Below are 144,179 nucleotides of genomic sequence, written 5' to 3' on the forward strand. Positions count from 1 at the left end.
ATTCAACAGAGGAGTTCATTTGGTTTTGTTTCTAGGTAAGAAGACATATGAATCCCTGTCAGCAGCAATGATGAGCCCAGTTGCTTGGCAGTTGAGCAGATAGAATATTTTGTGGCCTCTACCCTGCCCTCTTGTCACCTTCCAGCCCTTCCACCACCCTCTTGCAGAGAGGAGGGTGTTTGCTTGGAGAGGCTGAGAACCTGAGACACCCAAATTCACTGCACCTTCTCTTTGACTAGGCTTTCTTCCCTCTGTTTTTTTTTTTTTTTTTTTCCCCATACAGCTAGAACAGACAGGAGCTCATGTGTTTCTGTAGCCTGTTGTCTGTTTTCTGTGATTTTCAGCTTGAAAAGCACTGTCTCAATCGCAGGTAATAAGCAGGAGTTGCCTATCTTTTGGGGAAGAATTTTACCACACATTTTATTTTAAAATAGCATGTTGCTCTGGTGCTACTGTGTGATGTAGAGCCTCAGAGCCAAAAGTGCACATAAACAAATGTATGTAAGGAGTGGCTGCGGGTGACACGGCAGGAATGGGCAATTTTTCATAGGCAAAAGACAGGCATTCCCTCCTCAACATGCAATTTGCTGCAGCGCAGAGGGCCAGCACAAAACTTACATATCATGTCAGCCCCACTTTAAAGGTCATTTATAGTAGAAAATGTCCTTGTGCTGGTTCTCTGAACAGGGATGAATATTAGTCTCTGTGCAGAGCATTGCTAGCTCTAGGAGGCCCAGCTTAGACAAATTAAACATTGGGATTTTTATGAGCCACCTCAGTGCAAATCTTTTCACTCCCTTCATAAAAATTATTTGTATAGTTTTATTTTAAGTAAGAGAAATTTCATTCTGTTGTCCTCCTCCCTTCTACCCCAGCACTTTTTCCTCAGAGTTTGCCAACATTAAAAAAAAGTATAAAGCCTTTGAAAGCATCACCAGGACTTTCTCCTCAGACAGGCATCTTCTCTTTACTGGCTGAAGAGCACAGGACATAGAAGATTTTGCTCCAATATAATCTGGTTTCTGATTGCAGCCTTAAGAAAATTGTTCTACTTCTGAAATATGGCAAAAACTCCTGCATCTTGTTTTTGTGGACACTTTATCCATCCATCGATCCATCCATGCATGCATCCATGCATCCATCCCTCCCTCCATCTCCCTCCCACCATTAGCAAATTTGCAGATGATACCAAGTTGAGGGGGAGTGTTGATCTGCTGGAAGGCAGGAGGGCTCTGCAGAGGGACCTGGACAGGCTGGAGAGTTGGGCTGATTCCAACGGGATGAGGTTCAACAAGGCCAAGTGCCGGGTCCTGCACTTGGGCCACAACAACCCCCTGCAGCGCTACAGGCTGGGCACAGAGTGGCTGGAGAGCAGCCAGGCAGAAAGGGACCTGGGAGTTTGGATTGACAGGAAGCTGAACATGAGCCAGCAGTGTGCCCAGGTGGCCAAGAAGGCCAATGGCATCCTGGCCTGGATCAGGAACAGTGTGGCCAGCAGGTCCAGGGAAGTGATTCTTCCCCTGTACTCAGTACTGGTGAGGCCACACCTTGAGTGCTGTGTCCAGTTCTGGGCCCCTCAGTTCAGGAAGGACATTGAGGTGCTGGAGCAGATCCAGAGAAGAACAACAAGGCTGGTGAAGGGACTTGAACACAAGTCCTATGAGGAGAGGCTGAGGAAGCTGGGGTTGTTTAGCCTGGAGAAGAGGAGGCTCAGGGGAGACCTCATCACTCCCTACAACTTCCTGAAAGGAGGTTGTAGCCAGGTGGGGGTTGGTCTCTTCTCCCAGACAACCAGCAGTAGGACAAGAGGGCATAGTTTTAAGCTGTACCAGGGGAGGTTTAGGTTGAATATTAGGAAAACATTTTTTACAAAGAGAGTAATCAGACATTGGAATGGGCTGCCCAGGGAGGTGGTGGATTCACCGTCCCTGGAGGTTTTTAAGATGAGACTGGATGTGGCACTTAATGCCATGGTCTAGTAACCACGGCAGTGTTGGATCAAGGGTTGGATTGATGATCTCGGAGGTTTTTTCCGACCTGGTTGATTCTGTGATTCTGTGATCTCACTCCCTCCCTCCCTCCCTCCTTCCCTCAACTGTAATTCTCCTCACTCTGCTAGCAGTGAGTGCTTCTTCAGGCTTACCCTTCAGAAGCCTTTTTAGTTTTTTGGGAGGGGGAGAAAACCATGAGGGTAAGAAGAGCACTGCTGGGGACCAGCCTTTGTGTCAGCAAGTATTAATTAAAATAGGGTAGATGATCATCTTGTCTCATGCAAAACCAAAACCTCTTCCCTCAGTTCCCTTTAGTTTTCCAAGACTAAAGGGATGCTAAAACATCAAGCCTTCAAAGGAGTTCTCCCCGTGAATGTCCATGAATCCTGGACACCTAATTCCTAACACCTATAGTTCTCTGCTTGCATTGTTCACTCTTGTCTACGTGCAGCTGTTAACCTGAGCTTTGCAGGAGTGGGGAAAGCATGGAGATTGCATTAAGCAAACAGCCTCAGCTCACTCGCAGCCTCAGGCATCACCATCTGTGTCTGATAGGCAAGAGGACACCAGACACCACTGGAGCTGTTTCTCACCTTTTGAAAAAAGGGACACAGGGTCTTTAATTAGGAAAAAAAGTAACCAGAAGCCACTTGGGCTACAACTCACATGGGACCTTTGCAGAAAGAAAACAAATGTATTTGCTGATGAATTATTCTGAGAGAGGAAACAAACAAAAGGGTTCCTGGATAGTTATTTTCCAGAAATTAGGTCAGACCTAATTAGTTGCATAATTAATCGCCTGATTACCCAGCTAGTTAACTCTTAGTGATCTTTTTTGGCTCATGAATCAAATGCATGCATGCATTTTTTACAGGAGAGGTGCCACGGTACTTTACAAACTGCAAATCGAACGTCCTGAGTTCTGGGGCAGCTTAGCCCTGATGGTGCTGCCCCCTAATGCCGTGTGATACATGCAGGTTTACCTACAGCAACAAGGAGAGATGACAAATTGCAATTACATATGTTGTGATTTGGCTGCCCTTCAACTGCTCTTTGAGGTCTTTAGGTGATGACAAGGCTGTTGTGAATGCAGGTCACCTGTTTCCTCCCTGATTTCTTATGACTTCACACGTGGCCCTCCTCACGGAGGAAAGCAGATCTCTTAAAACAGGACTAGCAACTATAGTCAGGGCAGTCAAACTGGGAGGTCTCTTTTGAGGGTCTGAGAATGATGGCACTTGTCTACACAGGTGCACAAGGGACATTGGAACCGAGACCAAAGGTACCATCAAGCCTGTGCCTCCGTTAATGGTGTATTGTAGGACAGACGCTGAAGCTGAGAAATAGTAAGGATGGTGTTAAATGTGTGGAAAAATATTCTGAGTGTTACCATGAGGTAAACAACACCTCCAAGTGAAAAAATAGAATACTGATGCCTTGAAAGCTTTTTCAGTGACTAATGAGTGCTTCAGTTGTGACTTCGGTCCAAAAAGATGCCACTATCCATGAAAGGAAGGGAAACTGATACTAAAAGTGGTGACTGTGGACAGCAATGGCTGTTGAAGGAAGGAAGAACAAATAGTCTAGAAGAAAGGTAATGATGGGTAGCAGGAGAAACTGAAGTTGCTGGAAAAAACCCCAAATCTTAGTTAATTTAACATGGTTGAAAACACTCTGCCGTGCCTATGCCTCTCCTAGAAAAAAAGGTTAATTCAACTCAATTTTTCGCCTAGTCCAGGTAACTTGGCTCTGCTGAGAAACAGAGTATTTCAGCACAGGTACAGCATTGAGGAAAACCTCTTTTTCTGGTGCCCTTGTTAAACTTGGTATTTGCGCAGCCTACTGCCATATAGACCTGTGCAGAGACCCCAAGGCAGAGTGAATCCTGTATTAGTGCAGACTGTAGTGCAGAAATGAAAAAAAGAGAATGGCTTTGGGCTTTTCCTCGACATGGGTTCTGACAGTCCTTGGAGCATGTTGGGATCCTTTAAAAACTGCTCTAATCTGGCTGTGCTTTTCTAGCTTTTGATGGGCCCACTTTATTTGGACTGATTCCTCCCTCCTCCTTCCCCAGTTTCTCCTGCTATACTTTGGGATGCCTTATGCCACCATGACAAGGCTAAAATGCAGATGACAATGTGGGAAAGGAAAAGGGTATATATGCTATGTAAAAATAAGATTTTCCCCCCCCCCAACAAAATCCAGGGAATGTGTAGAGTCAGGGAGAAGGATCTATTTTCATCATCCTGATTTATGGAAGTCAGCTGGCTCAAACAGTGACTATTTCAAAGCAGAATGTCTTAAGCTTGGGAAAGGGCCAGTTATCCTTGCCACAGTCACTCAAACAAATAACCAAAAATGGGAGAGGGAAACTGGAAGGCAGCATAAGAATACATGTGCACGCTTGTACAGAGAGCTATGAGCAGGCTTCTGATCTTCCAATTGCTGATTTCTGAAGAAATATTTCTAAGGGGTGTGGATTCTGTTCCTACATGATTGCAGGTAAAACAGAACACACTTCTAAGCACAGACAGCATAAACCATCATTTTGAAAAGGACTAAGATGGGGTGAAGTTGAGGCAACGGAGAGTGAAGAGTACAGATGTTCAAGAGATACATGCCTATCTTTTCTATCAAGAAAAGAAGAAACTGGGATTATCTAAAGCTAATCAGGCATTTGTAGCTCACAAGCAATACAAATAATTGCAATGCAAAGGTGACTGGTGATGGTCCAGTGTGGTGCCTGGATGGTCCCTAAAGGAGCTGTTATCCTTTTTTTCAGAGACAGTGTATACATGCTGTTTTTTATCAATCTTTTGCTTTTTTCCTAGCACAATTCTTCAACAATGAAATAAAATATCCTGACTTGAACTTCCTTTAAAGTTTCTCTCTCCATTGGATCTTCCCATGCAAATTTCTATTAGTTCCCGGGAACAATACTGCAGCCAAAATATCCCCTTTAATGCAAAATTTTAGCACTGGATATTCAGATAACTCAACAGAAATGTCCATATTACTCAATCTTGCCCTGCAATCTTCAACCTACTCATAAATACAGTGTGTCCCCATCTGTGCTCTGGTCTCATTGTGAATTTGCTAATTTTCCCTGTTCTTTTATTGATGGAGGTACAACTTGATACAAATGTCCAGATTGGGATAACAAAGACCCAGGTAAACATGGCAAAGTCTGTATAAGACAGAAAAAAGAAAATACAATATTTTAGTTACAACAAGGTTAAGTGAAGCATACATCTGATGAGTTGGGCCTGGAAATATATTTTTGTCTCACACAGCATCATTTCTCTTGGAAAACCAGTGCTTTATGAAAGATTTTCAATGGACTTGGGAAAGTGGGGGGCAAAGGGCTCCTCTGCAGTTTCTTAATGCTTGAAATCCATTCCTGAGTACTTTCATCCCTAATTAAAGGTCACCCACTGGTTCGAGAACAACTGTTAATGAAGAGTTTAATTATCCAGATGACAGCTATAAAATCCTACTCCTGTGCTTGAATATTTTAAAGCAACAAGGCCCACATTTTCAAATATGTGCTTGTAACCAAGTACTTAGACAAAAACTCTCACTGAAGAAGAGTGTGTATGAGCCATTCACATTTGCATACACAATGGGAGATTGCATATGCCCACATTAAAGATGCAAATCTGTGAGGAGGTTTGTATGTGCTTACTTGACCGTTTGAACCAGACCCACCTTTCTTTTCTATTCTTTCATTCAGGGAGGGGGAGGGATGTTTAAATTATTCCTTGAGGATAAATCATTTCACATTATTAACTCTTCTTAACAACAAAGCTGCATAAATTAAATGTAAGATTATCTGCTGTGTTCTCGGTGGAATGATTAGGAGGGAATCTACAGGAAAGAAATGTGGTCAAATGATTTGAAAACTTGCTAAATGGGATGCAAATCTCATCTTGCATTCTTAACAAGCTCAAATGTAGACCTGCCTTCTAATGAGCAAACTGCTTGGCATATCTGTGCAACCCCCAGAGCAAAGTTATAAAGAAAATGGATCATGGTTCATTTTCTCTACTGAGTCAGGTTTTTGCTTTTATTGACGCCTTTGACCAGCTGCTTCTATTACCTTTACCCATGGTGACAATTTCTGTGATGCTGCCCTTAGTCTGCCAAGCTGAAATGGTCCCATTTCTCATTTCCCATCACAAGATGAGTGTTTCTCAGGGAGGTCAGGTTTGGGTTCCCCACAAGGTACATGCCTGAAAAAATGATGCTTCTATCAAACAGATGAAGAAGTTGCTTATCATGTTCTCACTGCCAACACAGTCTCTTTGTATCACTGGTGGTGGCACCATAAGGGCAAAGAGAGTCATAATTCTTTAACTGGGCATTTTTGGGGTCTTGGTGAAGTCTAAAATGCAATGGATGGCCACATAAGGGCAGTGAAGAAAACCAGAAGGTATTACAATATTGTCTACTGTCAAGTGGTCTTTGGAGCAAGCTAGCAATGGGCTCCAAAACAAAACAATTCCAAGGTTTTTTCTGTGAGTTGGAGTTAGGCTTTGACTCAGTTTTCTTGTTACCTGTGGCCTCTCTCTCCTACATGTGTGCACACACAGACACATGCTTATTTGTTGGAGCAGAATACTCCACAAAATAGAATTTCAAGCCCCGGGTGTAAAAAGGAGGGGAAAAAAATTAGAATGTATCACATAACAAGAACCATCTATATATATTGAAAAGGAGGAAAATACCTTTCTGAGCTCTATCAATGGATAATATCTTATTTCATAAGAAATATGAATTAATAGAAGAGATTTGTAAAAAAAAAACCCAAAACAGGACAGTCTTAGTATGTTATTTGTTGAAGAGGTTTCAAACATACCTTTCTGTGCTTTGTTAACTCTCCAGGACTCTACAGGAGGGTTTTCTGTGCAGTCTCTCACCAGCTGAGCTTCATCTGTAGGTCACAGTGACCTGATTGTGGAGGCTGTGCCGCAAAAATGGAGCTCTCCAGATAAGCAGTAACATTTATTGCATACTTTGTCAGCATATCTCTGGCCATACACTTGTTCTCAAGGCACTTTGTTGTGATATCGGTTTTATTAAAATGGATTTCAAAAAGGGAAATGTAAAACAGTTTAGAGTTTACAACATAAACATGTTGTTCAGTGCTGAGAAAATCCACACCAGACACCAGCAGGTTTTTTTGTACATTACAAATGTATCTTGCATTTTTTTCTTATACTGCTTTCTTCAAACAAAAAACACTGTTTAAAAAATTGCTACAAGCAGACCAATGTCCCATACAGGGACATTGACACAGGTCACACAATGTGTCTCAAAATCTGGAAAATTAAGAATATTAAAATCCAAAGAAAAGTTAAAGCCAAGGGGTTCTAAGGACTAGAAGAAGGAGGTTTTTGTCTTGGCAACTGCACGGTTAATCTCCCAGCTTTGGAGGTGCTGCCACAGCCTGAGTTGCCACCAGAGTTCCTGAGCAGTGTGGGCAGGATGACATGTCCTCTTGCCTGGGACAAGGCAAGGTGTTCAATTATGCAGGTTCTACTTGCTCTTCAAGTATCAAATCTAGCATCCTCTGGAGGAAGAGCTGTGGGCTAAGGTGGCTTCATCACTTTGGTGCTGATCTGACTCTGTACACAAGATACAATCCTGCAAGGTCTCTTTTTAGGGATGCTAATTTGTAAAGCATATTTAACTGCGTCCTAATTCTGCAAATGTCTGGGCAATGGGTTTGCATGAAGTAGATCAGATGTATCAAGCCCATGTGCCTGACAAGACTGCTTACAAAACTGGCTTCTAGACTATGATGCCTGTGCTTTCCTGAACTGCCAGGTCTCATCCTTGGCAAATGGACAGCACCCAGGCAAAAAAGCATGACGTGATGCACTGCAAGAATTTTCCCTATTTATCAACAAAAATGGGGTAGTATTTGTCAAATAACACCCCTCATTTTTGGCCCAAGAATAGAATCAGGAGCCTTTTTTAAATGTAACTAGGGTATCTGTCATTTTGGAACATCATCATTCAGTCATTTCCATCAGGATGGGTTTTAATGGCTGCACACCATTACACTATATATGATATAAAGTATTTGTGAAAAAAATCATTCCTTTGAATAATCAGAAGATCTTCCCAGAGATGAACTGTCTTTCCTGCTCTTCTCTTTTGTTCTTCCTTCCCCTGGATCTTGGGTCGAGTGTTACTTGTGTAATCCCAAAACAACTCCCAAAACACACTCTTTTTGGTCTCCCCTGTTTTATGCACTAGGGAGCTGATAGTTCCTTCCCCGGCTAGGACTGAATGAATAATCGCCTCCTGTAGTTATTCACATCAGGTTCAGATGCTGAAATGTGAAGCTGATGATGGGAGATTATGGATAGAAGCATCGAGATTTGCTACTGAAATTTTATGAGTTGTAGGTAGGAAATATTTAAAGCACATCACATTTAACCATGAAGACTCCAAAGATTTATAACCTCATGGGGCAGAACTGTGAACTGTTTTCGAGGGGGAAATGAAGCCCAGAATCCTCTCTTGGTGTTTTCTTTATGCCCACATATCCACACATATCCACACAATCAGCATGAGAAAATCCTACCCATCCCTAAAACTTTGATGCAATTTGGAATGATTAACCCTCAAAAAGTTTGATATGCAAATCATGTGAAAAGTCTGTACATTCATTGAGATCTCAGTAAAAAATCCTCTAAAATCAGGAAATCTGGATGAAAAGTTTTGGTTTTTTTTTTTTTGTTAATTCAACATACACATCTTATGGTTTATTTCAGATCTTCCAATCTGGACCATCATCTGATAATGTGCACACAAAGGTGTTTTTTTTTTTTCTGAAGGGAAGGGGAAATCCTACAAATATTTTACAAAAAATTAGGATTTCCCATAAACTTTTATACTTTTATTCAGGGTTTCAAAAGCCATACCTAGGTCCATTGTCCTTTACACAGGCCAGGCAGGTTAATGCACTAATATCATTGTATTGTAAACCTGCCTCTTGTATCATCTTACGGCAGCCTGTTGGCCCATCTTGCCATATCCAAGGGGCCCAGACACACAAAAGTGAATTCAACCCAACTCTGTGAGAACAACTTGAGAGAACATCCTCCTTATTATAAGGGGTTTCTCCTGCCTTTGTTCTTGTGCTTTCTTACCTTGAAAACAAACTCCAAACCAAACCAACTTCTAGAGACAAACTTAGATGGAATTTGTTTCTCTGAGCCTGCTGATCTACATCAACACAAAACCCACCCAAAGTGACACTTCTGTGCAGAGTAAGGCAGGTCCATGCAGTGTGGAACAGAAAACATCAGCATAGCTGGAGATGTCTTCCGCCCTTCTGCAGTGGTCAACAGAAATGGAAACACAGGATATTCTCATTCCTAGTAAGTCTGTGCTCAAGGAGGGCTTAAGTAGGCCTTCTGTCTCCTGCAAGCCCAGGAATTACAATTAATGAAAAAAACCTAATTATTTGTCATTGTTATAACACACTTCACATGAAAAGAAATAATTTCTACATATTTTTTTCTTTCAATTGTATATAAACACTACTTAATTCTCAATAAGCAGCTAACATCTTCCTAGAATGAAGGGAATCTCTGTCTGCATGGTGGGAGATACTGGTTTATGATCTAATTTCTTTCTTAAGGTAATTCTATGAGAAGACTTTGGCATTTTGGTCTTCAAGAGCTGATGAAGATGATGTGCCATCTCTGATGGTTGTTCACTGAACAAAAATAGCAACGTGGAATTAATTTTTTCTTTCCTCATAAAACATAAATTTACATGCTATGCTGAAGTCATTATTCAAATGCACTGTTGGAAGTGATTATCACACTGCCTCAGACACAAATCCATGCAAGTGTTTCAGTTCAAGTGATTCAGAGGAACCAATGAATAAATAGGGCCATCACTGTTTTTTGATGCAGGAGGGCAATGACCATTTCTTGTGTGGAAATTAGGAGCAGATGAGGAGGTCTCTGTTCTGTAAATCTGGGCTTGCATTTCACAGCAACCAAACTTGCTCAACAGAATGAAGAAATCCCTGCGGAAAGTCTTGGTGAAAATGGCGTAGAGGAAAGGGTTAGCACAGGAGTTGATGGGGTAAAACAAAACCAGAAGGATCTTGGATTTGGACACTGTGATGAGAGGAACCTTGAGTGAGGCTGATATTGCAAAAAAGGATATGGGTGCCATGCAGAGGAAGTCTGTGAAGATGAGTATGGCCATGCGCTTGGCAATCTTGGTGTCACTGTTGGAAGAGATCACATTGGGGTTCCTCACAGTGGAGTAGATGCAGATGTAGCACACGCATATAATCACAAATGCGAGCACATTCAACACTAAAAGACATACAACATAAGCCTGAGAAAATGGTGTTTCTATATCCATGGGCAAACAGATACTGACCTTCATGTAGCTGCTGACTCCAAATATGGGCAGAAGTGCTACTGTGAAAGCAAACAGCCAGCCAAAAACCATTATAATCACAGCGTGACGCAATCGAACCTTGCGGTGCAGCTGCATGGCATAGGTGATGGTGTGCCACCTCTCCAGGGTGATCACAGTCAGTGTGTAGACTGAGAGTTCACTCGCAAACACAGTGAAAAATCCTGCAGTATTGCATCCGGCCCCAGTTTGCCAGTCTATGGCGTAGTTGTAATACTGGCTTTTGGTCTGGATATCCACAGATGCAATAAACAACAGATAGATACCTATGCACAGGTCTGCAAATGCAAGATTGCACATCAGGAAGCGAGGTACAGTGAGCTTGTATTGGCTGCTTATTAAAATAATGAGAACAACAGTGTTCCCAGTGACAGCTAAAATGCTGATAAACCATATCAGGACTCTTAGAATGTTGTATCCCATGATATCTTCACATGGATTGAAAGCATCAGGTTTTGGTGAGCAAGCTACGTTAACTACTTCGTTGCATAAACCGTAGTCAAAGTCATGCTCTGCTGGATCAAATCCTATGCCATAGCTTGAAACATAATCTTCAGCTGTGGATTGTATCTGTAGCTTTTCGCCAGGCTGCTCCTTAAGGTCTTTCTTGGCCTGAGACATGATACATATCGGATGTAATTCGGTGCTGAAATTGTAAAAAGAGTGGAGTTGGAAGCTAAGAGACACAGTGTGAGGCATACAACACAAAATCATCCAGTTTCCATTAACAGCTCAGTTTTTCTGTTTAGCTAATTATATAGATTACCTGGAGCTTGAAATTAATAGTCTGGCTGGTCCTTATTTATAAAATATTACAAGAACAGGTAAGTGATTTGGAAACATCATAAAATGTAAGGGAAACAAAAGCCTAATGTTTGCCTAACACCCATGATAGAGTTATCCACCTGGATAACAGCCTCTCTAAGAAGCCTCCCTTATTTGAACTGAGTTTCTCACATAGCCTGTCACTGATAAGCTGATTTGTGCGTGGGGAAAATACATGATGATGAATAGCAATGTAAGACTGAGCTTTGAAGAATTAGTCAATTCATCTGTGTTCATAAGGACTCTGTTGAACCACAATAATGCTATGATCCCTTAATATTATTCTCAAATTCCCTTTTTCCTAGAGGTTTTGACCATCACTGTGGCATAGTTCTATAACTCCATCAGGGCATAGAACACCTCCAGTTTGTGTTGTTTATTTCTAAGTATCTCATAACATTACTGGCCAGTAACATAAATAAACAACACAAATAAGCTCATGCAGGTTTCCAGATAATACCTAGAAGCCAGATGCCAACATGAACACAAGACATGGTAGACCATTTTGTTGAAAACTGTTCTTCAAAGAAAATGGATTAGAAAGCAAGCGAAGCAAACCCAAGCCAAGCCACGCCAAACCAAACCAAATCAAACCAACATTTTAATGGAAGAAGTAGTTGCTTTTGTTTCTGCCAGAAAGTATTTTTTAAACACACCAAGAATTTTTAGCAGCACAAGTAAATAAAGGAAAAGAGTTTCAAGGAAAAAAAAAGCCTTTGAAGGTTAAACTAGTATTTTTGATAGTTTTGTGTTTGGTTTTATTTCATAGAGTATTAGCTCTATGCCCTTCTCCATCCCTAGACAAACAAAAGAAAAAATATTTTGGCTGAGATGATAGAAAGATGACTAGGTCCATCAAGTTAAGAAATATCAAGATATATTCCTGTATAGACATGAAATGAAGGGTCAGACTTTACAACAACTTCTCCTAGGCTTTGAAGTTTGCTGTCCCATAAACTTGCGTTTTATAACTATGGATTTTATAATCCATAGTTTTGGATGCAGACCTAATCCGAGTTAGGAAATAAAGCAGGGGAAAATGTGTTGCAAAACCAACACAGTTCAGCTCTGCCTACATTCAGCTACAACCCAGACTGCAATTTAGGTGTAAAATTTCTAGGACAGGACCCCAGCTTATCTTCCACCCTGACTTTCAGTACAGTCAAGACAAGAACTTTCTAGACAAGTTAGGTTGAAAATTTTGAACAACTGGTAGTGGCTTAAAAGGGAGAATTCTTCTTTGTAACCTAATTTTACCCTTTGACTTTGTGCACTCACTATATCTTCCAAAAATTGAGTTTAAAAGGTCTGCAAGAAAGGAAAACTAATGAAGGCCCAGCACCAGAAGGTGAGAGACATTTCCTATGAGGTTCTGTACATCCTCTACCATTATCAATATTTTTTATCTTGCCTGTCAACTGAGGCAGAAAACTGATTTTCCGTGAGGTCAAATATGCACTATGAAGGTCACAACAGCAATAACAAGGCATTACATTTTGCTCCCCTGTGTTCTACTCGCATAAGGATGAGTGAGGGGTCCACTGTATTGATCAATATATCAACAGTTCTCTAGCTGAAAGGGAATATAGGCTTCTAAGGAGCAATAACGGGACAGAAAGTCACTCATTTTTAGTGCAACAGTCAGCCGGGGTACTGCAATTGGTGGTTCTTCGTAAATGAACTGAATGAAATGTTTGTATCCAATCATTTCTCAGCATTAGTTAAAAGTAAACCTTTTCCCAAATTATGGAGGCACTGCCTGGAGCTGTCTATTCCCTGGCAAGACTGCTATGTGAGGCCAATTAAATATTTCTGATTATTACGATTTATTAATTCTTGAATTATTTTACAGCCAGTGGTCCCACGTAGAACCAGGGTCCCGTGGAATTAGCTGCTGTGTTTGCTCCGAGGAGGGTGACGAGGCTGGTTACCTGAACTGTGAGCAGGTAAGAGGGGCAGCTGTGAAATCCCATGGGAAGGAAGAGGCATCCTCCAATACTGACTCCTTACCATATCTTTGCCCTGTGATGTTTACTCCTTGGGCTGTGCAGTGCATTCAGAGCAACAAGTTAAAACCTTGTTTGCCAAGGGATGGGTGGGTCCCTGCCTCCTTTTGAGGCTGTGGGTATTGTAATACACTCCACTTATTCACTTTGTAAAACTCTGTTACTGTTCAGCATTATTTTGCTCAAGTAAACTAGAAAAATAAACTAGAGACAGGACAACTTAGAGAATAAAATTGAAATTGACAGAGTGCTCTGACAAAAATAAACAAAAATTACTACCTTTGTACAAGTTGTTATTTTATGTGCTTTGTCTGGAACTGGTGACAGCAGGATTTTGTGTGCTGAGAAACATGCTCAGCAGAACAAATAGTCTTAACCTAGGTTCTGTATTAAGCCCTATCTCAAACCAATCATTCTCACCAAAAGGTGACATCAGGTGAGTTGTGAGCAACTGATAGTATGTTCTCATGAGACAAGGCCCAAACATGACTCCTGATTCTGCCACATTTTTTGAAAAAGTAGGATTTCAAGTGACAGGTCCTCTGAAGAATAACGATCAAGTGTAAGGACAGAGTCATATCAATGTCATTCTTTTTGGTAGAAGGCGATCTTTATGTCAAAGAAAGCCAAAAGCTTACTGAAGTTCATAATGGTATATGTCAAGTTGAGAGTTTTAACATCCAACCTCTGCCCTATCCACACTTCAAGGATATTATTTTCCAGTCACAGAAAAATGTGAGGGAGTTCAACACACTGTACCAGACTTAAGAATGCAGCTTACCTTCTGTTAGGCCAGCATCACAATATTCAAGCGTGATCAATTCACAGATCAATATTTAGCATATAGTCCTTACGAGAATGGGAAAAACATAAAAATTATCTTAAAATTTGTGTCTCAGACTGGCAGAGCTTGATTCGACGTTCTCCAAAATTTGGAAAGCACTGTCGCTGTAACAGGTTTAAGCTTCCCATTATCACGACAGCACCTGTTCTCTGGTGCAGACAGATTTGGGAGAGGTGACCAACCAGGATTTGCTATGGCAATTTATTTTTTTCTAAGAGTTTGAGTGCTGCAAAAGTGTCAAAGAGGGAAAATCTCACATAAACTGGCAGCCAGAAAGGGGCCACACATCCCTGTTTTAATTCCTTCCCAGAGTTCCCATGTGAACAGCAGCTGCTGCTGTGATCCTTAGAAATGCACTTCTGGGGGTGATAAGGCATCCTTTTTATACTCCCTGGACTACCTGGAAGTATTCTGAGAGCCAGATAGTCACAGAATAATGATTGTCTCCCGTGAAGGTGCATGACAAGTCAGGACACATCATGGTTCCCACCACCACAAGTGATGCTGCAGCACTGAACCAAGTACAGCTCTTGCCAAAAAAATATTACATGTTGTGTGATCAAGTACTATACAAACTATTAATAACTTTTAAACAGCCTGAGAAGCCTTCAATGCACTCACAATTTGTGCCAGCTGTCATGAAAATTGCTTTGAAATGAAAGCTGGTGTAGCTACTCTATGTGTGACTCATCTCTTTTGAAGTGTATTGTAATATCTTCAGTATTCAAACTGAACACATGTATCCATTTTCTCTCTTTAAGGTGGAGAAAGGACGTTAGTTTCCCACCAATTTCAGTACAAGACACATGACTGTATGAAAGAAATTACCATTTTTAATTATGTTAAAAAGCAGCTAACAGAAAAATTCTAGTAAATTTCTATTTATACTTAATATTTAGTAAAAAATACATCTGGTAGCTATTAAAGACATATATAAATACATTCAATTTTGTTCTGTTGACCAGGGTTGTACAGTTCATGGCCACATTCATTCAAGTAGTCCTATATCATGTGTCATAAACAAGAGCATCTCCAACTTACATGTTATTTCTCCCCATTGCATCACACCTGATATTATAGGAGACTGAAGTTGTGACCAAACTTCTCCAGAAGCAGCCCCACCACTGCGTGGTACTCCAGCCCAGCTTGTTGGCCATCCTTACCTAGATTGTGTGAGCTCTGCACAGGTTTGTTGGCATTTCTTTGCAAAATTACGCTTACCCGAGCTGTGGAAAGCGCGATGTTTCATGTTCTCCTTGGCTTCTTGCCTGCCAGGGCAAAGGCCTCCAAAAGAGTGGCTACACAGGGGGAAAACTGAGTGTTGTGGTCTTCAACTCCCTGGGATGAGTGTGTGACAAGGAAGTTATTTTAAAGCACAAGTGAGGGGACTAGATACTGGCAGCTTACCACACGATCAGGACTGTTTCCTCCTGTAGCCTTCCTTCAATAGCAACTCTTACTCTGTTTTTGAAAAGTCCGGTTGCCTAATTTAAGGAGTGGATTCTGTGATTTGGGTCCTGTTTAGGCCCAAGCAGCCCAGAAGCCAAGTACCTTCAAAAATATGAATCGTAGTGACATCACCGCTCCTTTGCAGATTCAGGATTAAACATGCTTTCACTGGACTCATTGGAATACACCACTTTGTCATCAGGGCTGGAAGGACTGGACCCATTCCTACATATAAGTTACCGAGCACTGTGTCTGCATAAGACTGCACAAGTATGTGAAAACATCTCCCGCTGATAAATTGTTCTAGTGAACAGTTTAGCATTTTGGAACAAAAATGGACAATGGGAGATGGGTTCTGTCAGACACTTCCCTTATCCCTGCAGTCTCAGGCATCGCACTTGCATTCTTTATGCAGACAGTTTTGCAAACACATGTAGGTGATATTTATTAGCTATCAGCACAAGCAAACTCAGTTATCTTCCATTGTTTGGTGACAATACAATGCTAAAAGTACAATAAATGGCTATTTTAAGTGTTAAAATAGAAGCTACTAACAGTTTATGCTTTTTCTGCATGGTTTTACTGTTCTTTGAAGTTTTATGCAACTTCTGAAGATGATGTCTTGATTTATGACAATGGTTCATGACTTTTTTTTTTTTCTGCCATGGCAAAGTTCAAGTCTTTCAGGACATCCAGTAAAGGAAGAACTTCAAACAATAACAGGGGTTTCCAGAGGTATCAGCTCCTCATGTTTTCCAGTGGCACAAATTCAGGAGGCTCATTAACTACTTGAAGTGTACGTTTCAAGACTGCCTGAGCAGGTGAAAATACTCAAAAAGAGTCATTGATACCTGAAGTCTCACTGCAACTCACTAATGGAAAATTAAGATAAGCATGGAGAATTACAACTGGAGTCTAAAAAGACACCATACCGTCCCACAGTCCCTCTGTTGATTTGGGTAAAATGGACCTGCTCTGGGTTAACCATTTCAGAAGTCACGTCCAAAAACATTGTCGATGTCAACTCAAGAGATAAGGTATCTCTGATGCTTGGCTTGACAGTGTTCCAATATCAGTGAGGCTTTCTGAGAGAACAGTATTTTGCATCACTCAGTGGTCCTGTTACCCTCCTGAATCGATGGACGAGTATTGACCAGCTTCTCTGCAAACACGGCTTTCTCTCCAGCTACCTCCTGAAAAGTTATCAAACTTTTTCTGTTTAATGTTTTCAGCATGGCTCCAGGCTGATCCAGGACAGCAGATCCAGTGAAACATGGACCTACAATAGGTGGGGACAGAGCTGCAGCTGGGGAAAATCCTGATGGTAAGCTAACACAGCTATTAGAATTTAACAATTCCCTGTAATGTGGAGGCAGTACACTGTGTAGCATGCAAAAACCTGTATGTATTGTGTATTTATTTATTTCTATCCATTTGCTTACCTGCTCTAAAGAGACCTTTTCTATCCAGACTTTGAAGAATTTTCTTTAATTTACTATCAAATGCTGAAAAGCGCCAAGAAGAAAAACAAATTAAATCACTTACTTTTGTCTTTTCCAGTTTGTAAATGCACAGCAATGGCTAGGATACGTGAAGTTTGCTTCAATCAAAGATCTAAATTTGCTTAGATCAGGAAGCTTTTTTAAATTGTGTGTAGATCTTGCTCTTAGCTTCTTAATGAGTTCTAATCCATGACTTGGCAGGAAACTGATTTTCGTGCTTGAAATATCCCTTTAAGAAAACAGATGAAAATCTTAGTAAAAAGCAAATTTACTTCTGCTCAACAAGAGATATGTGTTTTAGACTGTCCTACTCATTCTCAGAGTAGTGGTTGGAAACAGATCACCTGGAAATCTACACTAAAAAGAGGATCCGGTGAAAAATTAGGTGCTCCTCCAGCAAACTGAACTAATATGCATTGCAAACAACAATCAAACAATGTTAGTCTGTGAGAAATAAAGAAAAAGGTCCCATAATGATCTGGGTAAGAATTAACAGGGGCATAAACCATTAGCACCATATGATACTGGGTTTAGAAATACCCAGTAAATGCAACAATCATCCCAAAATACTCTTACAGGATAAAAAAGGCTGATGAAATCGCAGTAGAAGTTTGCTGTATGATCATCACATCATGGGAAGGCTGTTGTGGAAAAAGCAATAAACACAAAGAAAGAAGCTCACATGGGGGTACAAATGTGAGGACAGGTTGAGTATATCAGGTTTTGTGCTCATTAGAAAGAAAAGAAGATTAAAGACAGACAGGGGTGACATTGTTCAGACTGTTAGCAACAAAAAAACCAAACCAACAAAACATTCCCAGAGGTTTAAAAAACAAATACAGCACAGACTGAAGCAAAGAATGGGACAAGATTACAGGAGGTTAGGAGAGGTGTATTTATGTGGAAGGCAATTACTGTGTTGGACAGGCTATCAGAGGCAGCGATGAAACCAGCACCCATGAATGTATTAAAGAGACCATTAGAGGGGCTTTTAAAAGGAAACACATTCTGCAAACACTAAATCTTGACTTGTGCCATGCAGGGAAGAAGGACCAAGTGTACTCCATCTCCAGGCTGAGATATTTGGGAATCCTTCCCCATAACTTCAGGGTATAACAGCTGGGGCAAAACGTCTCCAGCTTTCCCTCACTGGGGCACAAACTGTCCCTTGGATCATGACAGCATGAGAACACCCTTCTTTCTCTTAAAAGGTAAAAATGAACTGCACAAAATCACCCTGTCCTCCTCCCTTAGTCCTTTGTGCTCTTATGGGCTGAGACTGATCCAGGCTACAGTGTTTGCTGAGGCTGCTCTGCTCTTAATTCTCCAAGAAAAGACAGAATTTTTCCTTAATCGGGGAATTAAACTGACAATATTTGTAGTTTTCTCCATGCCCCCTTGAAGATACAGTTTTCAATTCATCTGTAACAATATGATGTCAGGACAATATGTTATTTGATCTCTATTACCCAACTGCACAAATTGTTTTTATTGTCATTTTAATACAGTAGAGTGGTGTCTTGTGAGGGGGAGACCAGGTTTTAGCAGCATGTAATGAAGTTTAGACAGTTGCTATGTACCATACACACATTTGCATCTCTGTTCTCTGGTTTAAGAAACAAAATTAATGCCAGGGAAGGGCTCTGTTTGAACTCCAGCCAAACCTAACAAATTCGTAGGCAGCTGATAAAGTGGTTTGTAAAATTGGTGTTGGGTAAAGATGATGTGTTCATGCTGTGCCTACATCCAGGCTCTGAAGGAATGTACCACCTTCAACAACTGGACCATGAACTGTGATAGCAGAGGAGCAAACACAGACTCCCCTTCACTGCCTTGACCTAGGGCCATAATTTCTACTGGAAGGGAAAATAGACCAGTGTATTCAAAAATACTATGAACTTCTGCAGGGCAGAATGAGAGAAGCCACACTTCTCACAGAGAGGGTTCTGAGGTCCTGGGTCTGTTTCTTACAGGAGCTGAAAACAGCAACCAATGAGAAATTTTAGGCTATCCATTTCTGACTTGGACACTTGAAGAGGTAATTAGGTTGCAATGAGCAGTCTCGATTTTCACATGGGCTGACTATTGCCCTTAATGCACTGCCTAATGAAAACTGTCACCCAGAGTATATGCTCACGAGCCAACAACTAAACAGCAGTTTTCTGCCTAAATCCACAGACAGCATCACTCATGGCATCATTAAGAGCATGTGAAACTTCATAATTCTGAAAAAGAACATGGAAAATGTTTTCTTTGTCTTGTTAGCTAAAAATCATTACCAAATCCAAACTGTTATTACAATGAGTGGAAATAATGAGCAAATATGAATAGGAATACCACTTGGACTTAAAAATAGCAAAAAGGTTACTGTGACTCTCATAATCTTTAAATAATTTCATAAATATTAAATTTTTTTCCCACAAAAATATTTTATTCTTATTTTAACAATTTTTCTTTTTATGTTAATTATTGCACATAAATAGAATTGAGTTAGGGAATTTGATTTGCAAACTCCTGCAGGGGTTTTTTGGTATGTCTGTGAGGGACAGTTATCAATAGATCACTGGCATGCCCCCAAACAGCAAACATAGACATTGTGAGGGTGGTTTAGTAACTTACTCCACTGAGTTACCACACACAGATCTCAGTGAAGAAGTTCTTTGGGATGTTGCTCTTTAGTTAGAGGCTTGATAAGTTAAATAATCATGATGAACAAGATCATAAAGTGGCAATAAGAAATCAAACCACAAGGCATCACCAATTGGAATATGTGTTCCTGTATTATTTCTGCTTGGCTGTTAGTCATCAGCCTTGACAGCAGCTGGTGCAGGAACAGGAAAATGAATCTGACTTCTCTTCCAATCACTTCCCTTTCCCACTGGGAGTCTCTGTTGGATTAGCAAAAATACTGACCAGCTGATGAGGTTTGAAAGGCACATACAGAAATGGTGGGAAATAGCTGCTGGAGCAGAAAGCAGAGGGCGGTAAAGCGGTTGGTGAGAATTTTCTCCGTGTATCTAAACTGATCTCTGGCTGCGCTTCAGGGACTCAGCTGTTGAGCTGGGGATCTACTGGAACTCTCCTGTAGCCCCCATAGGTGGGTTTCCCATAGGACATAGTCAGAGAACTAAGGACACCAGCAAAAGCTGGTGTAAGCCACTACAGCTCTGAGAGCAGCAGAAAACAATTAAATGAAACAATATGGCTGAAAACTGAAGCTATGAAACTCCAAGCTGGAAATACAGTGTATTTCTGCATAGAAGCAATATGTATAGGTGTGGGATTTATTAGCTGCTGGATTTACTTGCCTACTGTCAGCACTGAAATCTTTTAATTCAAAACTTGATGTCTATCCAAAAGAGATATTCTAATTCAGCTAAGAGCAGTAAGTCTGAGAGAGGAATTGATTTGTGAAACTCTGTAGTCTGTACAAGGGCTAAGATTGGTGCTTTCTGATTATTTGTGTTCCTTTCACATTATTTTAATACGCTGAATTATAAAATAGAAGTTGAAACTAATTGACTGTGGAACACCGGTTTAAGAAGGTCAAGAGTTAAATCTCCCGATGTTCATTCTAATAAAACATTGTGGTCTGCAACATGGATTTGATTGCAGCAAAACTATTTCTCCCAGCAAAGATATGATTATGGGTCAATCATTCCACAAGTGAAAGTGCATCCCTGGTGTACACTACGCTGATGGATGAGCAAGAAGGCTCTTCTTTCATGATCTCATCCAGGATAAAAAGGTAATTTCCCATCCATGGAATAGTGGATGTATTGGTAATGGAACAGAAAACTTTTTACGCAAATAACTCAGTGTTAGAAATTGAACTATCAAATGAATCTCAACCACAGGCAAATCAATTTGATAAACATCCAGAATATGACTGTATCAGTTATAGCTTGCAAAGAAAATGCAGTTACTTTTTGCTACAGGAAACAATGATTTTCCTAAGAAACATTTCTGACATTACTGATGAAAAGATGCTCCACTGGCAGTCTTTTCCAAAGAATGAAGATGCTTTTAGGAAGTGAGGGAAGTGAAACAGAATACAGTAACCCATACCATAGCTCTTTATATCATAGGTGCACTGGCCATCACAATGTGGAAACAAAATGCCTTCAGAAGAGCTCTGGACTGAACTCAGGGTTAATCGGACATTTTTCTCCTTCCATTTTAGATTTTTAACCACTCTAACATCTGTGTAAAATCTTGCAAGAGCTCCAATGACCCCTTTCACTCTTTCTGGGTGACTTTTAGTCCTCTCTGGATAAGCGGGATAGATGGGAAGAAAGAAATGTTCTGACGAATGGGTGAGACAAAAAAAGACTCCTACATCTCTGTTGCAGCTCTTACATGTTGTGGCTTGAACTCAGGAAAACAAGCAGTTCTGCACAATCACAGGCATTTTCAGACCCCATGGCAAACCATGGTTTGAAATAATGGTTACTGAGATTCCTGAGCATCCTTCTGCTGAATTCTCTACTACTGAGATCTCAGTTTCCATTTCATCACCCACCAAAGATATCCTGTTGTAACTGTGTGGGATGTGTCTCATACCTATCTCTACAGGAGATGGGACATCCCAGTCCCTAACACCATAGGATAGGAATTTTTCTTTAGAATTAAGCTTCACAGATACAGGGGCAGATCTTCAGTGGCAAGTAATCCAGATTTAAGCGCGGAGAACCACTCACCTATTCTTCATTTTGCTCAAACAAAAAACCAAAAGCATTTTTCTCTGCAAAAAATAACCAAAAGCAAAAGTACTACTCTCTTACACAGTTTAATCAACCATGGAGAGGAATCTTAACCTAAATCTCTCACTCGAAATACTTCAAAAACTTGAGGACAAAGTGAAAACAAGGATCTAGACTGATTTTTTTTTTTTTTAATATATTCAGAACTACATGTCTGGTTTTGAAGTTCAACGTTTGTGAGATGTTGAAATCCATACTGGCACTCGTATGTTCTTCTCTGATCTTTTCTAGGTAGTCAATAATGAGAAAAGTATTGTCCAAATATTACTTACAAAACAACAGGTCCATTGGCTCCCTGGAAGACCTCATTTGGCAATTTTTCCAGGTTGTGATTATCACTTAGATTTCTGAAAAACACAATAGTTGTGCTGAAACAATCTAAGATAAAAAAAAATAAAAAAATCTTGCAGCAGTTACTATCTTCTAATTATCACTTTTCAGAATAGTAAACAACAGAAATAGTTACAGCTCATCCAGATATGTTCCATTAAATGCATGATTCTCAATTTCCCGAATTCCATTTTTATTTAGCCATCTGCAATAGAGAAAAGAAAAAGAGAGCTGTGTTCTTATTCATGCTTCATGACTAAAATGTATGTAATTCAAAGCAGTGAAAGGAATCTCAAGCAAATAAAATTGTTAAATGGATATTAAAATGGTGAAATATCTATGAATACTAGCTGGTAAGATCCCAATATTCGGACAAAGACTTAGGGGAGCACAGACACAAATAGGGCAGATGAGTGCTACCATCAGAGATGACAGCTAGAGTAAGTTTCTGAAGTAAGGACAGAGCTGGTGAAGATGCTGGCACTGCTCATGGCTCCACTGGGAGGGCTGCAGAGGAGCTGGCGTGGCTGTTCCAGGTTAATCCCAAGAGGGGTGAGACCAGGATCTTTCCTGTTGGCGCTGTCAGTGCCTTTTAGTTTTACTGTTTAGCAAGACAATTTTGAAACTCCGAGCCATGGCTTAATCTTTGCCAGCTATTAGAGAAAAAAGACTGCTGTTTGCCATGGTCTCACATGCTCAGCCAGGCAGGTGGAGGAGGGGGACTGACTGTACTGAGCCAGGCAGGAGGGCAGAAGAGGGGTGGCAGTGGTGCCAAACTGCTGTGGAAAGTGGGTGATTCTTGATGCGTCTGCTTCCTTGACAAATTACACTCCCTGCCTGCTCTGTTGCCCCAGTCCCACCTCCCCAGGCTTCTTCCCCCAAAAGGAGACACAGGTAATGAAATTGGGAATTGATGCTCCTGGGGCTTTCTGCCAAGTTTTTACTCCAGTGCATTACCTAATTAACGTTTAATGTCCTTCCCTGTGTCCCTTCACGGTCCTAAAAATTTACATTTGGGTCAGTTATATTTATCATCTTTATGGTGCAATCTTTCATCTCACTTTAAACGTCACTTTGCAGCTCACGCCCTCTCCAACAGGCAATGACAGGTCTGATTGATGGCAGAAATGGCCTGATTTAATTAAACTGTCAGCAAACTTGGACATTTTTTTCCTAACTCACTTTGAAAGCTGAGCATGCAAGTGACCCACTTATCTAAGGTCTGAGGTGGTGAACTAAGGTCAGCATGAAAATCAGTTAAGGGTCTGGCCGAAAGGATTACTCTTTTGACCATGACAGGCAGATGTACACAGCTCTGTGTTTATAATGTCTGTCAGGTCGGATCAGGAGAACTGTCACCGTCCCCTTCGCTTGCAAGCACTATTAGACATGAGTGAGCAGGCACAGAGGAGAGACATGTCCCTGCTTACAGCATTTAAACATTTATTATATTAAATTGATCCTATCCATTTGTAGCTGCCAGGCTGATATATATGTTTTTAATCACAGTATTAGCACTTAGCTGCATTCTCTTGCTGAACATGATGCTAATGCAATGAGATACTAAGGTCGTAAAAAAGAGTCACTGTTGCCATACAGGGTGGACTATGCACTCCTGTCACCTGTCTAATAGCACTGGAATAGTAAAAAGGGCAAAAAAAAATTTACCTAAATCCCAAGACCTCATTATAGTACTTATAGACAAGTTTTTCTTGAGACAAATTCTCTCCTCACTTCAACCAGCATTCTTACTGACTCCACTAAATCTTATATTAGCAACAGGTGACAATGGAGGAGAAGATCCAGAGCTTGGATATAGGGGCCTTTACTTACCATTTCATGGCTATGGTAGGCTTTTAAAACATGCTTTAAAATTCTCCCAGTTCAGGAGGTCACTGCCCCTGAGGTACCATTTACACACTATTTCAGGGCAGGAAAGACCTATCTTAGAGCCTATGCAGACCTGGTAACAAGGTGAATTTCTTCCATAAATTTCTAGCACTTTATTATCATATGTATCCTCAGTTCCCATCTGAGCTGATCCCATGCATAGCATAAGTTCAGATGCAATCCGAATTACTGGCTTAAATAAGTTCAGAGCCCGCCACAGCTAAACCTATTAAAATTGTTTCTCTGTAGAATCTGGGGGTTCAATGGATTCTGGGTAATTTTAATCATCTTGACATGTCAGGTTTCACTAAATGATGTTCAACCAAAAGTTCCTGTTGCGTTGCTGTGATTTCAGTTTTGAATAGAAAATAAGCAAATATGGGTCTAAAATGAGCTAAGTTCACCACAGCACAAGGAAAACCTAATCAGGGACTCTCAAAGGGCACATGCAGGGCCTCTGTCCCAGAGCAGAACCACAGTAAAGTCAGGACATCACCTGACCAGGGTGGTGGTGGCCAGGTCTGCTTGCACAGCTCTTGCTGCTCTTGCACACACTGGTGGGTGCTGGGAGCCCATGGCAATGGGGCTGTTGAGGAGGCAGGGCAAAGCAGCTGGAAGTGGACATGATACATCACCAGGCCAATTTTGCTAACAAACCAGCAGCCTTAAGTCCTCAGAAAGGACTATCTTTCAATACCCAGTCAGTGATTCCAGCATAGTATCACAGAATAGTTTGGATCTGAAGGGACCTTAAAGATCACCTAGTTCCGAACTCCCTACTGTGGACAGGGACACCTTCCACTAGACCAGGTTGCTCAAAGTCCCATCCAACCATACCTTGAACACTTCCAGGGATGGGGCACACACAACTTTTTTGGGCAACCTGTTCCAGTGCCTCACCACCCTCACAGTAAAGAATTTCTTCCTGATATAGGCAATGAGACATTCTGGGGAGAAAAGAGAAGTCAATTCCATCTGCTCAAGTGGCAAAGAGAGGTCAAAGCACAGCAAAAATCTGGGATATGTATCTCATCCCTTAGTGGTATTATGGAAATACACAGTACTTGTTGGGCAGTGCTCTGAAAATACAAAGTCCCACCTGAGCAGCTAATATTATCATTACAGGAGAGAAGATGAACCAGTGTACTTGCAATGTCATTACTTGAATAAATATTTGGGAAACCTTTGTGTATATGTGTCTGTGTGTCTGTATTTAAAACTTCAGAACTTGAAGTAGACAGAGGTTGTGCATAACTGATGGGGGAAAAGGAGAGATAAAGCTAAGTGACCTGCTACTGGCCTGTCTTCAATTATTGATGGTCTGACCTTGCTCCCACCAAAATCAACGTGAGCCCAATCAGTCAATTCAAATCTTGCTTGTCTGCTTCAGTATGTGAGGTAAACCACACACACAGAGGGGGAAATTTTTCCAGTCTGGCCACTGCGTAGGTGAAATGAAGGCAGCTTGTTAGCAAGGAAACAGTATGTTTTGATATACAGACAGAAAGGATCAAAGAAGCCAGCTAGTTCATTAAAATACATGACTGTTCAAGTCAAATGTAGAGTCATCTAACCATGCAGCTTGAAACTGCATTATGAACCAGCCTGTATCAATGCATTAACATTGCATACAAATATACCATATTTTCACAACATCTACATATGTTTTGTCCAAGTAATAAATGTCTTTGAATGGTATGTCTGACTGTAAATATTTATGAGTCATGCCATCCTCTTGAACACAATTTGTATCACATGGACTGTTGCTGTAGGTGTTTAACCTTGGCATCAGTAATTACTAAATTTGCTCACTGCTGTGCTTTTAAAATAAAGAGTAGGACTAGAACACAACAAAAAACCCCCAAAACATTAATTTTTTCATGTCAGGAAAACAGAATACAGAGATCTCAGGGGCAGGGGAGAAATCTAAAACATCAAATTGAATTTGGAAGTGTATGAAATAGTGTTCAACTCCTGGTTTTGTTGACCCTGCTCTGGAAAAGAAATGAGGTAACAAGGAGAATAATGAATTTTCTATGTCTACTCACAGAATCACGCTTTCAGAACTCAGGCCCATGAATGAGTTTCTTTCAATTACTCGTATATTGATATTGTCTTGAATATCTCTGAAAAATAAAATACATTAGAAACTACACCTTTTTGTACTTCTGTGAGCCTTTCAATACAATATGCTGTTTCAAACACAGTATTTTCCCTTATATTCAATCTGAAGAAGTACTATAGGCTGAGGGTAATGATGTAAGTTTTCAAGACTTTTTTTTTTTTGCAGAGCACAAATCTTCCTGATAAAAAAGGATGGAACAAAACCTTTCCAACACCCCCATACTTTCCTCCCAAATAGACTGAAGTCATTAAAATGCATAAAAGTGCAGGTCTATAACCCTGAGGTGGATGAAATAGTTCCTCCAGCAAACATACTACCCAGAAAATGCAATCTGAGGGGCTGTGAGGCCACCCCTTCTCACAGCCTCCCAGCCAGAAGAAGGAAAACCATTAGCCTTTTTGGCCTGATTCAGCAGGGTACCTACCAGCCCATGAATCATTCCCCTGCTGATGTCAACAGGGTTGCTTATAAGCTTTGTATATGCTTAAGAACTTAAGACACAGAGCCCTGCCAATGCAGTTGGTTGAACTGACAAGTAGGAATTTCCGCCTTTCCTCAGTTGTGGCTGATACGAAAAAAGGAACGTTCTGTTGCTGGCTCAAAATAGGCCTCAAAGAAGTTAAATAGTATTACTCATAATTTAGACTGGGGATATGGCTGTTTCCATGCTGTTCCTGTTGGAAAGCACAGAATGAAATTAATTGTCCGCAAAGCTTGAAATTAAGCGTGGTTCCAAAATTATCTCATGCAACCACAACTCTTTATTAAGTGACACTTACAGAGAGGCTTCATTCTGCAAACTGAGGTCAGCAGAGGCAGGAACAGGGAGGGAGCAAGGTACCCATACAAGAAAACTGTATCCCTCTGCTAAGGATCTGCATGAGCCCTTTATAAATATCAATGTCCTATCCAAACCTACTGTTGGGACTTAAATATTGGCACAACTGAAGCCAATGGTAATTTTCCTTATTGACTCCAATGGGACCAGGGTTTGAACCAAGGCCTAGTTTGGGACTCAAATGGTATCAAGGTCTTCTTATTCTTACAGGAAAGTGAGGAGTTTCACCTGAAAAAAACCACCAAATAACTCCTGCTCTGCAGAACACAGTAATTCCACTCTAGTTAAGACTAGGGATACCAAGGGATACAGGTGGAAGGCTCTGATGCATTTGCTTGATGGTTTTGAGGAGTGAAGTTCTCAGAATTACCTATGTCAAGTGTATTGCAGAAATAGATTTCTTGTCTTATATGTATGTATACTATATTCAGACATCTCTCTCTATGTTTTATATGCATTTTTCTTTATATTAATGGCTACAACTAAGACAATTGCAGGATTAATGTTTCTGCAGCTAGAAATCTTCCAATCAAATATCTGAAGATGCAGAACTTTGCATGTGAATTAACAATAAATCTTGTCCAAAAGAATGCTTTGAATTATACTAAGAACTGATTGAAAAATGCATGTCAAAATTTTTTTGGTGAAAAAAAAATCAGTCTTTTTCTGATACACATTTTTTAACAGAATAAAAGGTGCTTTAACAGAAAAATAACTTGTTTTCACACAGAATTTTACACAAATATTTTTGTTCCCTGTTGGCACTTGAATTTTCTACAGAAAAAAATTTTCACTCTCTGGACGGTTTTACTGCAAGGGGAGAAAAAGGCATGGTAAAGATAATTCCCTGAGTTTAGAGTTTTTTTCTTTTTTTTTTTTTTTTCCTTTCTTCTGTGATGTGGCCACCTTTCATGGAACATGGCTCTGAGATCAGTGACTCTTCCCATGCTGGCCAGAAAACTGTCACCAGGTGGCAATAAATTTCCACTACCACCATCCTGATTTGGATTTCAACTTGTGAAAGAGTAGTAAAAGGCTGTTACTGTCCCCTGGGCCATCCAGACACATGCTCACAGTGTAGTTTAAGGAAGAGTGATCTGTAAAGTGCAAGTTACAAGGCTTTGTAGAAGGGAGACCTAGAGAGAACTGAGACCCTTGGAGCCACATTATCATCAATGCCTGCAAAATTACAGCCCAAAATGATACCGTGAAGCCAATAAATGAACGCAAGGGGAATCACGTCTTGAAAGGCTTTGTTGGAGCAGAAGAACTTTCAAAGGGAGCTTTTGAAAACTAAAAAGCAAACGTTCAAACTTACAGCAAAACTTTCTGGAAAGACTGAACCTTATGGACAGCAGGTAAAAACCGAAGGCCAGTATTTGATATTAACCTAAGGGGGGGAGAACAGACGAAGATTATTTGCTCTGCCACAGGAAAAAACTGATAACTTAAAAAGAACACTCGACTTTTAAAATGGCAGCCACAAAAGACAGAGGTTAGCCAAAAAGTTGGGTTTGCCAATAGGAAACTTCACACTGTAATTTAAAAAGGTTTTTCTCCAAACTGCAAGCTGAATTCTGCCCCACTGAATTAAAAGGAGAAACCCTACCTTGGATAATTACACAGTCCCTCCTGATGATCTCAGGAAACTTTCCATATCAATTTCCCAACTGTATTCTAAGAAATCAACTGCACTGACACAGGATAATTATTTTCATAGTAGCTGTTTTAAGACAAAAGTATCAACTCAATTACCACAATTTTAACCTTCTACTCTAATAGAGGATACATTAATTCCATGGGAAATACCATTAATTCATGAAATCAGGAAAGAATTATGTCACTTTATTCCCCAGCACCTCTGACAGTGAGGAACCAAACACATGGCAACATTTCAGCAATTTGTGCAAGTGGAAATGGACCTGAGACTCTGTTCTTGACTACCTCCACCCTCCCACTGCACTGAGCATCACGACCTCTGCATTGCAGTTCCTGTCCGTGAAACACCATCCCAGAAATGCTGACTTTGAAGGATAACCCTCTGCCCACAGTCAGTGAGGACACATGGTCACAGGTATTCACAGAGCTGTACCATGTTTAATTTAAGCAAATTTTGTTATCCAGAGCAGTAACAAGGGCAGGACCAACATGATATTGCCATGCAGCAGGAGATGACTGGTGACTGCTGATGGCTGGAAGGAGGGCTGAGTTCAGGAGGGAGGAGCTGGACCAGGCTGGACTCTGACCATCTGGGAGTTTTTCACAGACACCAAAAAGTCTCATGTTTGTTCCACTAAACAAAGAAAAAATTTGGTTTCTTGAAAGTTTAATTATATCTTTGTGGGTTTAATATATGAGATGGTAGAGAAGGTGACCTTCCACTGAGAATATTGGTTCTTTAAGGAATATATTGATAGTATATAGAAGGTATTTTTTATCCTGGCACTTAAAAAAAATATTTTTTCATTAATAGATGTGACTTCTGTTTTTTTTTTTTTTTCAGAATCATTCCTGAAATAGTTGAATTGTAACAGAAAGGACTGGCTGAGACTGGAAAAATGTAACATCATTCATCTGATGGTTTTTATGAACCTAGATTATTTCAGGAGAGTTGCAATCTTTCAGATTTCATAATCTGAACTGAAACTGAACGCCTGCATGTGACAACCAAATCCTACATTTGGGAACTCAGGATGACACATAGGTCCATAAAATAGTCATTCACTGGCATAAGTACTGCTCTGAGCTCCCTGAGATGGTATCTGGGTATCTTCAGATGCTGAAAAGCCAACTTTGATCTGTCTCATCTTATAACAGAAAGCAATACTTTACATGCAGGGAAAAATTAAAGTAGTATAGTGAATATTCAAGAAGCCAATTTGGGAAAGTTGCTAAAATGTCATGACTATTTCGTCTCAGGAGTCAGGATGGTCTGACATTGCATTAGCTTAAAAATAACAGCTGTCATATGTGACCAAGAAAGCTCTACAAAAATGCCTTTGAAAAACTATTACATACAGTTAAATAGAAAGCATGATTAATGAAGCAGGTGCATTACACAAGGTCCTTATTACTTAAAGCACTTCTGCACTTATACTTTATAAAAGGAGTTCACAAAAAAAAAATTAGAAGCAATAGAAGAAGAATCTCTAACTCCTCCTTACAGTACTTTAAAATACATTCTTTAAATTACTGGAGATATACAAGATTTTAGTTGAAAGCTGCCTTTAATTTTAAATGAGTCATGCATTAAAAATTGATGCAATTCTTTTAAAAGGCCCTTTTAAATACAAATCACGGCATGCATTTCCTTTAGTAGGTAAATGAAGAAGGAAACTGCCATCAAGTAGTGTGTGGCTATTGCAGGACAGAGGAAAAGACATCAGAAGCTTTCCCAAGAAAATGTCAGTCCTCATGGTGCAGCAATGAAAAGTGACAGTATTCTAACATATGCTATTCAAACACTGCTCCCAGTGGCAACTTCCTCCCAGCATATCAAAATTCCAAATTGGTTAGCAGGGCTTTCACCATACATGTGTGAAAAAAATATCCTCAATGCCTTGGGTTAAGTTCTGATCTTTCCAGTATTTCCAAAGTGTTCAGGGCTCAATTTTCACTGGTGTCAACTGAGCAGCATGAGATGAAGAAGAAAGCATCTTTGTCAAATCATTACATATTGAAGTAAATCTACAGGTGGCACAAGGCACTTGATTGCACAGAAGTGCGGAATGGTGATTAGGAGCAGGAGAGGATGTTCTTTTAATTAAATGCAGTAGAAGAACTAAAAAAATATTTAGCTAGACTGCAGCCTAGATCTTCCCTGTCTTTTTATTCAACCAGCAAATCTCCAGAGGCCTTTAAGTGGATAATCTTTTTAGAATGCAGATAATACAATTTACTGAATATCTTTCCTGCAGGACAGCTTTGTCAATATATTTACCATATAATGTATACCTCCTTAGTAGCCTCACTTTAAACAAGTGTCCTCTTTAATCTGTGTTACAACTGAGTCCCCCCTTGCCATGCATAAACAGCTTTGTAAGAACCTATTTTTTTTTCAGGCAGCTGATGGCTGCTTTCCAAAGCATTAATTGTCTTTCTGAAAAGGCTTACCGGAGTCAGCACTTAAGAAAACACAGCACCACGATCAGCAGAGGAAAAAAAAAAACTTTCCGAAACTAATTCCTGGAAGATTCTGGCTGCTTATCTCCAGATATAGCAACACGTCTGCTCTTTTTTATGCCAAATTGTAGGAGCCGTTCTGACAAATCTGGGAACACAGTTTACCTCATCAATTTACTGTGGGTATTTGCTAAATTGCAAACTCAAGGTAGGCAGAGATAAATACAACATCACTCAGGAAGCATTATTTTTGTGTCTCTTAATCACACTGGTTATTTCATGCTGCATATGAGCCTGATTCCAGCAAGACATTCCTCTGACTCTCATACCCCAGGCTTCTTAAATCTGCAATATCCACTTCTGGTGGAAGGTCTTTAACCATGAAGCTGCCATGCAAAAGGAAGAAGTGGAGCTTCACTTCTCTTTATTGAAGAGTCAACTCTATGCAAAGGATCAGTAATTATGTGGACTTTGCTGCATCTGCAGCAAGCACAGGTTTGGGTTTAGGAAGCGTGTCAGATACAAGTGTGTCAGATCCTCTATGAAATAAGACCAGGCAGGTACAAGCAGCTGCAAGACTTTGGAGACTGCAAGACTTTGCAGAGCCCTTTTGCAGACAAAACACATGCCTTGGTGACCTACATTTCCTCTCCACCCCAGCAACTCAGCTGTATGGTCTCAAAATTCACCTGAAAGGAGTGTTGCATTTAAGTCTTTCTATCATAAACTGAGATTGCTTAATACAGAACGTCAACATCCCTCTAAAAAAGAACCAAAGGACACAGATTACATATGAGAACTAATTTTGGAAAGAAAATGGGTTTGAAAAGCCATCACTACATTATTAAACAGACAATGCTACAGGTCTCCTTAATGAGAGCCAGATAAATAATCTTGTACCAATGAAAAGGTCAGTAAGTTACCATTTTGAAGCAGTCTGTCGCTCTGGCATATACCCTAGAAGACCAATTAGCAATTCTCTTCACTTCTTCTAAAAGACTGGTGAGAAAGTTAAAGTTGTGTGTTTCTAGAAGGTTTAGGCTATTCAGCATGGCATTTTTTCAGTATTTTTCTCTCCTTAGTGTTTTTGCCATACTAGTAATGATGAGGTGCAGGAGACAAAGGGAGTGGGGTGAGCAGGAAATGTATTTGTACCCAAGGTGACAGAGATAAAAGCATATTAATGTTCAACAGCTGGTGGCTGTAACAAGCCCATGAAGCTGATGAGAGGATGACAATGCTATCCTGAGCTTCTTGCCTGTCCATAAATAAGGCCTAGTGGCTATACAATTATTTTTGAAGAAGCACAGAGAAAGCCTTGCAAGCAACGCAAGGAACTGATGGGCTGTGGTACTTGGGCTCAGTCTTGGCACTAAGAATGATTAGTTTTAGTCTCTGTGTTTTTATATGAAAACTGTCAGTAAATATATACTTTTCTGGAAGATTTTTCCCAGTTGTGTTTTGACAGTTCTCTCACAGTCGCAGCACTGTGTAAGGAATCAGACCATGTGTCTTGTACCCTGCCAGACAGACATCATAGCTGGACACTTCAGAAGAATCACAATGATCCAACAATGGGCAGGTACTCAAGTCTTCGTGCTTTGTCATGCTGGTTGCAACTGGGTCTGACTATACCTCCTTACATGGTCAGACAGAATCTCCTAATCTGTTTTATGACAAGATATTGATGAAATCATGTCCTACTCCTAACTTCCAGCAATTAATGTGAAAATTAGGCTGTAACATACAAGGGTTTACAAGTTTTCTTTCATGGCCTTAAAATTTTTATCATTTCTGCAATAGCTGTTGATGGCTTTTCTATCCACATAGATGCTTAACTCGTTTCTGAATTATTTTAAATTATAGTCCCACACGTTTACAATCTTTTACTTCTGCATTGTATAAAAACCCCAGCCAACCACCACAAAAAAACCCAACTCAAACCAAAACAAAAACTAACTGAACTGAAAAATCATCAATCCATTTACTCCCTCAGCATCTTGCCTTGTATTTTCACTAACTGACCCTTCCTTGCGTGTCATAGGAAGGTGACTACAAGGACTGAGTTACCTTTACCAGATGCTGTTTTACAGCCTTCCATCAAGGTTTCTACTTTCTCATTAAATTAACTATCCTATTCTTTCAAACAGTAAAGCTTTCTGCCTTTTCAGTTTCTAAAAGGGCAAGCACTAGTGAGTGAAACCAGGGGATGGAGAAAATGGCAGACTTTCCTACAGAAATGTGCCAAGAGAGAACATGAAGGTGTGGCTGTAGAAAGAGAGAGTGATCTGAGCATGATGTAACTCAGCATCACACCTGGGCCCACTGCTACCTAGAAGGCTCCAAAAGGGACTTTGTGTCCTGCTCCTGGTCCCTGTGGTGAGAAATGATGTAGCTCCACCGAAGCCAGCAGTGTTGCACTGATTTGTATGCCCAGAACAGCTTCCACAAATTAGCACAACACCTACATTCATCTGCTCAGAAGCTCTGGGCCATGAAGCCTGCACCTTTTGTACTGTTTATAGTCATACAAGACTGGGGGGGTTTGCCTCCTAAAAGGTAGGCACAGCAGGAATGCAGCATAAATACATTAGTGGAGTAAACACCAAAGATGAATTTTCTGAGCATAAATTAGAGAAAAGCTTTGGCATGAGAATGAATGTGAATTAAGTGGTCATGTATAAAATTAAAGGAAATGTTTTAGTCACCAAATCATTGAGTTTCTGGAAAAGCCTCTTCCAGAAAAAAGAAGAAAGCAGGGAACAGTGAAGAGCATCAAGAATGTCAATAAATAGCACTTAATTATTGGGATATATGAAGTGGATCCAGGACAAAATAGAATACAGTAGTGTGGAGAGTCTCTTCCAGCCCTGTATGCCCACAAGAGAAAAAAGCTTAAAATCTACTCAAAATACATTTCCCTCTGATAACAGCTAGCAAGTAAAGCTAGTTAAAGAGAAGAGGGGAATGGACAGGCAGACAAGCAATCCTCTGTATTTTTAATCTGTTGCTTCTGTAGGCCATAGTATTGCTGCTGCAGCTGAATTTTTATACAGGTAGAATCTCTGAATATTTGAGTCAATGTGTATGAGAGTGTGGAATAACAAATGTTCAGAAGAGGCAACATCCACTAAAGTCAAGAGAAAAACTTTCACTACTTCAGGTATTTAAAGAGGGAATTTACCTTCTCCTCACAAGCTATGATTTCTGTGTCCCACATTTAAACAACCACTGAGATTAGTGTGTTCATTAGTGTGTTCACATTTTTTCTTCTTCAATTTTGTATGACAGAAATGTACTCTCATTCTTTCTACTCATCTGTGCATCCAACAACTGTACTACCCATAGCAGCTTGCTCTGGGCATTTTACATGGGACAAACAAATGCTGTGGTTTTGTTCATAGGTAGATGGAGCTACCCAAAGGCAGTGGTCAGTGCTAAATGACTCAGGCTTGAAATGAGATGAAATAGGCATATGATTTCTCCTCATGAAAATGCAAACTTAAAGCTTTATTTCCCTACTGTCAAGAGAAAAATCTGTGTTTCAGTTATGCACACAGAAAAGTTAATCAAGGTGCCTGATGAATTTGGTAAAACAGAAATCAGTCAAAATTCTGGGGAGAGCGACAATCCTAGTACAACTCTAATCACATATTCTGGTTCAATGAGGGTTTAAACTATAGTGGTTCGTGTAGTGCTAAATGCACCTTATCTCCCAAAGTCCAAATCTTAAATCTCAAATCTTATAGTACAAATTCAAAGCAATGCCTCTTGGCATTTTTGAGCCCAGAACCTGTCAGATACTAGTGATTTTCAAAGACTTGATGTACTCATTACCTTACTGGGAGCTATGCTTATTAGGCAACTGACCTGATTTCATACTTCTAAGCAGACAATTAAACACTTATTTTTATGTACTGAAATGTAGAAGTCATGACCAGGCTTCTTAGATGAGTAGGGAAAATAAAGCTTCTTGTATGAGTAAAGTTTCTTGTGTGAGTCAGGAAAATATGAAGGGGTGTATGTGGTCAGGTGGACAGCCATACAAAAGTTAAGTTGATATCCTGCTGGGTGCATATGCCTTTGGTCACCAAACAGCACCACTTAAGCTGTTTAAGCTATGACCATTAAAAACCATTACTATTAAATGGAGTTCATTGGACTTCACTGGGGTTTCAATGCAGAGGAGAGATTATTAGTCATGTTAAAAACATGCACCAAAAGCTGTGAAAATATATTTGAGTAACAGTTTATTTTAAGGATGCATTCAATTAGCACTGAATTTTGATGGCAACCCCATGGAAGCAGATGTGGCAATCACAGTTGTGCAAATGACTCAGTGAGGCTGGTTGATGAAATAAAGCTATACTATACATCAATATGTTTGTATTTTAGGGATTTAATCATCTCACATCAAGCATTAATGAAAACTGCTACTACAGCACTGCCTTTGTTAAAGAAATAGGGATTTGAATGCTTAAGACCATGTGTATAACACATAACAGAAGGCGGTAACATGGCAAAGACAGATGAGAGATATTTTTTGTCCCAAAGCTCTCGGGAGGAATTTCAACTTTAATCTGTTTCTATAGACATAAAGTGGTCCAGCTCCTCTTCTCATCACTCAGTTCCAACCTGTTGCTTAGAAAGGCTCGAGGAATTTGTGTGTGGGACTACTCCTTGGAACCTATTCGGCTTTTCTGAGGACTGCAGACATGAAAATGTGGGTTGACAATATGCAACTAGCAGCAAGGAAAGAGCATTATCCTGTCTTATCACCGAAAGTGCTCAGCACAGAAACATGTGTGCCATTCAAAGTGACCATAGTACTTGCAAGGAGCAAAAGATCTTACAAATATCTGAGGCTTGGAAGGTGTTGGAAGGCATCTGCGTCAATGTACACAAGGTTGTTGGCTTTCTCAATTCTTCTGCAAAGAGGAAATGAAACATCAGAGAAAATATATCAATACATTGTTGTTAAAATTGTGTTTGTCCTGTGATGTAGTGGAATTATATGCCGAGATTTTCTTTTTGACCTGAGAAGATCTGCATGATTTCAAAGAGCAGCCTACCACAGACTGGCAGACCCCACCACTGTTTGATACTGGCAGTGATCTGAAGATAAGTTTTAGGTTGATCAGGTAAAAAAAAAAAAGACAGTTCAATAAGAAGATGGAAAAGACAAAGGCGGATTTCAAATGCTCCTATATCGCTATGAATTCTTCTGTGCTTACCTGAACCAAACTGCAGAACCTTTGATATGCCTATAATGAATCTTTATAATTGTCTCCTGTGCATTTAGATTGCTCATTACTTACATTTCATGTAGTTTGGGAAGGTCGGAAAACGCATTTGCTTCTATGACCTCCAAGGCATCATTCTGTGAGATCTCTCTGAAAAATAATTTAGAAGTCAAGATATTTCAAGCCATGGTGAAGCAGAGAATGGACAAGTGAAAAATTCAATAGGATTTTATTTTATAAATCCAAGCTAGATATCAGATAACAAAACAGACCCCGGAAACACTGCTGAGTACTGCCATGTCAAAAAACAATATTCAGGAATGGACATCATCTGATACTGAAGTTTGTATCTGTAGTGGCAGCCCTGCACCTCCTGCTGCCACCATTCCCTGTGCATTAGAAATCAGGCCCCATCCACCATGGGCCTCTGGATCTCTGAAATTACAAAATACTAATAGAAATTTAAGGAAACCTTTCAGCTCAGTGAAGAAAATAGGGGATGAAGGTGACTGAAATAAAGACAGCTAAAAAGTTCCCAAGAAATATGACACAACTTCAGGAATAGGACACTGCTGTCTAGACCCAATATGAAGTACAGAGATTAAATCTAAGCCATGAGCAGATGTGCCCTTATTAACAGGAGCTGGAGACCACAGACATGAAGAATTCTTTCACACCTTGGAGAAAAAAGTATTTGATCTCATCTATACAGAGTTAATGCCCACTCACAGTCGCAGAACTGCAGATTATAAATGGCCAGTTTACTGCTATCAACACACTAGAATGCATCTCCTGCTAGTCCAGAGTACACATTTCTTTGCTTCCTTAATCTGTGGGATGGCAAAGAGAGGTCTCAGGCTCTGATGTAATTTAGAGCTCAGGAGCTCTCCTGGTGAACCAAGTGGGCATTACTGCAGTGCAACCTCTCCCAGTTACATCCCTTATGCTGGCACTGACCAGGAAGGTCAAGGTAAAGACAGCTACACCAGAAGATTCCCCACTGCTGTTTTTTTGGAAATGGTGCAAAAATGCTATTTTCCCAGGTTGAGGTCAGCTGCAGGAAGTAAAATTTGTAATACAGATGTAATTTAGTGGTGGTGTGATGGCCTCCTGAATTTTAATGGCAAGGTAACTGTGCACATCTTTGGAATGAAACCTTGGATAAATAGTAAGATTGCAAACTGGACGACACTTGTTCCTGGATATCTTGTTCTTTCGAAATGATGATGGTTGCAAATAGATTCAAATAGACCTGAGGTAAAACAATAGATTGTAATGTCAAGTGCACGGTCAAAAAATAATGACAAAAATTATTATGAGGATATAAAAAGTATTCTACTCCCTTCTAAGTAACAACTGAACCATACCTGACAAATTACTGGCCCATTTAAGACAAACAAAAACCTTGTAAAAGAAGATAAGCTTTTCATCTGACCTGTTCCATTTTAAAACATCTCAGTGGTTTAATATTTTAGTTTAATAATATTTTTTTAGTTTAATAAGAAACTTTCCCTCCTATTTCCTCAAGTTTTTTTAAGGAAGAAATCAATCTCTCTTCTGCTCCAGGAGCTCTAAACTGACTGGAGAATAAAATAATAAAAGTACATGAGGACTGATAATAGGTGCTTGGTAGGGTGCAGTGAGACTGAATTTGTTTAGCAGTGCTGAACCACCCACTCACATGTGCATATGTTCCTCTTTATTATTTAATTTTCAGCAGCAACAAAATGCTTCAACTGAGACAGGGATTCCTTCACACCATGCGAGGTACACAGCCATTGCAAGGGATATCTCAAAGACTTTTTATTATCTTCCTGTTTTCTTTAAAAATAATGCATTATAAAATATTTGTAGAAATATCTAGAAGAATAGAATAGAAGCATTCATCCCCTAGGATGTATTGATATGGCAGTACACAATTCACTTGCCTAACTACAGTCTAGAAGATGTAACAACATGGCAGGTGTCTCACACTTTTAAGAATTGGTTTGGTTTTGCTTGTGCTCTTTTTGGGTGGTCAGCAGTATGTTTGCCATTCCTCACAATCCAAAAAATCAGTTGTCTTGAAAAAAAAGAAAACCATCAGAAAAAGTAGAACATTTGATGCTAACAAATTCACTTAGCCAGAAGAGATTTCACGCCACTAAGCAGTTCAGGGAAAAATGTTGCAGATTTGTTGGCCTTATACAGGGAAAAAGAGGTTATTAAGAAACCATAATACAGCAGTGACCTCACCCAGCAGATAGTGCTGTTGAGGGTAATAATTTTTTATGATCCAATCTGCTATCTAACTTTGGAACAACTTGGATGACATATCTCTTTTAATGGACTGCTTAAAAATGAATGTTTCTGCATCAGGAGAGTGTGTCGGCTTCCTAAGAGTTGGACAGGTTATTGGCTTTGTTTCTGTTCAAGAAATGGAAGATACAGATCTGATTAAGGTAGGGCACAAGCAGGCCATGACACTTTGCAAGGCTTGGAGAATGCATGGTTAAGGAAAAGAATGAAGAGAGTTAGGAAGATAGGAACCTCTAAACTGTTTTTGAAGGATAAGGTTTTTTAAATATTAAGTTTTTTAAAGATTAGATTTAAACAGAATTAAATAGCACTCCCATGTGGGGGCTGTTTCAGAGATTTGGTAAATGACTTGGCTTTCATTCATTCACAGTTACAAAGGTGAGAGTTTGGTTTTTTTTTTTAACAGGTAATGAAAATACATCTATTTACAATGACTTTTTTTGTCTTCCACCTCAAGCAAATCACTGCTGCAGCTGCTGAGGTTATGAGGATCTCAAGATCAGTAAAAGGAACAAAAGGGAAACTTGTCAATGGCAGAAGGTAGTGATTCTTCTGGTGTTGGCCTTCATTCTTTGTGTTCAGGGAATTGCAGAGATGAAGGAAAAGGACAAGACTCTCTGACCCCTGCAATGAACTGTGCACCCTCTTCTACACTCTTCCTAGGAAATCCTGTTGGTGATGACCTTACTCATCATCTTTCTTTGCAGATGAATCCCAGTTTACAGCAGTAAAGTGCTGTTTTCTGACAGAAGGCCGTTGCTATTCTTGTCCTTTCGGCTGCACATATATCTGTCAAGGCTGTCATTCAGGTGAGAAGGATAAATAAAATAAAATAAAACCATTCTGTTTAGAAGATCAGTCACACACTGTGGACAATAGGTAACACTAATCTGGGTTTTGTTTGCACAATTTGCACGAACAGTTTATTCATACCTGGCAAAAAATGCCCATCTGCTCATGGAAAACCCAAAGAACACCACCTTGGATACAGGTATCTATGGCACTAAGAGTACAAACCACTGCTGCTCACATCAAACAGCCAACTCAGCAGACTCAGATCCTCTGCAGAGGAGAGCAAATAATACCTGTGACAGCAGCTACAAAGAGAAAAAAAGGGATTGCTGTCTAGTGTTTGAGCAAGTGATTTGTCTTACAGTATAAATACACACAAACAGATGATTGCTCATAATGTATGTCTTATTATATGCCATCAAGAGAGAAGATAGGACTGTTATTATGTTGTTTGTTTGTAATGAATGATACTATTAGCTCTACTGCTAGCTATCGCAGGAAATCCAGCCGGCAATTTGAGCATCATTTCTGATACAGGCAAGCCTTTGAATGGATGGTATGCAAAACAATCAGGGGCAATTTCTCAAAAAAACCCAAATCTCCAAACCACCCAGTGGTTGCAAAGTGCTTAGGCGTCTGCCTGAGCTTAGTTTTCACTGCATCCACAGTCATATTGATATCAACAGTGATCCTTGAAAGCATAAATTGTTTACTCAAACACAGCCTAAAAGAGAAAAAAGTATTCAGTAAAAACATTTTACAAAGGCACAAAGGACAATTGATTTTATTTTTCTGCAAAGAGGATGTAGGGCTAAGATGTGATATCACACAGACTAAGGGATCTCCCCTAACTCACCACTAAGGTAGCAAACTGGAATCATTGTTACCTATTCACCAGCAACTGACTGTAGTGTGGCATTTCCATGTGACAGCCAGAGCCTCTGACAGCAGGGAGAGAGATGGAAAATTGTTTAACCTGCCTGCAAATCTGCCATAAGGCTGGGCTGGGCATGCATTTTCATGACATCTCTGACAGAGTCCTGTGTGACACATAGGAAGTACTCTTCTTCAAACCAGCTGCACTCAGAGCATGACCCATAAAAATCAAGTTACATTGAAATGGCCTTTTAAACAATCCTGTTAGTGAGGAACTTATAGTTCCTGGCAGTTTCTTTGTAGTACACTAAAGACAAAGTCTCTTAGACTAATCAAAGTCTTACAGCAAAAGCAAGACTGTATTAAACTCACAAACTAATGATCTTGGAGCCAGGTGTTCTTATATTTCAAAGTAAGGAAAGAATAAAAGATGGGAAATTTATGTCTTTTATGATAAGAATTCATTTCAGGATCAGAGTAGACCATACTGACAAAGTAATTTTTTTCCCTTCTAGGAAACATGTCTATTTTAGTATGTATCTATGTGTGTGTATGTACACATACAGAAGGTTAACATAGATGAGTAAGTGGTAACTTGTGTCAAAAGTGACATGGCACATGATGTGAAGGAGGGATATCCCCTCTTCAGCCACAAGGCCCTACTCTGTAGTGCTGGAAGTGACCCACTCTCTATAAACTTCTGTAGTCTTCCTCACACTCCCTTCCAGAGCAGGTACATACATGGGCTAAATAGCTGACCTGTTCACCTTATATTTCCTGTGATACATTATAATTGTGTCTTTTGGCCTTTTAACCTCACCCTTTGAGGCAGTTTCTTGTGGCATAACTATCCTGTGGATTCCTGTGAACACTTTTTTTCACTCTGTAGGCACCTGCAATCAGCAGTGATACTGGAGGTATCAGATACTGACTCCTAGAGCAGGCAGCCTCCCTGCTCTCTGCACTTTTACAAATCAATAGCATTGTGTTCATTTAAGGGAAAAAGGAAGAAAAAAAAAAGCCAACAATGCTTATTTTTTTCCCCCTTTCCATAAATATAAATACTCTTTAAAGCTATTTACCAGGTCAGTTTTACTCAGTGGTTTGACTGATGCCACAATTTATGTCAAGCTTAAGAAGTAAATAGCAGTAGTGTGGTGTTGCCCAGGCAATCCTGCCCAGTATTCACTGGGTGAGCCCCCATGGGACCAGCCTGCAATGTGTCTGAACTGCAGAATTAAACACCTGGCTACCTTTGTCTCCATGTCATGGATAGAGTAGCTCGTATTTCTTTCAGTCTGATCAGAACCAAGCTGGTCGGAAATCTCCTTTCGAAAACTTCCCTCTAAAGTGACAGCAAAATGCTACTGCATTGATTTAAAAAGGTTACGAAAGAAAAGCTATTTTTCTTAAAAGTATTAGAGACTTTTGACCTTTCAAAAATAGATGGTTGACACTCTCTCCTGTCACCTTCCTTGTGAACATGAAAAACTTGTCTCCCTACCATGATTTATTGAACAGCAGGGAGTTGCAGAGTAATATCTCTTAGCAGATATTGATGCCTCAAAAACGAATTCAAGCATTGACTCTTCTCATGATCTCTTTACTTTGCTGAAGGTACACACACGCCTCATTAAATAAGTGGGATACCTATTTAACCAACTAAGCTTTACTAGCAACTTCCAATTCGACCAAAACAGTGTATACATCGGTCTTTGAAGGAGATTATCAGGAGGTGCCAATGCTGTGTCTTCCTGTCTTCTCCAAAGGGCATGAAACCATATTCTCCAGTAAATCAGTGCAGGCATGGGAGAAAATAAAATGCAAATTTCCGCACAGCAGACTGAAGCAAAGGGGATTTTATTTCTATCGGTGTTTTAGCACCATGCCAGCAATCCAGATGAAAGTCTGTTGAGAGTTTGGTTGCATCAAATTAATTGTCCATGTAACAGTTTTAAATTGGTCTCTCTAATCTGAAAAAGCACATGATTAGTCTGCAGAATTGGAACTGATAACGACCAGATCCAACAGAAGAAGCCGCATCGTTGCAGGAATTGATTTTATAATCAGTACAGTTTGGGGAGATAGATATCTCCTCATACTCCAATACTCCAGCACTATGGGGGTGTATATACTAGTTTTAGTTTATTGCCAGCAAGGTTGAAAGTGCATGAAGTTTTGCAGGGTCAGATGAGCAAGGGTCTTTGGAGGAAACATTAGCTTTCCACAGAAAGGCTGGCAACCCGGAGGGATGGGGCTTAGAACTACGTGCTCTCCAGCCACTAGGACAGACATATCTGCTGCACCTGCTTCTGGTATCACTAAATTTTATCTTTGACTATGAAAGCTTGTTGGGAAGACAGAAAAATGTCTCCAAAATAAAAATACCCACTCTGGCAATGACACTTTTTTTCTCAGACATGATGGGCTTGAGACCACACTGGTAGACAAGGATGGCTGTCCAGCTGAGGAAGGAACATCCTTGTTCAGAGATGCTGACACAAGCTTCATGCCCAAATCGTAACTTCTTCTATGGAAATGGGCTAGCAGCATTTATTGCCACTTATCTTTTATTACTTCTCTCTTGGCTTTGATAGCCAGCTAATGATGAATAGTTCATTAAGATGACCTGGGCAGATGAGGAGACTACATTTAAGATTCATGAGAACAGCTGAACAAGGAAGTGGGGAAAATAATTTCTGGGGAAAATCAATAGACAGACTGTCTTGGACTGGGAGAACCTGTGGCTTCCAGGACCCAAAGTCTAGTGACAGCCTTTCCAAACAGATCATCTTGAAGATGTTTTCAGATACTTCAACAGACAGTTTTGAAATGCTTTAAGAAAACACACATTCACAAGAAGCCTCTGGAGGACAGTTGATTACTAAATCCAATGTATTACAGAAACAGAAAGATACAGAATAGCAAGTACCTCAGATAGGCACAATTAAACATTTTAGCTAAAAGGGACAATTCTAAAAAATCCCTCTTGCTCCTCAATTCTGGCATTAAAAATCCTCCCAGGCCTACGAGAGAACACTGAGTATTATTCACCAGAGCAAATAATGTAGTATATGCACCCACTGTATATAAATACAGTGAAAATTTTTCAGTGAAAATAAATCTCCATGACTTGACCCATCATGAGAAAAATATTAGCCTTGCCTAATGTTAAACCCAATTATGAATATAGACATCATCCTACAGCTGCTAACACCATGCACTACATCTTTCAAATGTCTTCCTGAAAGGATTTAGGTTTCTCTTATTGTGTTACAGTCTCCCCATGAAATACATTTTTCCAGAACAGATATTTCCTTCTCTCCTCTTTTCTATTTGCATTCGTGCTTCTCTTCCATAAAAACTACTTGCTATATTTGTGGTTTGTGTCTAACTGAGGCTTGGACCCTACAAACTCTATTCCTTGAGCTTTGGTACCAGGCTCAGCCAAGATGCTACTGCATAAATATCTGCATGATTGTGACCCTCAGACATAACCTACCCAGGAAAAGGATATTCTTTAACTCTTCAAAAGTTAAATCCAAACCTCTGCCTTCTAACAGATTGTCAGAGAAAACACCATCAAATCTGCTAAGTCAAAAGATTTACAAAACAAGTGTGCAATGAGGGTTATTCATCTGATTATGATACTATCATGAGCAGCAAAAATTAGCATTAACCCCAAATCTTCAGGTTCTATATTAGAGGAGGCAGAGATGACATATTATACAAACATGGGAATTACATACAATCCCTAACTCTTTTGTCAAGTGGCTGATGGCAGGCAAGAGGAGACTGATTCAATACACTTAGAGTCTTATTTTACAAATAACTGAACAGCTGTCCAGTATGAAACCTTGGAAAATCATATGCTTCCACCTGAGCTTCTCTGGTAGAAATAACCCGCCTTCATCAGCAAACACCGCAAGACTGTACACAATAAGACTGTACAAGATAAGAAAGTCTTAAAAGGGGGAACATGTCATAAAACTTGGGCCAAAATTCAATATAATATCATATTTCTGTGTTTGTGTGTGTGTACGCACAATATTCCAATAAAAGTAATAAAAATAATAAAACACATGGCCCCACGATGGTGCTTACTCACTAAAATCAGCCAAGAGCAGCCTTTCTGCACATCTAACCTCATTTACGAAGAGGTTGCTCATGTGTGTCACGAAGAGTTGCTGCCAAATCTATGCTGTGTAACCCAAGCTAGTAGAAGTGCCAGACAAGGAAAGGCTTTCTGTTATCATCTGCTGATGTGGGGCTTTAACAAAAAAGTCCTCAGACTGGACTCAGCCCTTTGATGGGGAGTTCTAAGTACTGATTCCTCCTGAGAAGTCTCTGTAGGAATGAGGCAAAACCCTTGAGAACCCAAAGGCAATTCTTGGCCATTTGGGAACAATTTCTTTCTCCTGTGTATGAATACTTTTATCTACCTGGGAGCCCTTTTCCTCCACCCTGTCCTGGGTCATATCTAAGTGGGGGCACAGAAAGAAGTTTGAGCTAGAGATGATGCAAAAAGCCTTGTGGAATTAGGTCTCTCTTCTTCATCAAGGGAAGAGTAAGAGGAATCTTCCTCCTTAGCCATAGCACTAAAAAAGGAGGCTGAACAAGAAACGTGGTTTGAATAAAAAGTTATGTTTCCCTTAAAAGTCACTGTGTCTATTCCTTTGCTGAAATGTATTGCATATACTTATGATATTTTTTCTGTCTGATTTCCTGTATTGATGTAAACAAAATGGAACTTACAGTGTTTCCATAGCACGCAAGCCTGGCAAAACCTTTTTGTGTTTACAGTAAAACCCTCTGAGGAAATACTACTCATGGGGGGAAAAAATTTCTGCAGAGATCCCAAACCACAAAAATTACCATTTGGAAAATTCATGTTGATGAAACATGCTTAAAAAATAAATAAAGAGAATTAAAGCCATCATTTCTGATTATTATCATTATTTTAGTTGAGACTGAAGGAGATTTCAGACTCTGTACCAGAAGGAATGGATCCATTGGTTTTAACAGAGTGGATCTGTATTTGCATTGACATTCTACATTTTAGAGGAGTGCATATTTTCCTGTAATTTTAAATAAGTGTTGTCTCCAGAAAACACACAGCTCATTACACAAAAGGACACAGAAGCACACAAACTCAAAGGCAATCCTGTGGGAGCAAATTAGCTCTCAGACTTAAAGGATTTTTTTTGCATGTTAAATACTGAATTAAAACCAAAAGGCAAATGCAATATTGTTTTTCCATCAGACTGAAAACAAAACATGTATTTTTGAATTATTTTAACAGGAAAATGAAGAAACAAATATAACACATATCATGGAACATGATTAGAGTTCCCTATGAAAGATGTTCTATCTTGAAGTTACCCAAATTTGGACCAGATCCCTGGGCAGGAGTGCATTTTTCTTGCATGCAGAAAGGCACAGCAACCAGCAGTACCAGCACACATCACATTTTTCTACACAAAGGTAACAGGGTTTCTTTATATTCTGTCAGTTCCTAGATGGCTTTGTAGTATGGCTCTGGTTAAGAGATTCCCCACCTGAATCCCTTGTGCCCCATGCCCATGCCTTTGGTGAGGACAGATTATTTAGCAGGTAAGTACAAGGGCTTTTAATTTTTGTCTTTTCCCTAAATTACTAAATTAGGGGTTAAATTACTGGAATCATGTAGTGGGTACTTCAAAACTGCAGGACTTGTTTCTATAGTTGTACCTATTTAACTTCAGGACTACACAAAGCCTCAAATCAGATGCTTTGTCGGATTTAGTTGATCCTAATGAGTTCAAACATACTTTATCTTTTGGTTGATTTTTGTGTGTTTTTGTTGTTTTTGTTGTTGGTTTGGTTTGGTTTTGTTTGGTTTTGTTTTGATTTTGTCTTTGCTGTTGTTGTTTTGTTTCTTTTTCTTTTAAGTGGTACACACTTCTAATCAATTTTATAACTTATTTTCAGTTAAATGAATTAATCTCTGTAAGCATACAGGTCACAAGAAGCCAGACAGAGAATATTTATTTATGAGACCTGTTAAAAGAGATTAATGCTACACGGTGACTCCATTTCTGCTCACTTTTTTCTCTATGTGCTGCTAAAGTCAATTTAAGGACATTCATCCACTGAAGACTAAGAGGGGGAGAGAAACTCCCCTGGAGTTCAGGATATGACCTGAACTCAGTACACTCCTACCTCCTATCTAGACCTGTGACTCTCCTAGATACATTTTACCTCATCAGTCAAACTGTCCAGAAGGGTAGCAACAGGATGCATGCTCTCATATCCTTCTCCTCCTTAAAGATGTGCAGATGGAGACCTGTTAGGAGAGCTCAGATTTGTCTGTGACATGACTAGTTAGTAAGGAGGAGGAGGAGGAGGAAGGCCCTCATTAAACAAGGAAGAATGCACTTGATTTTCTTTTGGCTCACATTTAGTAAAAAATAAGGTAAAAAGACTGTAGATGTGACTGGCAAAATCTTCCATTTATCCACAGACGAAGCACAGCACAGCCAAAGCAATCAAACCTCCCCCCAGTGCCCCACAAAGGGCCATGGACACCCACTGAGACCCCAGCTCTGCTGCAGAGCCATTTCAAAGTCTGGCCAAAAGAGGCTGGTGCTGCTGAAAACCAGCTGCAGCAGCCCTAGCTTGCAATGAATCACCATCTCCTGAGGGCATAGGCTGAGATCACCCTCTCATGGTATGCAAGCCATCAGCCTACCCATGTGAAAATAAAGCGTTCATCACACACATGCGGACTGGATATGAACAAATGACCCAGAAATCTGGGGGGTTCCAAGTCCTATTACCCTCTGCTTGAGTCATTCGCCCGTCGCACAAAACTTGTTGTGACATATTTTCCGTGGGCTGTGGGGTGGGAGGTTGAGAACAACCCAAAGCCTACTTTGTCATTTAGTCCTAAAATTATACATAACTCCTTCAACGGACAAATAAAAGAACAAAATGACTACGAAAGAGGAAAATGTGATAGCAAGGGAAAATCTTCCTTGGTGCATATTGTATCTTCATTTGAATTCCAGCATAGATCTGAATGAATTATATTTTTTAATTTGTTTAACTATGCTAATAGTCACCATGCACTAGTGGTTTTAGCAGTATTTTCTCTTTATATGTGTGACTCAAGAATTACCATAGCAACTTGCTTCCCAATTAGCCTTCAGTTACTAACAATCAATATGATTAGACAAGGTCAGCACTGGAGTAAGCTGTATAGATTTTTAAAAAGGCTACTGAGAGTGAGTAAGGGCAGGTAGAGGAGGAGCGGGCTCCTGGATGATCTTCACCGAAGAATGGTGATCTTTCCTGAAGAATGGTCATTTTTCTGCTATTACTCACTCTCCTATGAACGAAAGGAGTCATGGCAAAACAGAGTTTTGCCAGTTACTCGACTGCAGAAAGCTTTTAGCCTGCCAACAGATTCACAAAATATGGAGAACAGAAACATCCTTAGAACTGCAGATAAAAAGATACCTTACTGTCACATTGCTGGGACTGATGTTGACTGCACACCACCAAAATCAAGAACAAATATGTCATAGATTTTTATCAACATAGCTACATCTGAAAGCAATCTTCCTGTATGGCAAAGATCGCTGAAGCCTGGAGTAAGTTGACACTGTCCAGTTCACATGAATATGCTCCCTGGGAGCTAAGCCTATGCAGTGCTTGGCTGAGATCCTATTAGGAAGCCCTCCCTCTAGAGACCTGAGTGATTTCCCATTGCTGACACAATTCCCCCTTCATTTTTACAGCCTATTTCAGTCGTTAACGTGTTATCTGTTACCCTGAAAGCACAGTACCTGGCAGCACAGTAGGATGAAAACATAATGTGCTATTCAGAGGTACTCTGGGTCCTGGGAATACAAAACAGGATCCTTGATACTGACAGATGAAGGCTCATGAAAAGCCACTTTACTTGTTAGTGTGTTTAAGTCTGCTACCAAGAAACCCAGGCAAAACCATGCTTATTTTTAAATAAACAGTGCGTGTTGTCAATTATGCCCAGGCACACGGCTGTCGCAGATGAACTGTGATCCATTTGCTTTCCTCTCTAGAAATTCATTGCCACTTGTCTCTCTGCTCTGTTCCTCTCTGGAGGTTACTCCTCTGCTGTAAATGTGCCTTCAGCCTCAGCTCATGCCAGCTCACAGCACTGGGTCCCCGAGCAGAGGGTTGAGCTCAGGGAACGGAGGAGCCAAGACATGGCACACAGTGAAAATGAAGTGACGAGACGGTCTGGGTAGTACAATGTGTGCCGTACAATGGCACTTCAAGCCATGAGTTTTGAGGCAATATGTCTTGACCTTCCTCTGCATAGAATGCCCAAAAGAAAAATGAAAGTGTTTTAAGCTCAAAAAAGGCAGCTTTTATTAGAATATCAACTAGGATAATTAACTTTAAAGCAGAAAAACCTTATAGGATATTGGAAGAGAGCTGAGAAGAATTTTTATCCTCCTCTAACGTTACATCCAGTGCCTTTGGAGGTTTGGAGTTCATAGAATCACAGATGAATTTGGGTTGTAAGGAACCTTTAAAGGTCATCTAGTCCAACTTCCCTGAGGGACACCTTCAACTAGACCAGGTTACTCATAGCCCCATCCAACCTGACTTTGAATGTTCCCAGGAGTGGGGCATCCACCAGTTGTCTGGGCAACATGTTCCAGTGGTTCAGCACCCTAAAAGCAAAAAGCTTCTTCCTGATATGTAATCTCAATCAACCCTCTTTTAGTTTAAAACCATTACCCCTTTTTCTATTGTGACAGACCCTGCTAAAATATTTTCCCCCATCTTTTTTATAGTCTCCCTTTAAGTACTGAATGGCCAAGTTCCTCAATGGCTCATTTCTAGTGGCATTAAGCTCTGCCCAAACATCTTTCAAACCCTGTTCATTACCCCTGGGGCTGCTCCCTGCTCTCCAGTGCAGTCCTTGGGTGGCACATGCCCATCTCTGGCCTGTATACCTCCTGCCACCCGCAGGACCTCAAAGCTGTTCCCCTCCAAACATGCTCATTAGCCCACAAAGGAAATAACCATCATCTCTTCCTCCTGCCAGCTGTCCTAAAGAGCCTTATCTAGTTGGAAACAGAAGTAATAAATAAGCACGCCCTTTTCACTGTATTGTGATCAGCCTTTCTCACAGCACAGATGGAAAAGCTAAAATCTTAAAAATCCAGCACAAGAAGACTTAAAAATTTGGAAAATAAAGATGAAAGACATATCAACATAAAATCTCATTCAAAATAAAAGATAAGTTTGACAAAAGGATTGGACAGGTCTAATGACCAACTTCATAATTACAGATAAAGATGTAAACCCTTGTGCTCTTGGCCAGACAAGCAAGACAGAAGTAAACACTCCTTCCAAGTAAAAAAAAACTAGTTTAATTCTATTCTCATGTGAAATTGCTCATTACTCCTTTCAGTGAAGAAACTTCACAGCACGAGATAACATAGAGAAACCACTCCTGGAGTTTGTGCGCTTCTTCTCCTCAGAGGAGAAAGCATCCTATGAGGTGCACAAAACATATCTGGATGAACTGTTCCATAATTGTTCCAGAAACGTTCTCTTGAATGTCCTCCTTCAGTAAGTGGCATCAGCAGCTCTGAAAGATGAGGTTCTGACCTGGAAAGTCAAAAGCCTGCCCCTGTCCCCAGATCCTAGTTTTCTGATAACTACACTGGAAAATGCACAGACACCAATAGTTTTTCGGCTTTCTCCATTTCTCTCACAATCATTTGTTATTTCCATCTGTGATGTTGGCTCCCCAAGCATTCAAAATATTTTCTGGCTTAGTATCTGTCTACCATCCTAAATCCTAGCAAATTAAATCTTTTCCAGACTGCTTTATGTATATATATATACACACATATGCATGTATTCAAGTATATAAGTATATATATTCTACCATATGGGAGTAGTTTAGTCACAAAAGGTACACTACTCTTACTTATTTTTAAAGAATCAAACACATATATGGAAGCCTTCATTAAAACCAGGTTCCTGCTCTAGAAATCAAAACAAATATCCACAGTGTTCTGAGAGCAAATTGTTCTTGGCTTGGTCGCAAAACAAACAGTGGGCACAATGAATCTCTGGTTTTACACCTGGGATGAATTAGGGCCAGCAGTGCCTTTGATAGAAAAATCAAAATGCAGCACACTAATAACGATAAAACGCTCAGTTGCCTCTCCACTTAGCAAAGCAGCCATCAAACTAATGATTAAATCCACATCAATCATTTGGCATAATAGAAATAAAGGCCATGCAATATAATGTTGTCAGAAAATCAACATCTCCCGCTTGGAAAATAAATGTCTTGACTTCATCTCAACATTTTTTTTCCATAAATGCTGAGGGTTATATCAGCATTTGTATAACAGGAAACCCTCCTTCATTGCAAGATGCCAATTCCACTAACATTATTTCTAAAATAAACAGAAAAGCTGGATAAAATTAATATGTGAAGGTGTTTCTGAAATCCTCCTGAAACTGAATTATCATTTCCTCTCTGGTGCTGGACTTCTTTCTAACAAACAACATTAGTAGTGGCAACAATAAACATTGAAGAAAATCCCATTTAGAGAAAATTGGGCACAATTTCAAAGAAGTCATACCTTTTGCACTCACTGATACAGTTACAATACACTCAATAAGATTAACAGAAAAAAAATCCTTTAAAAACCTTTTTTCTCATGAAAAAAACCTTTTTTTTCTAATTAGTACTTTTTTTTTTTTTTAAGAGCCACATTTTTAAAGGAAACCTAGAAGCTGGATATACCTGGAAGGAGATGGCATTACAATGTCTCTTGGGATATGCTGTCACCTGAATTCCCACAGACTCCTACCAGCACAGCACCATGATGCATCAGGAGCCATGGACCCTCATCAGCCTGTCTGTCAGGTGAAGATGAAGGTGCCATAACAACCAGGTGAGGTGCAACCTCTTTTCAATTCATGTGTTTTCTCTCAGAATTGTTTTTTTGTTTGATTTCGCACAAGAATGTAGGTTTGGTTGGGGTTTGTTTGTCTTGTTAATTTTTTTTTTTTTAATAGAAAGAAACCTTTATATAATTATCCTTTTACAACTCTTTAAAAAATGTTTGTCGACTTTAACGCTGCTCACTTTAATTTTGTTTTAAGCTTAATTTTGTATTTACACTTGTCTCAAGTCAGTACATTTTAATTCTGAATTCTATCCAGAAACTGGGGTATTAATATGTAACTAACACACAAAATTGACTCTTGTTTTAAAACACAAATTATTTAGGGATATTAGAATGAATACACTGATTTTATAAAGAAAAATATAATTATTTAAATCAGGAACAAATTCTGACACATCGTATGAGAGGACCCATCTTTTGTCATGTATGATCAATGAATTATATCTGAGAAGGTAGAATGTAAACAGAAACAGCAATTCTGAGTTCTCATTTCATTTTGTGATATATATATGCAAGTTTAATAAATGTATCACTCATCCAGCATAAGAATTATTTTATGTTACCTAGCATATATGTATTTTTATATTTACAAAGTTGCTTAGATGGTAATCTATTCTACCTTGAAAGTACAAGAATCTGTTAAGAAAATACAACTTGAAACTTCCTTTACTTCAAAATAGAGTGAAGCTCCTGGAAGGAAGAGATGGAAACTGAAGAAGTGACACATTTTGGAGGAAAATTTTTGACCCTACCATCATCCATCTTTCCCTCTTGAAACAAAAAACCCACTCAAAAGCACCTGAGATGAATCTCAAAAAGCTGGCCAGTGAGCAGACATACCAGCCTCATCAGTATGCATCAAGCATTTCCATGGGAGAAAAGAAGAAAGATTATAGTATTAATTCTGCACCACGGGATGACCATCAATTCTGAGGCTCCTTGGTAGGTTTGCCAGTCGCAGTAATCAGCTTCATGCCTCTAATGCAAGGACCTAGACTGAGGCTGCCTTGCAAAACTTAATGATTCAGAAGAAGCAAATTTCTCCCTGTGATGCCAAACCTGCAGCCCGTCTGGCCCAGCGTCTTGCTCTAGAAGCAGCAAAGGACACTCAGAACACAGTGTAAATGCAGGGCAAGCTTACTGAGAAATAATCTTACTAACTGAGGGAAAAATCTTAATAATTCACAGCATTTTCATTTGCAGAGGTTTTTTGTTTTTTTTCTTTGACACTGGACTGAGACTTTTTCTTAAGAACTGTGCATTTCACCCTCAAATCTCATTTTGAACAAATGTGGCTACTGCAGAGCCTACATTTAGATATGCAAATCTTAATTTAGCATGCACTTAGTTTTGTCTGTTTTGTTTGCATGAAGGAAGGCGGAAGAACATTGGATCAAAGTTTCTCCCTAAAGAAGAGTGGGAACTCACACAAGCATTTGCCCATATTTCATCTTTTATGAATTCAGGTAATCTGAACAGTGTGTCGCTGGGGAGAGGCATTAAAGCATTTAGTATACATTCAGACAAGTGGATTCCTCTTTTTTCTCTCTCTCTCTGTCTAGACATCTGTAAAACAGGGACTAGAAATGAGGTGCAAGATGATTCTCCCATTAAATACTTCAGTCTTTAACACTGGCTTCACATCAATGCAGTTTACAAATAAAGATTCTGCTAACTGTTCATTACCACAAAGCTCATTCTTGTTCAAAAAAAGGAAGTAATAACAAAATGTATTTATTTTTTTTTCTGTTCTAAATTTATTATATCAGAGACAGCAAGCATCAAGATACTAAACCACACAGAAAGAATTATTGAATACTTCCTTTCTTGTACTCTAATGTGTTTCAATTAAAATATGCAAATATTAGCATGATTTTCTGTGACTTTTTGAATAGAAAATTTAGAAAATGTTGATATGGACACTATTAATTGATTTTACATTCCCTAGCTTCTTCTTCTAAGAGTTTTTACTTTATTTGTAATTTTGTTCCCCCAAGTATTAGCAAAAGATTGACATTAGATCATGCTTTCCCCGAAATATAGCAAAGCTCTTTGACATCAGCAGTGAGCTGCTGACATGGATAATAAATTCCTACTTCACTTTTTTGTAATTGTGCAAGGGATGACAACAATAACTGCAAGAGCAAGGCCTCTTCCACAGATAAGCTTTGACAGGGAGAAGTGGAATGCCAGGTGATGATGCAGCAAAATGTTTATAGATTATAATAAAACCACCTGGTCTTCATCCATTGTTCATTATGTTTAGAACCCAAGGCATAGCTTCTACTTCCATGAAATAATTTGAATTGAGAACACCAGGCTTCCTATGTATTCATACCAAACACAAAAATTTGCTATCCATGGGATGATATTTGCAAAGGCTGCAGGAGGGTCACCTGAAGCAATGGCACTCCCTGGAGAAGAAAAGGTACTGTAGCCACTCACAGCCACACAGACAGACAGTGGCACAAGGCACAGCTCTGCCCAGCTCCTCCACCAATGATGTGTTACAGGACCCCTGGAAGAAGCTTGCACAGCTGTTCACCTTTCAAATCCCATTTGAGGGAACCCATTTCAAAGGGCAGAGTGTTGCGACGGGCAAATGAAGATTGACACCCCGGATGCTGCTGGGCTATGAAACGTGTATGGCACATCCAGCAGAGGAAAAGCTTTCTTACACTTCGCTGCTGAATCAGAGGCCTGAAGTGCAAGCAGTCCCTCCACTATAGAAAAGCCCTGCTTCACAACCACTGATCACCATTAAGCAGCTGGGATGGGGGCACCTGGGACTTGCAAGTCCACCCGCAGGAGTCAGGAAGCCTCCTGTGATTCCTCCCTGCCTGACCAGCAGCCTGCCTGCTGACTCGTACAGGACTAGACCAGGCATACAGCTGGGAAAGCCCCACATATAACAGTGGCCCCATTAAAACATTTATTCTTTGGGATGACAGTCCGAATTTTGAATTTCTTTGCCTATGTTGGTTACTCATCTTAACATTTTTGAACAGTAGTCCTCTGTTCCCTGAGACAAAATGCGTATTTAGACTAATTTAAATGCATTAACTGGCATACTCATTTTCATGACCTGTCCTTAAGGTGCAGAATGTTTCACATAACTTCCTCAAATGTAAATTGGAATTTAATACCCGTAGGGTTGCACCTTGGGAATATACCCTGCACTATTTATTACCGAAATATGATTGTTACTTTATTCAGTATGTACTCTGGTACGCAGAATGCACTGTGTCCCCCTTTCACCTTAGGGATGTAAATAAATATTTTTGTAAATATGCACTACTTAACTTCTGTATCACAGCAGATCCTGAAAATCCATATTTTGCTGCTTGTAAAATAATAAATAGCAGATTTATCCAAATGATGCAACAAAAGATAGAAAGAAACTCCTGCCTAGAACCAATTTCCAAATGTCTTGGTTACGCTGAATCCTCACAATTTTCTCAAAATAGCTTTAATGATCTTATTTAAACACAGCCTTTGCATACCAAATGAGGCAGCACACAATATACTGTGCAAGAAAAACTGGAGAAGCTGCAAAATGCTGAACAGCTTTCTTGGGAGCAGAAGACACAGACTGCTCGTCCTTAGGTGATCATGTGATTCCTGCCTTCCCCCCTTCCCTCCCCTCACTTGGGCTGACAAGTGTTACAGAATCACATGCTGGAGCTTATTGAAGCTCTTTTCAGGAGCACGGGGGATGGGTTGGGTTAGCCATTTGCTAGCCCAGGAAGCTTTAGTGGCTACCGCTGAAGTAGGTCTGGATAGTGAATCCATCAACCCACCAGGTTTTTAAAACTTGCTAAATAAGGTGAAGACTTCCAGTATGCCAAATTCTCCAGATGAGACTTTTACAGTCAAGCCAAGAACTCTGCTCCTTCATCAGTTGCAGGAAAAGAGATACCCCTTGATTCAAAATACTCTCTTCTGTTCTCTGCTGTCCTCAAGTACCTCACCTGAGTTTGGCTGAAACATAAAAGATAACGCAGTATGATCTAATTAAGTCAAAGGAAAGTGTGACTTGCCTTTTTTTCCTATGGGGCAAACAGGAGAGATTTTAGCATCATACATTGTGTTGGTTGTTGTAGATGAAATAAGCTGGTGCTCATGTATCTAGGTCACAGACCAGCAGCATTTGTTCTTATGAATGATCACTGGATCAACACTCTCAGCAGAAAAACAAAACAAAAAAAATAAAACAAAACAGAAAAGCTTGAATGCACTAAGTGATGAAGTAAATACATGATTAAGAGCTGCTTTTTTCTACAAATTCATAGGGAAGCAGAAGATAGTTGGTGCATATATTCCTGCTGTCTTCCATAGACAGAAAAGTTCAGGTTCCAGGACTATCAACTTTTGTAGATTCCCTCAACCCTGAAAGTTTTAGCTTTCCAGGATTTCCAGAACTCATTAAGGACTTAGCTCATCAAGCTCTGTTATCCATAGCACGGTTTGTGTTCTTAAACTGTGCCTTTGCCAAAATCTGTTAAAGAAATGTCCTTCTATTAGTCCAAAAAACAAAACAGGGCCAACAATGGTGGTTTTTTTTCTCTGTGATATTTTCTAGTTCAAGAAGGATTTCATCCTCATAGCTGAATTTCCTTAGGCCGCACACTGGTTGGATTTGAAAGCAAATGATGAACCAAAGCATTATGTTTTATCTTAAACCCTTCAAAAAGAACAAATAACTGATGATGAATTTTCAAGTGGACTGTGCCTCAGGGTGCAGACATGAGGCCTCTTTGGCTTGCACAGGGTAATGCAATCAGACCAAATTTCCTCTAAATATGATGACCGAATCAGGCCCTGTTAGATCAACATTCACAAGTCTACTTTGCTACCTTGTAGTAACAGGAGGAAACAGCACAAGAAAAAGTGAGACTTAATATTGCTTCAGTCTCCAAATTAAGCACTTTTAGTGCAGGTTGAAGATGACATAGCTGCTGCAGAGCATGTCAAATTGATTTTGCCAGGTATGTGCCTGCATGGCACTGCTTTTTAATTTAGTAACTGGAATGTTAATTAGTTCTGGGAGTGTAAACAGGTTGGTTAAGCAGGAGTCCAGACAAACTGCCACACACCAGTTGTCTAAGACTTAGGAGTAGACTAAACACGTACCAAGAATAACTAATCTGCTTTCCTGAACACCTATTTGCTAAATTAACATGAAACCAGTGTTGTGCAGAAGTCAGAGCTGCTAGCAACAAGATGGCAACACTGCTCCACAGACTTGTGTGTCCCTGAAATAGTTTTCTATATGAAAATTCAAGTCGCATGTTTAGTAAGAGAAATCTCTGATAATTAGAGCCTGACAGTTTATTTCATAAATTTAAACATTTTATCTAAGAAGACAAGAAGATCTTTCTCCTAGAACATAATTGGGGAAAGTTGTTGCACCATATGACAGTCTACAGAATGGACATTTCCTGTTTTTTTCAGTAACTGAAGTAATTTAGACGGGTGAGAAGACAATGGCAAGCCAGAGGGAGTTCAAAAGGGCTCTCATTTTTTAAAAAAATTAAAAAATGACAAAAGTATTCCAATGACAATATTGCCAAAATAAAAAAAAAAATAATTAAAAATCAGATGAAATACAAAAGATTTTGTCTTGGTAACTAAAATTAGAACTGCATAAGGGAGAGCAGATCAAGTGCTCCATGCCATCATTTCCCAGTCACACTATTTTTTCTGTGATGAGTCATACTCCCTAGTGTCCATTCTGGAAAGTCCTTGGAGAGTCCAAATGGCAAACAAGGGAGATCTTGCCTGAGTACTCTGACTGAAGCCTAACTGAAAGTATTTGATATTTTCTGGCAAAATACATCTATTCAAAGCTCTCAGCAGTTTGGGTGTTTGAGAAGACACTAAAATGCATAGAGAAAGCAGGAAAATATTATGGAATTATTTTTAATTGAAAACCAGAAATTTTTGGTGCATGTGTTCAAAAGCCTCAATTCACTTTGAAGGTAAATACAACAGAGTTAGGATTCCTATGAAGAACTCATCTCTAATTTAACTTGGAATCATAGAATAGAATCATGGAATCATTTAGGTTGGAGAAGACAGATATTTCACAGAGTATTCTGAGTTGGAAGGGACCCTCCAAGACCATCGAGTCCAACCTTTGACCAAACACCATAGTGTCAACTAAACCAAAGCACTAAAAGCCATGCCCAAAGCACTAAGTGCCACCTCTCTGGGCAGTCCATTCCAATGTTTAATCACCCTTTCTGTGAAGAAATTCCTCGTGATGTCCAACCTTAACCTCCACTGATGCAGCTTGAAGCCGTTTTCTCTCATCCTGTCACCAGTTGCCTGGGAGAAGAGGTTGAACCCCACTTTACTAGGGCCTCCTTTCAGGTAGTTACAGCGAATGATAAGGTTTCCCTTGAGCCTCCTCTTCTCCAGGCTAAAACAACCCCAACTCCCTCAGCCCCTCATCATAAGACCTACTCTCTAATCCTCACCCAGCTCTGTTGGCCATCTCTGGACTCGCTCCAGCACCTCAATATCTTTCCTGTAGTGAGGGGCCCAGAACTGGACACAGCACTGGAGATGTGGCCTCACCAGTGCCAAGTACAAGGGGACAATCACTTCCCTAGTCCTGCTGGCCACACTATTGCTTATACAAGCCAGGATGAGATTGGCCTTCTGGGCCACACTGCTGGCTCACGTTCAGCCAGCTATAAGCCAGCACCCCCAGGTCTTTTTCTGTCGGGCAGCTTTCCAGCCACTCTATCCCCCAGCCTGTCACATTCCATGGGGTTGTTGTGACCCAAGTGCAGGACTTGGCACTTCACCAAGTATGGAATGTCATACTGCTGGTCTCGGCCCATCTATCCAGCCTGCCCACATCCCTATGCAGAGCCTTCCTACCCTCCAGCAGATCAACACTCCCACCCAACTTGGTTCTGTCCGCAAATTTAATGAGGGTACACTCGATCTCCTCATCAATAAAGATGTTGAACAGGACTGGCCCCAATGCTGATCCCTGGGGGACACCCCTAGTGACCATTCACCTCTACTCTCTGGGCCCAGTCATCAGCCAGTCCTTAACCCAGCAGAGTGCAGCTCTCCAAGCCATGGGATGCCAGTTTTCCAGGAGAATGCTGTGGGAGACAGTATTAAAGATTTTACTGAAGTCTAGGAAAACTATATCCTTTCCTACTAGGCTGGTCACTTGGTCATAAAAATAGATTAGGTTGGTCAAGTAGTACCTGCCTTTCCTAAACCCATCCTGAGTGGGTCTGATGCTCTGGTTGTCCTGTATGTGCTGTGTGATTGCACTTAAGATAATCTGTTCCATAACCTTCCTGGGCTCCAAGGTCAGGCTGACAGGTTTGTAGTTCCTTGGATCCTCCTTCTGACTCTTTTTGTTGATGGGTCTCACACTGGTCAACTTTCAGTCACCTGAGACCTCCCTGGTTAACCAGGGCTGATGATAAATGATGGAGAATGGCTTTTCAAGCTCTTCCACCAGCTCCCTCAGCACCCTCAGGGGAATACCATCTGTCCCCATTGACTTGTGAGTGGCTCAGCAGGTCACTAATGACTCCTTCCTGGATTTCAGGGAGTTTATTTTGCTCCCCATCCCTTTCTACCCCCTCAGGGCTGGTTACCCTGAGCATAACCTGTCTTTCAGTTAAAGACTGAGGCAAAGAAGGCATTAAGTATGTCAGTATTTTCCTCATCCTTGGTGACAATGTTCCCATCTTGCATCCAATAAAGGATGGAGATTTTCCTTGGCCCTACTTTTGTTGTTAATGTATTTATAAAAATACTTTTTATTGTCTTTCACAGCAGTAGCCAGATTGAGTTCTACCTGAGCTTTCACCTTTCTAATTTTCTTTCTACATGCCCTAACAACATCTTTGTATTCTTCCTGAGTTGCCTGCCCCTTCTTTCAGAGGTCACAAACTCTGTTTTTTCCCTGGGTTCCTGTGAAAGCTCCCTATTCAACCAGGCAGGTCTTCTTCCCTGACAGCTTGTCTTTTGGCCCACAGGGATGGTCTGCTCCTGTGACTTTAAGATTTCCTTCTTAAAGTATGTCCAGCCTTCCAGGACCCCTTTGCTATTAAGGACTGCTTCCTGAGGGACTTTCTGAACCAGTGTCCTAAACAGGCCAAATTCTGCCCTCCCAAAGTCCAAGGTAGTGGTTTTGTTCACCTCCTTCCATGTTTCACCGAAAATTGAAAACTCTATAATTTCATGGTCACTATGCCCAGGACAGCCTCTGACTACCACGTTCCAACTTGTAATCAACCAGCTCATCCCCGAAAAATGATTTCAAAGACCACCATTTCCCTCCAAATTCTGGGCTTTAAAACCTACCCTGTTCTCAGAAACACACTTAGGAATGATTTATTAGCAAAAAAAATTGTGTATAGAGATATGTTGGACTGCACAAGATACTGGTTTTTCTTCATTAATGTCTCTTCAGTAATGCATTCATGAAATATTGTCACTTCATTTTTATTCTATTTAGTTCTAGGTGAGCACATACATATACTATGTTGAAGTATCTAATTTGTGTACATCAGGCTATCTACATTTTACCATGTGGAGGTACCACAATATTAATATCTGTTTTCCTTAAATAGGTTACAGTTTGCCTAATCTTTCTTTCTGTGCATGATCTTGCAAGAGTAAAAAGGCTTTCATACAAAGGCTGCGTTTTTATATGCAAATCTATTATTTGATTACCCACTTTTTTGTCCCTACATTATCATGAATATTTCTGATGAATGTTTTATGGGTTAGGTTTAGGATTTGTGAGCTATTTCAAATTTATCTGTTTGCCATATCATCTGCAAATACTGCATCTTTGTTGATGTTGATTGGTCTCATTTACATATTTATCACAATTTTATTTTCAAGGATGTTTTGCTATAAACTGCCTGTCCCCATTTCTCCTCCATGTACTACTAGTAGGTGCATGTATTTTCAAATTGAGTCCATTACCATATATAATTTTTTTGGTTAACAATAAATCACCACTTAGAGACAATCTATTCAATGCCTTCATACCTATCTGACATATGGTTTCTGAGTAATTAAAGATAACAGAAGCAGCTCACAATGCACTTTGCAACTCAATTCATACACCAGAGAGCTCAATGATTTTCCATAAGGACTAGGCTAAAAAGAACTCCACAGGACCGGGGAGAAACAAGTGCCAACAAAACTGGCAACACAGAAGTAGTCTTAGCCCTATCTAGGACTTTTCTTTTATCAAGAAAAATTACCTTTTACAGTGGTGCTTGCTGGGTTTATGAGAGGCTGGGTCCATAAGTGGGAAGATTTTTAGTTTGTACATGCTGAGAGAAGACTCCTGAACCTACAGTGATACTCTGAAATGGATCTCCTATTTCAGAAAAGGCCAGATGCCATCTGAGCTTTACCACTTGCTACTGATAGCAGCTCTTCAATCCTTGCATGTTCACTGTTTGTTCATCCTCCATCCATTCATCCATCCATCCATCCATCCATCCTTCTCCAAGTTCAAAATCCTTTCACTTTCTTGGCCATACCTTCTGGTGTGTTCCCTTTCTTGGTAAATTCCTTACTTATACAAGAGTACGAGGGAAAAGGGTAGAAAAGGTGCAGAGAACTGTCCTTTTGACCTTTGCCATTATACACACAGCACTGAAAAGGACACTGAATTTTATATGCCCCACTCCCACCCAGACTCCTCTTGGGTGAACAGCCTGTTTGTGATCCTCTCCTCTCACAGTGCAAGTACTGGCTCTGTTTCTAAGCAAAATGTTATTTGCCCATATATGAAATAATTCAGAAAAATCATACATGCCCAAGAATAGTTCAGGTTGGACAGTGATGGTTATAATTTCTGGTGCTAGCACCACATAACCCATAGATTTTCTGTTGTTAAAGAACAGCTGGAAAAAACATATTAATAAGGGTAATAATATTAAAAAATAAGGTAATAATCCTTCTAGTAGTAGAGCTGCAACACATCCACAGTAGCGTACTAATGAAGGTACAATACATCTGGCTCATCAGAGGTGCTCATAATTGTATCTCCAAGATTATCACTAAAATTCACAGAAATTAGGTGCTTACACCCTTTGTGTGCTAAAATTTTTGGATCTATCACCCATAAGAAATTTCTCTCACACATCTTGCCAGCTGACTCTGAACATGCACAAAACAATCTTATTTATTCATTAGTGAAAAAGGAATTGGCTGACCTGTTCTTAACAGGAGTGCTTTCCTCCCTAATCTTTCCACTGTTTCATTCCAAAACTCTCAAAATAATCAGTTTCCTGTGAACTTCTGTTATGGTACTGTATTTATTAACTGCAATGACACTCCATGTTCAACCAGTCCTTTGACTGAAGACTGCCCATTTGCTGATATGAAAATGTATTTATGACAACATTGTTCTGAAATATGTGGTGTTAATTGAAAAAGTTTCTATTTTTTTTTTAAACCCAAAGATGAAATACATGAAGCTCAGAGATAGGGAGCTGCAACCAGAAACTGCTGCTTGGAGTAAAATAGTTGTTGACATAATACGTACATTTTCTCTAGGTCAAGAAGTCCTGCAAAAGCTCCTTTTGGAACGACTCTCATCTTGGTGAGGACAAATCTCCTGAAAACAGAGAAAATGGGGTGATTATTCTCTATTCACAGCACAGGACTGCACAGTAGCCTTGGTAGCACAGGAGGCCTTTATCACTGGTACAAGGATAGTCTCTGGGCTGAAAGCTTTGGCATCTAAATACAGCTGTAACATTCAAAGCATCTGTGGGACCCCAGCTGCCCTGACCGAAATTGGATGACCACTGGGGCTCCTCAGGGGAAAAAGCATCCATCAGTAGTTGCCACTTCCCTGTTTGTTTCAGTGAGAAATCCAGACCTGCAGCTCCTCTGTGTGCTGGGAGTGAACAGTGCCTTTCTCATCTCGAGTGCTCTTTTGAGTGATGCTCAAGCATAGGATGAAGGCTCCCTGTGGACCCAGAAGGAGGTGAGTTGCCTACAAGACTATAAGGTGGTACATCCACGCTCATGCAGGATGAACCTTAACCTGCTGCACAGATAATTTAAGAAGTCAGCTACTATCTCCCATCAGTGCAACTTTATTAACTTTATTGCTTCTCACAGTCTCTCTTCTAATTAGTTGATAATGTGCACCAAAATTGGGACTTTGGAGTACACAACTCGATCATAAATGCTCCAGGACTACATTTTTATCATTTTTAAAGGTCACATAACATGCTTGATGAAGAAAAATCATTTAAAATATCATATAAACCTTTTTGTTAAATTGGACTTATCTCCTTTAATGACAGCAAACAAAGAGGACTAGAAAACTTCTGATGGCACTTAACAAATGAAAGGTAGGGTTTCTACTACTCTACGAAGAAATAAGGTGTTATCTGGGTAATTGTCTTCTTTCACACATTTAATCATTCATAGGTAGTGAGGACAAACAATTGTATATATTAACATGACCTGCTCATTGCAAGACATCATATAACACTGGTTGCATTGACTGACAGTTGTTAAAAAATGTTTTTTTTCTTAAAAAAACCAACAAACCCACCTTTGTTACATACATGAACACGTTACATACATACATACATACATACACACATCGCACTCTGTGATTCACCTTCTTAGTCTATTTTCCCACAGAAATGGAAATTATTTTTTTTTCTGAATTACTATGGAAGTCTTTTTTTCAGTGAGCATATCTTCCAGATCACTCCAAATTGTTATTGTCTCAGAACTGTTTTTGCATGGCTGTTTGGGATTGCCTTTCATCTCCTGTCTGTGCTGCCTCATTGTAAGGTCTGCAGGAGGACAGAAAGGGGAACTCAGCCTGGTACAGCCTGCTGCGCGGTCCTGCAAATTTTAACACAATGCTCAAAACAAGAGACTTTCTTACTGTTCACATAAAGTATTCATGCAATCCTCATCTATGTTTTATTTCAAATGATTAGCTTAGAATTTTCATGGGAGATTATCAAGTTTTAATCAAAGTTCTAGGGGGAAAACTATTACTCTGACAGAGTACCAATGTGAAAGGTTCCCATTTTTTAATTGTAGGTCTTTAGTAGAATCTACCCCCTCATGAGTTAGCATTTACTTAAGCAGGACAAAGTCAATGCACAGCTCACCTAGCTCTAGAGATGTCACTGTGATTATACCAGGAGTGAACTTGGCCCCACACTTTTTTTAAACATTGAAATTTATGGTATTCTCAGTCCTGAAAGACGATGAAGTCAATTTGGTATTTCATTATTCTTGTACTATCATTAATGTAAATCAGAAAGAGCTTCAACATACTGTCACACAAGAATTACAGTATTGAGATCATTATGCAAATGTTAGAAGGATAAAAGAGCTTCCCAGAAAAGGCCTATCCAGGATTAGGCAATTTGTAAAACCCTACTGAAAACAGGGCTGGTGTAATGCATGCAAAGCTACGGCTGTGCTTTCGGAGCAGTTAGACACAATGGATCCTTGCAGAACACCCAGCAGGCTTAGTGCTACAAAGCTGAACCATCAGGAAGCTCTTTAACTTTGATCTGCTTTGAAATCTTTCTCAAACTCTGCTTTGTAGAAATGCACGCCTAATTTCTGAGCCCTAGAAAGCAGGCTTTGTCTGAAAAGCCACCTATCATTTTTTTATGGCACTGTGCTAAAATGAATCCTCTCTCTGCATGCTTAGGTCATCAGGACATTTGCAATTTTTTAATTAAATACTGGCCTATGCCATCCTTCACCACAACAAGAAATTACATTCTGATACAGAAACTAATGGAAGGAAGGGAACCTCATTCATAGATGGGGTTACTTATATGAGAAAAGCCACATCTGCATAGAATTAAAAATCAGACCTTGAGTTTCTTTGTTGAAGACCCTGATATCCTGCATTAATAAGGTGCCAGAATTCAGGAACCATGTGTCTAATGCCTTGAGGCAGTTAAAATAGAATTGAAATTTAATAGCTGAAATCTCACATCTCACTTAAAAAAATTAAGGTTAATTGTTTTTAAACATCTCTGAGTAGGCTAATAAAGTCAGCGTTAATGGTATAACGAACATTGAAAATTAGAATCAGGTACTTGTTGAATTATCAACTATATAATGAATAGGAGTCTATTATAACTAGCCAAATGCTGTATTGTCAATAAATCTCACCAATTAGTCTCCAAGAATCAATCTGTACTTAACTTGAGATACTGACTGTTCAGTAGCAATTCTTTCTGAAGTACATGGAGAAAATAATTGAAAAGCCTTTCCTTGGTTTTGTTGCTGGCACTATTTTAGGGTTAAAGAAATGAATACAGCCCACCTTTTTCAAGCATGTTTCATGTCACAACAAACAGTTAAAAAAAAGTTTCCTTTGAAAAACATGCATGTAAGAGAGATAAGCAGTATTTGGTCCTAAAAATTTGTGTTAGCACTTAGACACCAGTAAGGAGAGCACTGAAAAGCTCTCAGTGAAAAGCTCTCTTCAGTGAATGGTGTGGAATTAAAAACCCAGAGCCAGAGCCAGGTGCCCAACATAAGGCATTAGAAAGGTTAGACTGAAGGTTGGGTGACCCAAAAATCCATATGCAAAGTTAGCTTCCAGGAAACATCAAATCTCATCTCCCAGGGCTTTCAGCACCAGCCTCATCACACACAAGGACCCCCACTCGCATCAGGCTTTGCCATGAGGGAAGCGTTGTTGTCCCTCAATGCAGCCCTGGCAGCCAGAGCAGAGACATGGAATGGGAGTCCTCTCTTCAAGTCTTCCCTTACACTGAGTGTTACAGCCATCTGAATTTCATGCCTCAGGAGGATGCTCAGTGGCCAAGGGACCTCTCGCTGTCCAGGCTCAAGCATCATGCAGCCAGGGCTAGACTTCTTCTGCCACTAAAGAAGACAAGGGGGAACTTACCACCCTCTCTAGAGGCCTTACAATTAGAGCTGGTTTCCCTCAGACAAATTATAAAATTGATAATTACACTTTTTAAGTCCAGAGTTTAGTGATGCTAATCTTATTTGGGCTACAGTAGGTCCCAGAAGTCCTAGAAAGGACTCCAGTGTAGGAGCCACCAAAAACTTAACAAACGTGAGACCAGAAATCAGAGGAAAGGAAACAAGCCCCAGTTGGTCACACATCAGATGGTTATCCTACATCGTGTGAAGGCAATATACATAGCTGGAAATAGAAGAATGACAATATTAACTAATGTTATTTGCTATGTACAGAACTATAATATAGATGTAAATGTGGCCCGTTGCTCCTATACATGCCCTGATATCCAGGAGAGGTCTCTAAATCCTGACTTAAATATATCTGTTGAAAGTGATTCTTAGACAGTTTGTTGATAGAGACTGTCTGCTCTAGTTGTACAATCACACTTATACTTTATATATTCCTCTGGACTGAACATGCAAAATTCCCACAGCTTTTTCTACTTTTAATTTTTAAGTGTTTTTTATGCCTGTTTATTATATAATTTTTATTTGTCTCATGAATGCGTGTGAGTAAATTCCTCTATTATGAAGCTACTAAAAAAATGTTGCTACTTAAAGCTAGACCTGTCAGGACTAGGGCAGAACTATCTCCTGCTGTTTTGTTTATTTATACAGAGACACATAAACCTGGTTATTTAGAGCAGTGGGGTCTCAGTTAATATGAAGCCAGTAACACAGATAACATACACTTTATATCACTTTGAAGAGCAAACAACACAAATACATCTTGTTTCTGTATGGTTGTGTCTAGTATAAGAGAAATATCATAGTGCCACTTAAAGCCTATAGAGGACATGATGCAAAGAACAGAAATCAGCAGGTACTGCTAAAATGTTCCTGAATAAACCTCTAACATTTCCAGTTATGAAAAGATCTATTGATCTTTTCCTAAAATAGTCTTCTTCAGCTGAAGTAGTTGAGACAGGCAGAATATAAGACATGAAGGAAAAAAAAACCCTCCAGAAAAATTAATGTTCTCCTATCCAGCCCCACATGAATCCAGTGACAGAAAAGAGATTGACCTCATCATAAAAGGATGGAGGACTGGATGTCGTTAGTCAAGTATCTGGTGCCCAAGGTATGGGTGATGAAAAGAACTTGGTAAATTAGAAGTTAAAAAAGTGGGCCCATATAGGTTTCTGCTGAATGTCTCTGAAAATAAGTGCATAGGAAACCTGTGAAGTGTGCACACTAAGCAAATCAATGTAAAGACACATTTGTGTGGTATTTGTGAGGTTAGCCATTTAAGTGAAAAATTATGTATTTTACATATTCAGCAAATGAATTTTCAGACCCTGGTTACACAAGTTTTTCTTGAACAATTATTAAGATGCTTTTTGGTAGAAATTTTCCATCAGAGCTTTCTCCTGCTCTGCTTTAGTGTTGCCTCCTCCCAGCCCCCTTCCTTGCCAGACGCCTCCCCACCACCACCGGCAATAATCTGGCACAACAAAGGAATGCACTGATTATCAGAAATTAGACTGCTTAAAAAAAATAAAATAACTTCTGCTTCATAAAGCCTGGCTGAATTTAGGTCTTTCAAAACACTCTTTAAAACTCATTTCTCAGATCTACTTAAGTCACACACAGTTAATCAGAAAAGTGTGTGCATTGTAGAATTATCTTCCCTGGCTCATGTAAATTGCAAATTCATGATGTTAAAATGAACTATATCAAGCAGATACCATAAACTTTATAACTTAAGGACCAAAGGAAAATAAAATAAAAAGATTCAGTGGCCATAATACTAAATCACCAAATTTGGTTCCAAAGAAATAAATGTGATAGGATTTTGAAGAACATTTTACTTTAATCTCTGAGCTAATACACTGATGCTATCACCTTCTAATCCTCTGCAGCAATGTGCATTTTGTCACAAAAAGATTAACAATTAAATTTATCTTACTATCTGTAATTCTTTTTGGTTGTTTCTTTGTTTTTGCTTCTTGCTTTGGAAAGGGGCTGGAGGTTATAGCACAAGCAACAGATGAGTCTTTGCTTTACATCAGAAAAAGACAAAATGATGCTATGACCTATTTAATGTGCTCTTGATTAAATGCACAAATCAACACAAACCTGCACCCTGGGTTTTTTTTTTTCAGTTTTTGCTTGATTAGTTAATGCAACAGTGAAGGACTGTTTTGCTTTTCATGCCATAATAGGAGACAAATAGATACTGCAGACCACATCCCAGATGGCGTAAATCAATTGAGCTGTGTCACCTTGGCCCTAAACTTTTGTCCTAATTCTCATTGGAATGAATCATGAGATTCCTTTGAGCTAAATGCGATTTAATTTAAATTTATGAAGAACATTTGTAAGCCTGCAGCTGACTGGAATGGGTTCACATTGCCATATGACTTCACTATGACTAGGGTCTGGTTCTAGCAAACCAGAAGGGAAGGGGCATATGTAGATATACGCGAACATGAAAGTATTTTTCCTAATCAGTTGCCTAGGTGGAAAATCTCTGTAATCTATTAAGTAGCTTGTAGTTACTTTCAGTCATAGCTATGTTTTCCCTTTCCTAACAGCAGGAAGAGAGGAGTACAAAAGTTGTAAATCGGATACTAAAACATCAGGTTTCAAAAACCATCGAGCTAAATGCGAAAAGCTTGGTTTAATTTGCTTTTTGGCTTTAAAGTCTTTAGAGTGCATTCATATCACGCTGCAAAGCTATTTTCAACACTCACGAGGCTTTAATTTAAGAACAGAGAAAGATTCATATTAGTCACCTCAATTCCATGAGATGCCAAAGTAGGGACTTTGTAAGGCTGACAGGATCATGAGGACTGGCACCAGCAGTGACAAAAAATGTCTCCCACCATCCCGCTGGCTTCTCTTTCCAGAGAGCAACGGAATTATCTTAAGAGAAAACCAAAGCCAAGCAGAATATTTTTTTAATAATGACTATCCATGTAAGTATAGATTCATTTCAAAAAGTGTACCCTGATAGCACAGGCACACTTCAACAATGGAGGAAGAGCTTTGCAATTCATTTGTTCAACTGAGATACGATCCAGTCTTAGAGGCCTTACGTCACACAGATGTAAATGGATTTATGAGAGAAAGACCATAATCCCGTGCTAACATGCACAATCTGGATTGAAGCATATGATCACTGCAGCCACCTAATGTGCTTAAGTCAGCTGCTCATCCCTTTCAAGTGCTTGCAAAAGGACAAGTTATCTTGACTGTGCAGCTGGTTTCTCCCTTTCGTGGGATGATAAAAGCTGGTAAAGGTGAGTATTCCAAGGAAAACATAGACAATATACATTTTATGGAGAAGACAGAAATACCCTTCTGTCTTTCAGGTTGTGCTGGGAGTGACTAGGAGAGAGTGAATTTCCTTCACAGCAGCTTACAGGGTGCTGTGGTTTAGACCTTTAACCAAAACTGTACTGATAACACACTAATCTTCCAGCTTTTGCTGAACTGTGCACAGCACTGAGTCTGCCTTTGTTTCTCACTTTGCCCCTGCAATGAAGACTTTGGGGGGTAGGCTAAAGGCTGGGGGGACACATCTGGCATGTGACCCAAACTAAGCAGGGAGATATTCCATACCATATAACATCATGCCACACCATATACCATCATGCTCAGCAACACAAGGGGAAACCATTCTTCTATATGACTGAAAAATGTAGGATTAATCTGGGAGGGCACACGTCCTCCTTTCAGGTATGCTACCTGGGAATCCCTTCAGGTCTGGGCGTGATATAAAGAGCATCTATGAGAAAGAAAATATTTTGGTTTCTGAGCTAATAAAAAAAGTAATGTACAGACAAAGTAAATACAATTAAAAACGTGTTTATAAAGATGCTCATCTGCTTTACAGGTCTGAATCTAAAAGGCAATATGTGCAGCAGCTCATGAAGGGTCGCCCCTTAATCTTTACCAGTGGTCTCCCTTAGAAATCAATTTCCTTTTCTTTTTGAATTAGATCAAAAGGATAATGATTAGTACTGATGGCATTCGTATTCTAAATTTAGTGAACACTTGCCCAGCGTAATAATGCCTCCCAGCCACAAAAAGCTGAAGGGAAGCATTTCAACACCACCCAATGTCCTGTTGGCATTTCACTTGCAGAGTGCCCACAACATCATAATATGGACAACAAAATTCCTGTTTCCCGGTCAGAGCTGTGATGGTGCTCACATAGGCACACAGCAAATTAGCTGTGGGATTTGTTTTTCCCAGAGGACCTTGCTTAGGTCAGCTAATAAGTTGCACACAGTGCCCCTCAGCAGCTAACAGCTGATAAGGAGAGATAAGGAAGGACAGAAAATTGTCGTGAGGAAAAAAAAAAAGCAAGCATCTGAAAGATTGTAAAATAGGTCAAGCAATGTGCTTGTAAAGCTTACTCTCCCTCCTCCCTTCCTTAGTTTTCCAAAACCATGGCATGTTTAGTCTCAGCACTGATACCCTTTTCATTTCTGGACAAAGCACGGGCTGTCCTCAGTAACACTACTATATCCCCCCACGATGCTGCAGATAGTTTCTTTCTGAGGTCACACGTGCAGGCAGTTAAAAATAAATCTCCAAGATGCTTTTAAATAGCTCTGCTTGGATAAGGTGGGATGAATCTAGAGATGGGGCATTAAAAAAAAAAAAAAAAAGAACAAAACAAGATGGAGGACAAGGGAAAAAGAGAAGACAGCAAAATTCCCAGTCAGAGAAAGAAATGCAACACTAGGACTTTTAGTCATTCTGAGATATTTAATGCTCTACACTTAGTGTAGTTGTTTCAGTGAATTTAGGTTGGGTTACTTTATATTAAGGTGAAGGTGGAGAGGAACAGAGTTGTGACTATTCAGATGAGTTGTCTGTGTATGTTAACTCAGAAAGTCTCTGAGAAACAATTTTGTTGAAGATTTATGTGCAAGTAGCAGCCACGCACAAGATATGCCACAAACGCAAATGAAACCTGCCGTGGGCAGAGCACCCTCTCATACAAGAACCTTGGTCACTTCAGTAGATCCAGGTGGCTGCAAGTCGAAGGTCAAAATGTGCATCCTGCCCTCTTGCAGCAGGTAAAGCAATGCTGTCTTGGCAGGAGGGATCATCTCCCTTTAAGCTTACCCAGAGCTGGAGCAAAACAAAGCTTGAGCTCTGGATTCCTCTATATTAAGTACACAAGGAGAAAAAGGGTTTGCTGCCGAGTACAAATTGCAACAAACAAGTCTTCTTTAGGCCTATGAGCAGAATCACAGTTATCATGTTCGCATCTGGTAAGGGTTTAACTGCTTGGAATGAGTTACCCACAAAAAAGGCCAGCAGTAAGCTTGAAAGCACAGTTAAAATTGCTTCTATTAATGTCAAAGGCATGCTGTGAAAAGTGTTCTGTGTAAGATAAATAACACAAGTGAATGAAGTTATCCCATCTTGGTTACAGAGAACCAGGAAATAGTGATTACTTTATTTTTACAAATAGCTATACTTTTATTAGTATTGATTATCTTGTAAGACACTACACTACTTTTCGAAGAGCACATCCTTGTTCCTCACAGCTTACTCAGGCAGGCCTTTGAGAAATGTACAGCATGTGATAAATGTGCAACTTCCTTAAAATCTGACCTTGATATATGCAACCATCTTTATGGTAAGGAGACATTAAAGTTTCATTCACTCCGAGCACAATCATGGTCTTGCATCTATTTATATTAATATCTCTGCATATTTTCTTAACAAAAGGAGCATTGTACAAGTACTGGGTATTTCCTTCTTGCAAAGAAAGTGTTTTACTTTGTGTTCTTTCCCATGAGCAACTTGTCAAGGCAAACAGGGTTCTAGAAAATGTCCACAGTCCAACCACATGGGAGGCTTTTTAGGTATTGTCTTCAGAACTTTCTTCCCCTCTTTTGATTCAGTGCAAGAATAGCCATCCTGCTCACACACAGCCAGTCACTTAGACTCTTTTCCTGTCTCAAGAATGTGTCAAAAAAGAGCTTATTTCACAGCAGGGAAAGAACAATTCATTGTCTGAGGTCATAGCAGAAAGGGGACAAGTGTTCTTTGTGTGTTTCTACCTCTAAGACCTTGGTACTTTCTATGTTGGCAGGCCCACCATACATGATGCTATTTTTATTGAGTGAGACAAATTCTCCAGGGATGAAATCTGTTAAGTTCTGGGTTGGACACCTTAGTAAAGGTAAAAGAGAAAAAGAAAGCTTTTCTGCAAAACTTTTTGCTGAACCATTGCTGTACAGCAAAACACCAAATAACTTCTCTCACTTTATCTTGCTTGGTAAATTCACTAGAAACAGCTAGTGTTCTTTTTATCTTCTTTCTCGTCCATGTCTTCACAGGCACTATACCTATACTGCTTAACAGGAAACAGCTGAAATATATCAGAATATTAATAAAATGAAAAGAAAGACACTCACTGTTACACTCCCTAATTAGCACACACAGCCTAATAAGTAACAGGTCCCCACCAAATATTTGGATTAATTTGGATACATCCAAAGGCTTGTTTGAAGTTGTAATGAGATATCAGATACTCCTGATCCCAGAGCAGTCAGAAACCGCTTAAGAAACAGCACTTGGAGATTTGATTGCACTCTTTTTTCCTCTGTATCTGAATATGAGCTTTGTAAAAGTAAATATTCTCTCTGCTATCTAATACGTGCTGTATTTTCCAAAAGCAGTGTGAGTGCCAAACACAGCTAACTCAGCTGGCAGACTCGGGAAAACAGCATCTCCCGAAGGAGGGGTCCCAGATGCAAACAGCATGTACTCTGCTGTTCTCAGGGCACCAGCTAGACTTGTGCTAACATAACTAACTCGAAATACAGAAATGAGCTGGGCCTATGCCATACATTCCCACTTCTCCCCAACAGTGGTGAGTGGAGTGTTTACTTCTTTTTACGTACTGAAGCCCACATTTAAATTTTAAATACTTAGGTTTTGAAATAACACTAAAAGTGACAAAAGTTAAAACCCCACAACTTCAGTTTTCACCATGTGAAAAAGGGAACTCCCTCTGGTCACGTCTTCCTCTAACATGAATGTTTCTTCTGACTCCTTCAGGCGGATGGAAGCTGGCTTCTGGAATTGCTGCTGGCTGTGCAAGAGGATGAACCACAAAGCACGTTGAGAATGAAAGTACCTATGAGATTATTGTGAGAAACAGGTACTTGTAAAAGAGCTTATATGCATATATGTAAAAGAGATTATAGTCCTTGCACTGTAGTGCACTTCGCATGTTTTATTCAAGTCCTGTAAATGTTTCTGCTTATTGCCACTGCTCACCACACATTCCTACATCACTGGTCCTCTTCCTAGTCAGAGTTTCCATGCCAAGAACTTTTCTCAGCTCATCTATTAGAGATTGCTGAGGGAAACAATCACAGGGACATCAACTGCAGGTGCCTGGACTCTTTCAATTTCAGCCTGCACTCTCCTGAGAGTGCATCTCTTCTCTCTCGCAGTCTTTCTCTATTATTGAGATCTCTCCCCCACAGACATCACCAATTTGACAGGGAATGAAAAAGCAAGGAATTCTCATTACTTCTGCTTGTGCAAAAATAAATAAATAATTATGTTTTCCTTTTATTTCAGCAAGAATTACTTTGCCACTGCAACTACTGAATTTATCCATCTACCTTCCACTAGCCATGAATTTATTTTCACAAAATAAAATGATGTTCCTGACTAAATATAACATGGTAGCAAGTGTACCAGTATCCTTAAAAATATTAACTGTATTTTATGTCTTTTAAGACTAATGGGTCTCTTCTCAGTAACACACAGGGCAAAGCTTGCAATGGTGTCAAGCATGGATCTTTACTGCATTTGAAAGTGAGTATTATTGTTTCGGAAAGAGGCCACCTTGACCCATTGGCAACTGAAATACTACCTTATGTTCAGAATAAAGATATGCTTCCACCTTCACAGTGCTTCTCAAACATGAACCCTCTATGTAGCACTTAATAAACATACACAGTCCTCTTAAAAAGGGCGACAGAAGAGTGAAATAGAAATGGGAGAAAATTGACCTGACCATGGCACAGCTGCAGATTACGGAAGAATTCTAAGAAAAAGCTTAGCAGTTATGCCTGTGAAAATATATTCTTTGCAACACCTAACCACAGTGAATAAAACCTAGGCTTCTGCTACCTTCCTACACACACTTCCACCATCTTCCTTGAACGATGACTGTGTCATCAGCTCTAAATGACTGTGATAGGCATCTCCTTGCATTAAATTGGATAAAAAAAAGGCATGTGGATGTGGCACTTGGAGATATGATTTAGTGGTGAACACAGTGGTACTAGATTAACGTTTGGACTCAGTGATCTTGGAAGTCTTTTCCAACTTTAATGATTCTATAATTCCATGAAAACCTCACTGGAAGAATTAGATGTTAACAGCCATCTCATTGAAGGAAGGTCATAAATGGCATCCCACAGAGACCAGCATGGGGCCTGGATACAATAGTTATAGGTGATCTGAAAGGGGGGTAAGGAGCAAGGTGACAAATATGTGTGATGACCAGGGTAGTAAGATAAGATCTGGGTGAGAAGATTTGCAAAGAAGGAGGAGTCCAGTCTTCACACAGCACGTAGTTCAACACTATGACCTCCTTGCTACAGGACATTGTGGATGGCAGACATTCAAAGACGTGAAGAGAGTTGACTACCAAGATATCCCTTTACTCAAGATATACCTGAACCAGGCAGAGCTAGAGAGGTACACATCTCTCTGCTGAGATACACATCAGAGAGGCAAAGAACCTGCACTGCAGCCAGCCTGAGACAGTTCAGCCAAAATAGGGGGACATACCTAGATCAGCATGACCAAACACCACCTATTCTGGCACTCTTTGAAACAGGTGGTATCTGGATTGAAGTGTTGAAGTGTTCTTCAATATTTAGAGCTACTGCAAGTTTTCTTATGCTGCAAAAGAAGGGATTGCTCCTCAGGCAGAAGATTAAAGAGTACAACTCAATCAGGGGTAATATTTTCAGCACCTTGTTCAGACTCCTATTTCATTACGCAGAATTGGCTTTACAAGACACTTCCAAAAATAAATGTGACAAGAACACTTCAGCATTCTTTAATAATAAAAATATTAAAAGAATGTCTCGACTCGCTACGAATTCTTTTGCTAGGTCATTTTGATAATCTTTGTAAAAGCAGGCAAATTGCACTCCCACTGCAAGTCTCGAGTTGTCCCTTACTCTTCACCCAGCTCTCTCTTTGGGAGGTGGACTATAGGGCAGACTGAGGCTCCTAATACACCAGCCTGGTCACCTCACAAACGGGGACAGAGACAAGGCAGAGGTGTTTGACACTTTCTTTGCCTCTGTCTTCCACATGGATGACAGACCAAGGGGGTCTCAGTGCCCTGAGCTGGATGACCATGACTGTGAGAACGATCAACTCCCAGTCAATCCTGAAATTGTGAGGCATCTGCTGTTCCAGCTGGATCCTTATAAAAATCTATGGGGTCTGATGAAATTCATCCCAGAATCCTCAAAGATCTAGCTGATATCATCACAAAACCTCTCTCAATGATTTTTGAGTGGTCTTGGGAATCCAAAGAGGTCCCAGCTGACTGGAAGCTGGTGAACATTGTCTCGATTTTCAAGAAGGGCAAGAAGGAGCATCCTGTCAACTACAGGCCTGTCAGTCCACTTCAGTGCCTGGTAAGGTTATGGACAAGATTATTCTGGAAGTATTGAGAAACACAGTGAAAAGACAATGCAGTCACTGGTCAAGCCAGCACAGCTTTATGAGAGGAAAGTTTTGCTTATCAAACCTGATTTCCTTTTATGACAAGATAAGCCAACTAGGTGGTCAAGAGAAGCCAACTGATGTAACCTTTTTGGATTTCAGTAAAGCTTTCAATACTGTCTCTCCCAGGATCCTTCTGGACAAAATGTCCAGCACGCAGCTGGATAAACACATCATGTGGTGGGTGAGCAATTGGCTCATGGTCGAGCACAGAGGGTAATAGTGAATGGGGACATCAGACTGGTGACCTGTCACTAGTGGGGTTCCTCAGGGCTCTGTCTGGGGCCCAATGCTCTTCAACATCTTCTTAAATGACTTGGATGCAGTTTAACAAGGGAAAGTCCTGGATTGTGCACCTGGGATGGGGAAGTCCTGGCTGTATGTACAGACTGGGGAGTGAGGTGCTGGAAAGCAGTGCCATGGAAAGGGACCTGTGGATCCTGGTCAATGGCAAGTTGAATATGAGTCAGCAGTGCCCTGGCAGTCAGGAGGGCCAACTGTGTCCTGGGGGGCATCAGGCAAAGCATCGCCAGCCAGTCGAGGGAGGGGATTGTCCCGCTCAGCTCTGCACTGGTGTGGCCCTACCTTGAATATGGTGTGCAGTTTTGGGTATCACAATATAACAAGGATATTAAGCTATTAGAGAGTGTCCAAAGGAGGGCAATGAAGATGGTGAAGGGCCTTGAGGGGAAGCCATATGAGGAGTGGTTGAGGTACCTTGGTCTGCTCAGCCTAGAGAAGAGGAGACTGAGGGGAGACCTCATTGCAGTTACAACCTCCTTGTGAGGGGAAAAGGGGCAGGCACTGATCTTTTCTCTGTGGTGACCACTGACAGGACCTGAGGGAATGACTAGAAGTCAGAGGAGGTTTAGATATTAGAAAGAGGTACTTCACCCAGAAGGTGGATAGGTGCTAGAGCAGGCTTCCCAGGGAAGTGGTCACAGCACCAAGCCTGACGGAGTTTAAGAGGTGTTTGGATGATACCCTCAGGCACATGATTGACTTTTGGGGATGGTCCTGTGCAGGGCTAAGGTGATGTGGACTGACATAAAATGTACAAGTAATTTGAGGACAGATAAATTAGGATTACTAAACAGACAACAAGAATTTCAGGCAACCTCCGGACAGGAATTATTTGGAGGTTGAAGAAGTATTGTGTTGCACTATTCTTAAGTTACCCTTTGCAGCTCCCAATAATCCCTGTTGTGCATAGGATTCTTGATTCAGTTTACCATAGCCATAGCTTATATTGCAGAGAGAGAGTAGACAAAGACAGGGTCCCTTCCCACAGAAGAAAAACTTATCATAATCTACCTTTGCTGGGCTATAACTCTGCCTGGACACCTGGGGGCAAGGAAGCAGATCGTTGAAACTGGATCTAGCATGCCCTTAGTTGGTGCTGATGGGTCAAATTTGAGCTGCTGACCACTCACAGCAGATCATTTCTGGGATATACAACATCTCTGTGAAGGTTTGGGGCAAGATCACATCATAAACAAGCTGCATGGATTTGCTTTCTTACTGTACCTGGACAGCTGTGGTTTTGCTTAAATGTTGCTTGTAGCAAGTATCCTATCAATATTCTACCTGTGACTCTCAAGTCAAAACAAGATATCTTCCTAATGCACCACATAAAGCATTTCTAACCTACAAAGAAATATTCAGTAACACCAACTCCATCTTTCTGTGACCATATTGTTTTTGAAGTAAAGCACAATGTTTTTAAAAACAGACAAAGGCACTGGAGGATATTACTTTGTACTACCCTATGCCTGTTTCCTTCATGACAATATCAAAGCTTATGTTTTGCCTGATTGAGTTCAGCAGATAGTTCTGACATATTGCAGAGGAAATCACAGGCTTTAGACTGTGAGGATGACCAAGCAGACCTCACGATAAATTAGGAAGAGACTATGAGTTTTTTTTATTGTGGAAAGAACACATACAACCACAAACACTGAAAGATGCAGTAGCCATGATACACAGTCCCTGCACAAGCAGGACACAGAGAGCTTTTAACCAGCTGAAGAATTTTGAGGTTGAAGATTTCAATAATATTGTTGAACTGAGGGAAAGAAGGCTACAGTAGTATCACTGGTAACATGTATTGACAGTAAATAAATACCATTAAGTCAATAAATGCTGATCCTTGCCCAGAAACTCAAATTCAGCTTGGTGCTAAAAGGTGTCTACTTCCTTAAGGCTCTATTTTTAATCCATTTTTAGTATAAAGACTTGATTTGATTTATCTAAGTCTGAATAAAAGTATTTATTTTCAGAGAACAATCAACCAGCTCCTAGACAAACCTGTGCTTGCCAGGAAGTAGTAGAGAAAGGACTTCCTCTGCTGGTCCTTAATTCAGGAACACAGCAAGTCGCATTAACTCCAGGATGGCAAGATGAGCACATGTAAGCAAATACTTTCTTTCGTAGCATAAAGGTAGTGCTTTGATTTAAGACAACAGAGAACAATACACTGTAGGCCACAATCTGAACAAACCCTGCATGAAAACTAGTCAGGTAAACTTTCCTGAGTTCACTTCATATATCAGAAAAAGGAATCTAAACCCCCCTGCTTGCACTGGAGGTGTGAAATAAAATGCCTTATTTTTCCCTGAGAGAAACAGGGAACAAAAAAAATGAAACACAGAACAGAACTCTGCTTGAAAACAGAGTGAAAATAAATCAGCAATGAATGGATTAGCTTCAGATCAGACTGCCCGGAGCAGCCTGATCTGGAACAGCAGAGCACTCAGGGCTTGTGTTTTTTAAATTAGTTTTAATAAATAGAATCAATAGCTCAAATTATGAAAAAGAACAAAAGTACAGATCAAATCGATCAAGGCTGTAGCTTATCGTTATAAGCCAAGGGGTGTCTTCTCTTGTATGAATGTGATAAGGTGACACAAGAATCCACTTGCAGCTTTTCAGTATCTCTCCCAGAACAGCTGTACACAGAGTTGGACAGAGAGCCTGAAAATACTCCTGGTTATCCGAACACAAACACAGACTTCCCCTCCTTTTCCATTCCCCAGAAGGAAAAATAATCCTAAAAGAATAATAAGTAAATCAGAAAACTAATCCTTTGTCCTGAAGATAAATGCAGGAATTTACAGAGAGGACAGAACTAAATAGACGAAGAAACACAAAGTATTCTGCATTATATATAGGATTTAATGCTCAGGTGAAGAGATTCTTGGTCAAATCACTGGAAAAGTGTCTTTCCACATATTAGGTTAGGCAAGGGTGTTGGAGATCATTCAGAATTTCTCTCTACCCCGAGTAGTCAGTCAAGGATTATCCACTGGAGGGGAGCAAGGGGATGTCATTAACTTCAATCAGGCTTTTGGCAATGGGAGGGGATAGTTGCATACAGGCACCTCATTTACCTCTTTATGCTTTGTGTTGTTGGGTTCTTCATCCCCAAAGGGATTTGCTCTGGGGAAGCTGCAGTGTCTTACTAGCAGGGGGTCTGGTCACTAAGGAGCAGAGCAGGAGTGTGCCAGCAGTTGAGTCCCCACTCTACACAGGACACCATTGCCAGGGCACACAGCTGGACAGGTGTTATGACAAGAGCCGGGCTCTAGGTCAGTCACAGCAATGTAAGGGAACTGCACACAAACTGTCTGCAACACCACATACCACCTGCAGGGGTAGGATAAAGTAGAAAATCCTACACAGTTCCTTACTCAGGGTAATATGGGGATGACTCTGCTTCAGACAAGCTCATTTTGATTAATAGTGGACTTCTCCCCCAATAATGAAACCAAGGAAAAGCATATTGAAGCTCCAAACAGCTTTTCAAGTCTTGGTTGAACTCCAGGTCACCAGCCCTGGTTCTGCATGTTTTGTTCCTCACCAGGATGCCATCATGAGCTCCCCTTTCATCTCTGGGGTTCTATCCTACATGCCCTGACCACTAGCTCTGAAGAACCAACCCTATGCAGGAAACTAAAGCACTTAAACCCCTCCCCCCCTTTTTTTCTACCCCTCCAATAGAACCTTTTGTTGAATGTAAGCCAAGTACAAACTACCAGTCCTGAATTTATACATTCAAATACAGCAAAACCGAAGAGGCTTTTGGCATACCATGTGACACTCTAGAGGTGTGAGAACAATGCTTGGTGCTGATAACCTCTGCTAACTCCCATTCATCCTCAGGCTGAAAAGCTGGCATCACTTACATGGGCTTTGTGCTCACATATAGCACAGAAGAGTCTTTTTCATTGCTGTGGTTGAATTATAGATAAACAGCAGAAGACGAATAGTAATCTTGTAATAATAGAATATATGACAGATGTACTACTGAAAGTCATTCACATGTTCCAGTGATGAGCATGGTTCAAAGCCTTATCTGGAATAGACTTCCATCTTGCTAATAAATATTCAGAGACTTTATAGTCTTCAAGGACGTAATATTGAACATCTGACAGAAAATTCAGTGTAGATCCATAAGCATTTTTTATTACATTTTGATCAGAATTAGATTTCTTAATGTTTTATAGCAAGCAGTGCCTTTGCCAGAAGACACAGAACTTTCTTGGGCAAAGTACTCAGTGGTTAACTTCAAGTCCAACAAAATAAAGAAAATACCAATTATGATTCAAGTGTAGTGTAATTTATTTTCTATTCAGTGAGGAAGAATTGATTTTCCCAGCAGTGTCGCTTACACTGTAATGATTATTGCACATAAGACAACTTAAGAAAATGACGGAAAAACAAATTAGATGGGCTGCAGATCACTGGCTTATCTTGACTGCTCACCTTGAAGAGAGAGTTAGGGAAACATAAGATGTAGTACTGGATATCTGGGTACTTGAAACCTCTGTTCTCCTTCCACCTCCTTGATATTCCATATTAAAATTTCAAAACAGAAATAAACATTTCCAGCAGGGATGAAACAGCACATCTTGCCAGTCTGAGGATGTCTGCTTAATTAAAAACAATGATAACTTGCTGTGACAGAAGATAATTAAAGGGGTATAAATTGTACAAGAACTTGGCTTTGCCTAATGCTCTCATTTTATATAAACACCTATTCATGAGTCATATGAGAAAAAAGTTGCCATGACTCCTTGGTTTCTGCTAGCTGACACTTAGTACTGATGACCAAGTGCTAAAGCAATGGAATAAAATGGCACAGTCTAATGGAAATCAATAGGAATTCTTCCCCTGATTTTTCAATATGTATTGGATAGACCTTTTATTGCATGCAAAAGCCTGAATAATGGGAACAGAGGTTAACCAATCAGCACCACAGTGATAATCTCTACATGCTGAGATGGAATTGTCCTGATCACAGTTTGTAACAAAAAATGAGTTGGCCTCATGTTCTTCTCTGGCGACATCCACAATCAGCCAATGTACCGTACATTAAGTGCTGCACATCTTATCTAGCTGATAGAATTTGCTGCAAGAGGCTTGGTTAACCATGTTTGGTTTAGCTTAAGGACAAGCAAAAATGACAGTCAGAATCAACCACCAAACCTGAAATGTCATTGTGAAGTTTCACATATACCCTTCCAGAATCATTACGTTTTTCCCATCAGAGTTATTTCAAAGATCTGCATCGTTACTTTATTCTAATTGTAGCTTCCTTGCAGGATCTCCTATCTTTTTTCTCTGTTTTACATGGTAAAAAGTCTTTCAGGTTTTAAAGGTGAGATGGCTTTGCAAAAAAAAATGAGAGAATGCACGAATTTTGCAGCTGATTACTTTGTTAAGAAAATGTGCCACTAATTTATACCCTTTGAGCTGTTGGGTTAGATGCAGTGATTGATATGTCAGTCTTTTTGATTATTTCATCACGTTAGCCAACCACTTTTTTTAAAAAAAATGTAATGTCCATATCTATTCTTGCAAATAGATTGTTCAAAGAGGAGGTATGATAGCAGTCATTCTCTCTCACTTTCTCATAGTAAGGAATTCTTTTGACAATGAGAAAATGAACATTTGTTCTGAGCTGACAGTTGTAAAGGATGTTTTTTTTCCAGGGCTTTGTTTGTAAGACTGTAGTGTTGCTTTTGGGAAAGGTTGCAGTCTGTGTAAGTGCTACTGTTATTACTGTTACTGAACACAGTACCAAGGGATCACATATTGAGTTACTGAAGAGCAGATCACAGAATCACAGAACTGATTAGGTTGGAAAAGATCTCTGAGATCTTGGAAGGGACCCTCCCAGATTATCGAGTCCAACCTTTGACAGAACCACCACATCAACTAGACTGTGGTACTAAGTGCCATGTCCAGTCTTTTCTTAAACACCTCCAGGGACAGTGAATCCACCACCTCCCTAGGCAGTCCATTCCAATGTCTAATCACCCTTTCTGTGATGATGTCCAACCTGAACCTCTTCTGGCACAGCTTGAGGCTATGTCCTCTCGTCCTGTCACTGATTGCCTGAGAGAAGAGATCAAACCACACCTGGCTCCAGCCTCCTTTCAGGTAGCTGTAGAAAGTTATAAGGTCTCCTCTGAGCCTCCTCTTCTCCAGGCTAAACAACCCTGACTCCCTCAGCCCCTCATCATAAGACCTACTCTCTAACCCTCACCCAGCTCTGTTGGCCATCTCTGGACTCACTCCAGCACCTCAATATTTTTCCTGTAGTGAGGGGCCCAGAACTGGACACAGCACTGGAGGTGTGGCCTCGCCAGTGCCGAGTACAAGGGGACAATCACTTCCCTAGTCCTGCTGGTCACACTATTGCTTATTCAAGTCACCTGGACACACTGCTGGCTCACATTCAGACAGCTGTAAACCAGCACCCCCAGGTCCTTTCCCACTGGGGCTTTCCAGCCACTCTATCCCCCAGCCTATAGCACTGCCTGGGGTTGTTGTGGTCAAAGTGTAGGACCTGGAGTTTGGTCTTGTTGAACCTTATAGCACTGGCCTTGGTCCATTGATCCAGCCTGCCCACATCCCTATGCAGAGCCTTCCTACCCTCCAGCAGATCAACACTCCCACCCAACTTGGTTCTGTCTGCAAATTTAGTGGGGGTACACTTGATCCCCTCATCTAGATCATCAATAAAGATATTGAACAGGACTGGACCCAACAGCGATCCCTGGGGGACACCTCTAGTGACCAGCCACCCACTGGTACCATTCACCTCCACTCTCTGGGCCCAGTCATCCAGTCAGTTCTTAACCCAGCAAAGAGTGCAGCTCTCCAAGCCGTGGTCTGCCAGCTTTTCCAGGAGAATACTGTCGGAAATGGAGTCAAAGGCTTTACTGAAGTCCAGGTAGACTGCATCCACAGCCTTTCCCCCTTTCCCTCATCCACTAGGTGGGTTACCTGGCCATAAAAGGAGATCAGGTTAATGAGACGGGACATACCATTCCTAAATCCATCCTGGCTGGGCCTGATTCCTTGGTTGTCTTGGATGTGCTCACACTGTGATCACTAGTGATTGCACTCAAGATGATCGATTCCATAACCTTCTTGGACACTGAGGTTAGGCTGACAGGCCTAGTTGTTCCCCAGATACTTCTTCCAGCTCTTCTTGTAGATGGATGTCCCGTTAGCCAACCTCCACTCATCTGGGACCTCCCTGGTTAAGCAGAACTGACAATAAATGACACAGAGCAGCTTAGCAAGCTCTTCTGTCATCTCCCTCAGCACCCCAGGATGGATCCAATCTGGTGCCATGGACTTGTGAACCTCTAAGTGGCACAGTAGGTCACTACCTACCCCCTCCTGGACTATAGGAGGTCTATTCTGCTCTCCATCCCTGTCTACCAGCTCAGGGGCTGGTTGCCCTGAGGGTAACTGGTCTTACTATTGAAGACTGAGGCAAAGAAGGCAGTAAGCACCTCAGCCTTTTCCTCATTCTATATAACATGCAATGAAAGTATGGAAAGCCACAACTAACATACTTTCTGCCTCTGTGTATGCTTTTTGATTTTCCTGCCTCCTTCATTCAAGTTTAATCTTTCAAAACACACAGATGTTTTAGCTGATTATCGTTTATCTGGCAGAAGTAGCCTCTGATTTAGTGAGTATTGCTATTTCAGCATTGAGATAGCAGGGAATGATTAGTGATTGGTTTGACACTGTTTTTTTTCTGGAAAGTATTTTCCATCATCGCTTTTTCAGTAAGATCAACAGGAGGGAACAACATTCAGATGACCATGCAAGCCAAGAATAGCTTGGAAGCATGCTCTTAGGCAGGCTAGCAGAGGAAGCATGGGCATTAGCTTCTATTACAGCAGCTGCTGAAATACAGACACTGAGGTTGAAAAGACTTTCCAGTAGGGGGAACTCAAAGCCACGGAAACTCCTACACTGACGGTATACTTGGTGATGAAGGTGAAATTTAGACCTCCATATAATTCTGGGTTTTTCCTTCTTTGGACCATTTTAAGAAAAGCAATTGACATCATACTGAAGCTTAAGGCTTCTGGGGCTCGTGGGCTTGTAAGATTGAGAACAAACCTGAATTACTTGAGTTCAGACTAACAAAGCCCTGCGCACTGCTACACAACACAGGCTGAAGCCCAAAGCTGTTGTTCATAAAAGCAGGATACTAGGACGTGGTGCTTTACAGAAATGTATAAACTCCTTTATACAATGAACATTGTAGAGGTGTATTCTAGCTGGCAAGTCAGGCACTGCTAATAAAAATAGCAGTCTGCCATCCAACCAACTCAGACGTTAACAAGCTTTCTGTGGAATGCAGAAAATCTTCAAGGAGACGGCAAGCAGGAACTTCTGAAGCACCCCCTGCCTCATTCCCTACTTTAGCTGATAACCACTACTACGTGCATTCAGCTTGGAGGGCACTAAATAGATTAATCTATACCTAGAACCAAGGCTGCCCCTTGGCAGCCTGACACAGAGGGGGAAATAAAAATAAAGTTTTTCAAAGCCTTGAACAAAGAGACAGTCTCCCCGTTTCCAGTGCTGCTGGAGCGTCTCTTCCAGACAGTGTTCATGCTTCTGACAGACAAACAAAATGGCAAAGCCCTTGCTGTCCCCACCAGACCAGGGCATCAGTGCCTGCAAGGGCAAGCACTCTTCAATGGGAACTTTGTGGAGACTCGTGACTCCACATCCAACCCATACAGTGCTCCTAAAAGCCCAGGATGGACGTGCTCCAACTTCTGGGGTAAAGTGTTCAAAAACCAACCTGATTACTGGGTTGTGGGCCCATGCAGTGCCCTCAGCCACACTGATATAACACAGCAATAACATAGAGAAATGAAGGAATTGAAAGTAATATGGTTTTCTATATGAATATTGTATATATATAAAAAATTCCTGTAGGTGCAACATTCATGTATTTGCAAAAGGCTTTAGCTAAGGAGAAATATACAGATAATTAAACTCATAAAGGGTGAAACCCTCCCAATTAGTGCTCCATAAGCAGCCCTACTGACCATAACTGAGCCAACAGTTAGCCATAATTGAAATGCCCACAAAAATCTCCACCTCAGCTATCTTTAAATTACTGACTGTAACACTACTGTGAAATGCTGCTCTTCTAATACAGCGACAGAGACTGAAACAAAAAAAGTACAGAAATGGAGAAAGTGGAAAAGGTGATGATGCAGAGGAACCAGGTCAATAAAAATGCATTTGAGAGAAAAAACCCTGAAACTATATGCATCACTTGAACATTAAAAAATAGTAGAGTTATGACTTTATCTGCTGAGAAATAGCTATTAGACAGAAATATGAATGTGCAAGAGGTAATTTTTTAAAATTTGTTATTTGGAAAAAAGAAACACACTGCCATAGGAGTACAGTCTGGTGATGAAAAATGTCCTGAAGGGGCTAAGCCACTGATTTGTTACCTTGCACTCTTGGGAAATTGCTTGTCTCTTCCAACCCGTAGCTTTGCTGTTTCTGTAATGGCTAAAATTATGTTTATATACTTAACAGGAATGTTGTGAAGTCTGTTAGTATTTATAGGAAACTTCATGAGCCCTAAGAAAGTCTTATCATTTCCACGTGGTCTGTTAAAACAGTTAAAGTCTTCCCTAATAATTTTAAATAAATTTAAGCAGTTGTTTACCTATTTCATTTGTGCTTTCCACATCCACTTTATTTTTCCCCACAGTGGTTTTCTGTCTACCACGATAGCACAAAGTCCTGAATCTGCAAATACGTGCAGATGGGCAGTTTCACACCTGCGATTTGTCCCACTGGGAGGCAGTGGAGCTGTGTGGGCAAGCAATTAGGATGTGTACGGATGCCAGAGGAATCAAACCCTGGATTTTCTTGCAGGGTATTCCCTCACAGGGGCTACTAACGCTGATTTCAAAGGACTGAAGAATGAGGTCTGGGCTTCATCTGCCATGGCAACAATATACTGCAGATAGGAAATTACAGCTCATGGGATTCGGATACAGTGAGTATTTCCCCCAACCAGTAATTCCACCTAGAGAGAGTTGTTCTGCCAGGGCATTTCTGGGTTTGCTGTCATTTTCTGACACAGCTTGTACTTCTTTTATGACTCTCCGCTTGCCAAAACAAGAAAAGCAAAAAATTTCCACATAAGCCAAGGAAAACCTTGGGGACAAGACAAGATTTTTAGCATCAACACGCTGTCTTTCCAGAGCATGTGGGGTTTATAGCCTCTCTTCTTATACCTTGCTTGTTCAGAAATTTATGTGTGTGTATAAATATTCTTGCTGGGAGACTGGACTCCAAGGAAAGACTCTTCAGAATTGATTGCTTCCCAGAAGTTATCAAGAAGGAAAAAAATGGACTTGGCTGATGTGTGTTCCTTTTTTTAAAACCCATGGAGAGACTGGATCTGCCAGAGCAAGCAGCACAGGTGGTGCTTCCACTGCTGGAGACAGATGCGCTTTCCTACCTTGGTGAGTGTCTGTGGCTCTCACAGGCATGAGTGCTTCTCATTGCTCACTTACAAAGGGTCTGTCCTCAAAAATGCCTGTTGGGCTAGTAAAGGCAATAGACTAATATATTTACATCATGTGATGGTACAAGTGAAGAAAGACATTCCGAAGGTAAGCACTGAATTCCAAACCTCTCAAAGCCAAGGATAGGCAGGGGTGTTACACCAGGGATCATTTCGAAGCACAAGGTGTTGAAGAGAATGTAAACCATTGAAAGGCTTTCAGAAGGTGTGTAAAGAATACCATTATAATTCTTAGTCTGCCTATGTGACAATCCTTTTCAGTGAAGAAAATCAACCTCAAATAACTATATATCACTTCTTTCCATCCCATGCTCCTGGTTTTAGTAAAAAAAGCACAGGCAGACAGTCCTTCCTTCCATTGTTACTCTCTTCCACCTAAGCCTGGGCCACCTTAACAGTTGCAGCTATATATATGTGCTACTGTTTTCCAGTGTCATATTCTTTGCCTGGAGCCAGACTCATGGAGGAAGAAGTTAAACACAGACACCCTGTGCATGTTCACAGGTGTGTGCACACATGCTGTTCACTTCTTGGGCTAGGATCTTGTTTTGGGGTAAGGATGAGGGAAGATAGCTTTGTGAATATCCCACTGCATCCTAAAATTTTATGATTAGAACATAAATACGGTACACCAGAAACTCTCCTGAGAAAACAAGCGCCACTTTCTTTTCCAGTCTTCACACCGTCAATCCAGTTCTTCATTGCATGCTACTATTTCAAATTAAGAATGTATATTCCCTCTTTGCTCTGCTCTCAAACAAAAGATGAATCAAACATTGAAAACTTGGAAGTTTTCCCCACTGCATGCTTATGCACATAGTGTTTTTAGGAAACCACTGAAGATTCACAGATTTCTGACAAACAAATATTTGCTAATTAATTCCAATTAACTGACTGTATTTGGACAAGGATTCATATCAGAAAGTACATCCTCATGTATGTAGACATGGGGAAACTTTATGTCAATAGGACCTTTACCGGAATAATGCTACATGGAAGTTCACAAAACAGGATTTCCAGGCAAATATGCTAAAATGCTGACTAGTAAACTCATTCTTGAGTAGATAAGAGAGCAGACAGAGGTGAAAGCTTCATCCTGCAGCTCACCTAGCAGGTATATATTTAAAATTGAGGCTGTCCTGTCCATACCACACTCTAAGTACGTTACATTTAAGGATACAGCATTATTCAGCTAGTCCAGGCAAAGACAGAGGCTCAGCAAGCTCAATATACTTATGAAAAACAAAGACTCATTCAGCTGAGTTGGGTTAGAGGCTGTTTTCATTCCACTCAGACATGTATTTCTCTCTGCATATAATAACAGTCTGTAAATTCTCCTCTAGCTAACAAGGAGCAAATGCATCTGAGTGGCTTGATAAGGTAGTGGGAGATAAGAACCATCCATACCTTCCAGGCTGAGCTGAAACACCTAAGGATAGTTGGAGGAAAACACTGAGCAAAAGTAAACAAATCACAAGATTTCCTGACTCTAGACCCTCAAAAGCTAAGAAACTACATCTGAGAAAAAGGCAAAAATTTGTCTCCGTATTATAGTGTGTGGAAGAAGACAATTAGAAGAAATAATTTTCTGTGCTCTTATGTGAAATCCAGGCTTGACTCTGACCTATAATTTGAAATAAGCTTCATTTTAATGACTTAAATTTCACTGCTAATAAGAGCAGTCCAATCAAACTACAGGCAAAGTGTGTGAAATAATTTACAGGTTTTGTCTGAAAAGGTCAAGGTCTTAAACAAAGAAAAGTGACTTTTCCTACCATAGTGCTTGCCCCTCACTGTGTAAAACTAATAGACTGCTATGAAAAATAATACCTGTCTTTTGTGCCCAAAGTATCTTGTTTACCAAACACACACACACCACACACACACAGTCGTTACCAATCAGCTGCTGCCAAGATGAACAACACGTGGCTGACAGAGGTCCCCACTGCCAGACAGTGAAAATGAACCTAGTTCTTTCCACTGAAGTTAATGAAGCTATGACAATTTAAATTAACTGTGAACCTACCCCAATTATCTTTTAACTTGCCTGCACAAGAACTTGGGAAAGTTAAGCAGAACTAACTAAAATGCCATCAAGACAGAAGAGAGTGAGGCATGAACACTGCATGGATTTCTTTCGCTTCTCAGTTGGATGTCTAACAGGTTTGTTTATTTTTCTTTGGCAAATAATTCTGTTTGGCTTTGCAGGACCCCCTCCTGCATACAAACTGCTGTCCCCTTCAGGATGTATATTCACTTAGCATCTCTCCTCTGTGCAAGTCTTTTCCCGGTTTTTGCGGTATTTCTCATCCACTCTCTTCTTTTACTCTTGTTAAACTTTCACATAAGCAGTATTTTCAATGACATGTCAGCCCAATGAGACCACTTTGGCATCTGCAAAGGAAACCCTGGAGCTGCACGGCAGACTTTCTCCTGCTGGCTTATCAGGTTTAACATTTTGTGGTTGATACTCTTCCAGAGGAATGCGATTTGGAGCTTTTCAAGATACCTCCCACTGGAGATCTCCAGAAATCACCTCAGAAATATTTCTGGGATTATCAAGTATTTGAGAAGCTTTTTAAAAATTTTATTTTTTTTAAAGTGGCATGGCCTGGAATATTGAAGGAGATAATAAGCTTTATTCTTCAGGACTGCAATTCTGATATGAATCCATTAAGGGCCTGATCCAGAAACTGATTAATTCAAATTTCCAAGCTGCCATTTAGAAACCTGAGTGAGAAGCTGAAAGCGTATTGCATGGACAAATGCAGATACAGGGATAACAGATGAGCTGTCCTGGCTTGATGGCTCTTACACTACAGGAGCTTGTACCCTGCTGGGCCAGAGCATGAGGAATACACACACACATCCCCCTTTCTGCATCCCTCTCTGCACGAATACCCTGAGCTCCCTATTTAAGGGATGGGAAGGAAACAGTGAAGCTGAGGCAGACACACATAAGCACTTTAGTGTCATTCAAACTCATAAAAGCACCCTTCAAAACTTTTCCCTAGAGCTCTGTCTGTGCTCTGCTCTCCCAGCTAGCCATAATCATCTTTGAGTATCAATAGGATTTCCTGTACCAGTGTCCCTACATGGAATGACAGATGAATTTAATACATTTTAATACTAGACAAGAAAAGGCAACAAAGTCTGAAATACAGCGTTTGAGTTCTGTGGAGTGAAAACTGATGAGTTGCGAGAAACTGTTGTAAGGGGAGTAAATAAAGATAGGAAATCATCCATAGTGTTGAAGTGTTTAGCCTGACATACCATTCAGAGCAAAGGAAATTAACTGCTGCATGACACCAGTGAATTCATGAGTCCTCAAATCTGCTTTGTGATGCATGTTGTTGTCGGAAAAGTAAAAGATAGACCTCCATCCTACTTTGTAATGTGCTCTAGGCTTACTAACTTCTCAATTTGGACCACATTTTCATTTAAAACTACTTATTTCAGATCTTACTGGGGCTTTTCTTTCCTGCTGTGCCTCTACACTAAACCTTCCTATTAACAAGCTCGCATCTCATGAATAACATTACTGTCAAGCTCTCCTAGGTTTTAGCTATATCCATGACTTGAATGGGGAGACATCCAAATGAAGACACCACATTTGAGACAAGAAAATGTAACACCTACAAATGATCAGTTTAATCTTCCAAACACTTTAGAAAAATATTGATTATTATCCCATTCAACAATCATGTTTTGATTCTTTGTAGGAAACGAAGCAGATCAAAGCTAAAATATCTAACAGGGAGTCTTTGTTTCAGGACATGGAGATGACCAGTCCAGGAACCCATTCTGCCTGGTATCAGATGTGTGAGGATGTGTTACAGGCTGGTTTGTATGTGAGTGTGTGTGTGTGTGTGTGTTTGTGAGAGACAGAAAGAGCTGGAAAAGCCAGGGATTATACACTGGGAGAATCTGTCTGCAGCTGGACCCAGTGAAGGGCTTCAACTCGGTACTCTCCCAATGCAGCATAAAAACAAAATCAAGTCTTGGCTTTCACTGTTTCCCTGCAAAGAGCTCAGTGATTTAACAAGTATGTCTTGCCATTAAGTTTTAAGTGAATGCGTTTTCATTTCAAAGATACATTATATGTATATGCAGACATCTATACATCTTCAGACTTGAACATACATGCATCAAGCTGCAGACCATACTAGTAAGGTGACAGTCATGTGCATGTATTTATTTATAGCACCATGAGTAAGCCAGCAGAGTACTGCACTGCAAAGCAGCTCCTATTGTGTGCAGCATACCTCCTCATGTTCAAAAGCTCCTGAAGCTTTAGGAACTGAATGTTTCTATAAAGATATATATTTCATCATTTATACTAGGTGAGGATCTGTCCTGCAGAGTTTATTATCCTTTTGTGTAATTTTCTTCCTTTTCTTCTTTTTCTCTTTTATGATCTGCTTATTTCTTTTTATCCTCCCAATTAAAATGTCAGAGTCCAGAGTAAGTGTTGGATCACTCCACCGATATACAGACAGCAATTGTACAGCACCGCTATAGCTTTCTGCTTCAAAGTATGAATTGATCATAAATTCAGGGCGAGAAGAATGTAACCCTAAGAGATGCAAAATTGGTTTGAATTAAAAACGAATAAAATTAAAAAAGGCTTTAGCTAGCATGTAGTATGTTCTCCATATGCTCTGCTGTGAAAAAATTCTCATCCCATTCTGAAAATATGTGGATTTATTGATGAACTCTATGACTAACCTCCATAACACAGGGAATTCAAAGTTTCATGGGTCTTCATTTCCTTAGCTTACTTTATCCTCTCTGCACCTTGTCTTTCTTAGGTTAAGTTCAGTCTGCCCATATAAACACCTGAGCAAAACCATAGTTGTTCGCAGGTTTCAGTGTAATTTCAACTTTAAGTGTGAAAGAATAAAAAAATTCCTAATTGCATCTGTCAGTGACAGTGCTGCAGGTATTGTTCACATAATTTGCAGCTTCTGTCGCTGGGAAGCACATCTGACTCACCCCGTACATAACACAGAACTTGCTATTTCAAGGCAGCCAATGTTTTAGTGCTCAGACATCTACTCAGCCTTGACTTGATAATCTAAAATAAATATCCTTGAGCAATTGTACAAAAACACCTATGCAGCAAGTAAGTAAAAACCCCGCTGTTTATAGTTTGCAGATGCTTGGGAGCAAACACTCTATATAATATACTTCTAAACTGCTCTGACAGTGGCTAAACTGCCTCACAGAACCATAGAATCATGGAATCATTAAGGTTGGAAAAGAACTCTGAGATCCCTGAGTCCAAAGATTAATCCAGCACCATCATGTTCACCACTAAATTATGTCCCCAAGTGCCACATCCAAGTGTCTTTTGAACACTTATAGGGATGGTGATTCCATCACTTCCCTGGGCAGCGTATTCCAGTGCTTGACCACCCTTTCAGTTAAGATATTTTTCCTAATATTCAGTCCAAAATGCCCCTGGCACAACTTGAGGTCATTTCCTCCTATCCTGTTATTTGATGATACTCAAATATTTCTGCTGAAAGTAGTTTGTTAAATCTTAAGAAGGATCCCTTCTGAGAATCAGTTTTTTGTTTGCACTACAATCTCAAAGCAAAACCTCTAATAACTAAAATGAAATCTTAGTGAATACTGATGACGGATTACAAAGCTTGACATTACATTTTAAAACTGGTATAAATCTTCAAGGAGCAAACTGCCTTCGGTTACTACTGAATCATCCCTCCCCTCTTCCCCAGAGGCAATTAACAGTTAGTACTTTGACACAGAGGAACATACATTTCCCACCTGAACTTTTGGCCTCTGGTTTCTAATGGATTGACTCCAATTCTCTTAGGTATTTTGGTATCTATAAGAAACCCCCCAAAAATTCTTCTATCCAGCCAAAGATAGAACAAAAGTAAAACAGCTAATAACCACAGACTCCTCTGCAAACATTCAGAGCACACTGGCTGCAGAGTGCTTGCAAGTCTGCAAAAAGCAACGTACAAACCAAGCTGTAACTATCCCCTCATGAGATTTTGGCCCGTAAGTGAAAAAGTAGATGCAGCAGCAAGAAGAGTAATGAAACCCTATGGATTCTGATCCCTGCTCTGTTTCCACATGGTAAGTACAAAATGAAATCACTCACTGTAAGAGGCTACCAGCCTTCCCCTTTGCAATAACTTTGCTAAGGGAGATGCTAATCCAACCAGGAGGAAAACCCTGTCTCATGTACCACGCTGCAGAGCTCATGTTCACTGTTGTGAACTATAACTGTGGAGAGTAGAGCTCTCACTGATGGGAGAAAGAAACCCATCACAGCAGCACATGACAGTGACCAACCCTCAAACACTAAAAGATAATAATAACAATTAAAAAATCAGCAATGGCAAAGAGATAATGGTTAGTGAGGGCCATATTTTTATCTTTATCCTGAGATTTCCTAGCAAGTGACAGAGCTGGCTGCCACATGCCAGTGTCCCTACTACAGAAACAGCTGTAGTGAAATAGAAACACAGAGCAACAAGTGAGGCTTTTCAGGCTCCTGTTCTCAGTCCAAAGTATTCACCAGCATGTTATTCAACATTTTAAAGGCACTAGGGAAGGACTCTAGCATAACTTAGGAAAGCTATCAAGGTCATGTAGAGGAAGGTGAGGAGCTTTTAGTGTGCTGAAGAAACCCCTCTCCTTTACATCAAACAAAAACAGACTGCATTCAGCACTTCCACAATGATCTCTTAAGTGAAAAAAGTACCTTGCAGGAGATCTACGTACCAAGAAATCACTGCTTGTGCCCTGTACAGGGTTCTTAGACACTGTGGCCTTCTGTGCTCAATTTGCTACACTGATTTTAAAACCCTTTTCAGTCACTGAGACTTTTTGAAGAAACATAAAGCAAGCTTTTTCTGTTACCAAGAGTGCGCCTTCACCGTCATCTGAAGCAGTAAAACCTATTTTAGTCACCTGAATCACCCCACTGGGCACTCAACAGAGAGATGCAGAGGAAAACGCTTTTCTAGAGTTCCACTTTGATCCTGAAGGAAAAATCTAACATTTATCTGTCACTTAGCTGTTCAGGTAACGTATCTGAACGTATTACCAATTCTAAGGTTTGGTATATTCAAAGCAACTCTAGGCAGTTTTCAGATTTTTAAGCCATGCTGAAATCAGTCCTAGGGCTATACTGATTGAATGGGATCAGAATTTCTTCCTGAAGAACCAAAAGCTGGTTTATTTTGTGAGAGAGAAAGTGAGAAGAGAGCCAAGTTGAGAGATTCTAACTCCAATATTTGCACAGCACTGCCAGAAGAAAGCATTTGTTTCCTGTTTTCAGTCACAGTAATGTCTGCCTGTTTCAGAGAATACATACTTATGCTGAAGAACCCACAAATTAGCATCCTCAACAAACCCTTGAGAAGTTAACAAGGAGAGAACAAACCCCATTTTGCTAACAGGTCCTTTTCAGTGATACTCTACTACTTCGCAGAAATAATTAAAAAAATGCTTTTGCTTAATCCCTAGAAGGCAGACCTTAACTGCGTAATCTAAAGAAACAATCAAAGCAAAATTAAACAAAATTAGCAGTATATGCCTGGAGCACAGTTCACTCAGGATTTAGATGACCTGCATCACAGATGGATTATTTTTCCCTCTAGTTGTGAGAATGATTTAAACTTTTACTGACCTTTTGTGGTTAACTCAGACATTTCTCTCAAGTTTTCACTGCAGTCTGCTTACTCAATGAGTATAATGACTCCTCCTTCTGTACAAAACAAAACTTCTGCCCTAGGAAAACTGTGGCATAGTAACTATGTGTAAAATTGGGACGGGGTATATTTTTCCAACTAGTGACATGTCATTCTTCATTGTATCCTCCCTCCAAACTTGCTACTCGACATTAATCAAAGGCTTTATCCAGGACTATCCTTTTGTTTTTGCTTTAGGTCGTAAGGATGTAAGACAGCTGTGGGTGTAGGCAAGGGGTGATATAATTTGTTTAAAAAAAAATTAAAATGAAAACAGTCGCTTGCACTGTTACATATTTGCCTTTCTGTAAAGGGGTTTGCTCGCCTGTGCTACTTACACAGAAAACAGCTGCCATACACTATTGCTCACACTACTTTATGGAAAACAAAGAGCAACTTTAAGATAGATAAAACCCATTCTTGAGTAACTCAGTATGGTATCTTCACACTGTTCACTCCCTCCAACTGCAGTCGTGCTGCTCCTGATGGAGGAGGATTGCTCTCTGTTCATCAGAATCCTTTCTGCAATGCCTTTGTGATTTCAAAAAGAAAACATTAAGTTTCTTCTTGGTAAATGAGCACAAACCTTCAGAAACCTCCTGCAGTACAAACACAAGCGCTCATCATCAAGTTGTTTAGGGCAGACAAGTTGCACTACACGTTCCGACAACACTAAAGCAAGCTGTAAAGAAAGCTTAGACTTTATGCTTCAAATTAGTGTCACAGCACCAAGGAAGCTTGTTCAAAATTTGGTCTGCACTTCGCATTATAACATGCTATATTGTTTCTTAACAGAGTTCTTAAAATGAGCACAATCAGAGAAATGGAGAGGAGCTTCAAGATGTAATTAACTGAGCGTTGAAGGAAGGGCTTTGCTTTGCAAACATCCAGCATTAAGTCTTCCAAGATACTCCCTATAAACCTGACCTTTGGCTTGCTAAGCAGCAGTTTGTTTTGTGAGCCAGCAACAAGGCTGCTGCTGAGAACCATCCCCTTTCCCTACTTACAGTTCGGTGATGTTGGCAGGGATGTCCCGGGGAACATGGACCACCTTGCTTTCCTCACAAATGAAGACCCTTCCCATGCAGTGACAGGCGTGGTGCTGGCATCCCAAGCAGCCTGCCAGGAAAAACAGCAAACAGGCAAGGACTGAAGACATCTCTGCCTTCACATCTGTGCCCGTCTCCTTCATATCAAAGGGAGGAACGCAGAGACCTCCCAGACCAACTCCCTGGATAGAAGATCCGCCTCAAAAGCTGGGACAAACCATGTGGCTCTTGGGGGATGAATCCTCAGCAAGTTTCACTTCATGACCCCAGATTCTTTGTGCCCTTAGAGTAGGAATAGGGATGAGCAATGCTGATTTTCCATGACACAAGTATTTTATATTTAAAGTAGTGTTGAAATCATGGGGCCCAGCTGTATTAACCAGGGTTCTTTTAATGCAGTAGATATCTGCCCTGGGAAAAGGTCCTTCCTCCTCAGCCACATGTATTTTTTGGTAAGGACAAAAGGGACAACAAAGCATTTTTACTTTATACAGCCCAGACCCTTTTGTCCCTGAAGGAGAAACACTCTATTTATTGCTCCCCTTCATGGGTCCAAGAGCCCCTGTTTTTGTATTCCTCCTAGGTAAAAGATGTGTGTTATTTTTTACATGGCATATAATCTATTTCATAGATTAAAAGCTCTACAATCCTCAAACCAGAGCTAAATAACATGCCTTTTTTTTCAGCTGTGATTATTCTTTATGCACTTGTTGATTCATCTCGTTTTTTCTTTGGTACCTTTATAGGAACCCAAGCAGAAGAAGATGTTACAATCCCAATAATCTCTGTGGACTGGCAAACTAATTTCATCATCTGGAAAAGAAATCCCAGAAATATGCCAAATGACTATTTATTTGTAACACAACAGGAGCAAAACAGCTTCAAGAATCTCATCAGAAGGCCCGCATGTTGAATTCTAAGGACTCTTTGAGTCCTTATTTGTTATGTTTACTATTTGACTGAGCTAAAATATCTTGTTACAAATATTAATCCTTGAAAAAGGGACCTTGTGAACTCTTTGCTGTCGCTGCGCCAGGCTATTGTCTGGAACCAGGGTTACTCTACAAGATGCCTGAAGAGAGCATTTTGACAGAAAAGTGGGGTTTGTTTGTTTGGTTTAATGATTTGGTTTGTTTGTTTTTCTTTTAAACTGTAAATAGCTGTTTCAGATACACAGCTCTTATAAATTGTACGCATTTTAAGTAAGTGAAGGAGCCACAGGTGATTCTCCTGAGCTTGACTCACATTTCTTAATCTTGTTAAAATCTGCTGTTAACTTGTTTTTCTTTTTCTTTTTTTTTTTTCTTTTTATGGCTGGTTTTGTTATCTTCTTCCATAATCAAAAAGCATAAACACATGTAATGAGACAGAAGACATCACCTTTTCTCTGAAGCGTGCTGACCAAAAGATTCCATCCTTCTCACCTTTAAAATAAGCCTCATAATGTAGATGTTTCTGAAGGGAGCTAATTAAGATTTTAAAAGGAATTAAAGTAATTCTTCAAGTTATCTTAAAAGCTATCCCAATTTTACCAAACATCACTAAATATTTGTTATTTTCCCCCCAGCCATTTAAAGTTACTCAAGATGAGAAGAACAATATTCAAAAAAAAAAAAAAGTAAGACAAAATCATGACAATCTCTTTTTAACAATGGTAAGCTTATAATGAATTGTAATAGTATTCCTTTAATTGTCTGTGTAAAACAGTCCATTTTGCTAATGACAGTGACTGCCAAAAAAAAGAATTTCTAAAACATTAGTGACTTTTTTTTCTCATATATCTCTATGCCCTTTCCTTTGAAAGATTTTAAACCTACAAGATCTTCTGAAATAAGTAAATTCTTGGTTGCCTTCATACTCAAAATGATATAAAATGCAGAATTGTACCCTATGATCAAACAAATTCCCATTTAGTAAAATTTTGCTGTAGCCCATAGCAAGTTGGAACACTTCAGGATTTAAGCAAATGCCAGGAAGACAATTCATTTGAGGCTTTTGGGGTTTTGTCTTTTCAACAGAAGTCTCTAGCTTCTACAGTTGCAGTCTAAAAGCAGACTGGAATTCCCTCCGCTGCCCCCCAAAATATGAAAGGTGAAGCCTGAGAAACGTACAAAGCACAAGAATATTTAATTACAGAGGAATTTAAGCCATATCTCTTCATCCTGAAATACATACATATAAATGGTCATGTTATGAAATGGATAGTAATATTTATGACATAGTTTAAAAAGTGGTAACATTCTCTGAATGTCAAAATAGTTTTCACTGATATGAAGACATTGCAATTTGATTAACTCTGGGTTTTATATATCAAACCACAAAATTTGTTTCAGATGATAGTAATAATTCTTCCATATGCAAAAGTAAGGAGATCAAAAAATACCACCGGGGCTACAAGATGTCTTTCCAATTATTAGTGACTTCCAAAACTATAACAAGTATACTTTAATTTAATAAAACTAGTAAAACATAGATGTTCTAAAACATCAGGTCAGGTTCAGTAGCAAATCATGAGCTTAATGAAAAAAAATTCAATCCTTCCCATTTTTGATTGGAGAGGCCATTTTATCAGTACAGTACATATACATTTTCATTTACAACAGTTAAGAATGAGATGAAAATTATTAAGTCATAAAAAACTCCCTCTCAGACCAGAAGTTTCTCTTTTAATACTGTGGAGATAAGACTTTGAAGGAAATATGTAGTTATCATTACATTCAATAAAACCAGACTAGTATGCTAAACAGAACTGACATTTCATTCATACTGGAGCAAGCACTAATTCAACACCACACTAAAACTATCTGAGAATAAATGAAGATTCAGAAGGTTGTCTGAATTGTTTTATACATATGATCCAAGGTCTTAAAGAACAGACTCTGGTGTCTATTAATGTTTTGACCTGTGAATGTCTCTCCTAATTTCTTTACACTACTATCAAATGGCACACAGTTACATCATTAGAGTCCCCTGGATGGATTAATCAGATGATGATTCTCTAACTACCAGTTCAGGAGCACAGTTGTGTCCTCTCAGGAAGAACATCCATGTAAAAGAGGGGGAAAAAACCACTTCCTGGTCTCTTTCTGGGGAGGTTGCACTCACAAGTCCTTCTTGAGTGCCATGATTGCAGCTACAACCATGCCTGAAAACCCAAAGGACCTGTTGCAGATGATCCATGACAGTCACTTAAAGCTAGTCCTAAATATGCCCCACATCTTTGTGCCATCACAGGGTTTCATACTTCTTCCTCTTTAGCTTCTTGAAAGCAATGCAGGTGGCAGACTCATACCTGCCCCAGCTACATGCGCTGACACCTTCAGAGCATCACGTGCTGGGAGCAAGGACCTATCTCATGGAGATGGCTGGGATGCACTGTCTTTGAGATTCTTACTGTTGAATGTGTAAATGAAGAGATGATGGTGCTTTCAGATATTTACAAGAGCCTTATCTTTGCATCCATTTGCAGAAGAACTGTGCTCCAGCTGGCAAATTGGTCTTGAGAGTGTAAACTGTTTTCCTGAGTAAGAAAACAGAAATTTGCCCAAATTGAAGTACTGTAGCAACAGACATGCAATTAAGTGAATTATGACAGATATTCAATGATGACATTACAGATTATGAAATTAGATGGCATCTGGGACAGACAGTTAATTCAAGGTTATATAGTCACCAAGGAATCTTTTTTTAAGACAGTGGTAATAGAGTCTGGTTGATAGGACTGGCCTCTAACATCAACATTGGACTCTAAAATTAGCTTTGGTCTAATTCTGTGAGCACTGAGCCAGAGGAATAAAAGGGTTCTACAAACTCTGCCCAAGCAGCAGTGCCTGTCCCAGGCCACTCTGTCACCCAGATTAGTGAGGTTACAGTGGAAATTAAAATGAGCCATCCCTGCTCTCTCTCTCTCTCTCTCTTGCCCTCAATAAACCTGCTCCAAATACAACTCTAAGTCCTTCCACTACAGTGCAGACGTGGTCAGCTCAGCATCTAAATCCAGCTGTTGGAGGTGTGCGAACAGCTCTTCTTCTTAAGGCAGGAAGCTCACCAGGTGCTGGAGTGCATCAACCTACAGGCAAGCAAGTTCACAGCAGTGTCTGCTTTTGTTTCTGTCTTTTGAAACACAACATGACAGCTAATTAAGTAAATACTGTTTCCACTGATGTTTCCCAGTCTTAGAATTGTGTTTAATTACTGAATACCACTTTAACACTGGCTTTGCTTAACAATAAGCGTTCTCTAAAAATGTGTAGGCAAATAAATCACTTGTATGAACAAATGACATAAAAACCACACCCAAAAAAAGTTCATCTGTCAGAGTGGAGATTTCTTGCTCTTTTGATGATTTCCATCACATAGTTTCTCTCTATACTTTACAGGCAGCAGTAGCACCTATTATCCTGACTACCATGCAATGAGCAGAAAAAGATGTTTTTTATTTAGGAAAGCTTGCAGTGTGAGATTGAACAGATAGACACCTAAGAAGAAACTAGAGGAAAGTACTAAAAGGGACTTCAACACATCATTGATTTACCTTTTATGAATGACCGACATGGGTTTTAAAACAGCAGATCACTGAGGCCAACAGACCGTTGACCTGATAAAAATATAATGTTTTAGGCTCTTTCCAGAATTAGCCTTTCTGAACAGAATATTTTTAGCTTCCTCTTTTTCTACGTATGAAGATTATTTTTAAATACATTTGAATGGACAGACTTTATCTGTGCCCTCAGTGTCGAGAATATAAAACGATAAAGTAGCCTAATAAAAGCAGTAGCTTCTTGCTCTCTCGTTTTTTTTTAGCCATCTGCTCATATGCAACCTTAACTGCAAAAAAAGAGTGAAACTGAGACAGTAAATTTGCCACCAGAGGGAGTGCATTGACTCGGGAAGACAACACACACTAGTGTAAGGAGAGGATTAGAAGTTTTGTGGAATTATGCTCACACAGATTTCCTGTGACTGCCTGACTCTTGACTTCAAAACTTGGCTGTGATTAGTTGTCCCCTTATTAAATCGTACCTCTGCAGACTGCGGAGCAGCAATAATCGACTACACTGTGTCTCTTGCTTCGCTCCTCTTAGCCACCTCCCCCTCCTTAAAAGCGAGTTAGAAACTGCTGTAAACGGTCCTGCCTGTTTGTTTAGCACAGGAAGGACACTGCCCAGCACAGAAGGGTCTTGGACACTTCTAATGCTTCTGCTGACATTTCTCAGTAATGAGCATGTGCTTGTGCAGGGGAATTTTGACTTTCTTTATTTCACTCTTCCCCAATACTTCCGTGGCTTTGATGGCTGACAAACTCCCACTCAGCCCTTTATCTATATGATTTTTCTGAGGCAATCTGAGGATATATCACCTCATGTATTTTCAGACCACAGGAGACATATGCAAGAGACAACAGTGAAATCAGAGAATAATCTTTGCCACTCCATCTAGTACTGCTCCTCGGGTTCAGGTCTGTTCATCCCCAGTTGATAATAAAAGACGCAGCCCATCTGCTAGGTTTCTATCACATGTCTGTAGAAGCACAGTTATAGAAGTACTTTTTCTTTCCACTGTCCATGAGTGGGTTTGACTAGACCAAAATAATGCACAAGAGACACCAAAGCCTGCCTAGAATCGCACTTTGCATCATATATTCTTCCCTGCCACCTTTCCCAGCCAGAAAAGGGTATCTGAAGGTCAGAGATGAGAGGCAGGAGAAACCTTGCCTAACTGTAATGTCAAGGAGACCTGCCTACAGACATCAATAACCATACACTGTTCACATTGGCAGCAGTAGAACCTCATGAAATCCAACAGGGACAAATGCAAAGACCCAAACCTGTGGAGGACAAACTCCTCTCAGCGAGGCAGAGTGGGCTTTGCCTGTTCAGGGAACAGATCTGCCAGTAAATTGAGAGAAGTGATTATTCCCCTTTATTCAGGACTGGTTAGACCACATTGGCAGCACTGCATCCATTCTGTGATGCCCAGTAGAAGAAAGACATCATTTAATGGAGGGAGTTCAGGGTAGGCCACCAAGATGGTCAGGGTAGGAGCACTTTGTGAGCTGAAGCTGAAAGACCAGGGTTTGTTCAGCCCAGGGAAGGGATGGCCTGTGGGGACCTAACAGTAGCCCCTGGTACCTATGAAGTGATGGTCTGTGGACTCAGAAAAGCAGTCCCCAGCACCAGAGGGATGGTGATTAAGAAGTGGACCAGGTTTATTTCGAAGTGTAGGGTGGGAGAAGAAAAAGTAACAGACACAAGTTGAAACAAGTGACATTCAGGTTGGTTACAAGGAGATAATTTTTCACCTTAAGGACAGAAGACAAGCAGTGGCACAGACTTCTAGACAGGTCATGGAGGTTTATGGGACCAATGTGAGGTCAAACTGGATTGTTCAGGGACTTACTTGGTCTGATTGCTTTTGAGCATGGTTAAAATATACTACTCAGCTATTAGTCTTTAATCCATAAATAAAGGAAAAATGTTCATCAGCATGAAAAAAATAGGCTAGCAATGCCTCCTGTCCACCATTTCAAAGTTCGTGAGCCTGCCATTCAGGAAGCTATGCAGTTTAGCAAAAAACCTGAACTTCTTACTCATTGACATTCAAGAGGCTATTAATTCGTTCAAGTACAATTTATTATGACATAAAATGAGTTAAAGAAACTTTAATGATGCCTCCACAACATGCCATAATTATCATCTCATATTAAAGAAAGAGAGCTGCCTGGCAGAGCATACGTGAGGAATTTCAAAGGATGAAATACTGAGATTTCTGTAAAGAGAAAACTTGCTTAATTCTTCTAGTACTTCCAATCAGCCCATAGACAGTGCTAACCTGTTGTTTGGCCAGAGTAATTAAGTTTGCTGAAATTCACTCAGGTTGGATGAGAATTTCCAGCCTTGAAATACATTAAAGAGGTCTGAAATGGAAATACCTTTACAGCATACCATAGGTCCCTAAACACTAACAAGATACTCTGCAATGTGTAAAACTGTATCTTTTCTTGGCCTCATACAGCTTAGGAGAAACCATCTCTGCATGAGAAAAGGAAGAACTCAGCCGTGATTGATACATGAAAGACACTAAATATCCTTCCGGGAAATTAATTTCATTCTGACACTTAAAAAAAAAATAAAGGTAAGAAGGACAAATTAACATTTGTTAAGATCTCTAAAGAAGATGTGAAGAAACTAACTAATCCCTGTAGCAGATTGAAGAAAAAAAGAAGAAAAGAAAAAAAGAAGCATTGTGCAATTAGTGTGGGTTATTAATATTGACAGAGGAAGGCTAAAAAAAGTGGCTCATTTACTTTGCAAGAGTTACAGTGTGTTGTATATTTCTTACCTTCATGACAGGTAGGCTAAATAAGCTGCCTGAGGTGACAATTAGGAGCCCAAGAGTCACCGAGTCTTTTTTTAGCACAATACAGTGAGAATGAATATTGCACATTCATTTTAAAGCGTCCCTCAAAGGGCATTTGAGGTTTTGCCAACTTTTGCTGAAGCTTTTACAGCAAAGTAAAAAAATTATTTTATTTCACTCAGTGACTGATATGGAGCTACATTAAAACATAAATACTGTTCCGATCTCCAGCAGTCATTTTCCTCTTCCACTCTTCCCTGCGCTTCCTGCTGGGACTCCTCAGCTGCTGTTGAACAGCACTGTTTGCCACAAACAGATCCACTGCAGTTAATAGGATTATTTATGGAACAAGGTTCTGCCAAACATGACTAAAAAATTCAGGATCTGTCCCTTAGCATATAAAATAATGAAAAATGACACATGCACTTAAAAGTAAGCAAATGAGCACTGAAAGGAAAGCTGGGCATGTCTAAGTCTTTATGCAGCTGGAGCCCTGGAAAAATGAAAAAGAGCAGCTCCAACTTGCTTCAGCAAGCTCGAATTAGTGCTATAAGACTGTCCAGTGACATATTCCTCCTTGGAATAGTTTTCCTTTGACACTTTTTCTGCCAGGAAGCAGGTTATTGCATGGAAGGCGACAAAGAGGAGCCTCCAATGCTTGATCTGCCTGCCAGTGCTCTCAGCACAGAGGGAGCAGGTCAGTCACAGTTCTCTGCAAAAGGAGGAGAAGAATAAGATCCTGACATTGCTCTTAAGGCAAAGAAAGGAATGGCAGGTAGACTAATGAGATTCTGCAGATGATGAAAAAGAAGCTTGTCCATCTCTCTCAGGTGCTTTATAGTCCTCATTACCATGTTCTCAAAGTGCCTCGTTGTTCTAATGCTCATTTTTATCCCCACTTCTATAGCACAGAAAGACCTCTAACATCATTTTACAGATGATGTCAGGGAAACTAATGGCATGTCTGCAGCTGGGTGGTGGGTAGATTCATGGAGGTGCAGAGCAGAAACCCCAGGGAGATGCAGGTTTGTGCACAAGTATATCCCCATAGTGATGTGCCCAAGACAGGAAGCTGTGCTTATGGGCCCTACACTCAAACCCACACATAGGACTTCTGACCTTCCCCTGGCTCAGCTGCAGCCACTTTTGGCATCTGCACTGTGCTTCTCTACACATCCAGCTGTGACCTGGCAACGGAGAAGCATCACTGCTGCCTGCAGTCCAGGAAACTCACTGGCATCCATAAGAACGAGCATGGGGAAGGACAGAGATGCACTGTGGTTCTCCCTCACATCCCAGTCAAGACCTCAAATTCCTCCGTCACACCTGACATTTACATAGGACTTACTTGCTATTCAAAGGATTCAAACAAACTTTACAAGCCACAGTTGAAGTCCCAACAGATGTACAGCTACCCAAATTGAAATCTGGCCAGTGTACCAGAAGACTGACCTGCGTAGGAAAAGAAAGTGCTAACAGATTTGTGTTAGCCTGCCCACCCTGACAGATTGCATGTCTTTCACTCAGAAAGGCTCTTCTGGCTGCTGCCACCCTTGTGACGATGCTGGGATATGGTTCACTGATGGGTTAGAGAAGAAAAATTTTAGATATTGAAAAAAGATTTAAATCTATTGAATACTGTAAACTCAAAGCAGAAAGAAAAGTCATGCTCCACCAACATATTTCATTTTTCCTACCTCTACTACAATTTTCCTTACCCTTTTGACTCACATGACATGGTTTAGCATGATATAATTTATCAAGAAATGACATATCCTGTTGTGTTACAACCTCAAATATCTTTTGAACTAAGCTGACCACAATTTGGGCATAACAACCCAAACAAAACTGCCTGTGGAAGGGTGCGTTTTACCTTTCATGGTCACCTTTCTTTGCTGTTTTTAAGGTGGAGCGCAAAGGCGAAGCACCGTTTGTTAAATGGTGCCAAACAAAGTAATGAAGACCACATCTTGGCTAATTTTTGCTTGTCCAGGTGAAGTTCAAAATGCCTGGAAACCGAAGAGCTCTCAAGGGAGGTTTTTTTACTGTCTCTTAAAAAGTATCTCTGTGATATTTTGCAAGTGTGTTTTGCGTGTGCTCCAAGCTGAGCAGAAATCTCATTAGGGCTCATTAGTTCACGCTCAGTGCTAACCAATCTTACACATTCTAACTCCTGATTGGCCTGGCATGTGGGTAAAGTGACTTTGCCTCTGCTTGCAGAGTAGTGTGTGGTGTACCCTTGGAGAAAGAGCGCCACGTAGCCAGGCTCAGGGAGATCACTCTTGCTTGTCTAAATACAAAGCTAGAGAATAGTGCTTTACACCCTCCCAAACCACAGCAGCTCTGGGAAGTGAAAAGAAGGCTCCTTGACCACATATGAATGCCCTCTTCAGAATGTAGGAAGGCTGAAAATTTCCTTATAGATTCTGGATTGCAGAATAATCTGTTAAATCAGTGCTTGCAGTGCTGTCCTCATGAGCCAGCTGTGCTTGTTTGCTGCTCTGCACAAGCAAAGCAGTTTGTATCTACTCAGGATATTGTGCTACTCTTGGGACCATTTTAATCTGTCCAACCCTTCCGTGCGTGGCAGTGTAACCATAAGGGTCAGTGAAGATTTATTCACAAACTGTGTTGACATTCACCAAACTTTCAAGGATTTCTGTGTTTGTGTTCCCGCAGTCCTCATAAACATTTCAACATCTATGCAAAAACCATGAAGCAAGCCTGATTCCAACAATGGATCCATTCGGTAAATGTCAACATGCTATTTATACCAGCTGAAAATGAGTGTGACAATAAAAGAAGCAGAAAAGTACCAACAGGATACAGCTAACATTATGGGATATGAAGGGATATAAGAGAGAAGCACATAGTCCATATTGTCCTTGGCTTCAGTGCAGCAGTGCCAGAGCACCACTGCTGAAGATTTGGACTGCAGCAGTCTGGATAAACAGCTTGTCTCTGGATCTGAGCAGCAACAGCGAGACATCAAAAAGGCAATAAATCTCAGAGAATGGTGGTAGGGATGTGCTGCTGGGCTCCCATATAATCAGCTTTTATGGAGAGCTTTCCATCGCTTGCTCTTAAGGCCTAATTGCAAGACATTATCTGGCCAAACAGTGTATGAAGTAGCAGGTAATAATGATTGCCTGCAGGAACCTCAGGTAGTGCAGCACACAAGATGAGGAGCTATTCTTGCCTCGCTTATTACCCAGGAGCTGATTCAAGGAGTAGTTACAGTTGAGCCATTAAGCCACTGGTCACCCTAATAGATCTCAATTCAAATTCATTATAGGAGTGATTTTACCAAATGCTAGCAGTGACACTGAACTGTGGGAAAAGGATTGAATTTTGAATGAGGAATAAAATGACCTAAAAAGACTCTCTTAGGAAAAAAAATTAAGAAATTAACAACTTTAGTCTCTGCATGTTGTTATGCAACCTTACTGTACTGGCATAATCCCATGGCTAAAGAAAAAAAAGGATGAGTAATAGTCAAGGTACATGATCCACTGTAAAGGTCTATAAAGTTTTGGGGGAAACAGAAACCCAGATCAAATATACCCTTCAGATAGAATATTCGGCCAAATCTAAAGCTAGTGTCAGCTGACAGAGCAGCAGAAAGTCATCCAGCTTCTGGGCAGAAAGCACGCCTGCTGCAGCAGGAAAACATTCCCAAGGCTGATCGTGGCCAATATTCACACTTTCACATCCTACCACAAACTCTGGCTTGTATCACTGACAGACCACAGCTGTTGTAAGGAGCATTCTCCAAAGTGTGTAGGAGAAGATGACGTTTCTGCCATGTATGAAGGTGACAGCACCAAAGTTAAGCATCTGTAAACAGTTCTGTTTCATCCCTTTTCTTCTTTGTCTTCAACTGACATTTCTGACAGCAGGTCGAGGCAGAGAAGTAAATACTATTTGATCCTGCTTAGTCTTCAGATCCCATGGTGAGATTAGAGTTCCAGATTCATTAAAGAAAAATCAAGCATTTCCCAGATGCAAAACTCTGAATCCACCCCATTCTGCAAAAAAGTCCCAACCGTACTTGACTTCTCAGCTCAACCTAATTCTGAAGCCAGATGCCACCTTCAAAAGGAACTGACTATGGCACAGCACAGGGCAGAAGCAGGCTGGATGCAGAGAAAGGTCCAGCATTCAACTTTTCTTCCATCTATTTTTCAGTGCATCTCACCAGGAAGAGGATGGGGAAGCTTGTAGAGGATGATTAACTCCAGAAACATCATTAGAACAGGAAGAGGGGCACATGATCACACAGAGATACATCCATCGAGTGGTAAGGATATCCCTTAGGAAGCTGGTGACAGGGACTGCTCTGTGCTGAGAGGAATCAGAGAGCCAGTGAGGGCAGATAATACAATTACACTGTTCAACTTCAGCTCCAGATGAGCAGTAACCTATTGCAAAAACCAGTCACCTAGGAGGTCTAACACACCTCAAATCAGGTAGTTGAGTTACTAATGGTGATATGTAAGCATATTAACTACTTAAAATGTCCTCCAATCTAAAGAATGGGTGTAATATCAATCCTTAAAAAAAGGTTCCAGGGAGATCTGGGGAATCACAAGTCTGTAATCATGACAACACTGGGCAAATTAGCAGAAATTGTAACAAAGAATGTAGCTACAGAGCATGAATAAATGCCAGATTTGTGAGAAACTGCTGAGGGAAATCCTGCCTTACAGATCCTTGCAAAAAAAGGGGATCTAATTGATACAGCCTGTTTGTATCTCCAAAAGGTTTTGACAGAATTCTTTATCAAAGTTTAATAGGTCAGGGGGAAAAGGGACAGTTCTGACTTGGGGAAAACAAAAAATAGATAGGACACAGGGGTCACACTGAAGATGTTGAAAAAAATAGCTGATTTAGAAGAATTTGGTACAAGTCTACAAAATAAGGAATGGCATCGAAGTGATGGTTTGGAATGAACTTTTTCAATATCTCTTTCATTCCAAGAACTGTGGGTCATCAAATGAAGTCAGGAGAGTTGTTTAACACAACAGATAGCAGATCTGTGTAATTCCTTCTTAAGGTATATTAGGGCTGCAACAGCGGACACTGATTCAAGGAAAAATTCTATGATTAACTCAAAGAGAGATGATTTTGGGTTGCTAAATGAACAAGACACAAGAGACTTAGGAAATCTCCAGATATGTATGAAGCTGGAGGCTGACAGAATACTAGGGGAAGGTATTACATGTCTGACTGCTTTAGGTATCCATTTATGACCACTTCTGGAGACAGAATAGCAAAACCTTGGTGTGAATATTGTCACCAGCTTTAGGCATTTGAGACCCTACAATGGCCAATCCTGACTTTAGGAGAATTAGCTTTCTACAGTAGCTGAAGACCTTCTACTATGTTAATTGAAATACTTTATTTATGTTAATCTGTGACGTTTTCTCTTCAACACACTCACTGTCTTGTATAGAAGTATAGCACTGAAATATACTGGTATTGATAATTCTGGAAATGGGAGACACTTCCTAGCAGTGAGCTCTTGAGTCATATATCCTTACTGCCTCCAGATTCATGTAAGGACAGTGGCTCATTACAGAGAGTTGAAATCATTTCTTGCCAAGTACATGTCTAATTTTATGAATTTGAATTGTTTAATGCATACCAAAATCACAACTCATGCTTAAACTTGGATACTAGCTTGAAAATATTCCTTGGTTAGGGAATTCCACTGCCAAAGGACAGCTTGCCCTGTTCTGAAGAAATGCATCAAAGTAAATTATTTTTGCTTCTCCTTTATTAAGTTAATCAACTTCTGAGCACCAAGAAACATCTGATCTTTTGGTGCAAGGAGTAAACAAGAGGAAAAAAATGTTTCTCTTATCCTTTCTTCAAGTCTACTTGCAAAAGGAAGAAAGACCATCTGAACTAAGATGTAGAACAACTACAGCTCTGACTTAAGTGGTATTACTAGCAAATTATCACAAGTACGGAAATCATCAGAGTAAAATTCAGTTCTGAAACACATAATTCTATGTGTTCCCTCCCCTAGGCTTTCTCACAGAAACACAGTACCATAGGACATGGCATGGTCTTTTGGTGGTTTCTTTTTTTCAGAGTGGTAGAGAAATTAATTTTCAAATTGTCTTTGCTTTGGAGGCTTTAACAAAATTTCAATGTTCAGTGAAATAGTGAGATAAAATGCAAAAAGAAAGATGTCTTTTTTTTTTTTTTTCCCCTAAGAGCTATATGTAGTCATGAAAAGGGGAGAGATGTTTTTAGGAACTACAGAGTTCCCTGACAGAAAAGAACTTAGCAAGTAAAATGTTCAGAGCCAAATGCCTTGATTTGGTACTTCTGCTGTATTTTAACGTTATGTATTTATCCTTCATTAACGATTCACCGAATTTTAGTGGCTTCCCAAAATAAGGCACTGACAGCAGTCTGTACTGAAAGAGTATGTGAACTACTACATTTCCCTGTAGAGCTCTGCTATTGCCTGTGAGTCCCGCTATGTACCCAGTGATCATGTCTTTTGTTGAACTTCAATAGGGACCAAGTATCATGCTAGACTATGGACTTTCTGTTCATTAATATTTATCTTGGTTTTTTTTTTGTTTTGTTTTAGCCTAATTTTTACTTCCCTTCCCAAGGATGCTTCAGCTTTTAGAAGACTCCCTTGACTTGGATACATCAAGCTCTTACCAACGAGGTGGTTTTGTTCCCTGAAACCAAGGTGCTCAATACTTTTCTGTCTATCCTATTAATGCTGATGTTTCTCTATTTAAAAGAAATAATAAAAAAAAAATCATAGTTCAATTTTTAATAAAATCTGCCTTTTACACCTTCAATTTTTTTTGGTTTCCGTTTCCTTTGAGACCTTCTCACTACCATGGATGCTTAAAGCCTTGGTCAGCTGTGATTTCAATCTCCCAGAGGCTGCAGGACCTGTCTCAGGAGGTACCACACTGATGCATGCACAGCCTTTGGATTTGTCACGTCTCCATCATCTGCTTATGGAAAGTGTTGAGCTCAGTAGCACACAAAGGATCAGAGCTCTGTGTTGCCAGCTCCGTTTTCAGGCACTTTACTCCCTAGCTTTTCATACTCAATATTTTATTCTTATGTGGTGCCCCTCCAGCGATGAACTTATGCAGTTGCTCTGAACATGAATTGAAACACAGTGTCTGTATACTGGAGGCAGGGCTTGATGGAGGATCCTATAATAAGGGAATGTGATAAAAAAAGACTGCATTTGATAGAGAGGTAGAAAGAAAAGGAAGGTTGGTGACAAAGAGTTAACATTCAGACTCCTCAAAAAATTACATCATCAGGTTGGCAGTTTCTAATGAATTCAGTGATTCTATTTAGCAGTGAAAATGCTGCTTGCTGCTTGGCATTTCAGCGCTTACATAATTTATAGTCTATTATTTGATAATGTATTGAAGCAGGTTGTTGTCTTTGGCACCATCAAAGGTGTCTGCTAATTCACTGCTTGACCTTCTCTGCATGCATGTAAAATGGAAAAGAAGTGGTACAGGGTACCCTGTGACAGTTCTGAAAATGACTCATTGTTCAGTTTGATTTGGAGGAACCTTACCACCAAACTATAGTTCTATTTATCTATGTCTGGAAAAAGTAGCAAAGAGGTACTAAACCAATATTTTAAAAGACTGGCACATTTCTGTTCTGTTTGGTTTCTCCAGACAAGTATCATTTTGTAACCTAGGTAGTGAAAATGTACTGGCATTAGGACTGGACACACTATGCTTCTACCTAACCCATGTCTATGTAGCCAAAATTGTCCTGTCCTGAGTGTTCAAAGGTGTTCATCACTGAAAAGAAGAGGAGATATGCTAACAGCCAGCACACATGTGGTAAGGAGGACTCTGCTTGTATATAGGAACATTTTCAGAAGTATTTCAGCTTTTGAATGCTGAACACAAACAGTTTGCATCCAGTTTTCCAAGAAGTTTAAAATGTTAGATAAAATAGATCTACAGATCATCCAGAAGGCACCAAAGTACTGAGAAAAACAAACAGAAATATCAACCCCGGAGAACGCTTTGCTTCATGCATCCCCTGCAATGGGAAGGACAGAATGTGTTGCCGGAATGTGATGAATTGAAGAAGGCTCAAAGGTTGTCCACTGACAGGGGCTCCCCAGTAGTGACTCAGCTGCTCAGCATACCCTGCAGGGAGCATGGGGCAGTCAATTTGCACATGCCACAAAGTCACAGCTTTCTTCAAACAAGAAGCAACGATTTTTAAGCACCAGCAGATTCCCATTACTTTACTTTGGACTGCAAAACTAGGGATTCTACGTGCAGACACAGAAAAAAAGGTTAATACCTATATTACTGTGCTGGTACAGGCTCACAGAAGGGAACACACGAAAGTTTACATGAGGTGACAGAGCTGTCACCTGTCCCTCACAGGCTTCATCCTACAGCCCACACTACACCTGCTGCTGTTCAACTGCCCCAAACTGAAAGCACATTCCAATATTTCTTTTCCTTTTTAATTTCAATTTTGTGTCTAACCTTGTAGAAAAATAAGTAGAACAATGTACTGGAAGAGGCAAGAAAAATTTAAATAACTTGTTAGTGCCAAAGTCATTGAAAGGGTTATTTAATCAGAGATGCCTGGTAGGGGCATAAGATGGAGAAGGCTACATTGTGGCATGGTTTCCTTGGTGCTCTTTTCCCCAAGTATGACTTTTTTCCCCCTGTGAGTCACTTTTATGTTTTAGAGAAAAGAGTTGTGAGCCACAAATACATGTTAACTGGAATTGATCAAGGACAAAATGAATAATTTACTTTCTGAAGAAGAGATCATCTATATCGCTGCAGACTTTTTAGCAAAGAATTTTTTTTCCATTATGTTACAGCCATCCTGTTTCAGCTGTATTTACATGTGGCAAGAGTGCTGCTTTGTTTCTAAACTGGCACATCCCAGCAGAAGTGCCCACCTTTTTTTTTGTTTCAGCGTTTCTGATCTTAAAGAACATGAATTATTCACAAAGAATTCCATACATCTTCAAAACATTTCTGTTAAATAAAACTGCATATTTAATTCCCCCCCCCCTTGATTATCCACAATGAGGAATAATGATTTGGATTGCTGAAGATGATGAATTCTGAGCAGCTCTCTACATATGGCTACACCCACTCCCCCTCTTTTTTGTCAGACCTATTCCCAGCCTGACATTTTGTGCTACTTTGGTACAATTTGTAATTTTATATATTGTTATATTACATCTATTTCTGTGATAGCAGTATCAAAATTTTTTTAATAGTCAAAACAAAAAAGAAAAACAACCCAGAGTAAAAGGTTGAATAAGATATGAGAATTCTCCAGGCAATCAAATAAAAGATGCAAATAACTAAACACAGACAACTTAACTGAATACAAAATATATATAGTCAAAAAGTCAACAACTCTGCCATTTTGGTCCATCCTCTTTTAAATTTCTCACTTTAAAGTATACATAAACTCTACAAATACAATTTAAAAAAATGTTCAGGTAATGAAACTAAATTCCCCATTTAGACTAAAAAAAAAAAGAAATTTTTAAGTATTTGGTTTCTATTAACAGTTCTCAAGCCATCATATTGTGTTTTTGTTTCTCCCTTTCCTTCCTTTTGGCTTAGATTTCTGAGTCAGGTGCAGAATAATAAATCTGTCACAGACTTTCTGCATAACCTCCACATGCACATGTACCTTAACTTCCTTAAGTGCCTTAAAATGGTGAGAAAAGTACTGCTAATTCACAGGACTACCACAAAATAGATTTTTTGATTGTGTGACACTCATTTATTGAAGCCCTGAGATCAGTGAATATTACATCTCATACATAAAGTAAATATCAAAATTGTGTATTAACTGCACTCTTGAAACTTGTGGCTTAGAAGTTCAATACGTTAAATTATTCAAACATTTTTGGCCTTGTGGATCTCTCAAGCTTTGCTATATTCTCTGATATTAAAAGTGCATTTTGAAAATACAGTTCTATATTTTCTGCATTCACCTTCGAAGCTGAGGAAAGCTGCACTGATGCGTAAAAGTAAACAAGGTCAAATGAGCAGTCATCATTTTTTCACAACCTGTGGCTACAGAAAATTTCTCCGTGGGGCAAGCTCAGTCCCTTGAGTTCTATTAAACTCCAACTCCACCTGAAAAACCTGTTCCCTCCTCAGTCTGGGTTGACTTTTTATTGACATGGGCACATTTTACACCAAGCTGGAAGGATCCGTATTGAGACTTTGCTACTCTAGTACCCAAAGAATAATAACATCTAATCCAAACTACTTATGATAGGTGATGGATAATGAGGTGTAGAAATCACATTACACTGGTAAGTGGTGATTATACATGTCTTGGACTAGGTCACTGAAGTTCTGCAGCAGCTCTGGGGACTAAACCCAGGCATTCTACATCCCAGACCAGCATCCCAACTTCCTCTTACCAAACAGACTTTAAAATCCCATTCCTGTCAAAAAGATGGAGTTTTTTTCAGTAGGTGAAAAAAAGAGAAATTTTTTCCCAGAACAGAGAAATGATACAAAGACAACTCTAGAAGACAGCCTGTCTGGCATAGCTTCAGACTGTTGTCTGGGTGCATAGCAAACTGCCTTTCCTAGAAAGAGGAAGAATGCTGTTTGAAAAAGTACTAAACATTCATGGAAAACAGAGCTTAAACTACTGTCTCTGTCCTAGACATATCCTCCCTGTTCAGACCAGAAGTGCATAAAATGCAAAAGGAGGAAGGATCTGCAGGAAGAACCATGACATCCACCTATATATTGTAGGAGGAGTTTATGCTACATTTGCAGCACCTCTGAAGTAAGCTGCTAAATACAGAGCAACTTAGATTTACCAGCATGAAACCCTCCAGTTTTATGAGCCAACGTGTGGTATGTGAAGTGTGGTGAAGGCAGTCTAGTGAGATACACAGCAAGGCAGAGAAGGTGATTAGCATAGAGTGACTCAGATCATTGGCCATGCTGAATTTCTAACAAAGAATCTGGCACAAGCATAAATTCGAGGAAAACAAAGTCTGTACACCCAACTAGTGACAGCTGCTAAAAGACGAAGAACTGGAAGGAGGGGGATATTATCCATCACACTGGGAAAAAAAAAAAGGAAAAGTAGAATAATACCATTGCCAAGAACAATAACTGAAACACCAGAGGCCCAATAGAAGTGTTGCATAAGCACTGTGATCCCAAACAAATTTAGCCAAAAGAGACCTACCATGTACTTACACAAAAACAAGTAGCAAGAATTTTAAATTTAGAAGTGAAAACTTTCTCATTTACTTATAGTTTTGGAGATGACTCACTACTAGCCTAGGATCCCAGCGACAGGAGATTTTGCTGAGAGAGCATTGCTTTCTCTCCAGACAGGCACCTCCAAATATGACCAAACCACTTGGGCCACTCAAGTGAATTGAAAAAAAACAGCAAAATCACATCTGGGGAACAAAAAACCTCCAAAAAACCCACGCCAAAACCAAACCAACCAACCAACCAACCAAAAAAATAAATCCCAAACTTAAAAAGAAAAATAACCAAATCCCAAAAAAACCCCAACAAGACAACCCCCCCTACCCAAAAACAACAACAAAACCCCACCCACCCAACCAAATAGAATCAAACCCACAACCTCCACACACACACACACAAAGAAATAGGTTTAAACTAAAGACAGCCATGAAGAGTGAGAAAAGAAGAGGTACAAGGAGAATATGAAATAGAGCCATCTGTAATCCCCAGTGCTGCAGCTATTTCGGGAAGAAAGGAGTGAGCAGTGTGTACACAGTCAAAGGATGCAGAGGGCTGTCGTTCAGAGGCTGATGTCTGTAGTGCAATTCCAGTAAAAGCAAGGACTCTTAAAGTTTATGCACAGCCAAAGCCAGTCACCTGTCACTCAGCTGCCATATTTGCAGCTGTACTATTGAATGAATGTTATAATTCCAGCTGGGTTGTGGTGCCAGATGCAATATCATTAAAACAACAGTGATAAGCAGCAATCTTAGACTGGGCAAGTGTGACCAACTGCAGGTGATTGAAAATAAGTCTTCCGCGGCCAGCTGGCAGCAGCAGGCTGGGGCTAAAAGCTGCACAAAACGAAATCTGATCATGTTTAGAGTTTACAGTAGTTTACAGGAGTATGGTATAAAGTAAGCAGCTTGCTATAGAGGTGTCAATGACTGGGGACACTGCAAAGAGCTCAGGTCTGATCCAAATAGCTGCTAGAAACAAAGGCAAAAGGTAAACTACCATGGGACTGGTCTGTATAAGGCAGGTATGGACTTCGAGCAGAGTGGAGGCTTTAGAACTGCAGTCTCCCTAAATATTTAAACAAATGTCACCAGTGGCAAGAAAACATGGAAAAGCTTAAACCTGGATATAGGAATTACTACAAAAGGATGTGAACAATCCAGAGGACCAAAAAGACACTGCCAAAGGACAAGGCAGTGTTCCTACTCGTTTGCTGTGCAGAAGTACCTGCTGACATCACAGGATTAAGAGATATTGGCATGTAAAGGTGTGCCAAAAAGGCTGTGTCCATAGCACAGCCTAGGAACTAGTAATGCTCACATCAGCAATTAGGAAAAGGCAGGGAAAAGCTGACCCCAAATTTACAAAGATTCCTATGGGGAAAAAGAAAAGATGTAGCAGAGTAAGGAGCATGTTGCAACAGTTTGCTGTAGGGGTTTCCTGGAGGAACCAGAAGAGGCATCAGAGCCACTGGTAGGCTGACTTACTACAGTTGTGGCACCTTTACAAACAGATTTCTTCACAAACAAGTCGTTTAGTTTTACAAGCCTACAAACCATGTGACTCCTAAATAGTGTGGGAGTGCTCACTGCTGATACTGCACATCCATCTTGCATGAAGGCAGCATCATTTTGCAATGTATACAGGATGTACACTGATAATAAATCCCTTTTATTATGGAAGAGGATGTAATCTTAGTTGGATTCCAGAGATTTAAAAGTTTTATTGTTGTATTTATTGACAATACATAATAAAGTTTCTTCTAGTATTCATTGTCTTTTTGACTGCCTCACTTACAAATTATAATTGCAGAAAATTTTTTCTTTTTCATTTTATTTATTTATTTATTTTCAGATTTATCTCTTAGTTGATTGAGAACCACAGGAACCGTATGCATAAGAAACAACTAAGCTACAGGCCTTTCACAGAATGATTAATTAAGGGGACCACTCATTAGATTTCAAATGCAAATGGGACCTAGTGTGGAGGCATAGAAGGAGCATGGTGAAAGTACTTCACCGATTTACTTAGATCAAAGAGACTACAAAACTTAAAAGTAATGATAAAGACAGTATGTGTAACCACAATCTAGTATGTACAAGCATAAATAATGCTACCAGTTTGCTCCAGCACCTTTGCAATTTCTGAAGTAGGATTCAGCCCATTCTAGTGTCACTATTGTGATAGTTCATAAACTCTAAGGTGTCTTTCAAGATAGCAAGATAAACACCTTCAATCACAATATTCATGAGTTTGCTTTGAGGGTATGTGTTTGAATTAAAATCCATTTTACTTTGGCTTTACATCACATTTTATGTTTGCACACTACAGATTGGTTTAAACTAGTTTACCAGATCACAGACTCCTGTTTTAAATCATTACATCAACACAATGAAGCAGTGCTGCCTGGGTATCACACCATCTCTTTTGTGTGGCAGGAGAGATTTCAGAGAACAATGTGAAGCCGAGAGTCTTGCAGGAATCTGCTTTACTCCTCACTGACTTTGAACTCCTCCTCGTGGTGTAACCTGCCATTCTCATTACCATGCAGTAACTTGTTCCTAGCAGTTGCAACAGAAACATCTTTAAAATTCAGTTCCCAAGAGCTCTCCTTCCTAGCTGAACACAGCAACCCTCAATAATCGAGCATTAGCACAATGAGGAATTCAAATGTATACGACACAACAATATGAAACAAATATATATGAAGAAAAATGAAATTCTATTGCCTGGGGAGGTGTTCTGCATGGAGACCTAAGGACTACTCCTGGCTCATGAGAACTAAGGATGCCATTGACAAATCAGTTTACTCCCATGATGTTCCTTGGAGCTCAGTATGTCTCATTAACCACCAGAGCAAAGCAAATAACGAATAATCCATGCTATCCATAAAAACAAAACAAAACAATCAAACTCTTTGACTCTCCTCGACCACTATGCTTCTTTTCTGCCATGAATGCATTTAAATACTTATCTGAAAAATTCTCTTATTGCAGAAACAGATCAGATGAAGTGAAGGGATTGCAATCAACCTCTCTTTGTGCTAATGCAGTTCATAATCATTAAACAAAAACAAAAAAAAAAGAAGCAAAAGACTAGAGATTTTGATCATCAAACACACCTGCTGGATATCTAGCCACATCTGTATTGCATTTGCCAGCCCTCAAACACAGCACGTCAGAGTCTGGACACCACCAGTTTTCCTAATCAAGCCTGACTGTCCTTGAGTGTGTTTGCAAATATTTGTCAGGTACCTTGGAAAAAAATACATTAGAAGAGGACCTGTGTTTAATCTGTGAGCCATTTGCTTTGACTGCTACTTCCTGTTGTTGGAGTGGTATGACAGAATGGCCACCAGGAAAAAGAAAACATAACCTGTGCCAATTTAGACAGAAAATGTGGCTCCCTGTAAAAATAAACCTTTGCCTTGAGAGCCCCTGTGTTTGATAACATTTGCAAATCTTTCAACTGGACAAGGCCATGCAAGGAATGATGTAATAACACAAATACTGTAACTCATGCTGATTATTTAGGTAAAAACTACTGGAAATTCAGTTGTCAGGAAAAAAACCTCAATAAACCAAACAATATTTTTGTTTTCTGGTTAACATAAAAATAAAGAAATTACCGATGCACTTCTTTATATTGACAGAATCTTCTGCTGATCACAGTCTTTTTCAGACAAGGGAAACCAGATTCCTTCCTCAGACAACAAAATAGTTGTCAGTCTTTTTCTTTCGTCAATTTGTTTAAAGTCAGCAAAATGTTTTCTGTAACCACAGGTTGTAAGCAGAGCCTTGTGGTGCAACCACACTGGTAACAGCTGTTCATTATGCTCTGCCACAGAAATCATATTCCTGAGGACTGAGCCAGAGCTACGACAGGCTCCAGGCTCTGCTAAATGAGCCTGACTGGCTGAAGATTTCACACAAGTGTCTCTCCTACCAAAACGAATAACCAGAAACAAGGTGGCTCAGTGGGACACGTGTCTGTGCCACAGCAGCACTGGTTTATTAACTTACTGATGAGTTTAAATTCACAACAACAACAAAGGTCAAGAGATGCATGAAATGCAAGTTTGAGATGTCTAAGTCACATTGGCCAGGCACACAGCTACTCAGGATCAGGTGATGCCAGGAGCATCTTGCACAGATACAGATGGATTTGCTGGAGGATGTTTTTCAGAGAGCTCACTCCTTTTCCCCTCTTCTGCCTTCAAAGTAAGTGGTGTCTTGCTGCCAGAACTAGTGCAAATAATGAGAATGTAATTTACTTCACAGAGACTACTGGCTACAGCTGTGAGAAAGGTAAATGTACTCTTAAGCTCCATTAATAGAGATATTCCAATAGAGATCTAATCTAAAAGCTATTCTGGAGGACATTCTGCAAGACAGGGTGTACATATACATGTATTTGCTTAACCCAGTATTTTCACTTTGTCATTGATTTGCTCTGAATCTTGACAATATTTTGGTAAATTTTTTGTAATTTTCCAATATAAAATTCAAATACAACTATAGTCTCATTATATATCGAATTCCAAGTCCTAAATACATTCTTCTTAGGGAGAAATGAAGGCATAAATTGAGATTATTGGCAATTGGGGGAGACTTACAAGGTAATAAAGTGAACAACTTTTACATTTTAATCGAAACAGCAAAGTTAATGATGAAATATAAGTTTTACTTCTTTTTCCCAGCAAGTCATGGGAAGCATGCTTTTAATAGCTGTTTACACCCTGCTATCACAGCCCCTACCAAAACAAGCAAACAAATCAGGTTTTGAACATCTTACGCTGGGCTGACAAAGTAGAAAAGAGAAAGGTGGGGGCTTTTTTATTGCTATGTTTAGGGTTTTTTAGCTGTTTTGCTTTTTGGGTTGTTTTTTTGGTTTGGTTTTTTTTTTATTATATGACTATAGTATGGCACTCTGGTGGTTTCAGTGGCAAGGTATTAAAAAAAATGGACAATTTAAAAAACCTCTCTTCCTCCCAGAAGATCATCTTTGCCATGTGGTTTCTTAGTGTAATTTACTAGTGTGAAATAAAATTGCCTTATTAACCTCGTCATAGTGTAATCATGGCTTTGGTCCTTGAGACAAGGTGTTATTTAGCAGTGTGCTTCCTGTGCTCCAGGGCAGGTGTCAAAGGGGAAGCACTGTGAGAGTTATAAAAATTGGATATGCTTGTACTCCTCCTCTCCCACCTTTCTCTCTCCTCTCTGCCCTTATACTGATCTTTATCCTGGGCCATGGAGATGCACGTTCTCTGAGGAGCAGAGGATGCTTCAGTATCCAATGTCCCTGCTGGCCTGAGCCCTGAGGCACTGCTGACTGCCAGCTGTGGCACAAGTCACCCCACACGCTGCTGCTCTGATGGTGACAGTGGGCCATGCAGAGATAAAATGTGACCAAAAAGGTAATACTAGCTAAATTTCAGATGCTCTCCACTGCCTTTTTTTTTTTTTAATCATCTACCCACCTGCTGATGGTGCTTGCATTATTTCCTTTTTCTCCCCCCATTTCAGAGCATTCCTTCAAATTGTACTTGCCAGAATGAACTGAATCTGCCCAGTTTTCTCTGTGCCCCATGCAGCAATACTGAATGATGCATTGCAGGTGTCGCCAGGGTTTGTTATAGCTTTCAAGGATTTTGCAGGATCTGTGTGTTCTCAGTCTTTAATTTTTCATTTCCTGCCACCATAAGCAAGCACAGAAGGACTTTGAGAAAGAAACTTTAGGGTCAACTTCCAATATTTATGCTATTATCAAATTAGGACACCTTCAGAAATTTGACATCAGCTTTGAAAGGAAACAGACACAATTGTTAAGGTTGCTGTATAAATGTTTATAGAGATGGAAAAGATATGCTGCAGAGTCCGTTTTCTCCAAGAAATAAATATTGATTGGGTTGGAGCTTATGTGCTTAACTATTTCATTGCATAGATTTTATAGATGACATTTGAAAAAGGTTAATGCATTCATCTTATTCTGAGCCAAGGAGGACCACAGACTATCATGTAATAGGATCTCCTCATATATACTGAATAAAAGTGATTTTATAGAAAACTTTAAAACTATATAAAATGCTAATACCTAAGTAAAAATACACATTTTAAATCAATATTTTGTGTCATATTCCTGTTAATCTTGAGGCAATGATAACAGGAATATTGAAGTGTTTTCACCAGAAATTTTAAAATGAAAGTAGAAGAGCAAATTTCATAACAACTTGTCTCTTTGCCTCATTTAAGCCATCATTTCAGGTATATGTTCTCAGACGCTGCCAGTACCCAGTGTTGAATGCTTTCCAAAGGTACAGTAAGTATACTATAGTACAAGAATCTCATAATTTAGCTATTGAAAATAGAAAAAATAATTGCATCATTTAAAAAAAAAATAATTACACAACCCCTCAGAGTCAGGGCCCTATAAAGAATTATGAGCTGAATGTTATTTTTAAGGTTCATCTACTGTGCATCACCCATTTTCTTATTGTCCTTTGCAGTTTTAGCAAAGTACGGAACAGCGTATCCTGAAAAATGCTTTATAGGTGCTCTCATTCTCCACAGGCAGACTGCCTAATAAATAGTCTGTGTCTCTACCAACCAAAATTCCACATAGCCTAATCAAACTTAGAGATGGCCAGACTGATTCAGATTATAATGAAATTCCCTCTTTTCTCCAGAACTGAGGAAACCGGCACTGTCAGCCTCTGGTGAGGACTCTAAAGCTCGTCTCAACACTTGTAGAATCTTTTGATTGCAGCCCTGACTTGAATAGGAACTACCTTGCCAGAGGCCACTGGCATTGTGTTTCAGGTAATGCTGGAATGAAGAACACCTGAGCCTCCTCTCACAGGGGATTTGGTCCAAACTTTAGTCAACAGAAGAAAGTGCTGGTGGAAAGCCTGTTCCCCTCCTCTCCTTTCAACAGCAGGGGTGACAGCATCACGACGCGGGGAGGATGTGATCCAGTGCCAGCAGGGAAGGAAGCTCAGTCTCCAGGCCATGCTCCCAGCCCCATTCTGACCATTTTGAAGCTGACTCAATAAACTAAGATGAAGTATGAACCAGCTAAATAGGGCTGAAAGATAGAAATTTCTAGGCAAAATCACACCTGATGATTAAAGGCACAGGTTCTACTTTGCAAGGCAAGGATCAATGTGCCAAGAAGTTCCTGGAAAAAGCCATGAGGTTGAACACACAGAGTTTGGAGGGTGAGATATAATCAGCTAAACGAATCACTGCTACAAGAAAGAATCCAGTTCTCACTGATGATAACACAAATAATCCCTTGCATTTAATACAAACTGAAAATACTCAACTTTTTTCATAAAAGCTCTGTGCATTCCTCCTTTTACAAACTATAACTGCTTGCACAGATCTCACAGGCAGACGATTCGATACAGGACAGTAGTCTGCTTTACTGCCTGTCTTCTGAGCAATTGCTGAGGTTTTGCAGAAACAAATTGAAGATTTTTATCTCAAATGACCTCTTAATAACCCTTACACAGCAAATACCTCAAAATGTTCTGAAAGTCGTCATTTCAGAAGTATTTGCTGCAGATACTACTTTTGGAATAAGGATCAACAACTTATGTCTCCTGCAAAGTCACTGCGAGTCTCCATCATAGTTTATTTTCATCAAAAATGGAGCATTTCTTGACACGTTCTGGTGTCTGCTACATAACTCATATTGACTACTTGCATTTTCTATATTGTAATCTAAATATGACATAAAAAATAATTTATAGTCAAACATTTCATTTTTACCATCCCTTAGTGACATTCAGCTTTCCTAGTTCTAACTGCCCATATGTCCAGTGAGACCCATCATTCTCTACTGACAGATCCATTTTTAGAAAGAAATGAGAAAATCTTTCATATGCCATGCAATGTAGCCACATGGAAAAAGTTTCATCTCAGTGACAGTCTTTCTGTCTCCAGCAGGCAAGTGCTCAAGGAAATGGATCCCAGGTAAAGTCACTACCAGGAGCAAACCAAAACTGCATGTTATTTTCAGAGGAGGCTTGGTGGTGTCCTGCACAGGAGCTGGCACTGGGAACCCATCCAACCCCATGTGCCTGGCTGGTGACCTCTCAGGCTAGTGGTGCAGAAAAACCCACTGGACATGATTTTCAAACTTGGATCAGTAAAAAATAGATTAGCAACGTAACAGTTGATGCATATATTTAAAACTTCTTACTTTAGTTAACATAGCCATTAAAGGCAAGGCTCTATATGCTGAAGTCACTTATGGTGTAGCTGTCAGCATCAGTCAATGCAGATGTGACGTGTTACTCCCTTCCTCAGCCAGAGCTCTTCCTTTCAACCTCTGGGACTGTACTGGGAAAAAACCACCACAGATCCTTCTTCTTCTCTTTACATATATGTGGAAGATACCTGTTCCCGCTGATAGTAAACTTCTTACAATGCAAGTGTGACACAAACAAATCAAGTCCAAACAAGTAGGTACTTGGGGCACACAAATGGTAAGAAGGTGCAGTACAGAGAATCCACAGTCATCTGGTTTCCATCTCTGTCTTCTTCTTACCCATGTGGAAAATAGGTAACCTGAATTACGTTAAAAAAACTATGCCCTGTGAATTCCTCAGACTATTTTAAGAGTCTGGGGAAATGTGTGCACATGGGTGGGGTAGAGGAAAGAATACAGAGAAAAATGTTTTAATATTCTGAACTTTTTCTTTAGCCAAAAGAAAAGAAAAAAAAAAAAAGATTTTGAAGTGGTTAATCTTTGGATAAAAAGTTTAAGACCTTAAATTAAAATAATACATTATAATTTCAAGTATTGGGGAGGTGTCTTGCCTTGCCTTTCATAATTTCCAAGGATTGATTTCTAGGGACTGGTAATTCTATGCATGCCCAAAATTTGATAACTACACACCCACAGATGAACATATCTATGACAAGAGAGAGAAAAAGTTAGATACAGATGCATACTTCTAAAACAAAATCCAGCGCTCCCAAACCTGTTGTTTGCCTGTCAGGGCTCTTATTCAGCACAGTCCAGATAACACCAGAACAGACAAAAGATGATGCCTATTGGCTGAGTTGGGTTTTAGCAGTGTCATTGACTGCTCATTCCTGAGCAGCACAGGAGCCTTGGCTCAGTTCTGGCTGATCAAATGCTCAAGTTCACTTTTTATTTACTGTAAAAGCCAAATTATAAACTTTATTAGCCTAGAGGTGATACTAGAAAAGTGAAAAAACAGGAATGTGACCATTATCCTTGCAAAAAATACCATACCTATAGAAACCTATTTAGAAGAATAAACTTCTTCAGATGAAGTAAAAAAAACCATATAATAAAAATTCTGCCTTTAAACCTGAGAATGATTCTAGTTCTGTAAGACAAGTCATGCATCACAACAGCAGATGCAGCAAAAAGCAAAACCAAGGGTAAGATGTGATTGGACAAACAAGATCTCAACAACTGTATGTATTAGTTGCTGGTGGATGCTGAATCCTGCCATATCACTGAATGTTTAAGAATAAGTCTGTAAACACACTCCGTAATTGAATGTCAAGAAAAATGAAAATATATTGTTTTATTGCTACTGTTCATTGATTTATTGAAGTGATTTATTGTCATTGGACATGAGGACCAACAAATCATTTTGGTGACAGCATCAGCTGCCTTAACTAGGTTGTCAGTTCACGACATTAAAGGTAATGGATGGTGATTATTTTACTGTAATGGGTTTAATCAGTGCTTTGAATGACTTAGCAGTCATGTCATAGTATAGCCAACTCATCATTCATCAAGGCAGCATTTTGTTTACCAACATCATCTATAATTCATCTGATTGTTGACAATCATCAACAAATACCTCTCAGGCTAAGTTTTATCAGAAATGAAAATCTGCACAGTTGCAGCATACTAACTAACCCCACAGTTTACAATCAGAGGAGAAACATGGGAAGTTGCTTTCTCCTCTCTGAGAAGAGGAACTGTCAGCCTGAAGAGACACTGCCAAGGCCACATTCCCCTGGGATGCTTTTCAGTCCAGCACTAGGATTTACAGCTTTCTGAAATACACAATGCTTGTTCTGCTGTATGTGAATGCTCTCAGCAAACCTTGAATTCAGCATTACACAGAAATTTGGGCTTATTTTAGAAAAAAGAAGGGCAACCAACCTGCTCTGTATTCCCGATAGAGAAAAAAAAGCAAGCATAGCCTGTCTGCTTTTCTTTTCCTGAATGGGGTTGAATCATAATGCTTATTTGTATAGTGATTAAATTAATTGTGGAGAACTCCAGATTCAGAAAAGTTCCTGCTAACTTTGTGGAAAACGGTACAATGCTAGAAACATTACCATCCTAAGATAAGCCTTTAAATCATTGTTTGTATTATGTTTCTTATGGATAAGGGACAAGACGCAAATTGCTGAAGAATTTTTATATCAAAATGACAGGATAACTGCTTAATTACCCACAAAGGTAGATTATTAATATATATTACTGGAAAATTTCTAGAGCTCCTGTAGCTTTTTACTAGCTTTTAGTGCAAATTTTTCTCTGACATTTGCATCACAGATCTCTACATTTATATTCTTCTACTGCTCTACTGGTGTATGGACAGAGAGCTACTTTAGATGTAGCAAAAGAAGAGTATCAAAGTTCTGCCTTTCAGATGTGAGAAAGACCCTGGCTGAGTAAAACACAAGTGATAGCTGTTCCACATACCTTAATGTAATAGGAAATCATTTCAAAGTTATGTGAAAGTATTTTACATTTCAAAAACATATTTGATTATTGTGTATAAATATGTAAGAGACCTGCAGAAATGAAGTTGAAAGAAAAGATATTTGAAAAGAATATTTAAAGTAAGAATAATCCCCTTTTTCTTACTCCATACTTAATGTTTGGCCTATAAATATTGAAACTATGAGAAATGAATACATTTTGAGAAGAGGTGGACCAACTTTTGAAGGTGCAAATAGGATAAGGAATAAAAGTTATCTTCAAGGCCAACAGTAAACACAAGGCAGTGTTCCAGTCCAAAGACTAGACTAAAACTGTCTGATGTGCCAAAAAAAAACCCAAAAAGGTGCTTAAAGCACTATGAAAAATATTAAATTCCAACCTGTTCGTTCAGGAGAAAGTATATGACCAGACGTATAAGCACCCATAGTCACCATGTTGTCAAAATTGTGAAGGGATACAGTGAAATAAGGACAGCAACACACAGCATTAGGAATAACGTATCATGCATCTTAGTGATATCCTGGTAATATCCTAGACTGAGATATCCATGGATTAGAGATGGTCTACAGTAGGGAAATTACTTTTATTAGAGTTAAAAGGAGATTAAATAAGCTATTAGAGATTTCTTCCAACCCTAATAGTATTTCACATGTAAAAATGAAACTGAAGTGAATAGGAAGAACTGATAAAGACTGATACATAGGCTAACAAATGTCATTAGTGTAAAAAGGAAAGATATCAATGCTGATGCAAAACCAAGACTACCAGAACTCATTAGTAAGGATTGTTTAACCATTTTAAAAACAACTGGCCTTATTGTCAGACAGAAAGTACAGGACAAGTTCCTAAAAAGTTTTGGAAAACTCCAAATTCACAGTCATTAAATAAAGAGTATTTTCAGAGAACAAGATCTTGAAAACTGAAATACTGCTCTTACAAGCATCGTGGCAGTTACGCACGATTTCACTAGCACAAAGTCCGAATTTAGTCAGACATCATATTTTTAAAAGTTTTACAATATTGTTGCCTAAATGCCTTGTTCAGCATTGCAAGATTCTTAAACTAGATGTCTTTACAGAAAGGCTTTTTTCACAAAGTTTAGTTTGCCTGAATAACATATATGTTTCTTCATGAACTTAGCAACTCCTGTGTTTTCTAAATCAGAGGCAAATTAAGCTATGTAGAGATAGTCTCTGTACTTAGAATATGAAACTGAAGTTTAAATGCTCTAAGGTCCGGGTTTGCTGACTCGGCAGGCAGCAGGGTACCTCCTCAGAAAGATGTTACAACATCCAGCAGAATAATCTATCTAAAAAGCACTTGCTAGCTCTTAGAGTAGATGAAGCAAACCTTAAATACATGCAGAGAGAGTACCCCAATCAGAGAAGCTCAATATTTTTTCTATCCTTAGATATCTTCAAGATGAAGCCTGGTTTGGGGAGGAGTTTTTTAGGTTTTGGTGTTGGGTTTTTTTTCATAAACCAGCTGTAAGTGCAAACTCAAATCTGCTTCCCGCCAACAAAGCCTTCTGCTTTAGAAACATTCCCTCACTTCCCTCCCCCCACCTGTTGTTGCCCTTGCTCTGACCAAGATATTCCCTTCCCCCACCTCAGAATTGAAGAACAAGACCTCTGTACAGTTAGAGATTGTACCTACAGCTTTCCCCCTTGGCATTTCCAAGATGAACCAGCATGCAGAACCTCCTTTTAAAGAAGCATCTCCTTTGCAAGACATTTTACTGATGTCAGTAGCAACACTGGGCATATTAACAGCAGAACGAACAAGGCACATTAGAAACAAGTGTCTTCATGGAGTTGCTTTCATGGTATAGTGACTTCAGAACATAAAGCAGATATTTGGTGGAAACCAGGTACACAAAGTGAACTATGAACACTGCGTTTGGGTTTGAAATTGGTGTCCGTCTAAGGTGACATGTCTCGGACACCTGAGGTGGCAAAAAGTGCTGTTGCAGGCAATGTTTGAGTAATGACCGCACTGAAAAGCTACTGAGCTTTAATGTACCCTTCTCCAGCAGTGTTAGCACTGAAGGTACAGCAGCACTGACTTCAGCCAGCAACGCATTAGCAACATACTGAAGCCCACACTGCTGTGTCTTCATTTATCCTCATGTTTCATCAGCCTCTGGAGCAGTGGGGGATATGAAATCCCTCAGTACAGAATTGATTTGAGTGCCTTGCAGAGATAATTCACACGTCAATACTGTTAACCATTTCATTTTTTCTTATGAAGGAAGGGAAGGAGGATAACAAATCACATTGGAATCTACTTTCTAGCTTCCAGCAAACTCAGTAAATCAAGAACTGGAAGCTGTATTTAGCTGAAGAAAATGGTAAAGGGCATGTTAGGAAGTCAAATCTGAAAATCATATTATGGACAGGCAAAAGAGATTTTAAGGATCAATTTATAAAAAGCAAAGATTTTTTCCAAAATAATATATCAATAGTAGAGTGTCTGCCAAAGAGTGTCTAGGAGCAACAATTAGTCAAAAGGATTGTGCTTTATTAGAGAAGTGAAATCAATGCATTCAGTGTTTGTTAGGAAATAATTGAGAGGTGACATATAGTTTCTCTACAGGAAAAAAGCCAGAGCAAGTGCCTCAAACTGAAATGTAAATAAGAAAGGTTTAAGATCAGAAAAGAGTAAGCAGTAGTATTCCAGTAAGAATCCTAAAATGAATTATACATGGAACACTTATCACTTAAACAGGCTTCAGTAGAGACATATGGAATGCTGTGTTTTTCTTTAATGGATCAATGAAAAACTAGGGCAAGTTCAGACCATCAAATATAACTTTTTATACCAATGATAAAAATTGTAAAAAAGAAAGAAGTAGAACACAGACAAACAGATATAGCATAGGAAAGCCAAGACACAAAGCCATGTCTCATGAGGGTATTCAGGAAAGAGATGATAAATGGGTATGAGGCCATTTCGATTGATCTTCTATACCTGGATTTCCAATGAGGCTTTGACAGGGTTTCTCACCAAAGGGTCTTAACAGATTTAATTTTATGGAAATACAAGGAAAGTCCTTTACAGGATAAATGGTTTATTAAAAGATAGAATGTAAAACATAAGAATAGTCATGTTTTATAACATAGGGAAGTTAAACTGTGGGCCCATATGAGTCCTCCTCAATGTATTTAAAGCTCAGGAAAGGAATAAATAGGTAACAGAATGTCTTTATGATTCAAAATTATTCAGGGTACTAAAAATGAAAACTGATTACAAGAAGTAGCAGAGTGATCTCACAGTACTGAATGAAGACACAATCAATCAATGTCAGGTGAAATTTAAAGTATAGCATTTGAGGGAAAAATGATCTAAATATATATATTAATGTACTCTAAATTACCTCTCAACATTCAGGAAATATCTTGGAGTCATGATGGATAGTTCTTTGAAAATGTCAGTTCACGGCACAGGAGCAGTAAGCAAGGAAAACAGAATGGCAAGAATCATTAATGAAGGATGAAAAACAACATCAAAAACATCATTATGCCACTTTATAAACCCATGGTGTCTCCACAGTTAGGATACTTTCTAGGCACCCCACCTCTAAAAGGATAGAACAGCAGAAGAAAAGAGATAAAGACAACCAAATGATCCAAGGAAAAAAATACAGTATCCATACAAAGAAAGATCATACAAACTAAGGTTTTCTAAACTTGGAAAATAATGATCAAGGAAAGATAGGATAGAATCATGAAAAAATAAGGAATATCATTGCAAAGAGTTTAGGGAACAAGTTATTCATTATTCCCCAGTTTGATTTGACGCTTCTTAATTTCTGTATTATCATGCAGCAGATTAAAACTAGGAAAAGGAAGCAAATTTATCTTTTTTAACCACAATCTATAACTCAAATATCAAAATTAATTGCCAAGGACACTGTGGGAGCCACCATCTAAACAGGTGTAAAAAAAAAATGAAACAACCCACCACCACATAAACAATACATAAATTAATGGAAGGAATAACCTGTAACAGCCTGAGAAGTGTGACTAAAGCAGCGAGCTTTATCTGTAGGCACAGATTGACAGAAGTTGGGGAAGTGCTGGGAGAAGTGCAACCATGTTCTCTGCTCTCATGTTCTTTTCACAAATATCTTCTCCTGATCAATATTAGAAACAAGACAAAGAGCTACATGGACCACTGGTCACTCCCAGTAAGAGAAATTCTTGTGTTCCTTGTCTGCAAAATGGTTGGCCATGAGGAACACCAAGAGAACAGGCATAGACTTAACAAAAGAACAATCAAGTCTTGGTTTGGGGATCTTAATTTTATTTTTACTAACTTTCCTTGGTTTTGTCTCCTGTCTATTAAGGCATTTATATCTCGCTCATTTGGTACTTTGGATCTATCACATATAACACTGCACTTCTTTGTCACTTTCATCCGTGTTGTGGTGGCTTTCCTATTCTATTTAGACCTTGTGCTTATGAAGAAGTTGCACCTTCTTATGCTAAGTGCTCTGGACAGCTGGATATGGTCTTGAGGAAAAAGGTCTCCTAGTAAGTAAGAGTTTTTAACGGGCCATCTCTCAGGATTATATAAATCTAATCAAAATTGCTCAGAGTTTCGTGGTGATTCAGGGTCTGAAATTTCTGACATTCCCATCCTGTCATGGTGTCATAAACCCAACTGCTTCTTCTAATAAGACTTGATCACTTTGCTGTCACTGAGATCTTCCCTTTCCCAGTTGAGAAAGGCTAAATAAGTTGAGTAGTCTATTTAAAGTATGATTTCACAATGCAAGAACCAGAGGGATTGAAATGCTGACTGGAACCTCTAAATGTAACTAAAATAATGATTCAGGTTTGATGAAAAGAAGATGTCATAGTGATGCTCACCTATAAGATCCTCTGCATGTTGCTATATTTACCTGAATCTACAATGTATATATATATATATATATATATGTATATTTATATACATAATGTATAGAAAGAAATCGAATAAATATGCTACATGCAACAAGGATCTTAACCCTGTTGAAGAAATATGCCTGAAAATTGAATCATAAGTTTGACTCTGCTCCTCTTATCAATACACAACATTCTGCACTTTTTACTTGACTATTTTAGTGTGAAGAAATGTCGTAGGTCCAGCAGGACCTCAGAAATGTCCATTAGAGTGTAACATATCCTGATACACATGGAGGGGCAGAGACTCTTTAGTTATCCCAGTACCTTTGTAAACTGCAGTAGGCTTTAGAATATTTGTTTAGTGCCTAGTTTGAGAGACGAGAATGATGGTATTTTTTCTCCCAAGTGAATTTCATCTATTCAAGTTCATTGAAATTTCAAACAGAATGAAGCCAAATTGAGCTGAAAAAAAAGCAAAGGATACCTGTGAAACAGATGAAGGAAGCTCCAGCTCCATCCTTCATGGAAATTGCTCTTTTTCTTCATTTTCCTGAATTTGGTGACAATGACTGCACCAAGTTTGTAAGCAGCTCTGCCTGGCTTAATAATAATACACTACCGAAAAGAAACACATTCTTTCTCTGGTTTTTATTGCCTGCAAAACGTCATGAGAGTTTCAAATTCAAGCAATCAATGTGAAGGAGAATAGACCATAAAAGCAAGGATTATTGCCTCAGAAATAGCTCTGCTTTCCCTACCTCTCAATAATGATACAAGAACTTTATGGAAGATTCAACAGTGTCTGGTGGATGGTACAAAGGAGAAAGAAACACATACATGATTTGAGAACAGAAAAAAAAATTATTAGATTTTACACAACATGCAGAAGAGAGCTGGAAAGAGCGCCCTGCCTTCTTTGCAAATAATGTTCTTGTCTATGTAGGGTCTGTCTTTTAAAATCTGATCTTAACACTTCTATTCTGCACTAAGAAAATTAAATGCAACCACCAGAGAAAAGTGCAAAATATCAAATTTATTCTTGCAAAAATGCAGAGTGCAAATTGCATGCAAATGAATTGTCATTTTCTAAGAGCACATCTCCCATTAGAAAAGGAAAACTTAACTCAAAAGCATGCTGTTCACATGCTGTTTGTAAACTATTAGGGTAAACTAAAAGAGATGCTCTGCAAACTATATTTTCATCTGTTTCTTGCTGATGAAATACACCCAAAGACCTACTTTTAAAACATACACAAAGTTAATTTATTCTTCAGTATGAAGCAGAGAAAAATTCTGAGGTGTCTTTGATCATGACGACATACCTTGTTATGAATTATGTGCCAGATGCTTAGATTGAGAGGGACTGTGTTTTTTGGTCAAACTCTGCCACTAGAATATATCTTCTTTACCTTGAACATTTTAAAATGCCTGTTAACAAATTCCTTTGGAAATTATTTCAAATTTATAGATGCTGGTTCACATATTTTCTGTTTACTTTTACATTATTATGCATATGCCAAAATTATATCAAACTCAGACTAGTAATATGAATTTTTTATCTTCTACTTTAGAAATGCTTAAATAGCAAGTATTTAAAATCTCAAACATACAGCACAGGTAGAGACAACTTAACATAAAAACCCCAAACCTCCAATTCCCCAAACCAAAATCACAGTGAATCCTCCCTAATAGCTGCAGCTGCAGCGTCCTTAATGATATTAAAACAAAACCTGAAAGAAAATTGTTACTTTTACCCTGTTGAGGTAATGCATGGTATCTATACTCAGAGTGATATGCCATGAAATAGTGCAGGAAATTTCCATATTTCAGAATCTCTGCTTTGTTGTTCTTTTTTTTGGTGGGGGGTGGGCTGGGCAATGCGCTTCATGTGAAGTTTTAATGATTTGCTTTTCTTATTTATTTTTAAACAGAATGAAAATACTTATTGACATATCAACATTCACCAGGAAGAGAAACACGCTGAAAGCAGCCCTGCCTAGCAATGCAAGCCCATTCAGAGGCTCCTCATGGTCTAAACCAATTTTTGAAGAGATTCAGTGTTTGAACTCGTTTAGATCCTGCAACAGTTATGGGTGTGAAGTTTTAATGGCTTGAAAAATCTGGGACATAAAGCGTATGGGCCACCATTCACCATCTGCGTTACCGGAGTGACAGGAGGGGAATATTCTGAAAAGCAATACATCTGTGTGAGTAAACTTAGGCAGTATGTTAAAAAGTCACCTGACAGCTAACCTCAACAGAGATTAATTAGAGTCCAAATTAGAAACAAATATGATAAATGTGAAACTCAAATGGCTAAAATTTTCCTCTCTTTTCAAAGATGTTTTTTATGCTATATTTTGGGACACAAATATAATATCAGTCTCAAAATAACCTCATTCCCTTTTTAATATAACATTTATTCTGTTATGTTGATTTTTGTTCATCTCTGAGTTGGAATTTAACAGCAGATTAGATCACTTTAGAGCTTTTGTTACTATGGTAACACTGCACTGCTGTTATATTTCTTCACCTCCAATCTTGATTTTGAGGTGAGTGGTTATATTTATTCCTGTCCTTTACAGGATCTCAGTGTGATGGAAAAGCATTTGGTAGAAGAAAAATGTTAGCATAAGCTCCTACCGTAAGGTGGGGAGTCCATAGTGGCTAATTTGTTCTGAAGGTTAAGTGTTCTGGGGGTTAAATGCATTCACTTAGCTTTTTAGGTCTTTAAGTTCTGAATTAAATTAAATTACAGGTGAATAAAGTTTGTGCTGATCATCCTTGGACTGCCACTCTGAATAGCTTAGGAACAATATGGCACTAGAGAGGTGTTCTGAGAGGAGACCAACTCTAGCTCCTCTGAGAGATGAGGGATTTATTATCCAACATGATGGAAAAAGCCAATCCAGCAGCATCAACCAGGTCTTGCTTTATGCTCTACAAAACCTTCTTCTCTATTGAAGCTGCAGTCCACACTGCAGAAATGTCCTGAACATTAGGACCATAAGACGTCAAGACTGTTCCCAGCCCCAGGAAGCCCAACTTTTCTTTTATATTCCTTATAATTTTGTTAGACTGAGCTGAAGCTTCAAGATAAAAAGATATTTATCTAAAGTGGTTTAAGAGTATCATAGAATGGTTTGGGTTGGAAGGGACCTTAAGAATCATCTAGTTCCAGCCCTGTGCCATGAGCAGGGACACCTCTACTAGACCAGGTTGCTTAAAGCCCCACCCAGCCCGGCTGGGAACACTTCCAGGGTGGGGCCTTAATCTTCTCAGTCTTCTTCTACAAAAGGAGGAAGACTTCTCAGGTAAAGTAGCCCACATACAGATAGCCTCCTGCATAAAACTGCCCTTGGGAGGCAGGGATTTCTCTCAGAAAACTACTAAGGAAGTGTAAGGCTATTTTCTTATTAAACTATGACTAATATTGTGAATAGTCCCTTCTAGGCATTTATAGCATGCTGGTCTTTTCATGAGAAGTTTAAAGAAAAATGTTTGGGCAATTTTTGATGTAGAATTACAGAAAAACACAATTTTCCCATATGGCTTTTGTTTTGGATGTGTCTTTCATCATCCTGTGAAAATCAAGCCGAATTCTGTCAACTCAGGAACTGTAAAATATATAGCTCACCCACAGAAATAAGACTCCATGTTTAAAATAAATCCTCTCTTCCCAGTCATGTTAGAGCCTCAGCTCTCAACCTCCATTCCCAAGGGAGCAGCCAGCATTGTTCCATCCCTTCCAACCTCCCAGCTGCATCCAAAAAGCACATACAAAAACCTTGGCTTCAGACAGCAGGAAGAATTAATTGCTTTTTAATTAGGGAACGGGTTACATTTGCCTAATTCTAGCAACAACCACAGGGTGGCGATCATGTTCTGTGCTATCAAATTAATGGCTTTTGGATCACAAGGTCACTTTGCAAAAATAAACATCATGTACATCCTCTCGAAGGAGATTCTTCTGATTCCTTCTCTTAATGCTGAAAAATTGCAGAATTCATCATATCCCACCTGCGCCAGATTTTTTTTGCCATAAATCTAAATCCTCACTCTTAGCTTATTTCATCAGTTGGTCTCATTTCATTTTTCTCCTCGTCTGTCAATGAGTCCAATGAAAATTATTGCATGATGTCATACTAGAATTCATTTCGACCCAGCAATATTTTTAGGGGTTGCAGGCTACCTCTCAAAGATATCTGATTGAATAGTAACTGGTAAACACTAAACTGCATATCAAGTAGCATAACTCACTCCAGTGGTTCACTACAGCTTCATTGGTTTTGTCCTTGAGGCAATGAAAATAACTACTTAATATTTCACCATCTCTTTGATCATTTTCATAACATTTAGTTACCAAAGAACATTAGCTGAAATGTAGCATCTGCTCATCACAAAAAAAAAAAAAAAAGAAAAATAAAAAAAAAGGATTGATTAAGACATAAAAAAGACAGGTATTTGCATAGAGACCAAGAAAAATTCACAGGATCCAATGAATCTGCATTAGTAATAACAGCAAAATAATGAGAATACAGAAATTATTCAGGGCACAATAAGCATATGGTTGCATTTAACAGTTACAAGAGAGAGAATTGATCATATATCGGGAGGAAGGCAACATTCTTTGGGGATTAAAGCACATTGGCAACTTCTTGCTAAAAAGGCAGCTTGTTTTGCCTGTAACCTGTGTGGCTGTAAGTACTCTCAGACCACACTGACAAAACTCAGGCCTGCTTTGTACAGGACAAGAGAAGAAGAGGAGAATCAGATTCTGCAATATTCGCTCTGCCTGTATGTTCACAGATTTTGTAATTTGGTTTTAAAATAAAAATATATTAGCATCTAGCTAGACAAAGTTAAGTTTACATATAAAGTAGGCCAGGTTGATCTTGATGGAGTGAGAGAACCTGTCTGGAATAAAGATGATTATGCTCTACAGGAAAAATAAGAATGGGCAGCTTATTTAGGATGCAAATATTTTGACATTTATTCAGTGCTTTACTTGGCATCAGCAGCAGAAATAGTGCATATCCTTCCTGTACCTTCAACAGAGACCTCAGAGGAGAAAAACCTAAAACTACTGAAAAATAATGTCTTGGTGCAGCATTACGAGGCAGAAATCTTTGGCCTTAGAATTAGGGTGCCTGGATTTTCACAGCCCTGAATCAACATTTGTGTTGGTTAAAGATGTGCACCTCTCTCCAGGGAAGAGTATGATGGAGGTTAGTAGAGCAAAATTCAGTTCACTTGGTGGACATACACAATTTTGTCACAAACTCAGCAAAAAAAGTCTATCTTTCCCTGTCTTTGCTTTGAAGTGTCGGGATTGTGCTAACTGGCTCTTGGAGAAGACCTTTTATGGACAACATATCACTGGCCTCTACCCATATATGAGTTAAACATTGCAACATTGGTGGAAATTGTCTCCCAAATTCCCTGGTGCAGGAAAGCCATAGCATGTATCAGCACACTCAAGGTACAAACCAATTCTTCCATACTGCGCATCACCACTACTGATGTTCAGCAAGCAAAGAGAGAGAAGGTTGCTGGCCAAGAGAAAAAAAAACCTGTCATTTTGCTACATCCCCAGGAGAATTCTGGTTCACAGGAGGGTCCAGCAACTGGAAGCAGATACAAGTAAGAAGCTTGCTAGATGTGGTGGCTAAATCAGGTGATACTAGCCAGATGGGGCTGGAAGGAGCTGAGGAAACATCAGGAAAGGTCGGGCTGAGGAGCTGAAAAACAATTGTTGTGGGCATTTCAGAAGGCAGGCATGCATGTATGCACAGAGCAGTGTGCTTGCCCCACAAGGAAATTCAGTGAAGAAGCTGAGAAACAGAAGAAACATGAACCAACTCACATCTGTTGGTAACTTGTTTCTCTATTGTGAAATTCAGCCTGTTTTCAGAGAGAGTAAAATGCTCTTGAAGAGAAAGAACATCTTGAGACTGAGGTCTTTAACCATTTAAATGACACTGTTTTGCTCCTATGGGTAGGCAAACATATGTGGCAGTTTGTTAAGTTGCAACCAACCTATTAACCATATCTCTCCTGGGTGTCTGTGCCGTTGAGTTTCAACTTGATATCAGTAGGCAGAGATAGACACAGAATCCTCCCAAGAGAGGAACTTAAGTTTAGGGAGTAACGCTGGGTAGCTAACACTGGGAGAGGGACCCCAGACTCGCCATGCAGAGGAAGGTCACACTCTCACAGCTCTTCTTCCTCAGGGTGTAGCAAGTCCCTTCACACCGAAGAGACTTGCAGTGCTCACTGGGTTGGAGTCACTATCCCAGAATAAGGAATACACAAAATTGAGACTTTGACTTTGTCTCCCTGTTTAGCAGAACTGTGCAGCAGTTTGGGAGTGTAGCAATAGGTTTGCACTGCTCTGTCATGGCAGCAGACAGCCCCAATTTTCATGGGAGAGCAGGAGCAGCCATCTTCTCTTGCATGGGAGATACCAGATCTGAAGGGTAAAACTAAGCTGTGTGCAATCCTCCCTTAGCAGAGAGACAAAGTGATGCCTTGGACTTCACTGCAAAAGGGGCAGCTTGCTTTCTCTAACAGAAGGGCATCTTGGCTACCTCCAAAAAATCTTAATGGCAGTGGAGTACCTAATGGAATTTATCCGGAGATCAATGGATAAAATGAAGTGTACTTGTGGCTCTTCTCATCCCACTGTCTCCTCATTAAAAATGATAGTGACTTGTTCTCTCTGGGACTTGGCAGTGAGTTATGTGAGGCATATTGGCTATATCTCATCGCCCCATGGCCCAAGACAAAGGCATTTTATCTAACAAAAAGGGTCTAAGTAGAGAGCTGTTAACTTGGATGCCTGCTGAAATGTTTCGCTTTCACTAAGGAAAGTGTATGATTTCACCATATAGTAGAGTTGAAGATGACTGTACCCTCCTTACAAGGATTTAAATCAACCAGTTCAACACAAAAAAAAGTCACATGCCTTATTTTGATTAGGCCTTCGGAAGAGGCTGATTAGACCAGACAAGCTGGCAAAAGCTTTGTACTGAAACCTCAAATTAGACAATTTTTATAAGAGATAGGCAGCTAAAGCCTGTAACCAGGAGAGAATCACATTCCATTTCTATTCAAATGGAAACTTTGAGGCCCACTAAGAGGATAATCATGATATTCTACTTGAAGATAAATAAAAAAATGACAGCATTAGTGGAAGTCCTGCAATTCTTATATTTTTACATTTCAAAGTATTTCAGTTACTTAAATGCAGCACTTTACCATGTATAAGGAAAAAATCTGCAATTTTCCTAATTACTTTTGATTTTCAGAACAGAACATTCTTTTTCAGTGTAACATTTTTCTAAGTTCATGTATACAACAACGAAAAAAGCATCAGTCATGTTTCTGGTCACAGATGAGACTGCGTCCTTCTGTTGACACATTTTGTCTAGATAAATTTGGCTGCTTTCACACATTTTCTTGATTAGTGTTTTTTTTGTTTTTGTTTTTTTTTTTTGCATTTTACTTTAAAAAGAGACTAATTCCTTTGAGGAATTAATAGAGAATTATACATGTCAGAACCTCATCTGCTGGAAAGGATGGCTCTAAATTGACCAAGTAAAAACCAAGAAACTTTGCAGGAGAAATGGTGTAGAAGCAATCTTACATACCTTTTATTAAAACACATGCTTTTCAGTAGATAAGTAAAATTTTTCTTGACATATATTTGCATTTACTCCAAAAACATTCTATATTTATATATTATGTATATTTTCACATTATTAAGGTGTGGAAATGAATTTGCCTTCCAATATTTTTTCTGTTCTTAATTCTGTTTCAGTTTTGTGCTGCATGTTCCCTAGTTGAGGACATTACATTTCTATTCCTGTTTTGTTCTTCTGTTTCTTGTGTCCTTGCAGCTGACTCAAAACAAGGATGCAGAAGAAAGAATAAGAGGATTTTTATAATAGTTCTTAGCTGATAATATTTAAAGTTGCAGCTGATCAGATCATTAAAAAAAAAAAAATCTCAACATTAAAGATAATCTGAATGTGAGACATTTAAATTTTAACTGTAAGTGTTGTCTGCTGATTTGGTGATGTTTGTTCTGATACGGACACAGCTTTCAATGAAGAATCACACTCAGTGAATCAGACACCCAAATGTGAAACATTCAGCTTAGAGGCCTATTTATATAAGAATTAGTTTTACCAAAGTGGTGAGAGCTAGTTTGGTCCATTCATACCCTGAGCTTCAGAAGCAAAGAGGTTAAGGCAATTTCATGCTGCTTTGTTTCTGACAGCACGAGTCCAGGGGCTGTGAAGTCCATCTGCAGCAAAGCCCTTTGCCACAGGCAGTGTGGTCTTCTCGCTTTTTTACATTGCTCCATGAGGGTGATAATAAGATGAGCTGCAAGAAGCTAAATGTTTGACCCTACACTTGTGTTGCTATGTTTTATACACCAGAGAAGTGTTAATTATACTTAGAGAACTAGTAGCCTCTAAAGGCTGAACTATCAGACGGAGATGTTCCGCTTTTTGAGACTGACTTTTGCTCTTTGACAAACATGCACTATTGTGCCATTGAAAAGAAGGAGATACATCTTTCAAGAGGAATATTTTGGACCCTATCAACTTTTGTATGGAGTTGCCCTGACTTAATGAACCACCCTCTCCTGCTGAATTGTGTGATTCAATGTCTAAATTTTATGCTCCCTTCACATAAATTACTATGCTTTGAGTCAAACTAGTTATTATTATAGGCTTCCTTTCATAATCTTTGAATTCAGGATAAAGCTGCAGCTCACTATCGTTTTAAAAGAAAACCTAATCACCATAATTTAGGGTTAAAATCTTTGCCTGCCTCCTATTAGTGCCCCCACATATAAACCCACCCTTCTCTTGCCAGGATCACCTCTTTCCCCTCAGAACTATGATTTTGCCTTCCAAGTCCACAGTGATTCACTGTGATTATCCCACAGAGCCAACCCTAGCACAAGTACTTGCCTTTGTATTCTCTCAGAGGCAACAGCAGGGGAGGAAACTGGACACCCATTAGTTTTCAGAAAGCTCTGTTTTATTCTGAGTTACAGACAAAGAGTTTAAAAAAAGGTACATCATAAAACCTCAACAAATCCACATATATGCTATGTTTATCAGCTTTCATCATCCATCATATGTTAGGTAGCCTGATATACGCGGACACAAATCAGCTCACTCCCTGAGTTTTGGCCTGCCCCTCCCTGTTAGTCTTCACTCATCACACACCAAGACAGGCTCTTTATACTCTTTTCCTGATTGTTTGTCTGGTCTCTTGAACATAACAAATCAACACATGCAGTTTTCTCCTAGAGGAATAGCTTTCATCAGATGACTTGACCCACGGAGTGATTTAACTACTCATTTGTCTTAAGAGCCAAGAGCAAACAAGTAACAAAGAAATGCACATTACACAGAGCACTAACAAAAGCTTTTTGAAAATTATTTTTTCCATATATCATTACATTTGCCTCTTTAAGCCACATAACTTGAGATGAACACCTTTAAAAACAGTGTCTAAGGTATTAAATCCTGTTCTTGTGTGCCAGGTTTGTTAATATGCTTTTACCACTCTTCTGCATTTATACTGAGAAGTTCAAAGTATATCTGAAAGAAATGTGGCTTTATTTCTAAAAGATGAAGGTTTTTTTTGCTGTTATAATCTGTTCATGTTTGTTTGACATGGGTGAGTTTTTATCTCTCTGAAGTGTGCATAACTGAAAAAAAACTTAAATCAAAACTGCACCTACAGTTTGTGTTTCAGTGAAACTGCTCATGTGGAGTTGGGGAATTTTCAGGATGGTTGACAAGCTTTGCCTGAAATTGATGCTGCTAATGAAACTTAGAGATCTGCATATAAACTTCAGCAGCATTCCCTTGTTTCCATCCTCTCTCCTAGGCCAGCTTCTTTATTACTAAAAATGCAAGAACATCCTTCAAGAGACACTGACATTGCTGCTTTTATATCAAACAATGCAGCTATCTCCTGAATTATCCATTTCAGAGAATATTTTAGCAATAGAGGGTAAGTAGCTGTTTACCAAAAGTCTGATGTTCTTTTGGCACAGATGCCTGTGGTGAAATGAAAAATACTTCAGTGACTCTGGAAATTCTACATTCAGTCAACTAAATGAGTCTTGGTACATTATGTGTAACAGAAAACAGAGGAGCTGATTGATCCAGGAATTTACTTTTTCTCATATCTGCTAAGATATCAACCAACATAGACCTTCCCATACAGACCTAGCCCCATTAGCCCCTGTTTACATGCAAATAATATCAATAAGCAGTGCTCTTTGTCCACCAGGTACAACTATATTTCATCCAAACCAGCTTCCAATATCGATCTGCTAACCTAATTCATTTCCAGTGAGCATACTTGTTTGAATGACTTCAAATCTTCTGCTGTGTAAACACCTTCTTCCAGAAAGCAGGTAGGTGTGACTAGCAGCGGGGCTATGTATGACCCCAGGAACCAGCTGCTAATCTTGGGATGGCTCAGTTTTGCCATGAAGATGTGATCCATGAAGATATGATCCATGAAGTTGCCTCCCATGTGACCAATCCCTTTTCCCTCCTCTCCTTTCCCCTTAGTTTTTCTTTCAGCTTTCTCATTAACACATTCTCTTTTTATTCTGATCTAGAAAAAGGAGGAGAGATGAGCCCAGATGTGACCCTGTAGGTGGTGTATTGCTTACAAAAAGTTATAGCATTAGTATAGACACCGACCGTGCCTTTATTCCTCCTTCAGATACACTGTGCACTGCTGGGAACTAATGGGCACTTCTCAGGTTTTACTGAAGCAGAACTCTTACTGGACCAGTGGGATTTTTATCCAAATAATGAAAATATCACTGCAAATTCATGATATTAGATTTCACAAGCAGGCCTTTCAGAGGTCAGGAGATTTCAGTTACTGTAACATATGCACTCCTGGATTGAAGAGCTCACACTATGGGGAATATGAGATTGACATCCCAAAAAAAAGCATGTCTAGGATAAAGAAAGTTTGCTTCATAGACAGCAGACCTTTAAAAATGCTACATTAATACTAAAAATATACACTGGAGACTACCAAGGTAGCCTAGGTGCACAAAGGCTTTGTATAAAGACAGGCATTTATTTCACTGTGGATACCTTATCCCGGGGTAGGCTCAGCCCTATAAAGGCCTGTTTTCATCTTCAGTGCCTCTCTTACAAGTGAGACTGTTATACTCACAAAGGGATGCAAGTTGCCCACCTCAGGGAGTTACATAGCATAGAGAGCCTTCATACAAATATTTAGTCATAAATACTGTCATCACAGAGAGGCACAGGAGCCTGTGCCTTTGTGATTAATGCAGCTACTGTAAGCCAGTACAGTCATTCAAAGGTCACACCACAGCAGCCCAGTCTTGACCCAGCTGGTATCTGTTCCACAGAGTGTAACTTCTCTATCTGGAGAGTAACTGGTGTCTGTCCTCACCTTGCAAGTACACAAGGGAAAAGAGCAAGGAGTCTAGTCGAACAGCTATAACATATATTCTGTATTTAAATATAACAGTAAGTGCTTGCAACTCACAATGAATGAGGCACAACCTACATTTCTGGCACTGTACTCAGAATGGGATATTTACCACTATTTCCCTTTGTCAGCTTCAGGAACACTAACATATTCACCTATTTGGCATGTTTTGGCCTTAAAAAAAAGATAGTGAGTTCTGATATGGTCCAGCAAAGTTTGACACAAAGCCAAATCACACAGTCTGCCAAAGCTACGCGGGGGCAAGTTATTAACAATCCACCCATTACCATAATGGTGCAGCAGCTGGAGATGGCTCACCACTGTGAACCTTCATAATGGCTCTTTCTTCTATCAATATTCCTAGATTTAGTGAGTGTCTGAAGAAAAGAAAGATCTCAATAAACTGCCCTTCGCAGTGGGCAAAAACAAAAACAACAAAAAAAAGGAAGGGATAAGGCGGAAAAAAGTATTTTGAACATGACGGCTTCAATGCAAACCAAACATTGTCAATACCTCTGCTAAACTGAACTTTTAGGAGCCATACATCAATACACCATTAGTAGCAGTAGCTTTTGAAAAATCATTACTTCAAGTCCCATGTTACAAATAGTGACTTTCATCTGTTCCCTCAGTGGCCTAATCCCTCTTGTCATTTTTAATCCTCACTCCTGCACCTTGTAAACTCGATCATGTTTTCTATGTAGTTGCATATTATGTTAAATAAAGATATTCAAAAGGTTCCTGAAGTCTGTTGAAAGGCCTTACCTTTATTCAGAGTTTCTTAAGTAGCATTTAATTTCTCAAAGGAGTAACTGCAACACATCTCAGGAAACACTGAATTCGGGCAACTGCCTGCTGGGCTGTGCACAAGAGTGAGGTATTGCCATTCCAGGTGACTAGGGGGCGCTGTAAATGAAAACACCATCAAATTTTAGTAAAAAAAATCTATTCAGATTTGATCGATGAATTATACGCCTTCCTTGTGTTTTACGGTGCTTTTTGAATTTCTGTTCTAACCTTATTTTATGATGCTCACAATTTTCTAATAGTGTCAAGTCTCTTCTGCCTCTCCTGCCCCCTCTCCTCCCTCCATCCCCCTTCCCCAAGGGATTTAAGATTTTTATGCATTTTGGGATTAGTGGAGAAAAGATGGAAAGATCTTATTCACTCACAGAAATTTAACACTTTATCCCATCCCAAGCAAGCAGTTTGGTGAGCAGGGGAATTTACAAACCAGGGTGTTTCTTTCTTGATCATAAAATATACCTGACTGCATTAGTTATTAGCTATGTCACAGCTTTTAAAATAGAAAGTAAGGTTTAAAATCATATTTCTGTCATAAAGATGTTAAAGTGACAAGGAGGACAGGAATAGTTCTTTTCTGCTACTACCCCAAGACTAGGCAGAAAATGCATTGCAGTATCCAGCACTAAGGCACAATAAATTGACTTACAGAGCATGTTTTCTTTATATTTCTCATTAGAGATACTTAGCAATGTCGAAGAGATGTGTGGAGAGAACTTTATGCTCTAAAGATAATGCTGAATTTGCAATGAATTGCAAATATGTCAATGAATTTGCAGTGCTTGCTTCCAATAATTTGCTGATCTGTTGTCTCACTGTCACAGCAAATTCCTCTTTGAAAGTGGAAATTTACTATACACCAGTTTGTCTCCTTAACACATTGTGATAAGAAGCACTTTTGCCCCATTTTTTACACCCCTTGGAATGCTAAACCTATTCAGCTCCTAAGCAGCTATTACTCACCTGAAAATACACCATTGATAACTCCACTTTGATCCATCCACAATTTGCATTCACTATTTATATGTCTCCACTGTCAGACTCAGTAATTAGTGTATGGATTAATGAACATTAACCAAAGCAAGGACCGAGATTTTAAAGTTACTACACTAAATACAAGGACAAACTCCTGTTCTATTAACAAGATGTTTGCACAGGCATCTTGAAGTTTTGTTTTTCATTTTTCTCCCTCCCACAGTCCCTTGAAAGGTAAAAAGGAAATTAATACTTCAATTATTTTACAACAGGAGAATTTCTCTGGTGATGCCTAATACTTTGTTGTAGAGAAAGGACAATTATTTACTTAAGCACTTGTTGCTTTGGTTTTTTACATAGAAAAGGCATCATTTCTATGGTCATGGCACAGAAAGTTATGGCACAGAAATGCCTTAACTTTGAGGAATGAATATCCATGTGCATTGCCAGATGAACAGCCATGGGGTACCCCATCTTCTGAACAAAAAGCAGCAGCACTGCTAGCCTCTACACTGTCCTGTCACTAAGACATCCACTCCTGTATGATGATGATACTGAAGTTAATACCTCTGATTAGAGGTATGTCAACAGAAATGGAATTCAGGCCACACACACACACCACACCTCAGTTTGGGCAGAGTTGATGCATACAGTTGCTGAGTTTAATTTCCTACTGTTACTTGTTATGCTAGAGATAAAACTGTAATTCCAACCACTTTATCAACCCAAATCTCACCTTTAAGCCCTAATCAGTCCTTAGCTAGAAAATATAGAAGTGCTGTTATATGCAAGATATATAATTTATCTTCTCATCTGCCTGTTGCCCAGCAAACTATCCCTGTTTAGTTACATTCATAGTTAGGGTGTGTTTATACTCAGCTGCTGAAAGGCTGTTATGCCAACTCTGAAGCAGCGGGCTTCAAAATCATTTGTGAAGACAACAAACACTCCTTGGATTAAGTTCTTTTACCAATGTTATATTTAATTACTAAAATTACGAGACAACTTAATTATAACCAGCCATGCAAGCTTATAATGCATTTAAAAGACGGTCCCAGGTTCAAATACATTTTCTTCCTTTGTTCCCAACACAAAGTACAGCAGCACAATCTTGAAGTGTATACCATGGTATTGCTGTGAAACCTGTTTTCTTTGCATGAAAGCTGGAGACCAGAACCAACGCAGCAACAACGGGCTGTCCCCAGAAACAGAGGTCCATAGGAGATAGGCAGGAAAAGTTGCTGATTTAAGTACATTTTTCAGGACTTAAACACCTGCGGTCTGAATTTATCAGCCCATGAGAATACAACTTATGGATATCTTTTTGGCCAAAATGAACAATTTGTGCTATAGTAGCCAGTCTGACTGTGGTATTTCTTTTTGTTAACATGAGCCTACATTTAAATTATAAAGTTATTTCACAATTCAAAGCTTAGTGCCTAGAGCTACTTTCCGTGCTATAGAAAGCTACACTGTGATTTTCATGAAGAATAATACCTGTATTGTTTACAGAGCAGGGCTAGAGACAGCTCTGCTCACTACCACCTGCAGGCACTGAAAATTAGAACAAGTACAAGCTTAATCATTTGCCAGGAAAATGGAACAGTTACAATAACAAAACCAACAAAATAAAAAATAGAGGTTTTACAACATTAAAACAATACTATGAATAATGCAATATGCTACAAGAGTGTCAAATAAAGCACTTTCTGACTTAACTCTCAATGAACAGTTTCTCAAACAAAACCCTTCATTTAGTAGCAGAGACCTTTTTGCTTGCTGGCTACTCAGAGGCAGCTGAGATAATTTAGTGAGTGTCAATCCAAATCCAATTGCAAGTGGACGCTCAGCTTCAAGAAAATAAGTACTAATGAATTTTGATTAAAGCA

General features: G+C 39.7%; 1 protein-coding gene across 4 annotated transcripts; it reads right to left on the reverse strand.

Annotated features, from left to right (window-relative positions):
• Positions 1-7,050: 7,050 nt before the first annotated feature.
• On the reverse strand, positions 7,051-94,888 carry FSHR (follicle stimulating hormone receptor). 4 transcript variants are annotated; one of them, XM_051783707.1, is made up of 12 exons: positions 94,704-94,888; positions 61,880-61,951; positions 36,461-36,535; positions 35,996-36,070; positions 28,339-28,410; positions 26,106-26,183; positions 24,941-24,952; positions 23,379-23,480; positions 22,304-22,372; positions 22,110-22,184; positions 17,118-17,303; positions 7,051-11,094 (listed from the first exon to the last, which is right to left on the reverse strand). In XM_051783707.1, exons 1-12 carry the CDS (start codon positions 94,886-94,888, stop codon positions 9,867-9,869), a joined length of 2,229 nt encoding a protein of 742 aa, XP_051639667.1. In that variant the 3' UTR covers positions 7,051-9,866. The 4 variants fall into 4 exon arrangements, with proteins under 4 accessions (XP_051639667.1, XP_051639663.1, XP_051639664.1 ...); XM_051783703.1 differs by lacking the exons at positions 23,379-23,480; positions 24,941-24,952; XM_051783704.1 differs by lacking the exons at positions 23,379-23,480; positions 24,941-24,952; positions 35,996-36,070.
• Positions 94,889-144,179: the final 49,291 nt, after the last annotated feature.

This window comes from Manacus candei, unplaced genomic scaffold (genome assembly GCF_025592945.1).
Source record: "Manacus candei isolate 608988 ecotype Guabito, Panama unplaced genomic scaffold, ASM2559294v1 h1tg000017l, whole genome shotgun sequence".
NCBI classification, from domain to species: Eukaryota; Metazoa; Chordata; class Aves; order Passeriformes; family Pipridae; genus Manacus; species Manacus candei.

What these genes read in the sequence shown, in the direction of transcription:
- FSHR (XM_051783707.1), bottom strand. Translation starts at nt 94,888, where the DNA reads ATGAAGGAGACGGGCACAGATGTGAAGGCAGAGATGTCTTCAGTCCTT. An exon ending in TCTTTCCAGAAAGTTTTGCT is followed by an intron (nt 26,184 to 28,338) that starts GTAAGTTTGAAC and finishes TTTATTTTTCAG; the next exon opens with AGATATTCAAGACAATATCA. An exon ending in CCACCTCAGACCTTAGATAA is followed by an intron (nt 22,373 to 23,378) that starts GTGGGTCACTTG and finishes TCTCTATTGCAG; the next exon opens with ATGGCTAAATAAAAATGGAA.